Below are 142,927 nucleotides of genomic sequence, written 5' to 3' on the forward strand. Positions count from 1 at the left end.
CAGGGGCAGTGGATTCATAGTGCAGGCACTGAGCCCCAGCAATAGCCCTGAAGGCAAAAAAAAAAAATACTTACACACTGTCATAGTCCAAACTTTGAGACAAGATAGAGCCTCCTCCCACATGCCCTTATTGATAAAATATTTTTTTAACAATGGATTTAACTTTTTTTTTTTTTGCCTCCAGATTTATCAGTGGAGAGCGGTGCCTGCACTACTAATCCATTGCCTCTGGAGGCCATTTTTTCTCATTTTTTGTTGCCCTTTTTGTTATTGTTATTGTTACTGTTATTGTTGTTGTTGGATAGAACAGAGAAAAATTGAGAGAGGAGAGGAAAATGGGGAGAGACGGACACCTGCAGACCTTCTTCACCACTTGTGAAGCGACTCCCCTGCAGGTGGGGAGTTGGGGACTTGAACCGGGATCCTGACACCAGTCCTTGCGCTTAGCTACATGTGCGCTTAACCTGCTGCACTACCGCCCAGCCCCCTGATTTAACATTTTTGACTAAAATGTAAGATTCCAGAGGTATAGTTTTTTCCCCCCTTTTTTAATAAAAGTTTTTTTTATGGGAGTCGGGCGGTAGTGCAGCGGGTTAAGCATAGGTGGTGCTAAACGTAAGGACCGGCGGAAGGATCCTGGTTCGAGCCCCAGGCTCCCCACCTGCAGGAAAGTTGCTTCACAAGTAGTGAAGCAGGTCCCCAGGTGTCTATCTTTCTCTCCCCCTCTGTGCCTTTCCCATCTCTCTCCATTTCTCTCTGTCCTACCCAACAATGATAACGGTAGCAACAACAAGGGCAACAAAAGGGAATAAATAAATATTTTAAAAAAGGTTTTTAAATTATCTTTATTGGATAAAGACAGCCAGAAATTGAGAAGGAGAGGGGTGATATGGAGGGAGAGACCAGAGGGATGCCTGCAGCACTGTTTCACCACTTGTAAAGCTTTCCCCCCTGTGGGTGAGGACCGGGGTCTCGAACTTGGATCCTTGTGCATTATAACATGTATACTCAACCAGGTGCACCACCACCCAGCTTCCCCCAGCCCTCCCCCTTATTTCTTCCTCTCTTTCTTTTTTAAAATTGAAGTCTCATTGCATTGGCTTTAGTCTCTGGCAAATAAAAACAGGGGACGAGGTGGTGATATAGTCAGAGTGTATACATCACAGTTCAAACCCCTGATCCCCACCTGCAGGGGAAGCTACACGAGTGGTGAAGCTGTGCTGCCAGTCAGTCTCTCTCCCCTTCCTTCTTAAATTCTGTCTAAAAAAAAAGGCACCAGGAGGGGTGGATTTGCCATGTGAGCACTGAACCTCAGCAGGAAGCCTGGTAGCAAACAAAAGACACCACATCATAAATGATGGAAAGTTTTGGTTTTTTCTTATCTCTAAAAATCAAAGAAAGTCCTAGTCGTCATTTAGAAAAAAAAGTGAAAGTGCTACATTTTATCCCCCCTTTTTTTCTCTTTGCCTCCAGGGTTATCACTGGGGCTTGGTGCCTGCACTATGAATCCACTGCTCCTGGAGGCTATTTTTCCCATTTTGTTGCCCTTGTTGTGGTTGTTATTATTGTTATAGCTGTTGTTGGATAGGACAGAGAGAAATAGAGAGGAAGGAAGACAGAAGGAGAGTAAGATAGACACCTGCAGACCTGCTTCAGCGCTTGCGAAGCACCCCCACCCCTGCAGGTGGGGAGCTGGGGCTCGAACCAGGATTCTTACGCCACTCCTTGCACTGGCCCATGCTCTTTGCACCATGTGTGCTTAACCCTCTGCGCTACCGCCCAGCCTCCATTTTTATTTTTTTTTAATATTTATTCTCCTTTGTTGCCTTTGTTATTTTATTGTTGTAGTTGTTGATGTCGTTGTTGGATAGGACAGAGAGAAATGGAGAGAGGAGGGGAAGACAGGGGGAGAGAAAGACAGACACCTGCAGACCTGCTTCACTGCCTGTGAAGCGACTCCCCTGCAGGTGGGGAGCCGGGGGCTCGAACCGGGATCCTTACGCTGGTCCTTGCGCTTTGCGCCACATGCGCTTAACCCGCTACACTACCACCCGACTCCCCCAGCCTCCATTTTATCCCTTCATGGCAATATACTGAAGTAAAAGAATTTGGAAGAAAGATTTATTGCAAATTCAGGTATCCTTCATGTTTACTTTGATTCCACTGCCCCCAGTTCTACCCAGGTCAAAGCATTTTTTCTTTTCTGATGTTAGAGTCCTTGTGCTTTGTGCCATGTGCGCTTAACTTGCTGTGCTACTGCCCGATCCCCCTGCCTGTTTTCTTAATCTAAATAGTAGATATTTGGTATCTGCCACGTTTCTCTGACTGGGATATCCTACATTTGATAGTGATAGTATCTTTAACTATTATTATTGAATTACACACAAACATGTAGACTGTCTTAACTCAAATTCAAATTTATATAAATTCATTTTAAATTTGATTATTCTTTGATTTTTCAGGATGGTGAGGAAGAAGAAAATGAGAAAGGTATGTTTGATGCTAAAGTATAAAGATTGCTGGTATTTAGAAAACACTAAATTATGTGACCAAAAAAAGCGTTCTGTTTGGAATCTTACTTTTGAAATGATTTTATTTTTAATTTTTTCTGCTTAAAGAATGAAGTTACTTTCATTTACAAGTAATTTTCTCTTTAACATTTAAGGTGTGTTTTATATTAATGGTATGCATCAGTTACTGTAGTGGACAGTGGCATTTTTATTTAACCCAGTTTTCAATTAGCAATAATCGCGCCTCGGATAAACCTCATTGGCTACGATACTGCCACTGCGCAAAGCTTTAACCCAGTTTTAATCTTACTTTTTTACAGTAAGTTCTAGCCTACGGTAAGTTGACTAAATCCTGATGACTGACAATGCAGCAACTCTTACATGCTTGTTAGAATCTCCGTGTGAAAAAAAAGTGATGCATTTCACAGCTGGTCCTACAAATGGTGGGAGACCAGGAGGTTGACCTCTATTTTCTGTTTCAAGAAACTGTCACAGCCTCCTACAGTCACTGTACTTTGAGTACTCTCATCCAGTGCAGTTACAGGACGCCAGTAGCAACACTAGTGATCAGCACAGGGTTATGGAAGAGTTCTTGGACAGAAGCCAGCGATCCCACCATGGACTAGAAAGGACATGGAAGAGGGCCCGTGAGAAGCCGAGAAGCCGCGATGAAGGGAGACTACTGACTGCAGATCTCACTGCCTGAAGCCTTTCTGTTTTGAAGGATCTGGGACTGACTGAAGAGGATGAAGACGGGAAGTAACTCATTCCCAGGATGAAGACAGGAAGTGACCCATTCCCAGGATGAAGACAGGAAGTGACCCATTCCCAGGATGAAGACAGGAAGTGACCCATTCCCAGGATGAAGACAGGAAGTGACCCATTCCCAGGATGAAGACAGGAAGTGACTCATTCCCAGGATGAAGACGGGAAGTGACTAAATTTCCTAAATGCCGTGGACTCGGCCATCGTTGGAGCCTTGGCAGTGGTTTTCCATGATTCTGGACTACTCTCACACTGAAGAAGAATACGAAGAAGAAGAGGAGGAGGAAGAAGAGGAAGAGGAGTGGGAAAAATGGGGCCCTGGAACCGACCCTGAAGACCGACTGATGTCCTCAGACTGTGGCTTTTCAAGTTGTCGCCGGGGGAATTGTGACGGTTAACAAGGGCTAAATCCCAAGATGACTGGAACATTGGAAAGCAAATGTGCACACTCGCCTCTCTCTCATGGAGGAAAAGCACGTTCTGATGCCATGATATGCAACCAGTACTGAAAAACTGCTATCCCTGATGGAGTCATTTCCTCACTTTTGTTGACTGGTGTTTGTGTGTAGCAATCACTTTCCATGGACAGGAGGAGCTCCTGGGTAAAGGATTGTTGATGTTAGCTAATACTCTGTGTGATTCCCCACCCCCCCCCAAGCTCCCATCAGTGCTGATAACTGGCTTTATATTTTCTAGGTCCTATTCTAGCATATGAGTATGAAATTGTTTAAACTTCTTGTTTTGCCGTATTTATTCCTGTTAAATCCTCTTAGATATAGCAGGTTCTGGTGATGGTACACAAGAAGTATCTAAACCTCTTCCTTCAGAAGGGAACCTAGCTGAGGCTGATTACACAGCTCACGAAGAGATGGAAGCTAATGCGACTCTGAAAGAAGCTGAGGATGACAACATCTCGGTCACAATCCAGGCTGAAGATGCCATCACTCTGGATTTTGATGGTGATGACCTCCTAGAAACAGGTAAAAATGTGAAAATTACAGATTCTGAAGCAAGTAAGCCAAAAGATGTCCAGGACGCCATTGCACAGAGCCCGGAGAAGGAAAGCAAGGACCATGAGATGAACGCCAGCCATAAAGATGGTAAGAAGGAAGACTGCGTGAAGGGTGACCCTGTCGAGAAGGAAGCCAGAGAAGGTTCCAAGAAAGCAGAATCTGGAGACAAAGAAAAGGATACTTTGAAGAAAGGGCCCTCGTCTACTGGGGCCTCTGGTCAAGCAAAGAGGTTTGTTTTTCTATGTCAGTTCTTTACGATACTGAATTCCAGCATTCAATAAGATCACGCTACATTAAGGGGGTGGCCTCAAGACCATGTACCGTATTTAGTGCCTATAATGTTTTTGACCGTCATAAGTTCCTTAAAAAAAAAAAATTCAAGATCTTCGTAATAAGCAGTGTGCCCTACTGATTGCATTGTCGAATTGTCAGCATACATTTGGTTTTTTTTTCGTTGTTTTTTTTTTTTTTTTTTTCAAATTGACAATTTTTTTTGTGTTTTGTTTTTAAAAATCCTTGTGATGGTGGTTAATGGACAACTGTCAGTCCTAAGAACACAAAATGAAGTGAAGTCCCATCCCTGAAATCTGGAGAAGATGACCATATATCCACTGAATAGAATTGTCAGAAAAACCTAGATCTTCAGGCATCTTGGGGAAAATCAGTGCAAGAATCCTAAGGGAATCCTTTGTTGGAATAACCTAATCTGGGCCTTTGGAATTGTTAATTTGGTGAATAGTACTAGTTTGAAATGCAGTCAATATCAAGCTGTTCGATTTTTTTTTTTTTTTTGTCTTTCCTTTGTTGTTTGTTTTTTGTTTTCAATTTTCTTCTGGTGATTTGCTTCTTTAGCTCTTCAAAGGAATCTAAAGACAGTAAGACATCCTCCAAAGATGACAAAGGTAATGAATTTTATTTCCTTTTGACATTTAGTCCTTAAACATTGACAAAGTAAAAGCTTTTGTTAACATCTTTGTGTTGACTGGTAAGAATATAATAAAAGTTTATGTGGTATGTATTTTCATACTGTATTTTAAGCATATGTGTATTAAAATGCATAGTGTTTAAAAGAAAATTAGTCTCTAATGTTTGGGGTCCCTCCCCACCCCATTCTTTAGATTAGGGTATACTTCTGTTAACAAGCATCTACTGTTTTAATTTATAGAATTTGTCATCCTAGTACTTTGACTTATTTGGGGGCTGATGGGAGTGTTCCATAGCAGTTGCATTTTGAATCAGTGACCTGACAATCACAGTACTTGGTTGCTTTCTGATGTTGGGAAGTCTGTGCTTATCTCCTTGCCATGTCCGCGAGTTTCCTCCAGCACTTCAGTTATCCGCTTGAAAAATAATTGCTTTCTAAAGTGTTTTAAGAGAAAGTAATCAATTAGAATATCAAAGTTTAAGTGTCTGAAGAAGCTGTGTTACATATCCTTTTTGGCTTATTTAGTTTTACTGGCTGGCTTTTTTTTTTTTTTATGATTCGTGGTTTTCTTGCACTTATTGGCAACTACAGTGTTACATCCTCTATAATTTTGATTAATGGATAAGATACTATGAATTTATTAACTTAGAAGAGTGAAATTTTAGAAGTCTTGGTTAAAATTGACTTTTTCCTCCTATTACATATCTTTTTATTAGAAAGGTACCTGGACCCAAATGCACTGGCCACATAGTAAAAAAAGATAACAGAAATTTCTAGTGAGCATTTCATAAAATAAATCCTCTGAGGGCCCAGGAGATAGTACAGTGGATAAAGTATTGAACTCTCAAGCGTGAGGTCCCAAGTTCAATCCCCAGCAGCACATGTACCAGAGAGATTTCTGGTGCCCCCCCCCCATGAATAAATCTTAAAAAAAAAAAAAAAAGGAAAAAATGGCATTTAAAAAAAAAGTATTGGATTCTCAAGCATGAGGTCCTTACTTCAACCCCTGGCATCCCGTGTGCCAGTAAATAGATGTTATAGCCCCCCCACACACCCCGTTAACAAATAAGTCTTTCAAAAACAAATAATTTGATTGGATGCATTTCTTAAGAATATGGGGCTAGGTGGTAGCACACCTGGTTAAGCGCACGTTAATGTGCAAGGACCTGGGTTTGAGTCCTCGGTCTCCACCTACTGGGGGCAGGCTTTGTGCATGGTAAAGCAGGCCTGTCTGTCTGTCTTGTCTTTCTCCCTCTCCCCTCTCAATTTCTGGCTGTGTCTATCCAATAATTATAATTAAATTAAGATAATGAATTTTTTAAAAGAATAGAAATGCACCCACTATTAATATGAATCAGATGTTTTTGTCTCCGAGCTCTGCATTGACACCTGCTTTTTAACTTCATAAGACTTACTGTGGCACGTAATTTCTTAAAGCATTAAACATGTGTACTGCTACAGATGATTTGAAGCTATAACATTTATTAATCTTATTTGCATATGCTGTTTCTCTTAAAGTGGGTACAAATTGTCTTCCAAGTAAACTCACATGAGTGAGACTTGCCCTCTTACAATAAGACATTTGAAGAAATGTACTGCAGGATTATTGACTTGGTCTGTATTCTAACAGGTGGCATCTATATGTATAAAACTAATTTGTGGGAGTTGGGCAGTAAGTAGCACAGTGGGTTAGGCGCACATGGCGCAAAGTGCAAGGACTGGCGTAAGGATCCCGGTTCGAGCCCCTGGCTCCCCACTTGGAGGGGAGTTGCTTCACAAACGTTGAAGCAGGTCTTCAGGTGTCTGTCTTATCTTTCCTCCTGTCTTCCCCATCTCTTTCCATTTTTCTCTGTCCTATCCAACAACAACTACAACAATAAAACAAGGGCAACAAAAGGGAATACATAAATAAATATTAAAAAAAGAAACAAATTTGGACGTAGAAGCAGTACAGAAATAAGTCATGTATCATTACCTGTTCCAAAAGATTTTAAGGTTTCTGGTCTTACTGATTTAGCAGATTGTTTTTAGTTAAATCTAGATCTGTCTAACCACAATATAAGTCTTATTTTATCTCTGTCCTTTCTCTAATAGAGAATGAAGTTGAACTGGTTGATTTTTTTTTTTTTTTTTTTTTTTTGGCATTAATCATTAAGTTCTTAAAAAAGAGTTTCTCCCTAACTTTAACTGTTCCCTCTTGTACCCTCAGTTTCTCAGGATCTGTAGCCCACAATGCACCTGGATGGTCAGATAGTCTCTGTATTTCCCATTGTCTGCTTCCTGGTTGGCTATTTTTAGTGCAGTGGTAGAGTATACACATTGAAATTAATAACAGGAGTCGGTGGTGGCGCTGCGGGTTAAACACACGTGGCGCGAAGCACAAGGACCTGCGTGAAGATCCCGGTTCGAGCCCCCGGCTCCCCACCTGCAAGGGAATCGCTTCACAGGCAGTGAAGCAGGTCTGTAGGTGTCTGTCTTTCTCTCCCCCTCTCTGTCTTCCCCTCCTCTCTCCATTTCTCTCTGTTCTATCCAACAACGACAACATCAATAACTACAACAATAAAACAACAAAGGCAGCAAAAGGGAAAATAAATAAATAAATATTAAAAAAAAATTGGGGCTGGGCCATAGTGCAGCGGGTAAAGCTTAAGTACGTAGTGCTAAGCACAAGGACCTGAGTAAGGATCCCGGCTTGAGCTCCCCCGGCTCCCCACCTGCAGGGGGGTCACTTCGCAAGCAGTGAAGCAGGTCTGCAGGTGTCTGTTTTCTTTTTCCCTCTCTGTCTTCCCCTCCTCTCTCCATTTCTCTCTGTCCTATCCGACAGCAGCAGCAGCCGCAACAACAACAGTAATCACAGTAACAACCGCAGCAAAAGCAGCAGTGAATAAAAGATGATCTCCAGGAGCAGTGGATTCCAGCAGTAACCCTGGAGGGGAAAAAATATTAATAGTAAAAATCATGTAATTAGTTTTTACCTATTTTGTTTAGATGAAAGAGTACAGATGTTACTTCAGACTTGCCACCTCACAGTTTATACTGTTTGTTTTTGTGTTTGGTGCTTAGCTTTTTGAGAGGAGACCTACCACATTATTTAAGGGAAGGAATGGTCCAAACGAAAACTGAAATATATGTTTGTTGCTTGTTTTGGTTTTAATAGCTCATGGGATTTTGATACAGTAAGAATTCTATCAAAGTTAAATGAGAGGATCATATAACTGGAAAAAATATTGCTGAAATAATTTTGTGAAAGTCAATGGATGCTTCAAAGGTCTGCTGTTGAAATCTGTTCTAGGAAGTACAAGTAGTGCTAGTGGCAGCAGTGGAAGCTCAACTAGAAACATCTGGGTTAGTGGACTCTCCTCTAATACCAAAGCTGCCGACTTGAAGAACCTCTTTGGCAAGTATGGAAAGGTACAGTCTTTGAAAGTTTCCATCCGCCTCTGGGAAGATAGTCAAACATGGGCATTAGATAACACCCTCTATTTCCCTTAGGAGTGTTCCAGGCAGAATTACTGAGTTCTGTCATCACGGTGAGTTTCACCACAGTCTCGCCCTAAATTTCAGGCAGCCTTGTACGAAGAGCTTATATGTCTCGAACCTGGTTAAGTGAAGGACTAGGGGGCCTGGCAGTGGCCCACCTGGTCAGGTGCACATTGCCCTGCACAAGGACCTCGTGTTGAAGCTGCTGGTCCCCACCTGCAGAGGGGGAAGTTTCATGAGTAGTGGAGCAAGTACTGCTGTAGGTCTTTCTCCTTCTCTGTCTCCCTGTTCCCTCTCAGTTTCTCTTGGTCTCTCAAAAATTAAAATAAGAAAAATAAGAATAAAAATAAAACCAAAGATTGACTTCAATTATCGTGACTCCTCTGGTCCCTAGTATTGTTAAGACTGATTTTACCACCTGGAAAATAGAGCGACAAGTGTAGATAGGGAGACTTAGAATCTTAGAATCAGGAGAGGGGACCACAGCTGGTGAGTTCCCTGTCATACAGATTTCAAAACACTGATGGAGAAAAATGTAAAACTGATCAAAGTAGATGCTTTATGAGAGCTTGTGCTGTGTACTATGGAAGAAGAGTGCATAGCGGAGCAGAGCTAAGAAGAGCTTCGCTGTGCTTGTTCTGTCATGAAGTTGCTCAACTGGTGAAGGGCAGACTCAGAGGAAGAGTGGCATAGCTAATAATTAAGTGAATCAGCCGTGCAGTTTATAGTCGTTGGGTTGAAATTGACCTGTATCCTCTCACATGATGAAACTCTGTCTCCTTTAAAGTAGATCTTCAGAGTTGCCCGAGAAGGCAGGTTCCTGCCATTGTCTGAAGACTGAGAATTCACGTTCCCTGAATATGGCTGGGCTGGAAGAGTAGAACAGCCGTACCCAGGCCCCTCTACACAAAAAATAAAAAACAAAACCATGTGGGAGGGAAGGAAGGATATAACCAACAACAATGACCAAAGGCAATGATCAGAAATAACCAGCTACAATCACAGGGCTGGGACGGGTCTATGGAACGTTTCTGGCCCATGCCATGAGAGGAACTTTTCTGGCCCATGCCGATTTTAGCCAAAGGCAGAGAGCTACTTCTTGCAGAGCATGTCAATCCTGACAGACTAGCCCCCTGCCTTCACCATCATTCCCTGGTTGTGAGAAAAGTGTAGGAAAGAGCTCATCTAGAATTTCAGCACCCCAACCTGGATGCCTGCAGGTCCAGTGGGAACCTGCATCTGTGAGGCCCACCTCATTCTTATCACTAGACTGTTGGGCTGTCAGAAACGTCATGATGTATTTTTTCCCCCTATGTTTTGCTATGCAGAAATCTGTCATGACTTTTTTGACAACCCAGTATTTCATAGAAGTGAAGTCCCTTGTCACTTATCCTTGCAAAAATTCCGAAAACACCTAACTGGAAGGTGTAGTTTAGGGTTTTGTGTTTGTTTTGCCAGAGCACTGCTCAACTCTGGTTTGGGGTGGTGCTTCCTTTGAACCCAGGGCCTCAGAGCTCAGGTATGAAAGTCATTTCCATAAGCATCATGCCTTATAGTAGGAAACTTTAGCTCTAATATAACAGAAAATTGTTTTTTTTCTTACTAATTATAATGTTACATCATGATGTGACTATGTTTTTGGCTATGTATTTGAGAAAAAATATACTTTCCATGGTTCCCTTGAAAATTTCCTTTTAATTTTTTTTTTAAATTGGATGAGTCTTCAATTTTATTACAAAAATGAAGATAATCAGTTTGATCAAAATGAAAGCTTACAAGTTTTACATGAATAGTCTAAATACAAAGTCTCTGGAAAGAGCATTTGATATAGTTTTCATTTTTCCTAAATGGATGCAGACATTCCATTTTCTCACTTATCTCTGCCAAAACAGCATTTTAATATATCTTTTCTCAGATACAAGTTCACAAGGGTAATTGAAACACAACCTTTTCAGCAAAGGTAAAAGTCTTTTCTCTCTTTAGAGGAGGCGAGTCTCGGTAACCAGCCCCCAGTGTTTTCAGTCTTGCACTACACTGACACGGTTTGCAGTCAGTTTCATTTCCTACCTTTAAGGCTGCAAAACTGTTGCAAATGCATCGCAAAAGAATTCTAGAACACTTATGCAAAAATCAAAACATTCTCCAATAAGAAGTAAATTTTATAAATGGTAGGAAATAGTATGAGTGGTGAGCTATTTCCTTTTAATTTTTATTTATTTATTATTGTACAGAGACATTGAGAGGGGGAGAAGGAGATAGAGACAGAGACACCTGCAGCCCTGCTTCACCACTTATAAAGCTTTCCCCCTGCAGGTGGGGAGCAGGGGCTTGAACCTGGGTCCTTGCTCACTGTAGTGTGAGTGCTTAACCAGGTGCACCACCACCTGGCCCCTCCCCTGAATATTTTCTACGTAACTCTGTAAGCGAGGCATTTATTTGATAGTCGTAAGAACATAGGCCACACTTAGGCCACACTTACCTTTATCTTGAAATGAAGTTCTGAGTCCTTTAATCTGGATAGTTTCAGTTCCGAATTCTCACCTCTGTAGAAATGTATGTAGCTGTGAGACTCGCTCAGGTGTGACCTCCTTTTCCAGGTCCTGAGTGCAAAGGTGGTCACAAACGCTCGCAGTCCGGGGGCCAGGTGTTACGGCATTGTGACCGTGTCTTCCAGCACGGAGGCATCCAGGTGTGTCGCTCACCTCCACCGCACTGAGCTGCACGGACAGCTGCTATCTGTTGAGAAAGTAAGCTTGGCTTCTTGCTGTTGTTATTTTTAGCATTTTATTTACGTACTGTTGGATAGAAACAGAGCAACTGAGAGGGGGAAAGTTCATCTACTGTTAGAAAAGGAAGTTTGCCAGCTCCCTCTTTATATCTCCCTGTCCTCTCTCAATTTCTCTCTGTCCTATCTAATAAAAATTGGAAAAGAAAAAAAGAAAAAAATGGCCGCCAGGAGCAGTGGATTTGTAGTGTAGGCACCAATGCCCAGTGATGACCCTGGAGGCAAAAACAAACAAACAAAACCCATTACACTAGTAAGCAGAGTCATAAAAATGTAACTTCACAGTTCCCGGTTTCAACTTCAGGTTAAAGGTGATCCCTCTAAGAAAGAACTTAAGAAGGAAAATGATGAAAAGAGCAGCTCGAGGAGTTCTGGAGACAAGAAGAATTCAAGCGATAGAAGTAGCAAGTAAGGAAGGATTTCTTGGAAAAACTGTGTGTGTGTGTGTGTGTGTGTGTGTGTGTGTGTGTGTGTGTGTGTGTGTGTGTGTGTGTGTCTGATAAAGTATTCTCATTCTGTTATTCTCTTGTGTGGGGTGGTTTGGTCAGGATGCAAACGTGTGTGTGTGTCTGATAAAGTATTCTCATTCTGTTATTCTCTTGTGTGGGATGGTTTGGTCAGGATGCAAACGTGTGTGTGTGTGTGTGTGTGTGTGTGTGTGTGTGTGTGATAAAGTATTCTCATTCTGTTATTCTCTTGTGTGGGGTGGTTTGGTCAGGATGCAAACCTCTGTCAAAAAAGAGGAAAAAAGGTCATCCGAGAAGTCAGAAAAAAAAGAGAGCAAGGATCCTAAGAAAATGGAAGTTAAAGACGCAAAGAGTGATAATGAATCAAGTGGCCAAACCTCAGAATCAAAGAAAAGTGAAGAAAAGAAACGGATAAGTACGCTCTGTATCTTAATTCTCGGTCTCCTCCTTATGTATTCTGCAACTTGACTTTCACAGTAAAAGGAGACAGACACTTGAGCCTACACTCTGCAGTATTTAAGCTTCTTTGTTCCATGTCACTGTAGTAGAAAAGGGGGTTAGCACCCTGAAGGGTGGCTCTACAGGCCGAGTGCTCTCAGGCCTCTCTTGGGAAGCTCCGGGTTGATGCCCAGTGCTGCACAGGCCGGAACAGAGCGGTGCACTCTTGCCCTCTCTTTGTCTTGTAAAACAAACATTTCTTCTTTAAAAAAATTTTTATTATCTTTATTTATTTTTATTGGATAGATACAGCCAGAAATCCAGAGTGTTGGGGAGATAGAGGAGAGAGAAAGAGAGACATCTACAGCACAATTTGACCATTTGCAAAGCTTTCCCTCTGCAGGTGGGACCAGGGACTTAAATCTGAGTCCTTGTGCATTGTAACATGTGTGCTTAACCAGGTATGCCACCACCCAGATCCCTCCTTTTTTTTTTTTTTTTTTTTAAGAAATGTTTATTAAGATAATTGTTGGGAATCGGGCGGTAGTGCAGTGGGTTAAGTGCAAGTGGTGCGAAGTCCAGGGACTGGTGTAAGAATCCCGGTTTGAGCCCCCGGCTCCCCATCTGCAGGGGAGTCACTTCACAAGCGGTGAGGCAGGTAGGTCTACAGGTATCTTATCTTTCTCTCCCCCTCTCTGTCTTTCCCATCTCTCTCCGTTTCTCTCTGTCCTATCCAACAATGACGACATCAGTAACAGTAATAACTACAACAATAAAATAACAAGGGCAACAAAAGGGAATAAATAAATAAATAAATATAAAAAATTAAAAAAAATAATTGTCCTTAGATGGAGCTAAGGAAGCAAATACTTTTTTTCCAGCTAAGCCCTTCCTCATTAAATCTAGACTAACTTAAAACCTGTTGAAATATACTTAATGTATTTGAATTGGAATCTCCTGACATCACTGTACATATAGTAGCAGATTGAGCTTTTTTTTTGTCTTTTTAACTTTGTAAGTTCTCAGGCGCCAGTTAGTGGTGCACCCAGATGAGCAACATGCTGACATGCTCAAGTACCTGGGTTTGAGTCCCCACTCCCCATCTGCAGGGGCCTGTCATGCTTCATGATGCTTCTGCAGGTATCTCTCTTCCTCCCTCCCTATCTCCCTTTCTCTGTTTCTGTGTCCTGTCAAATAAAATAGGAAACAAGCCACCAGGGTCAGTGGATTAATAGTGCTGGCACTAGCCTCAGTGATAACCTTGGTGTCAATAAAATAAAATTTTAAGTTCTCATAAATGAGTAGATTTTTAGTTTTATGAATTAGCGTGGCTGTTTAAGAATTCATAGTTTTTTCCTCAGGCTGGGAAATCAGTGGGTAGAGAATAAATAAGGCTTGCATGTGGGATTCCACACATGATAGAATGGTGCTCTGTCCCCCTCACTGTCTTAGAAATCTTGGCGACTGGGCAGAGTGCACATGGTACCTACCGTACTCAAGGACCTGGGTTTAGTCTCTGTCCGCAGAGGGAGCTTCACAAGTGGTGGAGCAATGCTGCAAGTGTCTCTCCTTTCATCTCTCCTCTTCCTCTCTTCTCCCCCTCTCCCCCTCCCTTTCTGTCTCTCCCTCTCGCCCTCCCACCTCCTCCCCTCCCCTCTCCTTGTCATCTGTTTAAAATAATAATAATAATAATAGCCGAGGAATTCATGGAGTTGTGTAGGCACCAAAACCCACTCATAATTCTGGTGGCAAAAAATGTGTGTGTGATCTTTAAATTAAAAAAAAAATCAGGATTTTTCATTTTATTTTTTTCTCTTTTAATTATTTTTCACATATTTATCAATTTTTCCTCCTTAGGTTCAAAAAGTCCAGGACATATGGTAATACTAGACCAAACTAAAGGAGATCACTGTAGATCATCACGAAGAGGAAGGTATGAGAAAGTAAGTCTCAGAGGGCTCTTATGTACTCACTATTCTAGCTGTTTCCGAAAGAAGATATTTCAATATTTGTGACGATTTTGTATGTGAACAAGGATATGCCATCATTCAAGCGTTTTAAATGGCCAACTGGACTTGAAATAATTTTGGGTTTTGTTTTTCAACTTCTAGTCCTGCTATAATTTTTCCCTATAGATTCATGGAAGAAGCAAAGAAAAAGAGAGAGCTAGCCTAGATAAAAAAAGGGACAAAGACTACAGAAGGAAAGACATCTTGCCTTTTGAAAAGATGAAGGAACAAAGATTGAGAGAACATTTAGTTCGTTTTGAAAGATTGCGACGGGCAATGGAACTCCGAAGGTAGTAAAAATTTCTATTATTTTTGTCTTTTACTCTTTGGCACATCTTTAGTACTAGTTCAAAACCAGGTTTCTGAATTGTATTGCTATTGAAATGTTTGTCATTTTAAAGTACAGTAAAACCTAATTACTTAAGAATTGCATAGCATTTTACAAAATATCTTTATGATTTGTTGTTTCTACCTCAACGGTTCTGTAAGTTCTGTTATTTGTGTGTGTGTGTGTGTGTATGTGTGTGTATATATAAGTGAAGGCCCAGAGAGGCTGAATGAGTCTTTCAGTGCTTCCTGGCTCATGAGTGGCAGAGTCGGGACTCACACCCAAGTCTTCTGACTCCAAGTCCAATGCTCTTTCCTGTACTCCAAAGCTGCCATTAGAAAAAGCATGACCTTCAAGGAAAATCTGATTTTGAGTTGTGACAGCCTTGACGTAAACTCCAATGTTAAAAATAGCATGTGACAATTACGTATTTTTTTTAGTTATGATAACTTTGGATTAGAGCCCAGGTGAAGGCAGCCTTGCTCTGGTAATCTTAACTGTGTTCAAGTTCTGTCTCAAAGCAAGCATTCACTTTAAAACAAACAGACGGATTTAAAGAAAGTCCGATGCCAGTTTGTGTGTCACTTAGGCTATTCCTATGAATGTTTTTAATATTTTTTAGTACTAACCATAAGAGGTTAATTTTGTTGAGATTACTTAAGGAATTTCATGTGTTAGGAACTACTAAAGATACCTTTAGCGAGTGCTAGGATTGACATACACTTTTCTAAAAGGAAATAGTCCTTGTTAATGTCAGCGTCCATTTTTTCCATTTCCCCTTTGGTTGGAGTACCTGTGCACGCACTCACCTTCTATTGAGTTGACAAGTTGGAAGGAGGGTTGGAGAGCAGTGATTCACAGACTGTCAGACCAGCGCCTCTTTTATCCTGAAATGAAAACTGATACCTACCCAAGGAATTTCTGAAAAATCAATAATGTTTTAACAGATGAGAAAAAGGCAATTTTGATGAAGCATATACTCAGACAGACAGAGGAGTGTTTAGCCTGGGCCTCAGACGCTTACTCCCCTCTTAAGACTCAGTCAGAATGTGAAGACTGAATACAGGTCGACTTTGACTTGCATTGACAATCAAATGCCAGCAGTGAGGTTGACGTTACGACAAGCCGCCGCCTTCTTTTTTTTTTTTTAAAGATTTTATTTATTTATTAATAAGTATGATTGGACAAGAGAAAGAATCAGACATTACTGTGATACATGTGCTGCCAAGGACTGAACTCAGGACCTCATACTTGAGAGTCTGCTTTATCTACTTCCAGACCACTGTGACAAGCCTTCTAAACAGTAAATTTCTGGACTGTAAATATCCTTAAAAAAAAAAATTTTTTTTTAACAAAAAAATTTCCATGGAGTTGCATCTCTGGAAATTTTAGTGCACATACAACTATACCAAAACAAGCAGACCAATTTAGCTTTTTTATTTTTATTTATTTTTTTTATTTTTTTTAAGAATGACTAAGTTTTAGGTTCATATTTTTTAGGTTCATTTTTAATATTTATTCCCTTTTGTTGCCCTTGTTTTTTATTGTTGTAGTTATCATTGTTGTTAATGCTGTCGTCGTTGTTAGATAGGACAGAGAGAAATGGAGAGAGGAGGGGAAGACAGAGAGGGGGAGAGAGAGAGAAAGATAGAGCTGCTTCACCACTCGTGAAGCGACCCCCTTGCAGATGGGGAGCTGGGGGCTCGAACCGAGATCCTTATGCTGGTCCTTCCACTTCGCGCCATGTATACTTAACCCACTGTGCTACCACCCGACTACCCCTTAGGCTCATATTTTTAAAGATCACTTCATTTTTTTTGTTTTATTGCCTTGAATGCTCATGATAGTCCCTGCAAGGTGTTAGGAGTGCCAGGGTGCTTTTATTATGCAGGAGGAGCCTGGTGTTTTCTAAATTGTCTGGAATCCTTGGTCTCCACCGACAGATGACTTGACCCATTGAGAACCATTGGTTGCTAAAGGAGAAACATGCTGACAATCAGACTACACTGGCTGCCTTAGAGAGAGGGAATGACAGAAACATGATGCAAAGTCTAATGCAGTAACGTAACCGGTTCAGCACATAATTGAATGACCTCAAAGTAACACCTGACCTGGAGCCAAGTGCGGGCCAATGAACATTACAAAAGAGTCTTTTGAGGGGTTTCCACTTTACACAGAGCATTTGCTATGACTCGTGTTGGTTGTAATCCCAGTTCATCAAAGTAAGCTGTATCTTGTTCAATGTAATATATTATGTACTAGATACTTGAAGTTTTTTCTGCCAAAAATAATAGAAACTGTAGCTTTGTCAATTCACATTTGTAGAATGTTTCCTTTTTAAAAATGTCAATTAATGGGCTGTTGTTATAGTGGGATATTTTTAAGAATCATATAAGGACTCTATATAAAATTCTACTGCTTGTTTGATAATCTTCATAAGTAACTATATTGAAATCTGTTTAAAGTTTTATTTCCAGTTACATTAAAACTACTTACAATAAGTTGAATTTTAAAATTGCTAGCTTCACAGTAAAATTAAATTTAAAAATTATTATCTTTCACACATAATTAAACATAAATTAAGTATTTCTAAATACTGATTTTTGTTAGACGAAGAGAGATTGCAGAAAGAGAGCGTCGAGAGCGAGAACGCATTAGAATAATTCGTGAACGGGAAGAACGGGAGCGCTTACAGAGAGAGAGAGAGCGCCTAGAAATTGAAAGGCAAAAACTAGAAAGAGAGAGAATGGAACGCGAACGCTTGGAAAGGGAACGCATTCGTATTGAACAGGTGCAGTCAGAAAATCTTTTCATCTTAAATAACTGACCTTTTCAAACCCTGTTATTATTCCCCTCAAATTTGCTTTACCTGTTGTAAAGCTTCTCTAGAATGGCTTTAGTAATGATCATTAAGTGTCCCTTAAAGACAATAATGAATTAGATGCTAGTTTAAAATGCTTGTGACTTTGTTCTGTCCAATTGGTAATAACTCAAACTCTGCAGTATTACGGCAGCTTAATAGTTTGAGCAAAGGACTGTGAGTCCAGAGTCATTGTAATCCAGGCTCTGTCACTACTATCCCAGTCTTGGAATGTTATTTCCTGACGTATTATAATGGGGATGATTTCCCAAGGCTGGAAGTAATGCCTCTCTTGTGGAATTATTACTGTATCCCAGGGCCTTATGGCATTTACTCTCCTTTTGTATTAAGAATTCTGTTTCTGATTCCCTTTGGGTGTTTCTGTCAAATGACTCAATATAACTCCCCCAATTACTTGCTAACTTTCATCACCCAACCTGTTCTTTTTAATGTTGTGAAATGAAATCCATAGCTTAATGATTGATTACTGAAATCAAATTTATCGTCCCAGATAGTTTTGCCCACCCATGAATGTTTTTTAATGATTGGATTAAATCGTGCTGCCTGTATACTTACGACTCATTTTGCATCTGGTTGGTTCTTCTGTGTTGTCTGAAGGAGCGACGTAAGGAAGCTGAGCGCATCGCCCGAGAACGAGAGGAGCTGAGAAGGCAACAGCAGCAGCTTCGATATGAACAAGAAAAAAGGAATTCTTTGAAACGCCCACGTGATGTAGACCACAGGTAGATACTTACTTCTACTTTCCACGTGCTAACCTGGGTTAAGCGCATGTAGTATGAAACTCAAGGGCCTGTGCAGAGATCCCAGTTCGAGTCTGCAGGTGTCTGTCTTTCTCTATCTCCTCCTCCTCTCTAAATTTTTCTCTGTCCTAGCCAATATATATTAAAAAAAATGGAAAAAAATAGCCTCCGGGAGCAGTGGATTCATAGTCTAAGCACCGAGCCCCAATGATAACCCTGGAGACAAAAAAGAAAGTCCAGTCAGCCGCCACTGGAATGGAGGGAAGGTGACAGTACTGAGTGATGCAGTGCATTGCCTACTAGGGCAGTCCTTTCTCCTGAGCTCTCTCTCTCTCTCTCTCTCTCTCTCCCCCCCCCCCCCCCTCTCACCCACCCTCTTTCTTTCTCTGCCTTTTCCTCTTAATGCTGAATGGAGAAGGGAGATACTGACGGGAAATTCATGGTCTCAGTAGGCTTCAATGATGATTCTCAAACTCTACGTACATTCAAAAAAAGTGTGTAGCATAGTGCATAGGTAGTATAAAAATGAGATCCGTATACTTGGTGTAGAAGTAAAAAAAAATATGTTTCGGGAGTCGGGCTGTAGCGCAGCGGGTTAAGCGCAGGTGGCGCAAAGCACAAGGACCGGCATAAGGATCCCGGTTCGAACCCCGGCTCCCCACCTGCAGGGGAGTCGCTTCACAGGCGGTGAAGCAGGTCTGCAAGTGTCTGTCTTTCTCTCCTCCTCTCTGTCTTCCCCTCCTCTCTCCATTTCTCTCTGTCCTATCCAACAACGACAACAACAATAATAACTACAACAATAAAACAACAAGGGCAACAAAAGGGAATAAATAAAAAAAATAAATATTTAAAAAAAAATGTTTCAACTGTTCTGTGAGATTCTACCTTACGACTGTATATCACTTAGTAATCAACTCTTTGCTAGCTTGTTCTTCTTTTTTTTTTTTTTTTAATTTATTTGTTCCCTTTTGTTGCCTTAGTTGTTTTGTTGTTGTAGTTATTATTGTTGTCGTCGTTGTTGGATAGGCCAGAGAGAAATGGAGAGAGGAGGGGAAGACAGAGAGGGGGAGAGAAAGACAGACACCTACAGAACTGCTTCACTGCTTGTGAAGCGACTCCCCTATAGGTGGGGAGCCGGGGGCTCGAACCGGGATCTTTACGCCGGTCCTTGTGCTTGGTGCCACCTGCACTTAACCCGCTGCCGCCCGACTCCCTAGCTTGTTCTTATAACAGTGTTGTGTGTCTTGAGTTTATTATTTCTCTGGGTCCATGGTTCCTAGTATGTGGTATGTACCACTCCAAATAAGTGTTTGATGCTTACAAAGCTAATTTATATAAATGACCAAATGTTTCTCTTTAAGGCGAGATGATCACTACTGGAATGAGAATAAAAAGTTGTCTCTAGATGCAGATGTGCGATTTGGCCATGGGTCTGACTACTCTCGCCAGCAGAACAGGTTCAATGACTTTGATCACCGTGAAAGAGGCAGGTTTCCTGAAAGTTCAGCGGTACAGTCGTCGTCTTTTGAAAGGTAAGTAACCTTGAAAGGGTTGAACTTGGTATGTGAGCCATGCTACTGTTTATTTGACATGTTTGTATTAATGGGTGTACGACTCCGGATTTAAGATAAATTTGATTAGAAATGTTGTAGTATATCAGTAACAACAACAATAATAACTACAACAATAAAACAAGGGCAACAAAAGGGAATAAATAAATAAATATTTTTAAAAATTAAAAAATGTTTAGGGAGTTGGGAGGTAGCACAGTGGATTAAGTGCACGTGGCGCCAAGCGCAAGGACCGGTATAAGGATCCCAGTTTGAGCCCCCAGCTCCCCACCTGCAGGGGAGTCGCTTCACAAGTGGTGAAGCAGGTCTGCAGGTGTCTATCTTTCTCTCCCCCTCTCTGTCTTCCCCTCCTCTCTCCATTTCTCTCTGTCCTTTCCAACAACGATGACATCAGTAACAACAACAGCAATAACTACAACAATAAAACAAGGGCAGCAAAAGGGAATAAATAAATAAATATAAAAAAATGAAAAAAAGAAATGTTGTAATATGGGTAAGTATGTTGGCTTTGTCTTTATAACCTTTAAAACTGAGTAGGAGTGGGGGCCGGGTGGTGGCGCAGCGGGTTAAGCACACATGGTGTGAAGCACAAGGACTGATGTAAGGATACCAGTTTGAGCCCCTGGCTCCCCACTTGGGGAGGGGGGGTTGTTGTTTCACTGGCAGTGAAGCAGGTCTGCAGGTGTCTTATCTTTCTCTCCCCCTTTTCCTCTTCCCTTCCTCTCCCCGTTTCTCTCTGTCCTATCCAACAACATCAACAGCAGTCACAACAAGGGCAACAAAAATGGGGGGGAAATGGCCTTCAGGAGCAGTGGGTTTGTAGTGCAGACTTTGAGTCCCAGCAATAACCCTGTAAAAACAACTGAGTAGGAGTACGGTTGACTTTGAGGTGACTCAGTTGCTGAGGGGGAAAAAAAAGAAGGCTGAAACATCAAGCAGGTTGGTGGTGACTTGGGTGTCCAGAAACCAGCCGTGAGGAGATGACTTGCCCAGCAGAGTGAGCGTAAAAAGCGGGGCGGAGGCGCGGCTCCAGCTCCAGGGCGCTTCAGGAGCACTGCGGTGACGCTGTCTCCTCCCTCCTTATCTCCTTTTGTCTCCGCCAACCTCTTCCTTTCTGCCTTTTAAAAATATTTATTTATTTATTCCCTTTTGTTGCCCTTTTTTTTTTAATGTTGTAGTTATTATTGTTGTCGCCATTGTTGTTGGATAGGACAGAGAGAAATGGAGAGAGGAGGGGAAGACAGAGAGGGGGAGAGAAAGAAAGACACCTGCAGACCTGCTTCACCACCTGTGAAGCGACTCCCCTGCAGGTGGGGAGCTGGGGGCTCGAACCGGGATTCTTATTCCGGTCCTTGCGCTTCGCGCCACTTGCGCTTAACCTGACTCCCACTTTCTGCCTTTCTTTATCTCTCTGATAGTGAGGAAGAAACAGCCTACCAGGAAGCATGGGATAGTGAAGGTGCCAATCCCTGCGAGCTAAACAAGTGAAAGCAGAAAAGCAGCCTTTGCTGCATTTAGCTCACAGGAATACAAGTTATTATAACCAGTAACTGGCATTGGGGGGGGGGCAACTTTGCTTCAAGTTAATTCTATTGATTTTTTAGAGAGAGGCAGCGAGAGAGTGAATTCCTGTTTTCAATGCAGGGTGGGGGCAGGCTCAAACCCTGCTCACACACACGGCAAAGCAGCACACTATCCATGTGGGCTGGTTCACCAGTCCTGTGTTTAAGTGTATCTTGCAATTTGTTTTTATTGTAGATTAAGCAATAAAGTTAAGAAAAATAAGGCCAAGGAGGTAGTTTCTTAGCACCTGTGTTGTTTGTTTTGGATGCTCAACAGGCGAGAACGCTTTGTTGGTCATAGTGAAGGGAAAAAAGCACGGCCCACGGTGCGAAGAGAAGACCCGGGCTTTGAAAGGTACCCCAAAAGTTTCAGTGACTCCAGAAGACATGAGCCTCCACCCCCAAGAAATGAACTTAGAGAAACAGACAGGCGAGAAGTCCGAGAGCGAGACGAGAGGAGAACCGCGATCATCCACAACAGGCCTGACCTGAGTCATGCCCGACACCCTCGGGACACAGGGCCCACCCCTTCTCGCCCGACCTCCTGGAAAAGTGAAGGAGGCCTGTCCTCAGACAAACGAGACTCGAGGTGCGTGTGCGGTTCTTAATACTTGCTGCGTGGATACAGCGGGTGGCGTTTTTACAAGCTACAGCAGTTTTGACTGCATGTATTTGGGGGCTGTTCTCTTGAACAGAGTTGAAAGGCCAGAACGTTCTGGGAGAGAAGTCTCTGGACACAGCGTGAGGGGACCCCCGCCTGGGAGTCGCAGCAGCACTTCAGGCTATGGGAGCAGAGAGGGGGACAGAGTCATCTCAGACCGAGGAAGCGGAGCCCAGGTAAGTGCATGCACAGTTGTTGGTCACTCTTCAGGTAGCCAGGAGGCAGGCTGAACGTGAGGAGTCATTTCCAGCTGACCCTAGCTAAGCAAATTCGGATGACCGAGGACCGTATTTCGTGTAAAAGATCTTAATAGTTGGATTTTACTGAACATCAGTAACCCAGACAAGTAGGCCAATAGCCCCGCAGTTCTTGGCTGTTTTTCCCACTAGTGTTATTTCTTGGGCCCATGCCTGCAAGATTCCTCTGCTCCCAGCAGACTTTCCTTTATCTATTTATTTATTTACTTTTTGCCTTCCCATTTTTGTTGTCTTTGTTGTTGTTATTGTTATTGTTGGATAGAACAGAGAGAAATGGAGAGAGGAGGGGAAGACAGAAGGAGAAAAAGACACCTGTAGACCTGTTCTACCACCTGTGAAGCAACCTCCCTGCAGGTAGGGATCTGGTGGCTCGAACTGGTATCTTTACACCGATCCCTGAACTTTGCACCATGTGAGCTTGACCTACTGCACTACTGCCGGCCCCCATTATTTTTACTTTTTTTAAAAAATATTTTATTTACTTTCTCTTTGGTTGTCCTTGTTGTTTTTCGTTGTTATAGTTATTATTGTTATTGATGTTGTCACTGTTGGATAGGACAGAGAGAAATGGAGTGAGGAGGGGAAGACAGAGAGGGGGAGAGAAAGATAGACACCTGCAGACCTGCTTCACCGCCTGTGAAGCAACCTCCCTGCAGGTGGGGAGCCGGGGGCTCGAACCGGCATCCTTGCCGGTCCTTGCGCTTTGTTTCACGTGTGCTTAACCCGCTGCGCCACCGCCCGACTCCGTATTTTTACTTTTTTAGACAGAGGGTAACAGGAAGGATGGACACTAGAACATCACTGTCTGCTGCTCGTGAAGCTTTCCCAGGCAGGTTCAAGTGCTCCTGTGTGGTGGCCCGGAGATGGAAGCCGGGTCTCTCTGCGACAAAATGTGGGCTCCACTGCAAACAGCCCCCTGGTCCTGTAGTTGTTACTCCAGCTTTATTCATCTTTCTGTTGGCATTTGAGAAGTCATTAGACTTGGCAGACTTGCCTTTCTGTTAAATGCTTTGAGACTTTGAAGCTGGATGAAAGCCTGGCCTATTGATAGTAGCAGAGGCAGAATGTCTTCTCATACACAAAAAGGAGTTCTTAAATGTGTGTTTTATGTGTCCACCCTTCATCCCACATTACATCTTGGCGTTTTGTTTTGTACTTGAGCACATATAAAATGTCATAATGACTTCTTATTAGGGGGATAAAAGCATTGCCTTGGCATTCTGACTTTCTACTTCACCCAGAGTAAATTTTAAACAGATTTGAACTTGATGACATTTTAATATTCAAATAGAAATATTCACTAGATGAATATTTATAAAAGTTGACTACTTTTTGCCCTCAACAGAGCTGTTTATTTTCTCAAAACTCTGGAGAGACTAGAAGATCAAGGTGCCAGTGTGATTTTGTTTGTTTCTCTCTCCCCCTCCCGGCAGTCTCTATCCTTGGCTTCGAAATGTCCATCTCCCCGTGTGTGTATATAGAGGTTTTCCTCCACGCTGGGCTCACGCCCTTGGTTCTGTATGTGGGGCCTGCGTCCCCAGCCCCGGCGAGCACAGTCCAGACAGTCGGCAGTATTTAGCGCGACACTTGAGGAGGTTGCATTTCTGCATTCTGATGGCCCTTTAGGAGAGGGCCAGGAGCTGGGCCAGGGCTCAGATCACAAGCTTTGCAAGTTTGAGGTCCCGTTCTTCCGCGATTCTGTTTCGATCATGTCAGGCTACAGCTTGTTCTGCAGGTCATTTCTCTCTGTCGGACACATAGCAAGACTTCATTCTCTTCTTACCTTGGGTCTGTAGCTCTGTGACTCGTGCACGTGTTCTGCTGCTTTTCCCAAGCCGCGGGTGCCAGGACCTTGTGAAAATAAGACGGTGGCACCTCCGCGCTGTTCACACCTTCATCGCTTACCCCTACGTGATTGGCTCTCGATCCGACCTTGCACTGAGCCTGCTTTTCCTCCTGGGATGTGGCTGTCATGTGGACACGCAGGAAGGGCTGCGTCGGTGTGGTCAGAGAAGGAGCTCCGAGCGGGAGCGTCGCCTGCTTTCCACGTACATGTGGGAGGCCCTGGCTTCAGTCTGCTCTCTCCACCACCACTCCCCCAAAGAGGGTGCTAGAGTTGTAGAGAGTGAATGGTCTCCCTTGTGGCCCTCCCTGCAGTTGGAGTGAGTCCCAGGAATAAAGCAGCGGAGGCCCTTCGCATGTCTGTCGTGCGCTTCCTTCTCCTCTCCTTTGTTGCTGCCGTTTAAAGGAGCGTAAACAAGTGGACACGAGGCTGTCGTAACCTTTTTCTTTTCTTTATTTTATTTTATTTATTTTTGAGAGAGATGCAGAGAGAGAGAGAGAGAGAGAGAGAGAGAGAAAAACACCAGAGCACTGCTCAGCTTTGGCTTATGGTGGTGCAGGGGACTGAACCTGGGACTTCGGAGCCTCAGGCATGAGAGTCTCTTTGCATAACCATTATGCTGTCTACCCCGTCCCCGTAACCTTTTTCTTAACATGCTTTGCTTCAGCACTATTCCGAGGACCGACACGTAGTGGAACGCCATGGGCGAGACGCGAGTGGACCCAGGAAAGAGTGGCATGGCCCCCCTTCTCAGGGACCTAGTTACCACGACACAAGGCGAATGGGTGACAGCCGGACCAGCTCGGGCATGATGACTCAGCATGGGAGGTATGTAGCTACTGAACGTCTTCCTTAAAATCCTTTCCTAAAAGTCACGGAGTTGGGTGCACTTGGTTAAGCACACACACCCTTACGCACAAAGATCCAGGTTCGAGTCCCCACTCCCCACCTGCAGGAGCCATGAAGCGGGTCTGCAGCTTTCTCTTTGTCTCTCTCCCTCTCTGTCTCCCCTTCCCTCTCAAATTCTCTCTGTCTTGCCAAATAAAAATAAAGTAGAAAGAGAAAGAAAAAATGGCCACCAGGAGTGGTGGGTTTGTAGTGTCAGCACCGAACCCCAGCAATAATACTTGTGGCAGTGAAGTAAAATAAAAGGGACCAGGCGGTGGTGCACCTGGCTAAGCACACACATTACAATGTGCAAGGACACGGGTTCAAGCCCCTGGTCCCCACCTACAGGGGAAAACGTCACAAGTGGTGAAGGAGGGCTGCCCCTCTATCTCCCCCCTCCTTAATTTCTCTCTGTCTCTACCCAATAATAAGTAATAAAATGAAAGTCCTGCAAGTGCTGAGAAATTTTACTGTAACTTGTAACAACGCCAGCTATGCCCAAACATTTTTCTGTGTTAGCTCAAAATTCCAGGAAAAAGAATAGAAGAACTGAAAAGATTAGGGGGAAAAAAATCTTCAGAGAGTCTGTACAAGACAGCTGATCTTAACTGTTCATTCTTACTTTTCATTGTAAGTTCAGCATTCTGGCAAAGCATCTAAGTATAGATATGTAAGTATGTTAGAATCTGGTAGGTAATTAACATTCATTAACATGTTGGGAAGTCTGTTACCAATTTTTCTAAAATACATATTTATATATTTGGATCCAAGGTAGTGCACCTGGTTGCAAGGACCCAGGTTCAAGCCCCCAGCCCCCATATATAGAGGTGAAGCTTCATGAAACAGTGTAGGCATCTGTTTCCTCCTTCTCAATTTCTCTGCCTCTATGCAAAATAAATTATGTGTGTGTGTGTGTGTGTGTGTGTGTGTGTACATATACACATTCTGTTTCTCTCTCCCTAACACGAGAGGGAACCAGAGGTCTGATACAGGCAGTTTTGTGGAGAACTCTGGACCCCATGCTGACAAGCCCAGTGCTCTAACCACTGTGCCTTCCAGACCTTCCTTTTCTTGAAATTCCTTAAAGGAAAAAACAATATATGTTCTGATTTTTTTTTTTTTTTTCAAACAACTAGTTAGAGTTTGGGACATTTGGTCTAAAGCCTGTTAAGAGGCTAAGAGGTGGACTTTATTTTCTCTTCACATCAGCCTGGGGTGTGGCTTTCAACAGATAAGTGTCTCCCTTTCTTCCGTGTCTTCCTTCCTTTCTTATATCCTGTCTTTAAAAAAAAGGTTGTGTGGGGGGGGTTCGGGTGGTAGCGCAGCGGGTTAAGCACACATGGTGCAAAGTGCAAGGGCTGGCACTAGGATCCCGGTTTGAGCCCCCGGCTCCCCACCTGCAGGGGGAGCGGGTCTGCAGGTGTCTGTCTTTCTCTCCTCTTCTGTCTTCCCCTCCTCTCTACATTTCTCTCTGTCCTATCCAACAATAACAGTGACATCAATAGCAACAACAATAACCATTACAAAGACAAAACAAGGGCAATAAAAAGGAAAAGAAGCCTTCAGGAGCAGTGGATTCGAGCCCCAGCAATAACCCTGGAGGCAAAAAAAACAGAAAAAGTCCCGGTTTGACTCAGCAACCCAGCTTACCATTACTCTGTTGATCACTTTTCCCCTCAGCTTCGGTCTTTGATTTATTTATTTATTTATTTATTTACTGGCTGAGCACTGGTCAGCTCTGGCTTATGGTGATACAGGGGATTGAACCTAGGACTTCAGAGCCTCAGGCATGACAGTTTGTTTGCATAACCATTATGCTGTCTACCCCTGCCCTAAATGTAGGTTCTTAGCATTATTTAGTACGAAGCATGAGGATCCCAGTTTGAGCCCTGGCTCCCACCTGTGTGTGTGTGTGTGGGGGGGGGGTCACTTCACAAGTGGTGAAGCAGATCTGCAGGTATCTCCCCCTCTCTTTCTTCCCCTCCTCTCAATTTCTCTCTATCCTATCCAATAAAAAAGGAAAAAATGGCCTCCAGGAGCAGTGGATCCGTACTGCCAGCCCCGAGCCCCAGCGATAACCCTGGAGACAAAAAGAAAACTATTACTTATTTCATAGGGAGAAGAGCCAAGGGGGCCTGATGAGAACGGCAGGCACTTTGCAGATAGTAACTATGACGGCTCTTGTTCTCCCTTTTGAAACCTTTCCAGTCACGCATCCCCCATCAGCAGGGTTGTTCAGATCGGCGGCAGTTCCCTGCCAAGAGGGAGTGGCTCTGGATTTAAGCCGTTCAAGAGTGGGCCTCCACGGCGCTTCTGAAGACTGCGCGGCTCTGAGCTGATTCATGGAGACCTCCTGTCAGCTCTGCGTGACTACTTACGACGCGGACCTCTGAGTTGCTTGAAAGTTCTATCAGAGTTTTTTTGTTTTTTTTTAATCTAACCTGATTGCTTTTCTTGATTTTGGAGAAGGATGTTTAACTAGTTCTGTTGTGACTTCCAATAGTTTTGTGTATTCAACATTTTTCCCTTGCAGCACCAAGACACATTTGAAAAGATTGGAATCCAAGTTGTTCTGTTGTTAACACCACGTGACTAGAAAGAGTAGTTTGCAGCTGTGTGGTGATAGTCTCCTTTGCAGCACTAGCTCTGGTGTCGGGCGCTAGAACCCCTTCTGTCATCAGGCATGTTCAGCCTCCATTTGAAGGCTTAGAAAGTCTACTGTCAAGTTTTTAAAGACTAAGAATGTTCCTTGCATTTCTGAGTATTATGTAATCTATTTTGCAGAAGGTACTGTTACATTAAGTGCATCTGTGTATCCTGATCTTAAAGAAATGTACTTTTTTTAAAAAATAAACCCTCATATTCTGTATAGTTGCTTAAGCGTTGCGAACCTTCTTGATCATAAAAGGAGACCCGGTTTCAGCTCAGTGTAGGGAGTACACTTGCTCAGATTTGCACGGCATGGCGCCAGATACATGAATGAGACTGTGACCATGAAGTTTGTGTCACTGAGCTTCTTAGATTGAGTCGTGCCGGCAAGTGCACTTAATCTGTGCTGTTGAAAGAAATCCCACCTCTAGGAATTGTGTGGTATTACTGCTTCCATATTCCCAACTATGTTGAGAAGTGGGGGGGGGGGGGGGACAAACCCAGGTTCTGGACTGGTGAATCAGTTGGGTTTTGTAAATACTTGTATGGGGGAAGGCATCGTTGTCTCTTTGTGCAAATAAAAAGCCACGCCTGAAGTGTCTGTGTCTGTATCTCCAGCGCGTGAGGTGTTGTTACTGCTCGGTCCTCCCTGGAGACAGCCCCAAGCACGTGACCAGGCTTAGTGCCTTCAAGGGCACCTTTGTTCATCACAGGGTCTGTCACTGTGGTTCCATGTTGACTCTTTTTATTTTTTATTATTTACTTAGACCTCCAGGGTTATTGCTGGGGCTCGGTGCCTGCACTGAGTCCACCACTCCTGGCTGTTTTTTTTTTTTTTTTCCTTTCTATTTGATTTGACGGAAATTGAGAGAAGAGGGGGAAATAGAAAGGGAGAGAGACACCTATGGACTCGCTTCCTCGCTGCTGTCTCTGCAGCAGGTAGGGAGTTAGCACTCGAACCAGGGTCCTTGTGCTTGGTATTTTGTGCACTTAGCCAGGTGTGCCACTCCCTGACCCCCCCCCCAGCCTTTTTTTTTTTTTAAAAGCCTTCAAGTAGAACCTCTTATCACTTTTTAAAGCCTCTAGCTTTTCTTCAATGAATTCAGTAACGAATAATGTAAGTGTCCTAAACTGTTGATAAAATCTAGCCATCTCAGAACTCACACAGTGGCAATAGGAATGAATATCTTTTGGATGGGGGGGGTTCTTGAGGATGAGGTACCACAGCACAGGTAAGTAAGTCCCTTTGTGTGCAGAGCCCCAGATGGAACGTGGGCTCTGAGGCGCCAACCTGCTGTAGCGCTGAGCCACCTCCCCTGCCCTTTGGAGCAGTCTGTCCTGTAGGTGCCCGAGGGTGGAGATGGCTTTGCATACTCCTGAGTGCCCTGTGAGGATCTGGGCAGCCCCCTTTATTCAAAGCTCATGCCCTACACCGCGAACCACAGACGCCTCCATGTTTAATGGGATGAACTGACCAGCCCTGCCCCTTTGGGAATTGGGCTCGTTATGTCAGTGTAGTCGCCTGGCATTTGCTGAGCACTTCGGTGTTGGCCAACATGCCCCTTGTTCCAGTGTGTTTGCTGGGGGCCAGGGAGCTAGCGTAGTGATTCTGCAGAAGACTCGAGCTAGAGCACCAGGATCATGAGTGTGAGAAATCAAATATGAATTTTTCACTACATGATGGGATTTGTTTGTTTTTAGCCTCCAGGGTTATTGCTGGGGCTCGGTGCCTACACTATGAATCCACTGCTCCTGGAGGCCATTTTCTCCATTTTGCTTTTTAAATATTTAAAAATATTTATTTCTTCCCTTTTGTTGTCCTTTTTTTATAGTTTTATTCTTATTGCCATCGTTGTTGGATAGGACAGAGAAATGGAGAGAGGAGGGAAGACAGAGGGGGAGAGAAAGACTCCTGTAGACCTGCTTCATCACTTGTGAAGCGACTCCCCTGCAGGTGGGGAGCCAGGGGCTTGAACCTGGATCCTTACAGCGGTCCCTGCGCTTTGCGCCATGTGCGCTTAACCCACTGTGCTACCACCTGACTCCCCTGTTTTAGAATTTTCTTTGTATTTGTTTATTTTCTCTTTTGTTGCCCTTGTTTTATTATTGTTGTAGTTATTGTTGTTATTGATGTCATTGTTGGATAGGACAGAGAGATGGAGAGAGGAGGGGAAGACAGATGGGGAGAGAAAGACAGACACCTGCAGACCTGCTTCACCGCCTGTGAAGCGACTCCCCTGCATGTGGGGAGCCGGGGGCTCGAACCAGGATCCTTACCCTGTCCTTGTGCTTCGCATGGTGCCATGTATGCTTAATCCGCTGCACTACCACCGGACTCCCTCCATTTTCTTGTTATTGTCATTACTACTGCTCTTGGATAGGACAGAGAGAAATCCAAAAAGGAAGGGGAAACGGGAGGAGAAAGACTGACATTTGCAGACCTGTTTCACCACTTGTGAAGCGACCCCCCCCCTTGTTGGTGGGAAGCGGGGGTCTCGAACCGGGATCCTTATGCCTGTCCTTGGTTTTGCACCACGTACATACACTTCACCTACTTACCACCTGGCTGGTAAGTAGGTGCAATCTTCTTTGCATCCCTGGCTGGAGTGATTCATCTCAGATTCTCTAGATTTAATCTGGCCCCCAAAGTGACTGAATTCTTAGTGGAAAACAAGACGCTACCCTTGCATTCTTTATTAAGCGCCTCATACGGGGCCTGGGCAGTGGCGCACCTGGCTGAGTGCACGTATCACCTACCGTGAGCAAGGACCCTGGGTCTGAGGCCCCGGTCCCCACCTCCTCTGCTCCTTGTGCACTGGAGAAGCACGTCTGCAGGTGTCACTTTCTCTACCTCTGCCTCCCCTCTCAATTCCTGTCCTAGCAAATAGAATAAAAATAAAGTAAAAGATAAAGCATAAAAAGTAACCTCAGCTAATTCAACACCTTTCCTAAAGATGAATCTTACAGATACTTTGAAGAGAGTCAAGGAAATGGTGTGCGAGGTAGTGCAACAGATTCGCATGCCTGATGGCTCAGAGGCCCCAAGTTCAGTCCCTTGTGCCATTTTAAATCAGAGCTGAGCAGTGCTCTGGTTTAAAAAAAAAAAAAAGTTCAACAAGTGCTTAATGAGCATTCCTCTTAAGCACCTCTAATTTTTTTTTTTTTAACCAGAGCACTGCTCAGCTCTGGTTTATGGTGGTGCAGGGGATTGAACCTAGGACTTTGGAGCCTTAGGCATGGGAGACTGTTTGCATAACCATTATGCTGTCTACTCCTGCCTTAGCACCTCTAATTTAACTAGTTCAATTAGCCCTCACAAGCTAGCTAATCCTTGCAAATATTTAGTCAATAGCTTCAAGTCAGGCTGCCAAGACATAAAATTAACTCCTTCAGACATATGAGTCAATAGTTTCTGTTTTTATTGCCTCCAGGGTCATTGATGGGGCTCGGTGCCTGTCCGATGAAGCCACCGCTCCTGGCCGTCATTTTTTAAGTTAATTTTTAAGTTCCCCCCCCCCCCCCTTTTGTTGCCCTTGTTATTGGTGTTGTCGTTGTTGGATAGGACAAAGAGAAATGGAGGGCAAGACGGGGAGAGAGAAAGGCAGACACCTGCAGACCTGCTTCACCGCCTGTGGAGCGACTCGAACCGGGATCCTGATGCTGGTCTTTGCGCTTAACCCACTGCGCCACCACCTGGCTCCCCCCTCCCCCGCTTTTTTATTTTTATTTGATAGGACAGAGGAAAATTGGGCGGGGAAGGGGAGATAGGGAGACACCTGCAGCCGTGTTTCACTCCTGAGGCATTCCCTGCTGTGAAGCAGGTTGGAACTAGGCTAGAACCTGGGTCCTTGTACATGGTAACATGTGCACTCTACCAGGTGTGCCACGCCACGCCCCCCCCCCCCCCATCTATTCAGGGCACACGCTGTCCTCTCTGCCTCCATTTCTCAGTTACTCTTAGCCACTTTACCAGACAGCTGATTGTCACCTATGGAATTACCCTGCAGTGAACAGCCTTTTTATTTTATGTCTACATCACCACGCCTATTTTTCGTTTTTTCTTTTCTTTTTTTTAAACGGGTCAAGTTTCTGTCTTGATTTATTTTACTTATTTTACTGGAGCCCTGCTCAGTTCTGGCATACGGTGGTGCAGGCGATTGAACCTGAAGACTCTGGAGCCTCAGGCCATGACAGACTCTTTGCGTAAACATTATGCTTAGATAGCCCTGCCCACGCCTCCCATTTTTCTCTTCTTCAAACCCTCCATTCTCTGTCCCATCTCTTTTGGAGTAGACTCAGTCTCTCCAAGGGCTCTGCTGCCTTCACTGGCTTTGGGTCCTTTTTTTTTTGCCTCCAGGGCTCGGTGCCTGCTCTACGAATCCACTGCTCCTGGAGACCATTGTTTCCATTTTGTTGCCCTTGTTGTTTCTTGTTGTTGTTATTGTTATTGCTGCTGCTGCTGCTGCTGTTGGTTAAGACAGAAATGGAAAGAGGAAGGGAAAACAGAGAAGGGGAGAGGAAGACAGATACCTGCAGACCTGCTTCACCGCCTGTGAAGCGACTCCCCTGCAGGTGGGGAGCCGGGGGCTCGAACCAGGATTTTTTACACTTTGTGCCACTTGCGCTTAACCCGCTGTGCTACCGCCCGACTCCCTCGCTCTGATTTCTTGACGACAGCAACCCATCTCTGGTCCCCTGCGTCTTGGCCCCTTCATCTGGATTGCTCTTCCCCCAGACAGTCACACAGCTGGCACCAAGTCTTTGCTGAAGTGCTTCCTCAGTGAGGCCTTCCCTGAGAGCCACCCAGTCTGACTGCTCTGCACACTCCCTCCACGTCTGACATTTTTCCTGTCTTTTTCTGCTGAGTGTAAGCTCCAGTAGGGCAGTGATCCATCCTTCCTCCCTCCCTCCCCCGCTCCATTCCTTCCTCCCCACTTCCTTCCTCTCTCTGTTCCTTCCTCCCCCCTTCTTTCCTTCCCCTTCCTCCCTTCCTTCCCTCCTTCCCTCCCTTCCTTCCCTCTCTTGCTTTTTCTCCACTTTCATATCCCCAGCACTTGGCATTTAGCAGCCACTCAGTAAGTATTTGTGGGAGAAAGGGTTTTTCTTTTTGCCTCCAGGGTTATATCCCTGAGGCTTGGTGCCTGCAGCACCAGTCCAGTTCTCCTGTAGATATTTGTTTTTCCTTTTCTATTTTTTGGGTAGGACAGGGAGAAATTGAGACGGGAGGGGAAGATAGAGGGAGAGAAAGACTCCTGCAGACCTGCTTCAGCACTTGTGAAGGTGGGGAGCCAGGGGCTTGAACCTGGATCTTTGCGCAGTACACTTAACTTGGTGTGCCGCTACCTGGCTCCAAGAAAGTGTTTTTAAAAAGTTATTTAAAAAAAAAAAAAAAAAGAATCTCGGGGAGTCAGACAGTAGTGCAGCGGGTTAAGTGCAGGTGCCGCAAAGCGGTGAAGCAGGTCTGCAGGTGTCTGTCTTTCTCTCCCCCTCTCTATCTTCCCCTCCTCTCTCTATTTCTCTCTGTCCTATCCAATAACAACATCAGCAATAACAACAATAATTACAACAATAAAACAAGGGCAACAAAAGGGAATGAATAAAATTTTTTTAAAAATCTCAGAATCTACAGCTGGGATTTTAGCGTTGTGTTATATGTTATACTGTCATCTTAAGTGTATTAACGTAGAGTCTGCCTTCCTAAAATAAACTGGGAAGTGTTTCACCTAAAAAAAAGTGTTTTTTTTTTTTTTTTAATTTTGATAGGACAGAGAGAAACTGAGAGGGAAGGGGGATAGAGAGGGAGAGACACAGCACAGCACTGCTTCACCTTCAGGTGGGGGGGTGGGGGCTTGAACCTGGGTCCTTACGCACTGTAACGTGTCCGCTTACCCAAGTGCAACACCACCTAGTCCTGAAAAAGTGTTTTTCAAGCGGGAGCGGCGGTAGCGATCTGGTCAGACTGGAGTGTCTGCGTTCTGTCCTGAAATTGCATTGGTAAAATTAATAAGACAGACACACTTAACCTAAAATTGAACAGTTAGAGGTCACTTTGGGAATAACAGGTAAAAATTAAGGGCCAGAAAAGCCTTTCCCAAAGCCTGTCTTGGTGCAGCCCAGCCACTGGCACAAGAAATGGGGCTGTTTAGAGCCTGGCTGCCCAGACCATCAGACCTGAAACAGGAGAAGACCCCACCTCCTGGTGCAGTCACCCCAGCTCCCTCACAAGCCGCTTTGCCTCCCCCCTTAGACTTGCCAAATGACGACAGACCTGCCCATCTAGTCCAGGAGTCTGAACCTGGGCAAGTGTGAAGCAAGGAGAGGCCTCGCATTGGGGGACCAAATCGCAGGCTTTCCCAGGAGGGCCACAGGATTGGGCGGGTCAGCGGCGCACATTACCATGAGCAAGGACCCAAGATTGAGCCTCCACTCCCCACTTGCAGGGGAGAAGCTTCACGGTAGTGAAGCAGGTCTGCAGGTGTGTGTTCGTCTCTTTCCCTTTCCACCTCCGCTTCCTCTCGCAACATCTCTCTGTCCTATCAAGAGAAAGAAAATAAATAAAGGAAGGTAGTGGGGTAATGGGATAATGGTCACCAGGAGTGGTAGGTTTGTTATGCAGGTGCCAAGTCCCGGTGATAATCCTGCTGGCAATTAATAGAGGCACTGGGCGGTGGCGCAGCGGGTTAAGCACACATGCCGCAAAGCTCAAGGACCCACACAGGGATGCGGGTTCGAGCCCCCGGCTCCCCACCTGCAGGGGGGTTGCTTTACAAGTGGTGAAGCAGGTCCGCATGTGTCTGTCTCTCCTCTCTGTCTGTCTGCTCCTCTCGATTTCTTTCTGTCCTACCTAACAACAATAATACTAACAATAATAATAACAGCGGCAAGGATAAACAGGGGCAACAAAAAGGGGAAAATAGCCTCCAGGAGCAGTGGATTTGTAGTACAGGTACCAGTCCACAGCGATAACTCAGGAGGCAAAAAAAAAAAAAAAAGAGTGGAGGGTAGATAGCATAATGGTTATACAAAGAGACTCGCATGTCTCAGGCTCCAAAGTCCCAGGTTCAATACCCTGCACCACCATAATCTAAAGCTGAACAGTGCTCTGGTGAAAAAGAGAGAAAAAGGAAGAAAGAAAATAACTTAAAGTTAATGAGGGATCATGGTTCCTTTGTCTTTTCTCCAGCTTGTGCAATTAAAGTTCAGTATGCTGTGACTTAGGGCTCACTCCGCTTTTATGCTGAATAACCCAACTTCTCACATATTTTAAAAGATATTTATTCCCTTTTGTTGCCCTTGTTGTTTTATTGTTGTAGTTATTACTGTTGTTGTTATTGGTGTCATCATTGTTGGATAGGACAGAGAGAAATGGAGAGAGGAGGGGAAGACAGAGGGGGGGAGAGAAAGACAGACACCTGCAGACCTGCTTCACCGCCTGTGAAGCGACTCCCCTGCAGGTGGGGAGCCGGGGGCTCGAACCGGGATCCTTACGCCGGTCCCTGGGCTTTGCGCTCTTACATGTTTTAAGGACAAGTAGGAAGTAATCACAAATATATTTGAAAATCCTTCTGGGGGAGCAGCCTGAGAGGTGGCGCGGTGGACAGAAGGTTGCTCTCTCAGACATGATGTTCTGGTTCTCTCGTTAATATATAAAACTTTAAACAAAATTCCGGGGGGGGGGGTGTTGGGAGGCCTAGGAAATAGGCCAGGCAAGAGAACTGGCCTCCAGGCCCTGGCGGCAGTGTAGGAACCTCACAAGAGGTGGCGCTATGGTTTCTCCTCTCCTGACTCACACCCTGTATCTGGAAAAGGAAAGAAAAAGAGTTTGCCCAAAGGGGCCAGGCGGTGGCGCACTTGATTAAGCACACACATCAAGGACCGAGGTTGAAAGCCTTGAGCCCCATCTGCAGCAGGGAGCAGGGCAGCAGGTGTCTGTCTCTCTCTCCCTGTCTCCCCCTCCTCTCTCAATCTCTGTCTACCCAGTAATAAATAAAGTAAGTAGGGGGCTGGGTGGTGGCACACTGAGTTAAGCGTACATAGCGCAAAACTCAAAGACCTGTGCAAGGATCCCGGTTCGAGCCCCCCGGCTCCCCAACGGCAGGGGAGTCGCTTCACAAGCAGTGAAGCAGGTCTGCAGGTGTCTGTCTTTCTCTCCCCCTGTCTGTCTCCCCTTCTCTCTCCATTTCTCTCTGTCCTACCCCAAAAATCGAAAAAATGGCATAGTGCTGGCGCAGAGCCCCAGTGATAACCCTGGAGGCAAAAAGAAAAAAAAGATTAAAAAAATTTTTAAAAATATTTATTTTCCCTTTTGTTGCCCTTTTTTTATTGTTGTTGTAGTTATTATTATTGTTGTTGTTATTGATGTCCATTGTTTGATAGGACAGAGAAATGGAGAGAGAAGGGGAAGACAGAGAGGGGGAGAGAAAGACACCTGCAGACCTGCTTCACCGCCTGTGAAGCGACTCCCCTGCAGGTGGGGAGCCGGGGGCTCACACCGGGATCCTTAGGTAGGTCCTTGCCCTTTGCGCCATGTGCGCTTAACCCGCTGTACTACTACTGTCTGACTCCCGGAAAAAAAAAAAGATTTTAAAGATTAAAATAATAATCTCCTCTGCTCAGTGCTAGGGAGGAGCTGTGAGGGTAGAGCACAAAGATGTCAGAGGCCTCAGGTCCCATCCCTGGACCGACCTCATATGCCTGAGCTAACTGGTACTCTCATCCCTCTTATGAAAATAAATGCATATTAAAAAAAAAAAACCCTCTGGGGCCAAGAGATAGTTCAGACAGAGCATACATTGTGCCATGGGTGAGGAGCTGGCGTCAGGACCCTGGCTAGCACATTACCCAGGTGGGACTCAGGAGTGGAGAGCAGTGCTGTGGGGGCCAGGTAAGTGTACATGTCACCATGTGCAAGGACCTGGGTTCAAGCTCCTGCTTCTCATCTGCGGTGAAGCAGGTCTGTAGGTGTCTTATCTTTTTCTTCCCCTCTCTACCTCTCCCTCCCCTCTGAATTTCTCTCTGTCCTGTCAAAGAAAAATAGAAGAGAAAAAAAAATGGTCACTGGGAGTGGTGGATTTTTAGTGCAGGCACTGAGCCCCAGAGATCACCTGGTGGCAATCATCATCATCTCTTCTGATACACGAGCTTGCGAAACAAAACAAAAAAGCAAACAACCCCAAAATTAACAGCAAACTTCCCCCCCCCCCGCCCCCCGAAGCAAACCAAGATGGTGTGAAAATTATGGTGGTTATCTTTGGGAGGTGAATGGGCGGGGTGTGAATTCAGGGTGTGGTGTGGACTCCACGCTGTAAGCTTACAACCTTATAACCCACTAGGAAACACAAACAAAATCCCTTTTCAGCTCTAGTCCTCCAAGAGGATAGAAGCATCAGATATAACAAATCAACCCCTGAAACCAGGCACTTAACTATGAGCAGTTAAGTGGGTTTTTTTTTTCCTATATTTATTTTTCCCTTTTGTTGCCCTTGTTTTTTTCATTGTTGTTGATGTCATTGTTGGATAGGACAGAGAAAAATGGAGAGAGGAGGGGAAGACAGAAAGGGAAAGACAAAGAGACACCTGCAGACCTGCTGATTCACCGCTTGTGAAGCGACTTCCCTGCAGGTGGGGAGCCTGGGACTTGAACCGGGATCCTTACGCCGGTCCCTGCGCTTTGCGCCACATGCGCTTAACCCACTGCGCCACCGTCCGACCCCCCCCCATTACTCTCATTAATATATAAATAAAAATATTGAGAGAGACAGAAAGAGAGAGAGATAGAGAGACCTGCAACACTGCAAGTGGGGACATGTGACATAAACTTGGGTTCTTTTTAAAAAATATTTATTTATTCCCTTTTGTTGCCCTTGTTTTATTATTGTAGTTGTTATTGATGTCATCATTGTTGGATAGGACAGAGAGAAACGGAGAGAGGAGGGGAAGACAGAGAGGGGGAGAGAAAGACAGACACCTGCAGACCTGCTTCACTGCCTGTGAAGCGACTCCCCTGCAGGTGGGGAGCCGGGGGCTCGAACCGGGATCCTTACGCCGGTCCCTGCGCTTTGTGCCACATGCGCTTAACCCGCTGCGCTACCGCTCGGCTCCCTAAGTGTTTTCTTTGTTTGCTGCTTCTGTGGGACAGGGAAGGGAGATCAGTACCAACAGCCCACCCAGTATTTGGAGGGCTAATCTGAATCTCTCAGGACCCCGCACTACCACTACACCATCTTAAATTTATATGAAGTCTCTTTTTATTTTTTAAGTTTTTAAAAATATTTATTCATTTTTGTTGCCCTTGTTGTTTTATTGTTGTAGTTATTCTTGTCGTCGTCATCGTTGCTGGATAGGACAGAGAGAAATGGAGAGAGGAGGGGAAGCCAGAGAGGGGGAGAGAAAGACAGACACCTGCAGACCTGCTTCACGGCCTGTGAAGCGACTCCCCTGCAGGTGGGGAGCCGGGGGCTGGAACCGGGATTTTGACACTGGTCCTTGCACTTTGTGCCATGTGTGCTTAACCCGCTGCGCTACTGACTGACTCCCAATATGAAGTATCTTAATGAGATGAATACACATAGCAGAAAGACTGTTTGATCTAAATATCAAAGTTTATTGAAATAAAATATAATCTATAATATAAAATACTAAGGGTGTTATCACTGGTTACAGTTTTAAGTATATTTACAAAGTCCAACATTTTAATCAAAGAATGACACTATTTCTTTTGTGGTACAATAACAAACATAAAAAATTAAATACTGAATAATTCTGTCAGAAGCATTTTATACTTCCCGCTTGTTGAATGTGATTCTAATGGGACTATCCTTCAAAAGTAACTGTTGAAACTCAAGACAGTGTTTTTTGTTGTTTTGTTTTTAAAACTAAATAGTGTGAGCACAACTCATTTAAAACAGTAGCTTTCTTTCATAGAAATTCCACTCAACCCTAAGAGGGGTAGGTGCTTTAAGGTCTTTATTTTAAAAGAAAAAGAAAAAGCTATTTCAATGTTTGTTTATACTCATCTCTACATTTGCTATCATTCTTAAGCTGTAGTTAAAGCTGTTCATAAAGTGGAACCAATGAATTAGTCCCGAAGGAGGAAGGAAATTACAACAGGAAAGGAAGTTAGGCACTCAGACAAGCACATAGCTAAAGCGTTGGGAGAATTCTATTTCAGCAGGTCAATCTGGGCTTGGCACAGAAAGACCACTGATATGTCACAGAAACTTCTTGACCCAAATAGTTTGAGAAGAATGTGTAGAAAGAACATTTCTTTCTTCTCAAAAAATTTCAAGATCCTGTTCTCAGCGGTCAGCCTTCCACTTCCCTGGCTGGTCCCCTAACCACGTCTCAGTCCAATTATCCTGCACAGCTCAAAGGAAAAGACTGACGTGCACTAATTTGAGGAAATGACAGAGCACTTCTATTCCACACGTGAAGGCTCTTTTGTTGACTTTCTGTGTTAGCAATCAGACACCAATCTTCTGCCCCGCTATCCTCCTTGTGATGTGTTGATCTGTGAAAACGGTAGTTGGCATTTTACTGAGGAAGATAGCTTTTTAACAATCACCGGGTGCTTTTTAAGACCTCATTTTAAATAATCTGTGAACTACGGTACCTTATGTAGTCTGGAGGGAAAAAAAATCATCCTATACAAAACAAATAAAAAAAAAGACAGTGCAGGGGTAGATAGCATAATGGTTATGCAGAGAGACTCTCATGCCTGAGACTCCTAAGACCCAGGTTCAATCCCCCGCACCACAATAAGGCAGAGCTGTGCAGTGCTCTGGTATTTCTCTGTGTCTTTCTCTCTCTGCATCTCTCCCAAAAATAAAATATTTTTTAAAAAATTGACATTGAGAGACAAGGAGCTATAAGGATTAAGTGCCTACCATATTCTGAAGGCACATTCTATTAGAGAACTGCTTTGCTGCCAAAACCTGGAAGCAACCCAGGTGTCCAACAACAGATGACTGGCTGAGCAAGTTGTGGTCTATATACACAATGGAATACTACTCAGCTGTAAAAAATGGTGACTTCACCGTGTTCAGCCGATCTTGGATGGACCTTGAAAAAATCATGTTGAGTGAAATAAGTCAGCAACAGAAGGATGAATATGGGATGATCTCACTCTCAGGCAGAAGTTGAAAAACAAGATCAGAAAAGAAAACACAAGTAGAACCTGAAATTGAATTGGCATATTGCACCCAAGTAAAAGACTCTGGGGTGGGTGGGTGAGGAGAATACAGGTCCATGAAGGATGATAAATGACATAGTGGGGGTTGTATTGTTAAATGGGAAACTGGGGAATGTTATGCATGTACAAACTATTGTATTTACTGTTGAGTGTAAAACATTAATTCCCCAATAAAGAAATAAATTTTAAAAAAAAACTGCTCTGTTGGGTATTTCAATTCTAATGCTAATTTGAAACAGACAGAGGTCACTGATTTAGGAATTTAAAGATGTTAATTTCTTGACCTCCTATAATATTAATTTTGATATAAAGCTCTAACTACCATGGCTTGGGAGGTGGTACGGTGACTAGAAAGCTGAACCTAAGATATCATCAGGTCCCTAGTATGATCCCTGGCATTGCAAGCACCAGAGCGATACTCTGCTTCACTCTCTCTCTCTCTCTCAGGTAATGTCTTTTTTTTTTTTTTCTTTTTCCTAAAAGCTCTATCAAAGTAAAACAACAGAAAAACTATAATCACAAAGAATTGTGTCATGTACACTCTATCCTAGGAGCATTCATTGTAGGGAGGATGACTATAAAGTCTTAAAAAATCAATCATGACAAATTATTTCGTGATGGGGGATTATTAGATGAAGCAGAGTCTTACTGTTGGCTAATACAACTTACTGTGGCTGAAAGCCCAGGCTCTGTATTTCTGAGACGCTATTTCAACCATTTATTTTGGACAGCACCATACTCTGATACATAGCTGTTACAGGCAGACAAGTCTAAATCTCCAGACAAGACAAGTGTTAGGCAATAGTTGAAGGTTTTTACCCTGTTTTTATTTTATTTTATTTGAGATCAGAAAAGTGAATTAAAAAAAAATTTACCAGAGCTCTGCTTCTGGCTTTTGGTGGTGCAGGGGATTGAAACTGGGACTTTGGAGCCTCAGGCATGAGAGTCTGTTTGTATAACCGTCATGCTTGCTATCTACCCCTGTCCAGAAAAGTGAAATTTAAAAGTAGAATCCTTCATTAAAAAGATTCATAGCACAATTTATTAAGGTATAATTTCTACTGACATACGCCAAAATTAAGAAATGTAAGGATTGGGGTTGGGCGGTGGTGTACCTGGCTAACTACATGTATTACAGTGTATAAGGACTCAGGTTCAAGCCCCCGGCCCCCACCTGCAGGGGGAAAGCTTTACGAGTGGTGAAACAATGCTGCAGGTGTCTCTCCCTTTCTATATCCCCTCCCTCTCAATATCGCTGTTCTATCACATAAAAGTTTAAATGAAAAAGAAAAAGAAATGCAAGAATTAAAATCAATAGCATTTCAAAATAAGTTAAACTTATTAGGGATCCTTCAAACTTGTTCCTAGGACCCCATTACCTCTTATTATTTTTGTTCAGGAAGTCTTTAATTTTAAATCTTAGTTTGCTTAAAGTTGTCACTAGGAACAAATAACCTCAATTCTTCATGAAGTTTCTCAACAATTTTAGAAGTGCTGGACACTATACAAAAAGACAAGAAAACCCACTATGTTAAAACCCTGATTCCAATAAGATCCTCTGTATTTTCAGTTACTTTGCAAAAGGAATTTAACTGCACACTACTAAGTAACATTTCCACTGAAAGACAGAACTTAAAAAACACTAGAGAGATTTAAATGAATTATGCCATTGTAAAGCCTATATATATATATATATATATATATATATATATATATATATATATATATGTAGATGTATATGCTTGTATATGTAATAACCTGGTATTACTAAGCTTCGTTACATGAAAAAGAGGCAAACAGAGAGGACCAGGAAAGAGCTCTCACTTTACAAGGTGTGAGGACCTAGGTTCAAGCCCCTGGCCACCATATGGAAGCCCAAAGGGGAAATTTCACCAGCAATGGAGCAGTGCTGTGTGTATCTTGTTCTCAGTCTCTCTCCTTATTAGGAAAAAAAAGTCTGCTAAGAGCAGTGGGATCCCACAGCCATGAGACTCCAGTGGCAAAGAACAGGCCAAAGGGAATATAATCTTTACATCTCTTTTTATCTTACTCTCCCAATATTCTTGATTTTGATGTTAGGATTCTACAGGACACAAAAATGACTGGAAAATAGAAAATGACTCAAAAGACAAGATGTTTCTATCACACTTGACATTAAAAAAACAAACTGGCTTAACAAACACTGTCATTAGGAAAGAAGTCTGATTCATTCAAGAGCAAAGATGAGTGACTTCTGTAACGTGTGCGCTCAGCCAGGTATGCTTCCATCTGGCCGGCGAGTAGCTTTTAGGACTCAGTAGTATCTTGTGCTTATACTAGTCCTTTTATTCAGGAGCACAAAGCTCTAAGAACAAATAAATAAATAAATAAAAGCATCTTTTACAAAGTTAGTGCAAATTGAGGCATATACAGTCTTACCCTTGGCAAGATAGAAGTCAGGCTTTGGACATAAAATGGTTTCGAATCCCACATTCCTTGTTCCTTACATTTTAGAATCTCTTTAATGGCTCCAACTTATTTTATGAAACATTAATAATGTTCACAATTTTATTTAAACTATAGTTGTTGACAGTCATGTGTTCATTTGTATACCCCAGGGTTTTGTGACAGAGATCACAGAAACTTTTCATGCTGTTCTAAAATAACTGGTATTTTGAGTAGGGGGTGTGAAATCGATCAACTTACTTTAAAAATATTTGAGATAAGTTAGATGTTTAAAGACAACTCCAGAAACTGTTTTCTCTCTTCAGTAGATTTTAAAAGTCTGCTTTCAGGTGGCAACATTAACACAGGGACCACGTGTTTTAACTTTTCTTTTATCTCCCAAGATCTTGTGTGTTTTTTAGTGAACTGAGTAGGATTATTCACAAAAAACAGAATGTTAGTTTTGTGCAAGTACAAAGCAGTTAATGTGCTCAGGTAACCAACTCACTGATCTCTGACACCAATCTGTTTAATTAAGCTAAGACAAAAGCAGTATAAGGAAGCATTAGAGACATAATGCGGCATCAGCAGTCAAATATTAGAAACGTTGAGACAATAAAAATATTCTAAAGCCTAATCCTAAACTTCAGTCTACGTTGCATTCAATGGACTAGCCTGACGCCTTGAAACATGGAAGTTACTTAATACATTGGACCTTATAGTCACTGTCGACTGATTGTAGCTGCCTCAAGCTGTTTACTGTGTGTGTGAATTCTTAGCATGGTGATGTTTAAATCTGAGTGAAAGTTCCCATATTCCTTTAGGAATTTAATAGACTTCATATGAACTGCTGCACACACAGAAACACCCCCCCCCCACACACTCTCTCTCTCATATCCCTCCCCGCCCCCCATAACCTAGTCTAAATTCCATTGCTAGCTCAATGGGATTAGATGTGAAAATAGATTTGATATTGTTTGTGAAGACTGGCCATTAAAACTAAGAATAAGCTTGGGAGTTGGACGGTAGTGTAGCGGGTTAAGTGCAGGTGGCGCAAAGCGTAAGGACAGGCGTAAGGATTCTGGTTCGAGCCCCCGGCTCCCCACCTGCAGGGGAGACACTTCACAAGCGGTGAAGCAGGTCTGCAGGTGTCTATCTTTCTCTCCCTCTGTCTTCCCCTCCACTCTCCATTTCTCTCTTTCCTATCCATCCAACAACAACATCAATAACAATAGTAACTACAACAAAACACCAAGGGCAACAAAAGGGAATAAATAAAAAAAAAAAAAGAAAGAAAGAATAGGCTTGGAGTGTACAGGAGTGTACAGTGATCATACCCACTCACTTGTGTACTTTTGTTAGAGCTAGTAGTGATTAGTCGGTATAAGTGTGCCCCTATATGGTTTATAAATATTAAAAACAAGAAATGATTAAATTTAATGTCTACTACAGAACATATGTAAGTTTTTAAGTATTACAAAATACTGAAGACTTTTAAATATGCTACTATCAAATTCTAGTATACCCAAACCAGTAATGAAATTTCTGAATATATAATTATGTTCTAGGCAAAATATAAGAAAATAAAAGCCTAACAGTTCTAAATTCTTTAACTTTCAAGGATGGGAAACCAGTATCTCTGAGAAGCATGTTTGTTTTAATAGAATGAAGCATTTACTTTTTTCCTTACAATAATCAAATCAGACATTTTTTTAAAGCATGATTACTCTCAGTATATCAAACTGAATTCCAGGAATGTACGAAAGACTAACTTGGAGATATCATATAGAAAAAGAATGAGTTAACAAACATGTCACACTTTTTAGTCATTTCTGATAAGTATACATTGATGCCTACTTAACTGATAGCAGCTTTGCTGGTTTATTTTATTTTATTTTTTTTAATTCCTTTCCGAGGGAATGCAGAGTGGCAGTATTATCTTTGGAACAAATGAAGATAGTAACACATAACAAAAGAATAACCTCTACACATAGTTTTCAAGGGCAATAAATACATAAGCATATAATTAGGAAACTTTTCTCACAGATCTTTTCTAGAATTTCTCAGCATTTACTGTTTTGTTTTTTAATTCCTTATTGGAATCATATGTACTGTCATTATCTTTTAAGGGATAAACAAACCCTAAGATCTGAGTTTCACTCTTCAACCCACAGACTGGTATCAAGCCTAAGTTTGGACTAAGGTTGACTTGTGTGAACCCATAAGAGAATTCTACAGTATAATATTTGACTGTCAATGCAAGCACATTCTGGGTTATTATCAAGACTCACCATGTATTTTGTATCAAGGTTTTATCCCCAGATTCTTTGATGATTTACCATGCTAGCCTAGGAAAGCTGAAGGAACAACAAATTCTGTAACATAAACAGACATGCAATACATAAGGACAGAAGAGATACAGCTTGACCCTGGATCATTCCCTTAGAATAGTTCTTCTAGAAATATAAGAGACTGCTTTTTTCCATATGGGCTCATTCTGCAGTTGGGCTTGAGTCCTAGAGAGTGGTAAGGATGAGCTCTCAGAAATCTAGATGCAATTCTGTTGTCTGTTGTCATCCCAGTCTCCCAAAATGTTCTCTAAGTGGATGCTCAGGTTAGATTAAGATACTCTTAAACAAATTCACTGAGATTTAAGACTATAAATTACCTATCTACTTGAAGCAGCAATTGTTTAAAAAAAAATGACTAAAATAAATGTTTAAATATAAAGCATATAAAAAGGACTACTAAGGGTAGTGTTCCAAATCATATCTAGAAATACAGGAAACTACGTGTTGCTTCATAATAAAGTTCAATAATAGTCTCTCTGAATCAGGAGTCAGGCGGTAGCGCAGCGGGTTAAGTGCACGAGGCACAAAGCACAAGGACGGGTGTGAAGATCCTGGTTCGAGCCCCCGGCTCCCCACCTGCAAGGGAGTCGCTTCACAGGTGGTGAAGCAGGTCTGCAGGTGTCTATCTTTCTCTCCCTCTCTCTGTCTTCCCCTCCTCTCTCCATTTCTCTCTGTCCTATCCAACAATGACATCAACAACAACAGCAACAACAATAATTACTACAGTAACAATAAAAAAATATTCTCTCTGAATCCTATAAACACTACAAGACATTAGAGGCTTATTTGGTTCCCATCAGTGAGAAACAATCTGATTGCTCTTACGTGGATTTCCTCCAATTTATACCTATTCTCAGTTTTACTAATGATTACCTCTAACTTCCTTTCAGAAATGTGCTTTTTGGGGCAGGGAAGACAGCATAATGTTTACGTTAACAGACTGTCATGCCTGGGGCTCCCAGGTTCCAGGTTCAGTTCCCCCGTACCACCATAAGCCAGAGTAGAGTAGTGCACTGATAAAAAAAAATAATAAATAAAAAGGAAAAAAAAAATGTCCTTTTTCTTTGTTAATTTTAATAAGTATCTCCTTATCTAGTGAATAAGCATGATTTAAAATTTAAGGTTCAAGGTAATTTTAGGGAAAGGTAGACAAGGAACTATCCGCTTCCCGATGCTCTACCTCCATACTTATAGGACCTGGCATCCACTGTGTTTTCTTTCTAACACTCATCACACTGTCAACAGACAGTAACCGGTCCAGGTCTCCTGTCTTAAAGACCTCAGAATTCCTCAAAATTCCATGACACAGTAAATCCTAAGTATCTGACCTGGACAGCATACCATTATTCGTGTTATGGAATTTTTTGTGTGTGTGTTTGTTTTTTGCTATTTGAAAAGAAATACAAATCTTTATTTTTCTGTTTAAATTACATCAGGTTCCATTATCAATTTTCAAGATTAATATCTAAAACGTACACTCCTAAAGAAAGGCAAAGCTATTCAAGGGCTGAACTAGTTCAATATACAAGTACAAGCTATTGATCCCCCTCCCCCCTTTTCTTCCCCCTTTTTTAAAATTCCTATATGAAACCCCTGGTTTCTCGTGAATTAGATCATAATTGAACATTGTGAAAATTAATTCCAGAACTATTGTGCTAATATTTAGAATCCAGGAAGGAATCAGGAAAAATCATTGACCTCCATGGTTAGGACAGAAGAGAAAACAGCTTACAGATAGGAGTTATGAATGTCACTATGACACAACATCTGCTGCCCTCTGCTTGGCTGGCTACAGGCGCGGTAGTTTTGCGCATGAGTGACAACACACAAGCACTTCCCACTTGTAACACTGCACTCCCAGACTGCGGGACTTGAGAAAGTCTGACTGGAACTAAGTAACAACCTTCCCCCTGAAAAACATGAACAGAATCCACTGGGGAATCAGGCACAAACGGTGTTGATCGGCGTTTCTTCCTTTCCTCCCTATGGTTTTGTCTCCCTACATGTACAGAGGGTCCCAAGCAGAATCCACACTTGTTACAAAACGACACAGCTATTTCTTTCTTTTTCCTTTTCTCTCTCTTTTTCTTTTTCCCGGGGTTCCTTTCGTTTGCGTTCACTGTTTCCAGATTGTCTTCCACTTGATGGAGAGGCTTGTGCTGGCTCGGTCTATTTTAAGAAAAACAGGAAGAAATTACCTCAGGTACACCAAGGTGTTCGATTCAGCTATCCCGAAAGAAAAGCTATAAGGGCAAAGGGAATCATTAATGAAGAAAAGAAACTACTGGCGTGTCCACTTGCTATGTGACATGGCGTCTGAAGCAGTGCCTCTCCTGTCCTGCCATCTCCGTCAGGGACCCAGTGCGCCAAGCATATGCAACCCCGCAGACAGACAGCACAGCACAGAGGAGCACAGCGCTCCAAGGCCCGGCATCCACGCGGTAGTCACGTCAAAGTCCAGAGAACGCTGAAGAAGCTGGGTGGTAAACTACAATATCTCTTCTCCTCCCCCACTTTATGGGGGGAGGTGGCTGAACGGCTTCCGGTACAGTCGCCGAGACACACCGCCCCGTGCGTGACAGGTGTCCGCAAGGCACCCCCTGCCCCAGCACAGGTCCCCTTCCACCATCATGCACTAGGACCCCCCAGTCCCTCCTCCCGCCGAGCCCTCTGCCCTGGCGCAATATACCTACGATGGCTCCTTTGCGACTTAATACTACAGTAAACGGATGGAGGGGGAGGGAGATGAGGCAGCGGTATGATACATGCTTTGCAAGTGTGAGGTCCTGGGTTCACTCCCTGGCGCCAAATAAGATGATGGAGAAGTGGCTTGGGAGGTGACTCAAAGGGTAGAGCACATGCTTTACCATACTTCAGGCGTTGGGCTCGATCCCCAGAACCACACGAAAGCACCAAGGACAGCATCAAGGGGACTCCATGGATGGCAGGGTGGTGCTTTACTGTCTCTCCCTCTCTTTTTCTCTCTAAAAAAAAATATAGCATAAAAATTGGGCCACGAGGTGGCTCGGCAGTATCACTCACGTGCAAGGCCCTGGGTGCTTCGCCTGCATCTTGTTAAGTTACGAATAGACGGAGTCTGTGAATTTTTATGCATGTTTTTTTTTTAAACCAAAGCATTATGCAACTATGCCTGATGGTGGTTACCAGGGATTGAACCTGGGGCCTCAGAGTCACAGGCATGAAGTCTTTCAATAGGCCAGAAAGGTGGTGCAGTGGGTAAAGTGTTGGGCGTTCAAGCATAAGGTCCTGAGTTCAGTCCCTGCCACCGCATATGCCATTCTCTCATGAATGGTTAAAGTAGGGACCACACACAAGCTCCCAGTTTCAAGCCCCTGGTCCCCTTCTGTAAGGGGGAAGCTTCACAAGTGGTAAAACAGTGCTGCAGGTGTCTCTCTTTTTCTCTATCTCCTTTCCCTCCCCTTTCAATTTCTCTCTGTCCTATGAAATACAAGAGAAAAAAAATGAAAGTAGAAAAATGGATGCTAGGAGTGAATTCGTCATGTAAACACTGAGCCACAGTGATAACCCTGGTGGCAATAAAATAAATAAATGGTGGGGGGGGGAGAGATTTGCACAGCCACTCTATCTCTCCAACCAGTCTGTTTATCCACTTCATCGCACACTCTTGCAGGAGAGAGACTAGCGCACTACCCCACCAGCTGCAGTTTATTCTGCCTGCGCTTCTCTGGCAGCTGTGCTGGTGTGGTATGGCAGGCGGCAGGGTGTCCCTATGCAAGGCACGAGCCCTGCTGGTGGACCTCCTCCTGGACTTCTAAACAGATTTTTTTAAATGAGCAAGAATGTCAGAGAAGCAACCCAGGTTGGAGCCCCTGGCCCCCGCCACAGGAGAAGCTTCAGTACTGTGATGTCTTCCCTCTTTCTTGCTGTCACAGCTCAGAGCAGGGAAACTATGGGGATGACAAGAGAGTCACAACGAAGTGTTGAATAAACGTATTCTGTGAAAAGAGGGAACATTTGTGGTGAATGCTAGTTGTAACACTGCAGGTTTTAACTTTTAGGCTTCAGGGACCTAGTATTTATTCTAGAAATAAAAACACCATCATTACTTTAATGGATTTATTGCCACCAGGGCTTTGTCACTACTCCTGGGAGACTCCTTTTATTTCCTCAAGATAGAGTGTGAAAGAGTGAGAGGGAGACAGAGAGATACCACAGCACCGATCAACTGCTCACCAAATTTCCTGTTTGCATAGTCCTCCCATGGGGTGGCCAGGGGCTCGGACCTGGGCCCTCAAGCATGCTGAAGTGTATACCCTCCCACGTGAGCTCTCTCCCAACCCCTGTTCTATTTTGGTGAAGACCTCTCTATTTAAAATTCCATCAAACCTTCAAGGCATCTCGCTATCTTGTTATATACCCAAATCAAAGGAATAGTGCTGGCATGGTTCATCTAGTAGAAAGGGAAAAAAAAAAATTTTTTTTTTCATTTAATGAAGTAAGATTTAACATACAGAAATCTACGTAACAGCCATATTTACAATGCTGAAGATATTTAACTGGGGAAAGTAAAAGGGGAGAATGTGTTAACCTTTGAGGAATGCTTAGTACATTCAAACACCGAGTTATGTAGAAGTGCTAGCACTGCCCGTTCATTCATTCACTTCTTGCCACCAGCGTCACCTCTGGGGCTCTGTTCCTCCAGACTCCACCACTCCCAGCAGTCAAGTTATTTCTTCTTTTAGACAGAGGTGAGAGATAAAGAGGGAGAGAGAGACAGAGGAGAAACACCTGTAGCATCAACCCTACCCCTCCTGGAGTATATCCCCCCCCTTGCCACCATGGCTGCTCCCACGTGGTGGCAAGGGGCTTGAACCTGGGTCCTTGCACATGGTAATGTGCGCACTCTACTGCGTGGGCCGCCTCCTGCCCTCGTCTGCTTTACAGATGGAGAAAGTGAGACTTTAAAAGCCTCAGACCAAGACGTTGCAGGTACTAAGAGGAGACAGAGCAGGAAGTGCACATTCAAGTTTATCAGACTCAGAGGTCTACATTCCTTCCTGGAGCTGGAAATCCCGCCTCTAGTTGGTAGAAGACTCTGTTCAGATTGGTTTGCTTTCTTTGCTGCAGTTATTCACTTTAAAAACAAACCGGAGGCCAGGAATATAGCTCAGGGTTAGAACAGATGGTTTTATGAGGTCCTGGCTAAATTCAATCCCTGTCACTGGAAAAAAAAAAAGAAAGAAAGAAAAGAAAAAAATAAAGAATTTTGTTATCAGAATTTCAGAAAAAATAATTTCATTTGAGACAATAAATAAGAAATATAGTGAGAACAACAGCATTTGGGGGCAGTGTCACAGCCCGAGTGCTAAAAAATTACCGTAACTTGTCAATAGCTAATCAACATTTTTTATCTCAGCACATTTGTTCCCCCTGCTGAAGCAGTCGTTTCTTATTTCTTCTTAATACTTTTATTAATTGACTATTGAATAGAGACAGAAATTGAGAGGGGAAGGGGCAATATGAGAGTGGAAAGAGACAGAGAGACACCTGCAGCAGCCCTGCTTCGCCACTCGTGAAGCTTTCCCCCTGCAGGTGGGGACCAGGGACTTGAACCTGGGTCCTTGTACACTGTGATGTGTACGCTTCACCCGGTGCACCACCGCCTGGACCCCGCTAAAAGACTTTATTTTTTAAGATTTATTTATCTATGGGGGTGGGAGGGAGAGGAGAAAGGACCAGAACCAGAGAATCACTCTGGCACCTGTGATGCTGGGGGGATCAAACTCAAGACCTTATGCTTGAGAGTCCAATGCTTTATCCACTGTGCCACCTCCTGAGCCACAAGACTTACTTATTTTTATGAGCGAATAGGAGAGTTCAGAGCACCACTCAACTCTGGCATGTGCCTCTGTGGTGCCAGGGATCAAAAGTAGGGCAACCTCATTCAAACCCTGCGGCCTGTGCTCTTCCTCCGGGCAAAGGGCAGTAAAGTGGCGGTGAGGATACGGAGGCAGGAGCTCGCTGTTACCTGCATCTGTGGAGATGTTGTGGCAGCGGCAGCGGCCGCCGCTGCTTGCTCCTGCTCCTGATAATACTGAGAAGCCCGCCTGTCCTCCTCTTCCTGGAGTTTCTTCGCCAGCTCCAAGTCACTGATTCCTTCCGGGATTTGGTCCCAGTTGATTTCTGGGCTCTGCTGTTCTTGTTGTAGAGATAATGCCATGAGATAATCCTATGGATTGAAACAATAGCAAGTTTTGTTTTTCTTTTTCTTTTAACTAAGAGATTTTATCCAAGAAGTGTAAATGCAGAAGTTATATCTCTAGTGATGAGAATGGCTTTAAAAATCACACAACAGTGTGGTCTGGGAGGTGGTGCAGTGGATAGGGCTTGGGACTCTCAAGCATGAGGTCCCGAGTTCAATCCCCGGCAGCACATGTGCCAGAGTGATATCTGGTTCTTTCTCTCTCTCCTATCATTTCTCATGAATAAATAAATAAAATCTTAAAAACAAAACAAAACAAACACAACAGAGCTTATTGTGAAGATGAAAGTTATCTTTTTTTTTTTTTTTTTTTTTTGCCTCCAGGGTTATTGCTGGGGCTTGGTGCCTGCACTACAAATCCACTGCTCCTGGAGGCTATTTTTTCCCTTTTGTTGCCCTTGTTTAACGTTGTTGTTAGTGATGTTGTTGTTATTATTGCTGTCATTGTTGTTGGACAGGACAGAGAGAAATTGAGACAGAAAGGGAAGACTGAAAGGGGGAGAGAAAGATAAGACACTTGAAGACCTGCTTCACTGCTTGTGAGGCAACTCCCCTGCAGGTGGGGAGCCGGGGGCTTGAACCGGAATCCGTGTGCCATGTGCACTTAACCTGCTGTGCCCGGCCCCCCAAAACATGGTTTTTAAAGACAACAGAGTTGTCCATCCTACAGTCATACTCAATTACTTGTGTTTCCATCCCTCTGTCCCCAGATTATGGATGACAAGAACAAGTGACTCATTTTTAGTTAAAAGTTAAACTAGTGCAAGTCAGGTGGTAGCGCAGGTGGCGCAAAGCACAAGGACCAGCGTAAGGATCCCGGTTCAAACCCCCGGCTCCCCACCTGCAGGGGAGTCGTTTCACAGGCGGTGAAGTAGGTCTGCAGGTGTCTCTTTCTCTCCCCCTGTCTTCCCCTCCTCTCTGCATTCCTCTCCTATCCAACAACGACGACAGCAATAACAACAATAAAAAACAAGGGCAACAAAGGGAAATAAATATTTTTTAAAAAAGTTAAATTAGTTTAACATCCATCCCTTTATATGGATTTAAAATTGGCTTACAAAATTACAAAATTCAAGGGGCTAATTCCATACTCCTGTGTAGGTGTGAGGCCAGTTCACTGCGCCCACCATGGCGGTTCCTATCTACGCCAGCCTCACTCCACCAGTCCTCCGAGCACCGCCTGCTTTCCCTGTCTGCACCCCACAGCTCCTCTTTGGTGGCTTTGACATTTTATCTGCCAGTGCTTAGTTCTTGTCCCCACTGCCTGTGGACTTTGCGGAGTGGTGACAGGCGCACAGGCGGCCAACATTCAGAGCCTGCTTTGGGAGTCTTCCTCCTTACTACGGGCTTCTGGACAGCGGGCACATGGTGCTGTTTGGGGGCATCCCTGATCCTCTCGGCCCAGAGAGCTTTTCACAGTCTAGGGTGACGCGCACACCTGCTGTGCCCACCTCCTTCTGGGAAGTTTCTGGATCCCTCTGAGTGCCTGAGGTACACACCTCTTGATCCCTACTCTGTGGATGTGTTGATATATATATTTTAATATTTATTTATTTATTCCCTTTTGTTGCCCTTCTTGTTTTATTGTTGTAGTTATTGATGTCATCGTTGTTAGGTAGGACAGAGAGAAATGGAGAGAGGGGGGAAGACAGGGGGGGGAGAAAGATAGACACCTACAGACCTGCTTCACTGCCTGTGAAGTGACCCCCCTGCAGGTGGGGAGCCGGGGGTTCAAACCAGGATCCTTACGCCTGTCCTTGCACTTTGCACCACCTGCGCTTAACTCGCTGCGCTACTGCCTGACTCCCGATATATATACTTTAAAGTGTTTCTTTTTTAATTTATATATATTTTTTAATATTTATTTATTTTCCCTTTTGTTGCCCTTGTTTGTTTCTTATTGTTATTGTAGTTATTGTTGTTGTTATTCGTGTTGTCGTTGGATAGGACAGAGAGAAATGGAGAGAGGAGGGGAAGACAGAGAGGGGGAGAGAAAGACAGACACCTGCAGACCTGTTTCACTGCCTGTGAAGTGACTCCCCTGCAGGTGGGGAGCTGGGGATCGAACCGAGATCCTTCCGACGGTCTTTGTGCTCTGCGCCACATGCGCTTAACCTGCTGCGCTACCGCCCGACTCCCGATGTATTGATATTTTAAGAATGAGCCCAGGGCGTCATATTTGTGTGATATGGCTCAATCTCCTGCCTGACCCAATTTTTATTCTCTGCTTTTTTTTTTTTTTTTTTTTTGCCTCCAGGGCTATTGCTGGGCTCCGTGCCTACACCATGAATCCACTGCTCCTGGAGGCCATTTTTCCCCCTTTTGTTGACCTTGTTGTTGTAGCCTTGTTGTGGTTATTATTGCTATTATTGATGTCGGGCATTGTTGGATAGGACAGAGAGAAATGGAGAGAGGAGGGGAAGACAGAGAGGAGGAGAGAAAGACAGACACCTGCAGACCTGCTTCACCGTCTGTGAAGTGACTTCCCTGCAGGTGGGGAGCTGGGGGCTTGAACCGGGATCCTTATGCCACATGTGCTTAACCCGCTGCGCTACCGCTTGACCTCCTGTTCTCTGCTTAAGAGAGGGAGGGAGGGAGGGAGGGAGAAAGAGAGGGGTGGGAGAGAGAGAGAGGGAGAGAGGAAGGAGAAGGAAAGACACAACACTGAAGAACTGTCATCTAGGGCCTCCGGCACGGTAAGGCCTCGGCTTTGCCTGCTGAGCCATCTCCCAGCCCACCACAGCCCTGGGTAGCACATGGACACGAGGAGAAAATGGAAAAGCTTTTTTTTTTTTGAATAGTGGAGCAATCTATGATATTTATTTCCACTTTCTCTCCATCTCACACCCTTAATCTCTCTCTTTTTAAGATTTATTTTCCTGAGGGAAGAAAGAACTGGAGCATTATCTTGGCATGTGGGATGCCAGGGCCCAAACTCAGGACCTCCCGCCTAACAGTCCACTGCTTTACCTACTGTACCACCTCCAGTGTCTTCCTCCATCCTTTATCTTTGAAAATAAAAATGAGTCCACCAGGAATGGTGGAATTGTACATGTGGAAGCACTAGCAAAACTCTAGTGGCAGGAAAAGAAAGAAAGAAGGAAAAAAGACAATGCTAAGTGACACTTGGCTAATTCTATACACTTCCTTTTACTTACCCTCAAAACAAGAGTTTTATTACTTACTTACTTACTTGTAGGGTTTTGTGCCTTTGCGACTCCACTGTGGCTAGAGGATATGTTCCCCGGTGAGTGGGGGAAAGACAGAGAAAGGCAAGCTACCACAGCACCACAGCACCACAGCTACCACAGCACCACAGCTACCACAGCACCACAGCACCACAGCTACCACAGCACCACAGCACCACAGCACCACAGCTACCACAGCACCACAGCTACCACAGCACCACAGCACCACAGCACCACAGCACCACAGCACCACAGCTACCACAGCACCACAGCACCACAGCACCACAGCACCACAGCACCACTTCACCGTTTGTGAAGATCCTCCCTTGCATCGTGCTCCAATGTGGTGGCTGGTGTTTCGAACCCAGGTCCTTACACTTAGTGAGTGACTATTTTGCTGGATGGGCTATCTTCCAGGCCCCATAAGTCTTACCTTTTTATTTATTCATTTACTTATTTATTTATCACCAGGGTTACTGATGGCCTTGGCACCTGCATGGCTCTACTGTTCTCAGTGGTCATTTCCCTTTTCTCTCTTTTTTCCCCTCCCTTCTTTCCTCTCTCCCTTTCTTTCATTATTTTTATAGTAGTATGACATAGAGAAGGGAAGAGAGAGAGACACTTGTAGCACAGTTCCCAGAGGAGGGATGGGGTGGGGTGTCTGGGGGCTTGAACCAGGGTTGTCCTGTGTGCTCTACCAGGCGGGACACTGCCTGGCCCCTATAACAGCCTTTATGAAGCAGTTATTTATATATTGGATACAGGCACAGAGGAACCGAGAGGGAGGGAAGGGGTAGTCAGAGAGGGGGAGACACCTGCAGCACTGCTTCACCACTCATGAAGCTTCCCCCTGCAGGTGGGGAGTGGCGGCTTGAACCTGGGTCCTTGTGCACGGTACTGTGTGCTCTAGCAGGTGTGCCACCGCCTGGCTCTCATGACAGCCTCTGAAATAGGTGAAATGAATGCTGCCTCAATGTTGAATCCTCAGCATGCTTCCCTCACTGCAACTAGAATAAGATCTGACTCCTTCCTCGGACCAGTTCCATATGCTCTTGACCTCTGAAGCAGATGTCTGGGTAGCTAGCTTCACATCTGGAAGGAATGAACGACTCTGAGCTTACCTGATCTATCTGATCTTGCTGTCCTCTGTACACAGTGTCAGGATCTGAAGGAGGCCGCAGATGGAATTCCGAGTCACAAAAATTGCCGTCACCATCAACATTGTGTAAGCTTTCCCAAACAATCTTTTCTTCGGTAAGAAACCCCTGGTCTGTCACCAACAAATACAGTAGTCCCTTAATAGGAAATAGAAAAATAAGAGGGCTGTTCAATTGATTCAGGCTAGCTACTGATTAAGAGAAACTTTATAATCTGTACGTTTAAACATATAAATTATCCCCACAAGTTAGATCTGTACAGAATAATAAATAGACTAGGTAGATATTTTATTTGCTTGATTAATTAAACCTACCTGGCTTCAAATATAGTTTATAGTCGGTAGACAATTGTGTAATGATGAAAAACAGGTGTTCTTGGCCTGCTGAATTACTTTGTGGCTTAGAAACAACCATAATAAATGATATCACGTTGCCATTTTAAAATTAAGTCCTTAAAACTAATCCAGTCCATGCCAACTTCTCCTTTATACACCAGAGGTACTTCGTGTCCACTGCTACGTAGTACTGAGCACACAGATTCATGGTTATTTTTTATTTATTATTTATTTTTTACCTGACCACTGATCAGCTCTGGCTTATCGTGGTGCAGGGGATTGAATCTGGGACTTTGAAGCCTCAGGCATGACAGTCTCTTTGCAGAACCATTAGGCTATCTATCCATGCCCATGGTTATTATTTTCCTTTCACGCCTCCGACTATGTTTTTCTATCTGTGTAACTCTGGACCTAGAGTAAGATGCAGCATCCAGCTGGGACCTGATATCTGTTCAGCCAGTGTACTAGGAGCACATTCACAGTTTGCACCTCCGAGTTCACCTCACTGTCTAGCTCTTTACATGCATTATAACTCTAAGTAAAAATCCTAGGCCAAAAAAGCACTTCTAGAGTTTTATCTTGTATGTGAGAGGCAGAGACAGACAGATAAGAGACAGACCTGAGTACCGCTCAGTGTAAATGCCAGGGATCCAATGTGCTTTACCCACCGAACCCTCTCCGTGGTCTCGACTTCATACGCTGCGTGAGCTGACTTCTCTTCAGGTCTGCTTGGGGTATGACTTTCGACTACTTGCTCAGTGTTTCTCCTGGTGAGGGTACCATTTACTAGGGCACAAGATCAGTACTCCTCGCAGCCTGAATGTGGCCTCGGAGAGAGGTACCTGCAAGTGTGAGGCCTGCTTCTGTTTCTGGAACCACATCTGCCAGAGTGGAGCAGTGTTCTCTGGTTTCACTCATAAAATACAGAAGTGAGGGACCAGGTGGTGGTGCACCTGGTTAAGCGCACACGTTACAGTGCACAAGGAACCAGATTCAAAGCCCCAGTCCCCACCTGCAGGGGGAAGCTTCACAAGTGGTGAAGCAGGGCTGCAGGTGTCTCTCTGTCTCTTTCCCTCTCTATCCCCCCTCTCAATTTCTCTCTGTCTCTAGCCAATAATAAATAAATAAATAAAAAATACATAGGGAGTCGGGCAGTAGCGCAGCAGGTTAAGCGCAGGTGGCACGAAGTGCAAGGACCGGCTTAAGGAACCCGGTTCGAGCCTCTGGCTCCCCACATGCAGGGGAGTCACTTCACAGGTGGTGAAGCAGGTCAGCAGGTCAATAACTATAATAAATAATAAAAACAAGGGCAACAAAAGGGAAAATAAAAATACATAAATGAATATAAGCAAGAATCATGCTTTCTTGTTTTCCAATATCTTCACAATAAATCTTTTTAAAAAAAACATTGATTCCCTTTTGTTGCCCTTTTTATTGTTGTAGTTATTGATGTCATCGTTAGATAGGACAGAGAGGAATGCAGAGAGGAGGGGAAGACGGGGAGAGAAAGACACCTGCAGACCTGCTTCACCACTTGTGAAGCCACTCCCCTGTGGTGGGGGGGGGTGAGGGCTCGAACTGGGATCCTTACGCAGGTCCTTGCACTTTGTGCCACATGCGCTTAGCCCGCTGTGCTACTGCCCAGCTCCCCACAATTAATCTTTTTTGAAAAATATTTTTATTTACTGATTGTTGGATAGAGACAGACAGAAATTGAGAGGAGATATAGAGGGAGAGAGACAGAGACACCTGTAGCCCTGCCTCACCACTTGTAAAGCTTTCCACCTGCAGGGGGACCAGGGGCTTGAACCTGGGTCCTTGTACATTGTAATGTGAGTGTTTCACCAGGTGTGTCACTGCCTGGCCCCTTCACAATTAATCTTAACAATTATAAGCAAGAAATTCCTGTGAAGACTTTGTTGGTGGTGGTAGAAAAATTACATAATTAATTCTGAAATAAGTTACTGTTACTACTATCCTTTTTAACAGATTATTAATATGCGGGTGATCAGAGCATCAATCTGGCATGTGCAGTGTTGGGAATTGAACTCAGGACCTCAGATATGCGAGCCCAACACTTCACCCACTGCATCATCTCCTGAGCTGCAAAGTAACATTTTGTACATTTACTATCCATGTAGGACACTTATCTACTCAAAGGATAAGGCCCTTATTATCTGCTAGCCAGTTACATTCAAAACTTAGCTGTGAATACTGGATAATTTATAGAGTCACTGAAACCACCACAGCCACATGAAAACTATTCATAAAGAAACATTTCGGTATGAAATTTAAAGACATTGCTTTTTTGTTTTCTCTGCTAGGGTTTATTTTTGTTATGTTTTTTGCTTGTTTTTACCAGAGGACTGCTGAGCTCTGGCTTACGGTGGTGTAGGAGACTGTACCTGGAACTTTGGAGCATCAGGCATGAGAGTCTCTTTGCGTAACTATTATGCTATCTCCTCCCGTCTGGGTTTATTTATTTATTTTATCGGAGGAAGAACTGACAGGGAAGGGGAACATAGGAAGAGAGACACCTGCAGCACTGCTTCACCACTTGTGGGGACTGGCAGCTTGAACCCAGGTCCTTGAGCTTTGTAACACGTGCACTCTACTGGGTGTGCTGCCACTCGGCTCCCTCTGCCAGGGTTTTGGCTGGGGCTTCATGCCTGCCCAATTTTACTGCTTCTGGCAGACCCTTTGAGAAGTAAGTGAGAGGCAGATCCCACAGCACGGCTCTACATCTAGTGAAGCTCCCCCTTTTGCATGGTGTTCTCATGTGGTGATGGGGGTGTGTGTGGGCTTGAACTCAGGCCATCTGCATAGTAAAGAGTGAGCTCGACTGTATGAGTTACCTTCTGGTCCCTGAAGACACTGTTTAAGCGCAATCTGACTCCAGGCTCACACTGAAAAAACAAATCAGCTATGTGCCAGTTTATCAGGCTCATGCTCGGCCCGCACTAGGTGACGACTCGTAGCACAGACGGAAATGACACGCCTGCTCCTATCTGCAGGGGCTGCCTCTGAGCTCCTTCTTCGGCTCCCTCTCCTTGTCTCCCCCCATTCTCCCAACAAATTCACTGTCTATATTCCGGAAAAAAAAAAAGAGAGAAGTCATGATCTCCCATACTCTGGGGTTAAGTGCACCGTTCCCACAACCCCAGAGAGCCTGGACTCGACCACTATCAAAGCACATGCTATCATCTGCTTACATAGCTGTCCCAGGACACTGCAGCCTCCTTGAGGACCAGAAACATGCTTCTGTTTGCTTGTTTGGTTTATTTACTTATTTATTGCCTGCAGGGTTATTGCTGGGGCTCGGTGCCTGCACTACACATCCACTGCTCCTGGAGGCTATTTTTTCCCATTTTGTTGCCCTTATTTTTGTGCTTGTTGGAATTGTTATTGTTGTCACAGCTGTTGTTGTTGTTGTTGGACAGGACAGAGAGAAATGGAGAGAGGAGGGGAAGACAGAGAGGAGGAGAGAAAGACAGACACCTGCAGACCTGCTTCACTGCTTGCAAAGCAACCTCCTACAGGTGGGGAGCCGGAGGCATGAACCGGGATCCTTACTCCGGTCCTTGCGCTTTGCACCATGTGCGCTTAACCTGCTGCGCTACCACCGACTCCCTAGTTTTTATTTTTCTAGTTTGTTAGAGGCAGACGCTTGTACACAAATGATTTCATTGCACTGGGTCATTCTAGGCCATACCAGATTATATATATAACATATAGACATATAAAATATGACATATATGTGTAATCTGGTATATTTTTATGTATGTATTTGGTTTCTTCATGAGAGAAGGGGAGGGACACACAGCCAGAGCACCACTCTGGCTCTTTTGCCTCTTCATTTTAGTGCCAGGGCTTCACACCTGTATGATTGTGCTTTCCGAGCAAATTCACTTTTTTTTTCTTCCTTTTTGTCTGCATACAGGTTGAGAGACAGAGAGGGAGACAGAGGCAGAGAGAGGAGAGATACCTGAGGACACTGTTCCATGGCTCATAAACGCCCCTTGTCTGGCGTTCCAGGTGGTGGCCAGGGGCTCACACCCAAGTCCTCATGAATGGCCAAGTGTGAGCTCTGCCCGGTGAGCTCTCGCTCACACGCCCACATGCCCACTGAAAACTCTTTTAGGGTTTCTAGTTCTACAACATGCCAAAGAAATGTTGTGCATTTTTGTTAGGACACTGAGTCAACAAGGGGAAAAAGTCTCTCTGAAACAGAATGCTCTCATTGGGTTTTCATTCAGAATCCAACAGTGTTTCACCTAGACTCCCACAGAATGGCATATTCATTTCACCAGGAATATAGGAACTAGGGCCGAGAGAACTGTAGTGGCACATAATCAATAGTTAAAAGATCTTAAAAAGTGCATGATAGTTTCCTGTATAATTAAGAAATACTACGGGGGGCCAGGCAGTAGTGCAGCAGATTAAGCGCACATGGCGTGAAGCACAAGGACCGGCGTAAGGATGCTGGTTTGAGCCTCTGGCCCCCACCTGCAGGGGGGTCATTTCACGAGCGGTGAGGCAGGTCTGCAGGTGTCTATATTCCTCTTCCTCCCCGCCCCCCGACTTCCCCTTCGCTCTCAATTTCTCTGCCCTATCCTACAACCACAACAGCAATGACAATAAGAACAACGATAAACAACAAGGGCAACAAAAGGGAAAAAATAGCCTCTAGAAGCAATGGATTCATAGTGCAGGTACCAAGCCCGAATGATAACCCTAGAGGCAGAAGAAATACTATGACTGGGGGCCAGGCGATGGTGCACCTGGTTAAGCATACACATTATTGTGCGCAAGGATCCGGGTTCAAGCCCCCGGTCCCCACCTGCAGGGGGAAAGCTTCACGAGTGGTGGAGCAGGGCTGTAGGTGTCTCTCTGTCTCTCTCCCTCTCTATCTCCCCCTCCCGTCTCAATTTCCCTGTCTCTATCCAATAATAGATATTGAAAAGAACAGGAAACACAATGGCCAATTTTTAAGAACTGTAAGCAGATCTCAAGACATCTCTAAATCAGCTCAGAATAGCAAGCAGACAGCTGAGTGCAGATCCTACCTTGTGCTTGGTCATGGTGCTGAAATGATTGTTCCGAAAGAACACACACAGTTCTCCTTCCTGGACGGTCGAGGTCAGTTCACATAGCCCGTGGTATGTCAGCTGAGTGGCTGTGCTGCTTAGAAACTGCTCAGCTACAAAGCCTATGAAACCAACGCATATTATTAGACGGATAATTTCTCATTTTAAAAGTTTTCTATTTACGCTGTTTTCCAAGATGAAGAAAGGCCAATCAAAATAAGACCTTTCCTACTATGACACAATGGCTCCAAAGCAGAGATTATTTCTTTCTCCAGCTGCCTTGGAAGATGTGTCTCCGGACATATTCCCATCCTAAAGAAACAATAAAGTGAAAGTTTTTTTTTAATCAATAAACACTTATATTTCAACAATTCCCAGAAAGGATTTCAGACAGCTGTTGATAAAAGACATAGATAGACACATTACAACAAAAAACTATTGAAGCAGGTAAGAATTCCAAAGTTAGCAATTTAAAAAGTGGGTATGATGTTATACATGTACAAACTACTGTATTTTGCTTTTTGTTACTGTATTTTATTGACTGTAAACCATTAATCCCCCCCCCCAAAAAAAAGTGGGTATGAGCAGAGGGTATATGTCAACAGTTCATTCACCAGTAGATAGGTAACTGAAGTTTAATTATCTTTATTTATTGGATAGTGACACCTAGAAATTGAGAGAGAACGAGGTGACAGAGAGGGGCCAGGCAGTGGTGCACCTGGTTAAGTGCGCATACCACGGTCCACAAGGACCCGGGTTCAATTCCCTGATTCCCACCTGCAAGGGGGAAGCTTCACAAGTGGTAAAGCAGGGCTGTTTCTCTTCCTCTCTATCTCTCTCAACTTCTGTCTCTATCCAATAATCAAAAGAAATAAATATTTGAAAGGGGGGGAGAGAAAGACAGAGAGACACCTGCCGCACTGCTTCACCACTTGTGAAGCTTTCCCCCTGCAGGTAGGGACCAGGAGTTCGAACCCAGGTCCTTCCTTGCACATTATAACATGTGCGCTCAACCAGGTGTGCCACCACCTGGCCCCATTGACGGGAAATTTAAAGGATCCTAAGCAAGTTGAGCTGTTCACAACTGTACTAAAGACTCCAGGTCATTCTCAATTTGTAAGCTGCTCAATTTTTACTTGAAAATTAAAGTAGGCATAAAACTGAACTGAAACAGTGAGGTGACTGATGCCATTTTTCTCTCTCTCCCAACACATGCCACTCATCACACAAATATGTCAAGTTCAGAAATAGAAACAATCTCTTTTGCTCATGAAATACAGTGAAATATAAAGTTTTCTGGGGGTTTTCGTTTAAAAGCTATGAGGGGGTGGTGGAGAAGGAGCTTCAGGGCCTGGTGCGCAAGGTGAAGGCAGAGCTGGGTGGCGGTTAGAGTGTGCTGCAGAAGACAGAGCCATGTTTACTGCTGACTAAGTCACTGGTCCCCCATAAAAAACCCCCTCGAGTTTTCTACTAGGTGTATAAACAAACAAACAAAAGATATGTGTAGGGAGTTGGGTGGTAGCGCAGAGGGTTAAGCGCACGTGGCGCAAAGCACAAAGATGGGCGTGAGGATCCTGGTTCGAGCCCCCGGCTCCTCATCTGCAGGGGAGTCGCTTCACAGGTGGTGAAGCAGGTCTGCAGGTGTCTGTCTTTCTTCCCCCTCTCTGTCTTCCCCTCCTCTCTCCATTTCTCTCTGTCCTATCCAACAACGATGATATCAGTAACAACAACAATAACAACAACAATGAAAAACAACAAGGGCAACCAAAGGGAAAATAAATAAATAAATGATAATCATAAAAGATATGTGTAGAGTTCATCCTCAATATTCACACAGGTTCATAACTGTAAATTTATCGGCCAACTAACATTTCTACCAGGATCAATACTCACTAGGCTTTGGGGGTCAGTCCTAGATTCACATCACCCGAAATGAAATGTACAGTCCCCACTGAGGGCAAATCAGGCCATGCCCTGACTTCCTTCAGCTCTTAGCCTGTGAATAAGTGTCCTTTCATGGTCTATTTCATGCCACATTTCCTACATTTTTGTAATTCACTATTTTTTTTTTTAAGGAATCTTTTTACTGTGGAGACTGTGCTCCCTCAGCAGCTGAGCGGCTGTGTTTTTTAGAGACGGCTCAGCTGCAAAGCCTGTGGAGCCAGCGCAAGTGCTGCCCGTCGCTCCTGAGTGCACAAAGAGCTGCCACGTGTCGTACAGGAAAAACGGGTATTTCTGAACTCCACTGGGGTGTGCGTTAAAAGGCTGACGGCTGTGGGTTTGGCGACAACAAGTCAACGCTTACAGACCATATAGAGCATTTCGAGACAGACAGACAGACACACACACACACACACACACACACACACACACACACACAGCGAGACCACGGGCTTGGAGATAAACCTCCTAATGGAGGGTAGGAGCCTTTTGGATTTTGGTATTTACAAGTTCAGTTTCTACAGTAACTGTGCAAAACATTAACGAGCACAAATAAAAGGAAGCAATCAACCGCATAAGTATCGTCATTCCTTGTCTCTCTTCTTTCCTTGCTCTTTTTGCTCCCTTCTCAGAAGCAGTGGTGGGTAGAAAGGCTCTGTAAGTGCCTAGCGGTAGCTCACAGGTAGGGCTGTTGGACGCTGCCCTGTGTGCAGACCAGGCTGGAGCCCTCACACCACCTGGAAGGTGCCGGAAGACTGGGAAAGCTCTGGTGCTTTGGTGTCTCTCTCGCTCGCTCTCTCTCTCCCCTGGCCCCTGCCGCCTCCATATCTATATGTGGAGAGGGAGAGACAGAGACAGAGACATACCACGAGACTGTGCTCCACCACCTGTGGATCTGCCTGCAGTGCCATATTGAGCCCATGTGGAGCTGAGGTTTGAACCCAGATTTTGTGCCTAGGAAGGGGCATCCCCCCACCAGGTGAGCTACCTTCTGGTCCCCGATTACTACGGTGAATTTGGTAGGTAATGAGTTCCTTAGGAGTAAGACTGATGTAATAATAATGGTAACTAAAAGTTTTCTTCAGAATGATGTTTCTTAAATTTGTATTTATTGGCTAGAGACAGAGAGAAATCAAGAGAGATGGGAAGGGGAGGGGACTATGGGGGAGGAGAGAAGAGAGAGCTGAAGCACTGCTTTACTGCTTGCAAAGCTTTCCCCCAAAGGTGGAGACCAGGGGCTAGAGCCCAGGTCCTTGAGCACTGTAACAAGTGCATTCAACCAGGCGTGCTACTGCCTAGCCCCTCAGAATGGTGTTTCAAAATTACCTTCCCACGAATCACTCTCACAGAATCCTCTCTACAAATCCCTTTTTGAAAAGGTAAAACATTTCTTTTTTTTTTATATATTTATTTTCCCTTTTGTTGCCATTGTTGTAGTTATTAGTGTTGTTGTTGATGTTGTCATTGTTGGATAGGACAGAGAGAAATGGAGAGAGGAGGGGAAGACAGGAGGAGAGAAAGATAGATACCTGCAGACCTGCTTCACTGCTTGTGAAGTGACTGCCCTGCAGATGGGGAGCTGGGGGCTCGAACCGGGATCCTTACGCTGGTCCTTGCACTTTGTGCCACATGCACTTAACCTGCTGTGCTACCGCCCGACTCCCAGTATGTTATTTTTTTACACATGTGAAATAATAAAGAAAAATAATAATTAAGCACGAGAAGTCTTTCTCATGATGGTAAGTCTTGCATTTACAGTAGTTTCACAGGCTCAATCAAGGGAGATGTTTGGAGGTGTCCTTTGAACTCTACTTAGGGACACCCCCCAAAAAATATATATATATAAAATTTAAAAGAAAAAGGAAAGAAAAGTCTTTCTCAGTTATTTCTTCCTACCAAAGGAGAGACAGGCTCAGAGTAAGTGTCTTATTCTAGAACATGAAACCACTGTGGCAAATACAAAGACAGGAGGTCAGAGGAATGACTGACATGGTAGCTTGAGAGAAGCGCAGTGGACAGAGTCGTACTCTCTCTCACACATGACGTCCTGAGTCTGATCCATGGCGTCTCGTTTGCCAGAGTAATACGCTGGTTCTCTCAAGAGAATGCATGAAATGAAATAGATAGAAAAGTGAGCGTACCTGCTACAATGCACAAGGACTCAGGTTCGAGTCCCTGGTCCCCACCTGCAGGAAGAAGGCTTTGTGAGTGGTGAAGCAGTACCTCCCTTTCTATCTCCCTCTCTATAGCTCCTCCTACCCTCTCAGTTTCTGGCTGTTTCTAGCCAATAAATAAAAATAATTTTAAGAAATTAAAAAATAATAATTACTGAGGCCTGGGACCTGGGAAGTGGCTCAGTGTTTGATAAAGCACTGGATCCTTAAGCATGAGGCCCAATACTTGCACTATCCAAGTGAGCTATTCTGTTGGTCGTCCTGCTAGTTCTTCCCGTGAATCTATTCACGCACGTGTCAGTTTTTCAGTTGCATTCTGTCTATTGACACTTTTTGAATTCCACTCTGCTATTTAACTGCATGTTAAAGGTTAGTGAGAAAAGAAGGATTCCATGGATGGAAATTTTCTCTCTCTCTCTAAGTTGCTGTCAGGGTTATCCCTGGGGCCTGCCTGGTGGAGGCACTGCAAATCTACTGCTGGGGTACCCCATCGCCTGAGTCTGAAACTCACTTTATATAGCATGCTTTTAGGGAAGACATTTATAATGATGACATTTTAAACAAAGAACTCTGAGAAGTATTTCTTCCCTTTCTCTTCCTTTTTTTTTTTTTTTATGCTTCCCCTCTACAGTAGGGAGTGGGGGCTCCAACCCAGTCCTTGGACATAGTACCTCATGCACTACTGCCCTGTCCCCTTATATATGGTTTTTCAAAAAAAAATTTAAAACTTTATTTGATACAACAGTGAGAAATTGAGAAGGAGGTGACAGGGGGTGGGGGGGGACCAAGACAACTGCAGCACCGCTTCACCAACTGTGAAGCTTTTGCCCTGTAGGAAGGGATCGGGAGCTTGAACCTAGGTCCTTGTGCATAACAGGTGTGCCACCACACAGTCCCTATGGATATATATTTTTAATTTCTTTATTGGGGAATTAATGTTTTATATTCAATAGTAAATACAATAGTTTGTACATGCACAGAATTTCTCAGTTTTCCATATCTTTCTTTCTTTCTTTTTGCCTCCAGGTTTATCACTGGGGCTCGGTGCCTGCACTACGAATCCACTGCTCCTGGAGGCCATTTTTCCCCATTTTTGTTGCCCTTGTTATTATTGTTATTGATGTCGTCATTGTTGGATAGGACAGAGAGAAATGGAGAGAGGAGGGGAAGACAGAGAGGGGAGAGAAAGACAGACACCTGCACACCTGCTTCACCGCCTGTGAAGCGACTCCCCTGCAGGTGGGGGTCTGTATATCTTCTTACAGTCACACTATTTGGTAATTATAATAAGCTTTTAATATACCTAAAGTCAAAGATTTGTGTTTCTAAGAGAATGATAAAGCTCATTTTATGCTTTCTATGATTTCTCTTTTGTTTCCACACCAGAGAATAGTACAAAGTTCAGTCTTTGTGAATAGTGAGGGGAAAGAAAGTGGTCGTGAGAGAGGCATAAGCCAATGCTGTGTCCTGATAGCTTTCTGGCTTCAAACCTGGTTTTTTCCTATCACTGAATGTAGCACATTTGGAAACAAAAAAATTAAATTGCTTCTAAGCTGATGAATCCAGCCAGCTGTAATTAGACAGTGATCAGATGTACACCCTCCTTCAGAATGGATCTCTACTCGACTATATTGGAACAGGAGGTGGAGTTGTACTGAAATGAACACTTGAGCGATACCGTACTCCTCTTGGTCAACTGAGGTCTTCGAGATGAGTGATCAAGTTCACTGGCCTCACCAGAACTAGCAAGTGATTCCAAAAGACTTTGATTAGAATCTAGGTTTGATTATACAAGTCAAGCGAAAACAATTCTACAAACAAACAAACAAACAAACAGACAAAACAAAAACCACATTTCACTGGCACTATTATAAATAGTTCTTATTTTCTCTAAGGAGTAGCACTTATTTTGAGGAAGTCCTGCTTAAGACATCTGAAAGCAGTAAATCATAAGACAAGTTGTTTTGCCAAAAACACAGAGTTAGGTAACAGCAGCACTCACCCACCTTCGCTAACCAGCTCGCTATTGTCTGACTGCTTACAAGAGATGATCTTCTCCACTAGTTGGTTGTAGCTGCAGTTACCAACAGCCTTTACAATGTCATCAATCTGGAAAACAAATGACTGTCTCACTAATCACGGTAAGAAGAAGAGAAAGAAACCATATGATTCTCCAGAATTTTGTTCTAAAGCAACACTAGATGTGAAAGCATCATCATGCAGAACACAGCCGCTACAGGTCAGCACTCAAGTGCGTCCAATTTTGTTTACAGGCCACCATAACATAGAAAGAGAATATTGCTAAGTTGTATTTCAGTTATACCCACAACAATGACATGGGATTAATGACATGAAACTGTATTTCCTCAGGTTACAGAGATGCATTTAAGTGATTAGAATTCAGAAAGCTAGTTCAGGGTCTGGGTGGTAGCACCTCTGGTTGAGCGCACATGTTATTAAACAGCGATCAGATGTATGTCCTCCTTCAGAACAGAGGTCTGTCTACTCTACCCTACTCTATCAGGACGCATAATAGCTCAACCCTCGGCTGAGTGCGCAGAAGAGCAGGTTCAACGCTTGATCTCTGCCTGCACTGAAGCAGGGTTGCAGGTGCTTCTCTTACTTCCTCCCTCACTATGTCCCCTTCTCTCCTCTCAATTTCTCTGTTCTATCAAATTAAAAAAGAAAAAGGTTGGGTGTGCAAACAGACCCTCCTGCTTGAGGCTCCAAAGCCCCAGGCTCAATCCCCCCACACCACCAAAAGCCAGAGCTGTGCAGTGCTTTGGTACTAAAAAGAGAAAGGACGGGAGGAAGGATGGGATTCAATCTTTGATACCAGAAAACAAAGGAAAACACCTATTTCAGGAGGAAAAAGCAGAATTGAAAAAAAAAAACACCAACAACTGAAGAACAAATGTTTTGCACTTAAAGCAAAGCACATGTCAAGATGTTTGCCTATGGGGAGGAGTCGGGTGGTAGAGCAGCAGGTTAAGCACAAATGGCAAGATGTTTGCTTATGAGGTTAAAAACAAGTTTTATCATTTTATTTATCATTTAGTACCTAGCAAGACAGAACAGAGATATGATCAGATATACCTAACATTTTCCTGGAGAAAAATGAATATATATGTTAACCAGGAATAAATAGTAACCATCTTAATTCTTATTTAATGTTTGTTTTTGGTGATAAAGCAGAAAAGTAAATTCAAAGTTCTAAACCATAAAAAAAAATCAACATCTTTACTCTCTACTATACTTTATTCTGACTACTGGAAACAGATCTATGCTCTCTACACAATTTATTGTAACTGCTCTCGCATCTAAAATATATTTAATTATAAGTTATGTACTTGCACTACATTGTATTAGTAAGATGAACACACTAAGGACTACAGTGGTTAAGAGATGGATGGAGGGGCACAGGACTTTGGTGCTGGATATGGTGATTACACTCACACTCTGGAGAGGAAACTAAGCCCCTGTAATCTCATGATTCTGCACCCCACTACGAGCAAGTTAACTTACTAACAGTAAAAATTATATTGAAAAAGATATGTACACAATAAAAAAAGTAAGAGGGCTGAGGCTTTCCTCAAATCTCTTTGAAGTATGTGAGAAGATGCTGGACATATCTGAACAGGTAAACACTCTACAGTGGTTTCCAAACAAGGGAGCGTGTTCAAATAGGTGAAAGAAATCTAGGCCCAACTTGCTTCTTACTGTCCAAGCTTTCATTCTACTGGTGCCCCAGTGGTTCTGATGCACAGTAAAATCTGAAGAGTTACTCTGTGCCATGATTTATTTCCTTTGTTCCTCCCAAAATTCTGGGATGATAAAGACCTCTTAACTACCCAAGCTGAACAGATGGTTCACTGAAGGAGTTATAGATAAGCATGTCATGTTAACTAATAATAATATGCAAGTGGGTTCACTTGTCAATCTTTTGATGCTGAGCCAAATAAGGCAATTTCTTTGGAAGCAAATCTCTTGTGTGTGATTCCATGTAAACCACACAGAAGAGTAAGACTTCCAGTTCTGATTTATTTAACATGAAAAGAGGTGCTAAAGAAGCAGCCTGAGGTACAGTTCCTTTAGCAATTTCCACTTTTTCACAACACATTTATTGTTACAGCAACTTTCTTTAGTGACTCAACTTGTATTAGGTCTTTTCAAAGAATCTGAATTCTTAATCTTAGTGAATCCACAAAAATATCATTCAGAAAAATACAAGAGCAATATACAAAAATCAAATGGCCTTCTATAGACAAGCAATGAACAACAAAGATTCCAAGTTTTCATAGGCAGAATCTCTACATTAATATTTCCTTTAATTAATCCATTTGGACGCCAATTATGTACAACTATGTTATCAGTATGATTGGCAAAATTACAGATTTAGCAATGAAAAATGATCTCCATTTTTGTCAGATTTCTATTCTAAAGACAAATAAGGGAGGGGGCAGATAGCACAATGGTTATGCAGAGAGACTCTCGTGCCTCAGTCTCCAAAGTCTTAGGTTCAATCTCCCGTACCACAAGCCAGAGCTGAACAGTGCTCTAGTTAAAAAAAAAGAAAAACACACCCAGGGAAGCGATTACAGAAGCCAGACCTTCCACCTTCTGCATCCCACAATGACCCTGGGTCCATAGTCCCAGAGGGATAGAGAATAGGAAAGCTATCAGGGGAGGGAATGGGATAAGGAGTTCTGGTGGTAGGAATTGTGTGAAGTTGTACTCCTCTTATCCTATGGTTTTGTCAATGTTTCCTTTTTATAAATAAAAAATTAAAAAAAAATACTCACACACACGCATCTTTTGACAGCTATCTGAGTTGTTTCCATGTGGAGACTAGCCTCTGGTACTGCTGTCTGATGATGATCATTTTTGCACATTTATATTCTCCTCCATATCAGGAGTTTCTCTAAGGAAACTGCCTTGCCGAACTGCTGCCTCTGAGGATACGCCTGGCCTCAATTTTGCTCGACAGTCCACTGCTTGCCAGAGTAGATGGTCAGTTTACAGTGGCATCATCAGGAAATGAGGATTCTCTACACTACACAGCTTTCCCAAAATTTAGTACTCTTCTTTGGCTTTCAGAAGTTAGCTGTTCTGATGCATGTATACTGATACATTTTGGCTTTGATTTGAATTTCCCTGATGTCTAGTCCATATGTTTACAAAGTGGTTGGACATTCATTTTGGTGGAATGCCCGTTCAAGTCACTTCATTTCATTTTTATTGGGTTGTTTATCTTTAAAGTTATTTGTGGGCGCTCTCTAAACCATCTGGATACTAACTTTTCATTCCTTATCAAAACTGTAAATATCTTTCATTCTGTGTCTTGTTTTTATATCCTCTTTTGGGGTTCTTGTTTTTAATGTTTATTTACTTTATTAATGAGACAGAGGGAAAGAGAGGACTGAGAATCATTCTGGCACATGTGATGTTGGGGACTCATCTCAGGACCTAATGCTTGAGAGTCCAACACTTTTTTTTTTTTGTCTCCAGGATTATTGCTGGGGCTCGGTACCTGCACCATGAATCCACTGATCCTGGAGGCCATTTTTCCCCCTTTTGTTACCCTTGTTGTTGTAGCCTTGTTGTGGTTGTTATTGTTGTTACTGATGTTGTTCGTTGTTGGAGAGGACAGAGAGAGGGAGAGAAAGACACCTGCAGGCCTGCTTCACCACCTGTGAAGTGACTCCCCTGCAGGTGGGGAGCTGGGGGGCTCAAACCAGGATCATTACACCGGTCCTTGCACTTTGCACCACGTGCGCTTAACCTGCTGCTCTTCCTACCGCCTGACCCCCAAGAGTCCAACACTTTATCCTCTGGACCACCTCTTGGGTTCTGGGTGATATTCTAGTTAATTAGTTGAACCCAAGGTGGATAGTCTGGGAACTTCTGACTAATAGCCAGTTCACCAGAAGCACAGATAGTAATCTGTGTCTGCAATGGGTACCAGAAATCTTAGTAGGTAAAGTTGGTTGGTTAGAAGTCCCGCGGGCAGAGGTGGGCAGTTGAGAGTGGGGGTGTGGCCTGGGACCTGCCTGGGGCTTGTGAAAAGCATCTGAACTGACAGTAGTCACAGGAGACAGAGCATCTGACCTGTGGAATCTGAAGCTATTTCTAGGCAGTATCAGAAGTGAGCTAAATTCTCACACCTAAGTGTTTGTTTGTTGGTGTGAAGAAGACTTAACACACACACACACCACCACCACCAACAACAACAGAAAAGTGATGGAAAAGCCAGTGAAATGACTTCTGGGGGAGTCAGGCAGCAGCACAGCGGGTTAAGCACACGTGGCGCAAAGCGCAAGGACCAGAGTTGAGAACCCTGGTTCAAGCCCCTGGCTCCCCACCTGCAAGGGGAGTCGCTTCACAGGCGGTGAAGCAGGTCTGCAGGTGTCTGTCTTTCTCTCCCCCTCTCTGTCTTCCCCTCCTTTCTCTATCCTATCCAACAATAAACGACATCATCAACAACAATAATAACCACAACAAGGGCAACAAAAGGGGGAAAAAATGGCTTCCAGGAGCAGTGGATTCATGGTGCAGGCAATGAGCCCCAGCAATAACCCTGGAGGCAAAAAAAAAAAAGGAAAGAAAGAAAAAAAGAAAGAAAGAAAGAAAGAAAGAAAGAAAAGAAAAGAAAGAAGGAGAGAGAAATGTGAATGAACACTATGTGATGGTAACGTGTCAATTTTAAATTTCTTAGTTTTGACACACATACTATGGCCTTATCTGAGTAGAGATCAGGAATCTCTGGATCACATACATGGCAAAGCAGTGCACTGTCCTAGTGAGCTATTTTTTTCCAGGCCCTGGAACTAAAATTTTAAATCACATTTTAAAAGAATTTCCTTATCTATGAGAGAGACCAAAGCACTGTTCTGCCAATTATGGTATTTTTAGTTTTACTATTTTGTCTTTTGCAGGGGCTCAAACTCAGGGCATCTCAAGTATGCAAGACATGTGCTCTGCTACTGAACCATACTTCCTGCCCTAAATTTCCCTGGAAATAGCCACACCTAGCTACTCACTGGAGAGAACAACTAGGATATCTACTTCTCTTTCATGGCAAAGGCAAAAGCTACTACTTGCTTCTCTATCTCCCCCCTCCCTCTCAATTTCTGTCTCTATCCAATAAATAATAATAATAATAATGAAAAGACTTATTTCTGGGAGAGAACCAGAGCATCACTCTGCCATATGCAGTAGCAGGAGCTGAATTTGAGACCTCACATATGCAACTAACTGCCGCACAATTTTCTGGTTCACAACAATTATTTATATTGACTCAGATATTTATCATGTTACTTTCTCTGTTTCTGTCTGGAATCACTTAACTTCTGTCTAAAATCTTTGTTTAGAATTTTCACTTATGGTGGCTTACTGGCAGCAAATCATCTAATTTAGGTTACCTCATCTGACTTTATTTTGCTCAACTCTTGAAGGATAATTTTGCTGGAAATAGGATTAAAGGTTAGCATTTAACCTCTTCAAGTATATTATTATTTCTACTGTCACCTGGGGTCTCTAATACCACTATGAAAATTTTATTAATTATAGAGAAATATCTTCTCAGAGATTGAATTCTGGTACTATTTAAAGTATTTCTGGGGGAGTCGGGCGGTAGCGCAGCAAGTTAAGTGCAGGTGGCACAAAGCACAAGGACTGGTGTAAGGATCCCAGTTCAAGACCCAGCTCACCACCTGCAGGGGAGTCTCTTTTCCATGTGGTGAAGCAGGTCTGCAGGTGTCTGTCTTTCTCTCCCCCCTGTCTTCCCCTCCTCTCTCCATTTCTCTCTATCCTATCTGACAATGAAGACCTCAATAACTACAACAATAATAACTACAACAATAAGAAACAAGGGCAACAAAAGGGAAAAATGAATAAATATAAAAAAATAAAAAAAGAACTGATATTCATTTGCAAAATAGTTTTATTTGTAGAGCAGATAATCAGACTACAAAGAACTAGCCAATTTTGAAGAGATTTCATACGGACAGATGGGATTTCAAATTTGTCCTTGCTCTCTGTCTCATCAGTAGAATCCTATCACAAAACAAGAAAAATAGAAATAAAGCACAGCTCTCAAGCCCCTCTGAGTGTTTGGAAATTACTGTACAGAACAGAATAGTCTGGCAAACAATCTCTGTTTTACATTAGAACATTTTTCTTTAAGCGGATAACGTCAGTTTTTTTTATCAGACAACACAAACTACTCATAATCAAAAGTATGGTCTGGGGGCCGGGTGGTGGCACACCTGGTTGGGCGCACATGTTACAATGCACAAGGACCTGGGTTCTAGCCCCTGGTCCCCATCTGCAGGGGGAAAGCTTTGCAAGTGGTGAAGCAGGGCTGCAGGTGTCTCTGTGTCTATCACCCCCTTCCCTCTTGACTTCTGGCTGTCTCTATCCAATAAATAAAGGTCATTAAAAATATATTTCTAAAACAAAGAAAAAGGGATGATCTGAGTGCAGTTTCTGATATTTCAGACTTAAGTTTTTCAGACTGTGAGTTCACCTCAATCTAAATGGGAGGACACACAACAGGCGGTGGCACACCTGGCTGACTGCATGTATTACGTTACACAAAGACCCAGGTTCAAGCCCCCAGTCGCCATCTGCGGGGAAAAGCTTTGAGTGGTGAAGCAGAGCTTTCGGTATCTCTTTCCCTTTCTCTATCTCCTTTCCCTCTCAATTTTTCTGTCTCTTAGAAAAAAATAGACACTTGGCACTGTCACCCCAGGAGCCAAGATGACTCATGTAGGACGTATAAATTGGACGGGCATGTTTGGACTTTTCATTAATAGTCTTTGAGGCAGAGTACCAATAAAAATATCAAAACACTGGGAGTCGGGCAGTAGCGCAGCGGGTTAAGCACACGTGGTGCAAAGCGCAAGGACCGCTGTAAGGATCCCGGTTCGAGCCCCCAGCTCCCCACCTGCAGGGGAGTCGCTTCATAGGCGGTGAAGCAGGTCTGCAGGTGTCTATCTTTCTCTCTCCCTCTCTGTCTCCCCCTCCTCTCTCCATTTCTCTCTGTCCTATCCAACAACGATGACATCAATGATAACAACAAGGGCAACGAGAGGGAATAAATACATATTAAAATTAAAAAAAAAATTTTAAATCAAAACACTGCTTACAATAAGACATATTTTATTGCCTGGGGTATCAGCTGCTTTTACCAATGAATGGGGGTGAAAATACATTGTCAAGTCCTTGCTACTGTGACCTCTCCTCCTCTAAAGTCAATGCCATCAATGGAGACTGAGAACTTATTATGTGCTGGGAAGAGTTCTAAACAATGAGAAGCTTGAGCCCAGCCTCCAGAAAACACGCATTTAATGGGTAATACAGTCAACCAAGTCAAGAAATAAATAAGCTCTCTTCATAATGTGAAAATGGGGATGACTAATGCCAACAGGCTGGCCAGGGAAGGGCTTCTCTGACAAGGTGCTATCTGACCTGTCACTCGAATAATAAGGCAAACAGAAACCTGGAGGTCTACAGCAGCTGATCACAACAGTGATTCCAGGTGGGCAATCTCCAAAAACCCGAGATAGGAAAGAGGCCGCCATATCTGCAGAGCAGAAAGGCAGCCAGTGTTGATGGAAGAAGCCGCAGAGTGGGAGGCCCATGAAGTGAGGCCGGCCAGGCAATGTCTAGATCACAGTGCACATACAAATGCTAACAAGCAGTGTGTTTCTCCTTCTAGTAGCTGCAGTGGAGGCTATTCAGGAAAGGAGTGGAGCCTGGAGAAATGGAGGGCTCAATTAGAAAGAGACTCTAAGTGCCAAAACAATTCAAAAAAAGAAAGACCTTTTCGACAAATGGTACAATGACAACTGGGTATCTGCATTAAAAAAAGAAAAAATTGGTTCTCTTCCTCAAATCATACACAAAGCACAAAGCAACTCAAAATGGAGCATACTCAATGCAAGCACTAAAACTATGAAACTCTCAGAAGAACGCAGGATTAAATCTTTGGGAAAAGATTCAGTTACTAGTGAGAGAGAACAAGAGATAACTCTGGCATATGTGATGCCAGAGATGGAAAGTGGGAACTCATACTTGCGAGTTGGGCTCTCTCTGTGTTAGCCTGTTGAACTCACCTGTTACAGTGCACAAGGACCTGGGTTCAAGCCCCTGGTCTTCAGGGGGGGTGAAGCTATGTTGCAGGTGTCTCTCCCTCTCTCCCTCCTCTTCCCTCTCATTTGCTGTCTCTATTCAGTAAATAAATACAACAAAAAAGAAAATCTTTATTTTAAAGACGAAATAAATCTTTGTGATTTTTGTTACACAAAGTCTTTCCATGACATTTTAGACACCGGAAGCACAAGTGACAAGAGAAAACACAGATGTGTGCGGGGCAGGGGTGCAGCTGGTTAAGTGCGCATGTTACCATGTGCAAGGAACCAGGTTCAGAGGCCCAGCTCCCCACCTGCTGGGGGGATGCCTCATGAGTGAAGCAGCTCTGCAGGTGTCTTTCTCTCCCCTTCTCTTACCTGCCCCTCCTCAACTTCCTCTGTCATACTAAATAAAAGAGGAAAACATTAAATAAGTAAAAGGGGAGAAATGGCAGCCAAGAGCCGTGGATTCATAGTGCTATCACCTGGCCCCAGCAATATCCCTGGTGGCAAAATAATAATAAATAAAAGGAAAACACAGATTAAAATGACAGTGGTAAAGGAAGTGGCTGGTGGTTCAGTCAGCAAAGGGCAAGACACGCACGTGGGCTGGGGGGGGGGGTAGTATAATGGTCATGCAAAAAGGCCCTCATGCCTCAGGCACCAAGAGTCTTAGGTTCAACCCCCAGCACCGTCCTAAGTTAGAGATGAGCAGTGCTCTGGTATAAATAATACAAATTAAATTAAATTAAAAAATAATAAGGACTTACATGCAAGAGGCCTGGGTTTAAGCCCTGGAACCACATATAATAAAGAGCTGCTCTGGTCTGTCTGTTTCTTCCTGTCTCTTTTGCTCATAAAGGTTTTTTTTTTAACATGGGTAAGGAGTCTGCAAACATTTTTTCAAAGATAAACAAATGGACAAAAAAAAGTACACGAGGGGCCAGACGGTGGCACACCTGGCTAAGTGCACACATTATAGTGCATAAGGAACCCAGGTTCAAGCCCCTGGTCCCCACCTGCAGGGGAAAAGCTTCACAAGTGATAAAGCAGGGCTGCAGGTATCTCTGTCTTTCCCTATTTCCCCCTCCCCTCTCAATTTCTGTCTCTGTCCAATAATAAAGTAAATTAAAAAGTTTTAAAAAAAGTACATGAAAAACATCCAGAATTATTCATCAGAGATGGGCAAACAAAGCTACAGTGAAAGCCAACTTTACATCTACCTGTGTTGGTGGCTATGGCCCTGAACTCTGAAACTGGCCCTAACTCCTTCAAGTTACAATGAGAAATCTACAGCCTGGAAGACTGGGTCCTTAGCCTCACAATCTGGCTAATTCTGGGTAAAAACACAAAAACAGAGGTGTCAAGACAATACAAATCTCGAGGCGATTTGCAAGTTAATACACTTTTACTGTTTTTATTTTTATTTATTTATTTATTTTTACCAGAGCACTGCTCAGCTCTGGCTTATGGTGGTGCGGGGGATTGAAACTGGGACTTTGGAGCCTCAGGCATGAGAGTCTCTTTGCATAACCATTATGCTATGTACCCTCCCCCTATTTTTACTGCTTTATGCTTATAATATTTTAAAATTTTCCACTTACCTGAGGGTCCACTAACCACCCGTGGTACAAAGGGATATCGAGGAGGTCAAAGACGATGCACTCTGGCGTGTACTCAAACACTCGGACACCTGTGAATTTTACATTTACATCCAACCCTGTCTGGAGTTTGTGCAAAATTGCCATAGCATCACTCATGTTCTGCAAATAGAAATGGGAGGAGTAAAGTTGAGAAAAGTCAAGGGACGACAAAAAGATTTTAAAATGCGTGTTTATGGGAAAGCCCGAGAGCCCGAGCGTCCATGGCACTACACGATGACATGCGACGGAGATGCCAGGGAACAAATGGGAACCTCAGACATGCAAGTCCTGCGTTCTACCACCCAGCCACCTTCTGGGCCTCACGAAAAGGTATCAAATGCAGCAGTGCTCTCGAGTCTCCTCCTACTAATTCAATCCTTCAGCAAGTTTTATGGATGGGTCTGCTATGCGTAGGTACAAATCTGAGTTCTAAAGTTCTAGTGAATCACAGTCTCTGGTATCATGCAACCAAGTGCATGTATTACTATGCACAAGGACCCAGGTTCAAGACCCCAGTCCCCTCCTGCGGGGAGAAGTTTCACAAGCAGTGAAGTAGTACAAGTGTCTCTCTTTCTCTCTCTCTCACCCTCTATCTCTCTGTCCCCTCTCCCTTTATATCCAATAGATAAATAAATAGTAAAAAAGATTAAAAGTTACATTCAAAGAGGTATTAAAGGCTGAAAACAAACTATTTAAATGCTTTAAGTTTATGAATGATTTATAATACAACAATATGTGGTCTTAGTCCTATGTCAATTCTACTGTTTAAAAATTTATTATTATTATTATCTTTATTTATTGGATAGAAACAGCCAGAAATTACAAGGAAGGGAGAGACAGAGAGGAAGAGAGACAGAGAGACACCTGCAGCCCTGCTCTGCCACTTGTGAGGCTTCCTCCTACAGGTGGGGACCGGGGGGCTTGAACCTGGGTCCCTGTGTGCTCTAACATGTGCACTCAACCAGTGCATCACCACCTGGCCCAGTCAGTTCTACTTTTTATTGAGAACTTTATTTTTCCAAAAACAATATATATTTCTCAATTTCCCCCCAAAAATAAACCCATAAAAACAATCAACTCAAGTTTTTCCCTTCAGTGGTTTAAAACTTTTCCTAAAGTCATGGCAGTAAGAAATCCAAAAAAGGGGCTAGGGGAAGGAGCAAAATGGTTACACACTAGACTTTCATGCCTGAGGCTCTGAGGTCTCAGGTTCAATTGCTGGCTCCATTATAAACCAGGTGGGCAGTATTCTGATCAGAATAAATAACGTAGTAATAAATGGAGGTGGCTGTCTGGGTGAAGATGAGGCTCCAGGTATGATGTCCAGAACTGCGCTCTGCTTCTCTTGCTCTCTTTCTCATATGTAATAAAGTAAACCTTTAAAAGCTAAGCTTTAGGGAGTTGGGCGGTAGCGCAGCGGGTTAAGCGCACGTGGTGCGAAGCTCAAGGACCGGCGGAAGGACCCTGGTTTGAGCCCCCCCCCCCCGCCCCCCGCTCCCCACCTGCAGGGGAGTCGCTTCACAGGCGGTGAAGCAGGTCTGCAGGTGTCTCTCTTTCTCTCCCCCTCTCTGTCTTCCCCTCCTCTCTCCATTTCTCTCTGTCCTATCCAACAATCACATCAGTAATAACAACAACAATTACTACAATGATAAAACATCAAGGGCAACAAAAGGGAATAAATAAATATATTTTTAAAAAAGCTAAACTTTAATTTTATAATTGGGCCAGGTAGGGGCTCACTGACAGAATGCAGGCCCCAGATGGCGAGTTTAAGTCCCAGCACGGAATACAAACTACAGAACGCCTGTGGTCCTCATGAAGTACTCCAGACATCATTTGCTCAGTTTTCTCCCAAATGTAATTATAAAATGTAAAGTGAGGAAAGTGGATGGATGGCGAATTGACTTGAAAGTCATAGATCTGTAGATACAAACTGCTTCATGCTCGAGCCTATATATATATAGGCAGCACGTGTGCATTCACATAAAGCAGAGATTAGTGCAGTCTGCCCTGAGGGCCACATCTGACTGTGAGCTAAGAATGGTTTCTACGCGTTTACAGGGTTGTAAAAAAAAGAAAGAAAGAAAGAAAGAAAGAAAGAAAGAAAGAAAGAAAGAAAGAAAGAAAGAAAGAAAAGGAAGCATACGGGCGGGGGGGGGGGGTAAATAACATGATAGTTATGCGAACAGACTCTCATGCCTGAGGCTCCAAGGTCACAGGTTCAATCCCCTGCACCACCATAAGCCACAGCTGAGCAGTACTCTGGTAAAAAAAAAAAATAATAATAAAATAAATTTAAAAAAAAGAAAAGGAAGCATAGATAATTCACAGACACCAATGAATACATATATAGTGCTCTTTCTCATATAGAGGAAATAAAGAAGGGGACAAGCAAAGTCACATGAAGATAAGCCTTCGGTCTCAGACTGTATGGCAGAGTATTGAGGGGTCGCTGGGGTTGGGGGGGTGGGGAAGCTGGCTGCAAGGGTGGAGGGCATCCAATGGGCCTGCTGGAGGGCTACTGGTGCTTTGCTCAGGGGTGCCAGATGGTGACACATTTTGAAGAGGTTAAAAAAAAAAATTGTACTTCTAAAACACCTATACGCTTATAAGCCATGGTCACCACAAAACAAATTAAAACTGCTTTTTTGGGGCTTGGCGGTAGCGCAGTGGGTTGAGCACAAATGGCGTGAAGTGCAAGGACCAGTATAAGAATCCCGGTTTGAGGCCCGGGTTCCCCACCTGCAAGAGGGTCACTTCACAAGTGGTGAAGCGGGTCTGCAGGTGTCTTTCTCTCTCTCTTTGTCTTCCCCATCTCTTGATTTCTCTCTGTACTATCCAACAACGATAGCAATAACAATAATAATAATAACAACAATGATAAAGAACAAGGGCAACAAAAGGGAAAAATGGCCTCCAGGAGCAGTGTATTCGTAGTGTAGGCACTGAGCCCCAGTGATAATCCTGGAGGCAAAATAAAATAAAATAAAATAAAATAAAATAAAACAAAACAAAACTGCCTTTTCCTCCTCAGAGTTATCACTGGGGCTTGCTGTCTGTATGACTCTATCATTCGCAGTGGCCTTTTTTTTTTATATATAGAGCATGAAAGATATAGTGAGACAGAGAGGAGAGATAGCTGCAGTCTGCTCCATCATTCATGAAGCTCCCCCCCCCCCCAGCCCTCACCCTCAAGTGGCTTGAACCCAGGCAACACATAACATGTGTACTCTACCAGGTGAGCTACCATCTGGTTCCATAAAAGCTGTTATTAAAAATTACATATTTTGGGGTAGAGCAGCAGGTTAAGCGTACATGGTACGAAGTGCAAGGACTGGTGTAGGGAACCTGGTTCAAGCCCCCAGCTCCCCATCTGCAGGGGGCCACTTCATAGTCGGTGCAGCAGGTCTGCAGACGTCTATCCTTCTCTACCCCTCTGTCTTCCCCTCCTCTTTCAATTTCTTTCTGTCCTATCCAACAACAGCAGCAATAACAATAACAAGTGGTCTGGGAGGTGGTGCAGTGGATAAAGCATTGGACTCTCAAGTGTGAGGTCCTGAGTTCATTTATTTACTTATTTATTATTATTTTCTAAATATTTATTTACTTATTTATTCCTTCTTGTTGCTCTTGTTGTTTTATTGTTGTAGTTATTATTGTTGTTCTTGATGTTTTTGTTGGATAGGACAGAGAAAAATGGAGGGGGGGAAGACAGAGAGGGGGAGAGATAGATAGACACCTGCAGACCTGCTTCACCGGCTGTGAAGCGACTCCCCTGCAGGTGGGGAGCTGGGGGCTCAAACCAGGATCCTTACAGCCGGTCCTTGTGCTTTGCACCACGTGCACTTAATCCACTGAGCTACCAACCAGCTCCCTTTTATTTATTTTTTAATATTTATTATTTATTATTTTTTAAATATTTATTTATTCCCTTTTGTTGTCCTTGTTGTTTTATTGTTGTAGTTGTTACTGTTGTTGTTATTAATGTCATTGTTGTTGAATAGGACAGAAATGGAGTAGGACAGAAATGGAGAGAGGAGGGAAGACAGAGAGGGGGAGAGAAAAACAGACATCTGCAGACCTGCTTCACCAGCTGTGAAGCGACTCCCCTGCAGGTGGGGAGCCAGGGGCTCGAACCAGATTCTTTATGCGGTCCTTGCGCTTTGCGCCACCTGCGCTTAACCTGCTGCGCTACCGCCCGACTCCCCTATTTATTACCTTTCGTTGTCCTTGTTGTTTTATATTGTTGTAGTTATTATTATTGTTGTTATTGATATCATTGTTGTTGCATAAGACCGAGAGAAATGGAGAGAGGAGGGGAAGACAGAGAGGGGACGAGAAAGATAGACACCCACAGACCTGCTTCACAGCCTGTAAAGCAACTCCCCTGCAGGTGGAGAGCCAAGGGCTCGAACTGGGATCCTTATTCCAGTCCTTGTATTTTGCGCCACCTGCGCTTAACTCACTGAGCTACTACTGCCCAACTCCTGACGTCCTGAGTTCTAACCCCGGCAGCACATGTACCACAGTAACAAGGGCAACAACAACAAAAAAAAAAAAAAGGAAAAAATAGCCTCCAGGAGCAGTGACTGAGCCTCAGCAATAACCCTGGAAGCAAAAAAAAAAGTACATATATATTTTTAATAGCCATGTTTATTAAGTCCTTAATACAGACACTGTGTTAATTGCTTTCTATGCATTAGCCCATTTATTTATCGTAACAGCCCCAAGAGGTATACAGTATTTGAATTCTCATAAAAAAGGAGCTCAGAGAAATTAATTAATTAACATAAAGTAATAGGACTAATATTGTTGGAGTTTTCTGATTATGAAAGTCACTTTCTTCATTTACCAAATCAACAGAGCATCCGGCCAACAGTTTTCAGTCAAGCTCAGTTCTCTCCCTCAACTCGTTTCTCTATAGTGCCAGGGCTATTACTGAATCTCAAAATAAGTCACATCAAAAATGGCTGCATTGTATGATGTCTAGGTTCAAGCTTGCCAAGCCTTGCCTAGTAATCACACCACTTCTAAGGCTCTGTTGACCTCCTACAAGAAATGAAGATTAGCACTGTGCTACATACAGTCTGACCTCGTGAGTTACTGTAAGAAGCAAATGAAATGATGCATGCAATCCACTGTCCTTGACACAGTAAGGGCCTAACAAATGCTGACTTTAGGATGATTATCATCATTGTTGTTTCCGCCATTTTTGCCATAAAGCTATGCCAGGGACACTTGGCCTCCACATCTGACTAATGATACAAAAGGGAGTTTCTAAAAGGATGGACCCTGAGTATAGACTATGGCCTCTCCTGCCCTCTGCCATTTTATAGACCCAGGGAAAAGTCGTATCAGTAAGAAATAATAATAATAAAAATGTGGGGGTTGGGAGTCGGGCTGTAGCGCAGCGGGTTAAGCGCAGGTGGCGCTAAGCTCAAGGACCGGCGTCAGGATCCCGGTTCGAGCCCCCGGCTCCCCACCTGCAGGCAGGTCCCTTCACAGGCGGTGAAGCAGGTCTGCAGGTGTCTGTCTTTCTCTCCCCCTCTCTGTCTTCCCCTCCTCTCTCCATTTCTCTGTCCTATCCAACAACGACAACATCAATAATAACTACAACAATAAAACAACAAGGGCAACAAAAGGGAATAAATAAATAAAAAATAAAAAAAAAAGTGGGGGTCAGGGGATACATCATAATGGGCTATGCAAAAAGACATCCATGCCCCAGGTTCAATTCCCAGCACCACTATAAGCCAGAGCTGAGCAGTGCTCTGGTCTCTGTCTGTGTACCTTTCTGTATCTCTCACTCTAACTAAACAAAAACAAATAAAATATACTTGGAAAAAAACACGGAGACGGGTCCTCATAAGGCCTTGTAAGTCTTGGGATTAGATTCCACCAGTGATTACTTTAAGAACCCAGTAGTCTTCTTATTTATTTATTTTTTAATATTTATTTATTCTCTTTTGTTACCCTTGTTGTTTTATTGTTGTAGTTATTGACATCATTGTTGGATAGAACAGAGAGAAATGGAGAGAGGAGGGGAAGACGGGGCGGGGGGAGAGAAAGACAGACACCTGCAGACCTGCTTCACCGCCTGTGAAGCGACTCTCCTGCAGGTGGGGATCCAGGGGCTCAAACCGGGATCCTTAGGCCGGTCCTTGAACTTGGTGCCATGTGCACTTAACCCACTGCGCTAATGCCCCCCTCCCCCCTCCCCCAGTAGTCTTCTTAAGGAAGACAGATCAGGGCAGCTGTGTCAGGATATACACTACAAGGGGGCTCAGGGACAATAGCTGCATGTATAGCAAGAACTAAACCAGGCTTAGCCCAGTAAGTCCAGGAAGTGGAAGGAATGAAGAACCTTATTCTAGTCTGTAGTGAACTGCCTTACTAACTGACAGGCTTCCCAATAATCTACCACTAGAAACCTCCATGGGCACAGTCCTATAAACAGATGTGGAACAAGAAGATGCAACAGAAATCCAAGACATCTTCCTTGCTTTTAGATTAAAGTCCCTATAATGTAAATAATATTAAAGGGCATGCTCATGGACAAAGCTATAAACTTTTGTTGCTTTGGGGGGTGTTGTTTATTACTAGTATATAGTTTAGGGTAGTTTTTAAATAATAATAATAATAGTTACTATTATTATTTTACCAGAGCTCAGCTAAACTAGCATCTAGTGGTACTGGGGTCGAAGCCTGGATGGAACCTTTGGTGCCACAGGCCTCAAGGTCTTTCTGCATATCTACTAGTCCATTATGATGTCACCCTAATCTACTAATCTAGTTTTTTTTTATTATAATTTTTTAAATATTTATTTATTATCCCTTTTGTTGCCCTTATTGTTTTTTATTCTTGTAGTTATTACTGTTGTTACTGATGTTGTTGCAGTTGGATAGGACAGAGAGAAATGGAGAGAGGAGGGGAAGACAGAGAGGGGGAGAGAAAGACAGACACCTGCAGACCTGCTTCACCACCTGTGAAGCGACTCCCTGCAGGCGGGGAGCCAGGGGCTCGAACTAGGATCCTTACACTGGTCCTTGTGCTTTGCAGCACGTGCGCTTAACCCGCTGTGCTACCGCCCAACTCCCTAATCTAGTTTTTCTTAACTGAAACAAAAGTACATATTTTAAGATAACAAGTACTGTGTTTATTACCTGCTCATAGTTTAAACGTTGAATTTCTGAAATTTCTTTTGGCTTTGCTTCAAGCATGTAATCTCCTGTAAAAAAGAAAAGTATAAAGTTGCTTTTTTAAAACACATGACAAAGGTAACAGGTTTCAGTTATAAACTGTAGCACTAGGTGACTTATAGAACTTAGTCTGAGGCCAAGAAGGTCGCTCAGTGGTAGCACATCAGACTTGTGTGCCTAAGGCCCTCGAGGTTGCAGGTATGATTCCCAGCACCACCTTACACAGGATCAAGCAGTGCTGTGGTCTCTTCTTATGAAAATAAGTCAATACATCTTGGTCTAAAGCTCAGCCATCCAATTCTAGTCCAAGAAAACTGGTGTCCCCCCTTGCTACAATGTCTCCTGCTCCCTCACTGTACTGTTTTGGAACTTTCTTTTTTTTTTTTCCTTCTGCTCTGCAATGTACTTGAGCATCTCTCCAAGGTACAGACAAAGATGGTACCAAGTTTCTTGCTTTGATTTTCTTCTTAAGACGAAGAGAGGTAGATAGAGAAAGAGCATGGCAGCGAAGCTTCCTTCAGTACGGTGGGGGCTGGACTTGAACCTGTGCTGTGCACTAAGTGAGCTATTTCGCAGGCCCTCCAAGTTTCTCTGTTATTAACTATAAAATATTACCACATCACCTTTCCAACAATGAGTGTTATCAGCCTTCTAAATGTTTATCATTCTAAGAATGCCCATCACCGTTCTTTTTACCTTGTGGCTTCCTAACTAGGTGTTGGAAAAGTAACCAGCAGTTTATCTTACAATCTTTCTACTCATGTTTGCTTATTGATTCAGAAGCATCTCTGGTTCCTCCAGAGAACTGGAGTAATCTCAAGAGAAGACAATCCAAATAGCTTAGAAAATAAAACAATCTGTTCTGGCAGGCTCGGTCCTGAAAAGAGCTCCTGTCTGCTGAGGCTGAAGCTTCAGGATTCCTTGTCTCACATCACTCCTACGCACCCAGTCTCCACCTCTCAGGATCATGCGACTTTCCAGCTGCCCCTAGTAGCTGAGTCTCCTCATTCAAATCTTCTAAACCCTACTGCCTACCCAGACCTAGATATTTCTTTCTTTCTTTTTAATTATCTTTATTTCTTGGATATAGACACCCAGAAATCAAGACGGAACGGGGTGATAGAGAGGGTGAGAGACAGAGAGATACCTGCAGGCCTGCTTCACCACTTTTGAAGGTTTCCCCCTGCAGGTGGGGACCGGGGGCTCGAACTTGGGTCCTTGAGCACTGTAACGTGTGCTCAACCAGGTGCGCCACCACCTGGCCCCGACCTAGATACTTCTTCAGCGATGTTTCTTTCTCCTTATTCAAATTCTTTACCCTCTATCTTGCATCCTCAGGGCTTTGTGAGCTAACAGATAACTTTCATGGACCAAGGTATGTTAACTGTTTTCCTTCCATGAAAAATGTCACGTTAACATTTTCATAACACAGTGTACTTATACAGCTACACCGACTGCTGTGTTGCTAGCTACAAATAACTCACCCACAGTAATGCTCAGTAAATATTTAATGGGTGAGAAAGAGGGAGAGGGAAAGAGAGGAAGGGGGGGAATCGTAAATCAGAGGGCTTTCACTATACTACAGCAAAAACATTTGTGGATGGTGAAGTCAGGGGTGGTGAAATAGCCTTTTGAGCGTCTGAGCCCTGTAGCATTCTTTAAGTCACTTACAGGAGACTCCAGTGGGTGGGGAAGTGTGGCTTAGCAGTGGAGCATATTCTGTGTAGACACTGCAAAGAGCCATTATCTTGTTTTAAAAAATAGAGTCCAGATGGAGACAGTGAATTATTTAACCTCTCTGGGCTTTGGTTTCCTCATTTGTAGAGCAGACAGGCATTACGATTTGTAATGATTTTATTTCTGCTCTAATCTCATCCTTTTGTCCTATTTGTACCTCCACATCCATGGCCTCTGGCTCTACCACCACAACTGTATCTTCAGTTACCAGGACAGCACAGGAGCCGACTGAGTCTCGCAGTGCACACACAAAGGCAAGCGGAGTGGTGGCTACAGCCGCAGGCAGGGCAGGGGATGGCATCAGCCCACGGCATCACACGGGGCAGAAGCACAGTGAGGATGGAACCACTGATTGGCCACGTGGCTTAGGTCAATGCTGTATAGTAGAAACATAATGCAAGCCACAAGTACAAGCCCAGGTACAATGTTTATATTTCCCAGTAACCACATTTAAGAGAGAAAAATGTCAGGAGGCTGAGTGGTGGCACATCTGGCTGAGTGTATGTTTCACTGTGCAAGGACCCTGGTTCAAGTGCAAAGGCTCCTCCTACCTGCAGGGGGGAAGCAATGCTGCAGCTCTCTCTCTCTCTCTCTCTCTCTCTCTCTCTCCCTATTGAGTCCTTCCCTCTCAGTTTCTATCTCTTTTCAAAATAAATTTCTAAGAACAAAAAAATAAGATGAATTTAAATAAAGTTTATGTAACTCAACAGATTCAATGTTATCATTGCAGCATTTAGACAATGCAAACATACTGACATTTTATGCCCTATCCTGCTTTTTTTACACTTAGAGAAATCTCAGGCAGCGGGTAGATAGCATAATGATTATGTAAAGAGACAATCTTGCCTGAGGCTCCAATGTCCCAGGTTCAGTTCTCCTACACTGCCATGAACCAAAGCTGAGCAGTGCTCTGGTTAAAAAAAAAAAAAAAAAAAAACTGGGAGGTGGGTGGTGGTGCACCTGGTTGAGCACACGTTACAGTGCACAAGGACCCAGGTTCGAGCCCCCATTCCCCACCTGCAGGGGACGAGTGGTGAAACAGGGCTGCAGATGCGTCTCTGTCTTCCCCTATCTCCCATTCCATCTCATTTTCTTTGTCTCCATCCAAAATATTTAAACAAAATATTAGGAGAAGGAGGAAGAGGAGCGATCCAAAATCTTCTGTCTGGCTCTCAGAACGCTTCAGTTCTGCTACGGTTAACCCCATCTAACCTCAGACTTTTTTTTTTCTTTTTTTAGTATTTATTTATTTATTCCCTTTTGTTGCCCCTGCTGTTTTATTGTTGTAGTTATTATTGTTGTTGTCATTGTTGGATAGGACAGAGAGAAATGGAGAGAGGAGGGGAAGGCAGAGATGGGGAGAGAAAGACAGACACCTGCAGACCTGCTTCACCGGCTGTGAAGCGACTCCCCTGCTCGAACCGGGATCCTTACGCTGGTCCTTGCACTTTGCACCATCTGCGCTTAACCTGCTGCGCTACCGCCCGACTCCCACCTCAAACTATTCTAACTTTACAACATGTAGACTTAACAAGCAGCACTGAGATGTGTTCATCTGCCGTTCCTCCAACTACACCTTACATATATGCGCCTCTATCTTGAGTTTAGAGTAATTTCCACCTAGTGTTCTAACATTCTATCTACTTCTTTACAACTTTATAATCCGACTATGCTTCAGAATATCTCTCTCTATATATATATATATGTGTGTGTGTGTGTGTGTATAGTTTTTTTCAAAAATATTTATTTGTTCCCTATTGTTGCCCTTGTTTTACTGTTGTAGTTATTACTGTTATTGATGCTGTTGTTGGATAGGACAGAGAGTAATGGAGAGAGGAGGGAAGACAGAGAGGAGGAGAGAAAGATAGACACCTGCAGACCTGCTTCACTGCCTATGAAGCGATGCCCCTGCAGGTGGGGAGCCCAGGGCTCGAACCGGGATCTTTACGCCAGTCCTTGTGCTTTGTACCACCTGCGCTTAACCCACTGTGCTATCTCCTGACTCCCCCCCCCTTTTTTAATGCCTCCAGGGTTATCACTGGGGCTCAGAGCTGGCACTACGAATCCACCAAGCCCACTAACAGTTGTATTACTCAGATACTGTATCTATGCTTAGAATCTCTTATACCCTAAATTATGTTCCCTTTTTCTCAATCACTTTACTGAAGAATTACTGATTCAGAGGTTGTTGTCATGGGGGTATAATTCCACTTGTTCCCCTCAAATTATGCTCCTTTATGCAGTTTCATCAACATGAAATAAAGACATGGTGGTGGCACACCTGATTAAATGCATGCTACCATGAGGAAGGACCCAGGTTCAAGCCCCAGTCCCTCCATATGGGGACTGGAGGGCAGGGAAGCATCATGAGCAGTTAAGCAGCGCTGTGGATGTGGATGTTTCTCTTTATCCCCCCTCCCCCTCTCAATTTCTCTGTCCTCTCAAATAAAAATAAATAAAAAATATTTAAAAAACAATAGTCAGGGGATCAGGCAGTGGCACACCTGGGTAAGTGCACACATTACAGTGCACAAGGATCCAGGTTCAAGCTCCTGGTCCCCACCTGCAGAAGCAAAGCTTCACGAGTGGTGAAGCAGGACTGCAGGTGTCTCTCTCCCTCTCTATCTCTTCCATTTCACTCTCAATTTCTGTCTCTATCCAACAATAAATAATTTAATTAAAAATAATAAAGTCTATGCTATACAGTATAGGCCATAGCATACCCCCTGCAAACTTGTCACCTGTCACCTAATGTTTATTAGTTTCTGATTCTGTGATCAATTCAAAAGTCATTGTGCTCTCATAGTAAAAATATCTAACTGAAGCTTCTTTTTAAATATTTTTTTAATATTTATTTATTCCCTTTTGTTGCTCTTGTTTTATTGTTGTAGTTATTATTGTTGTTGTTGATGTTGGATAGGACAGAGAGAAATGGAGAGAGGTGGGGAAGACAGAAAGGGGGAGAGAAAGACAGACACCTGCAGACCTGCTTCACCACCTGTGAAGCGACTCCCCTGCAGATGGGAAGCCGGGGGTTCGAACCAGGATCCTTACGCTGGTCCTTGCGCTTTGAGCCACTTGTGCTTAACCTGCTGCACTACTGCCGACTCCCCTAACTGAAGAAGCTTCTATGGTGCTTAGCATCTATCTTGAGCTTTACTCCCAGTCTAGTTCTATTCTGCCCAATATAGTACAGTAGCATACATAGCTGTGCACTGTCCAATCTAAATCTGAATTAATGAAAACTAAATTTAATAATCAGTTCCGTAGTTACATTTACTATACACTTTAAGAGCTCAAAAGTCACATGTGGCCAGTGGCTGCCAACACTGGACAGCACAGACAGAATGTTTCTGTCATCTCGCAAAATTCTACTGCGGAATGCCTCTGGATTCTCAGCTCTAGACTTACACTAACTTAGTAGTGTGCAAACATCTCAAAGCCCAAATTCTGATTCCCTTCCCCAAACATACTCCTTCCACTTTTTTCTTGATTCGGTTATGGTAACTCCACCTTCCTATTGAGTTCAATTCAGAAGTCATGTGGTGACCCTCGATTCTCCTCTGACTCTCAGATCACAGTCCACTGAGCAGCAACTTCTGTCAGCTCCAGAGTTTGAGCACATTTTCAACCTCCACTCTGTCACTCTGGTTGAAGCCAGCGCCATTTTCTTTTCCCCAGCTGTGATACATTCCTCACTGATCTCCCTGTCTTGTCCCAATCCCCTCTAAACTCTCTTCACCATAACAGCTAGAGGGCTCTTGTTAAACTTAGATTTCGATGATGTGATCTGAAATCCTCCCAACTTGAAATCCTTCTGAATCCCATCTTCAAAATTCTCACAGTGACCTGCCAGGTGCTACTCGGTCTGCCCCCCTATGCACCGAAGCTCTGACTTGTCATGTCATTCCTCAAAGCACCAAGCATATCTCCGACTTCCCCATGAAACTGTAATTTAGAAATGGTAAGTTGAAGAATCAGTTTCTAAGCTCGACTTTGTGATGCAAATAGAAACTCTATTTCCAGAACTTCAGAGTACTCGACCCATAACCACAAGGATCCCTAGCCAGTGCATGAAGTTAAGCACTAGCAATAGCACACAGAAAAGGGTTTCCCAGAGCCCGCAACCTCAGTGCTTCACTAAGCCTGCATCTGACAACATCTCAGCTAGCTCTCCGGAATACAGTACACCAACTAGTCATCTGAGAGAAACAAATTTAAGTAGAAACTACCAACGAAAGCAAAAAATACTGATTAACATTCTATTTTGGTGTCATTAGAAATAAGATTCTTGTTTACTAACCTGTAAAATATCTCAGCGTGCATGGTATGCAACTATTTGTACTTTACTTCTTGACTTGCACGCTTTATAGATAAGTTCTATTCAATGTAGCTGGTCTACCAACTGTAAAACCAGTCTCTTTTGAAATAAGAAGCTTGTAGGGGGCTGGGTGGTGGCGTACCGGGTTAAGTGCACACAGTATGAAGTGCAAGGACCCTGGTTTAAGCCCTTGGCTGCCCACCAGCAGGAGGATGCTTCACAAGTGGTGAAGCAGGTCTCTCTGTCTCTCTCCCTCTCCATCTCCCCCTCCTCTCTCAATTTTTCTGTTCTATCCAATAAAAAGGAAAAATGGTCATCAGGAACAGTGGATTCCTAGTGCCGGCACCTTGCCCCAGCGATAACCCTGAAGGCAAAAAAAAAAAAAAAAAAAGAAAGAAAGAACTTATATAAGAGTGCGATTCAGTATACTGCTTCCGCTTTAAGGTACTCTTGCTATGAAAAGAATTTCAGATAAACTAACTAGCATACATACAAACACACGTTTCATGTTCTGGCACACACTCCTATCTCACTGCAGATTGGTAACTAACATTGCCCATAGCACATGCTTGAGATAACATCAGAATATCTCTAAATCTTTAATTCAAATCTCAGTGTTAAAAAAAATAATCTGCTTGGGGAGTCGGGCGGTAGTGCAGTGGGTTAAGCTCACATGGCGCAAAGCGCAAGGACTGGCATAAGGATCCCGGTTCGAACCCCGGCTCCCCACCTGCAGGGGAGTCGCTTCACAGTCACAGGCTGTGAAGCAGGTCTGCAGGTGTCTATCTTTCTCTCCTCCTCTCTGTCTTCCCCTCCTCTCTCCATTTCTCTCTGTCCTATCCCACAATGACAACAACAATAATAACTACAACAATAAAACAACAAGGGCAACAAAAGGGAATAAATAAAATAAATATTTTTTAAAAATTTAAAAATATATATATATAGTAAATAAATAAAAAATAATGTGTCTGAAATGTTAGTGTCTCTGTGCTACTTTTCATTCTGAAAGTCACTGGAACTAAAATGTATCTGCTTTGCCAGCTGTTGCCCATACTCCTTGTTTACAGATTTTTAATGCTGGTCAGGAAGAAACTTAAACTTCAAGAAAAGCAACATACTGATACATTTTTAATACAGAGATTCAAAATTATAGCTTTGAAATAGGTTACAGAATGGCACTTCAGAGGGGATATGGTAACATAGTAACTTTGAAAACTGTTTTATCTTGAGAGAGAATAAAATGATCTGCTTTTCAACACCCACCTAAATATTCCATCAGCTGCTCAGCAGTGATGATTTCCATCATTGGTGGGAGTTTCACCTGAAAAACAAAGAATTTTTTCTATAAGATCAAGTATTTTAGGTGGATAGAAAGTGTTTCCTTCAGTCAAACACAAGTATGGATATACACATATGTAACTTCTAGACACAAATATAAACATATTGTTGGAAAAGTCATGGCACTTTTTTGCATGAAGAAGTATCATGGGTGTTAGACGGTAGCTCAGAGGGTTAAGTGCACGTGGCGCAAAGTGCAAGGACCGGTGTAATGATCCCGGTTCGAGCCCCCGGCTCCCCACCTGCAGGGGCGTCGCATCACAGGCAGTGAAGCAGGTCTGCAGGTGTCTGTCTTTCTCTCCTCTTCTCTGTCTTCCCCTCCACTCTACATTTCTCTCTGTCCTATCCAACAACAACGACATCAAGAACAACAATAATAACTATAACAACAATAAAAAACAAGGGCAACAAAAGGGAAAATAAATAATAAAAAAATAAAAATAAAGACATATTATGACTTTCCTGATAACCATATATGCGCATGTGTACATTAATATGCCCATTATTAAAAACTTCATGGGCTGGGGAGACAACATAATGGTTATATGAAAAGATTTTTTTTTCTAAATATTTATTTATTCCCTTTTGTTACCCTTGTTTTATTGTTTTAGTTATTGTTGTTGATGTCATCATTGTCCGATAGGACAGAGAGAAATGGAGACAGGAGGGGGAGAGAAAGACACCTGCTGACCTGCTTCACCACTTGTGAAGCGACGCCCCTGCCCGTGGGGAGCCGGGGGCTCGAACTGAGATCCTTATGCCGGTCCTTGCACTTTGCGCCACCTGCGCTTAACCTGCTGTGCTACAGCCCGACTCCCATGAAAATATTTCTATGCCTGAGGTATCAAATGCCCAGGTTCAGTCTCCAGCACCACTATAAGCCAGAGCTGAGCAGTGCTCTGGTAAAACAAAATATTGAAACAAAACAAAACAACAAGAACAACAAGGCTTCATAACTAATCATTATAACAGAAAGCAAAGTCAATCCTATTTCCATATAATGTGCAGGATGACAGATCTCACACAGACATGAGAAATCTGTGTTCAAAGCCAAGTGCTATATGCCTGTCACACACCCCCTCCCCATGAAGACCACTAGACACCTTCGACAGTAACCTGCACGACAGAAAATGCATTAAAGGGCAGGAACAGGCACTAAGCATGTTGTCTCAGGTCACCCATGGAGCAGTTTTTCTGAAGACAGCTTTGAATGCAGTTCAATATCCCACTACTTTAGTCTGGCTTGGCCATTTTTATTCTTGAACGACTGAAAGGAATATAATATCCAAGTGTTATTTACATGACAAAGAAGTCACTATAGGATTTCATTTGGAAAGGTTTAAGAACAGCTTAAACGATTTAGTGACAAATCCACAAAGACAAGTAGTAAAATGGATACTGTCAAATCAGAAGCAAGGTTAGCCCTGTAGGTACAGAAGCAGGAAGGAGGGGTTCCCGGAAGATGGCGGACTGAGAAGCCGCTAGCGGCGTGAGCTCTGATCACATCTTCTGGAAACAGTTCCAGATACCACCAGGATGCTGGCCAGGCTTCCCTGGATTGAAGACCCCACCAATGTGTCCTGGAGCTCTGCTTCCCCAGAGACACACCTTACTAGGGAAAGAGAGAGGCAGACTGGGAGTATGGACCGACCAGTCAACACCCATGTTCAGCAGGGAAGCAATTACAGAAGACAGACCTTCTACCTTCTGCAACCCACAATGACCCTGGGTCCATGCTCCCAGAGGGCTAGAGAATGGGAAAGCTATCGGGGTAGGGGGTGGGTTATGGAGATTGGGTGGTGGGAATTGTGTGGAGTTGTACCCCTCCTACCTTATGTTTTTGTTCATTAATCCTTTCTTGAATAAAAAATTTAAAAAAGTAGGAAGTAGCTCACAGGAAGATTCTACGGCTGGCATGATAGCTCTCCCATGCTTGCTTTGTGGTTAAACAGGACCTCTGTTTTTCATATTTCTGTCTGTGGTATGTCCTGCAAGAGAAAGGCTAAGAGTAGGCAGCCTCACTCCAGATCTTCACGCGGCTGTGTGTCTCAAATGTTCTGCACAGGTGAACCTCAGCAGAGAGAAGGCTTGATGGGGACTCAAAGGGTTTCCTCTCAAGAGCCACTAATAACTAGGGGAGAAGAGAGAAAAAGTGCCTGGCGGCTAAGACCACCACCCTCTGGCAGTATTCCACGCCTCATCCGCTTCCTCTCACAAACTGAGGGAAAGTGTACCAATCCTACTTCTTGGAAGTACTGAGAATGAAAGCTTCGATGACTACCCATTGTGTAAACAAAACTCCACTATTCTGTCAAGTTTTGTCTCCTCACAGGACAGACACAGACAGAGATGTACTGTAGCAGAGGCTAAGATGGAATTCTTTTTTATATATATTTTTATTTATTTTTCCTTTTGTCGTCCTTGTTTTTTATTGCTGTTGTGGTTGTTATTATTGTTGTTTTTATTGATGTTGTTGTTAGATAGGACAGAGAGAAATGGAGAGAGGAGGGGAAGGCAGAGAGGGGGAGAGAAAGACAGACACCTGCAGACCTGCTTCTCCGCCTGTGAAGCGACTCCCCTGTAGGTGGGGATTGGGGGGCTGGAACCAGGTTCCTTACACCAGTCCTTGCACTTTGCATCACACCTGCGCTGCGCTACTGCCCGACTCCTTAAATAAAAATTTCTTACACAGAGTTCTAGAGGGAGACATGCTTCTAGAATCTGAAATCAGAACACAGCAAAGTGTATTCATTTGTCTATTACAATGATATGTAATAATTGATATGATTGATACATGATGACTACATAGTATAACATTACATGCCCTCTGTCACACTGTACTCTATAAATTATATGTTCTTAGAGTCTAGTTTTAAAATCTACAACATTCTTCTATGACAAAGCAGAAAATCACTGAACCACTAAAGTAAAACCATCACAAACATAAAAATATTAAGACCGGGAGTCAGGCGGTAGCGCAGCAGGTTAAGCGAAGGTGGCACAAAGTGCAAGGACCCGCATGAGAATTGCGGTTCAAGCCCCCGGCTCCCCAACTGCAGGGGAGTCGCTTCATAAGTGATAAGGCAGGTCTGTAGATGTCTGTCTTTCTCTCCCCGTCTTCCCCTCCTCTCTCTATTTCTCTGTCCTATCCAACAACGACAACATCAATAACAACAACAATAAATCAAGGGCAACAAAAGGGAATAAATAAATATTAAAATTATTTTAAAAAATAAGACCATGGGTCCTCCCCCACTCCCTTTCCTTTCTTTCTTGAGGATAGAGGGTAATAAAAAAAAATAGAAAGAGGGAGCGAGACAGACACTTGTAGCACTACTCCACCATCCATGAAGCTTCCCTTCTGCTGATGGGGCTTGGACTTAGCTTCATGCATGGCAATGTGTGCTCTTCTGAGTGGGTCACCACCCAGCCTCAATACATTTAATCTTTAATTAGGTTGTTTTTTTTTTAGAAAAACAATGTCACAACCCTCAAATACATCTAAGAACAGAATTATTTTTGATAAATAGAATATGAAAGCAGAGTGGTCCTGGAGGTGGCACAGTGGTAAAGCTTTGGACTCTCAAGCATGAGGTTCTGAGTTCAATCCCAGGCAGCACATGTGCCAGAGTGATGTCTGGTTCTTTCTCTCTCCTCCTATCTTTCTCATAAGTAAATAAAATCTTTAAAAAAACAAACATGAAAGCAGAGTAAATACACCAAATGCAGTCTAAAGCAAAGAGACAAAAGTGTATTCCCCTGCTAGTGACCTAGCTACATGCTTGAGGTCCCAGGTTTGACTCCTGGCCTGCATGTATCAGAGCAGAGCTGTGATCTCTCTTTCACTCATGGAGGTAAATAAATCCTTAAAACAACAACAGCTGTTTTGGGGGGCTTCAAGAGACTTCACATGGTAGAATACATACTTTGCAAGGACAAGAACCTGGGTTTGTACCTCACCCCCTCACAGGCCTGTGGTGTTTCTCTCTCCCTCTCTTTTTGTCTCTTACCATCTATTTAGAGGAGAAAAAAAAGAAGTCTGCCAAGATTAGCTACATAAAGCCCCAGCTACAAAAATAAACAATGAAAAAACTGTATTCTAAGACATAAATTTAGCTGACGTTAGTTCAACAGCATTAGAAAATTTGATTCTGTGGGGCCGGGTGATGATGTACCTGTGTGAGCGCATGTTACGATAAGCAAGGACCCGGGTTGGAGCACCCCGGTCCCCACCTGCAGGAGGAAAGCTTCACAAGTGGTGAAGCAGGGCTGCAGGTGTCTGTCTCTCTCCCCCTTCCCTTGATTTCTGGCTTCTCTATCCAATAAATAAAAGTAATTATAAAAATTTTAAAAAATTTGGTTCTGAATTAAATGGAATGGGTAGATATGCATCTTGTGTTTTTATTTGCTGGGGGAAGGGTTGAGGTGGAGAGGAGGGTGCTAGGGACCGAACCCAGGGTCTCCTGCATGAAAAGCATGGGCGCTGTCACTGGACAGTTCCCTCAGCCCCTTCTTTTTGACTTGGATGATTATAGCTCCAGTTCAAGTTCTGTTTCAGATTCTGATGGTGCATTTATTCTCCGTCAGTCCAAAACCTATACTTTGAATTTAAATTCTGACATTTCCAACTCAGCGCTCGCTATGTTGTTTGATGTTTATTGTCATCTCTCATCTAGAAACCTAGGCACAGGGCCGGGCAGTGGCACACCAGGTAACGTGTACATGGTACAAAGCACAGGACCTGCACAAGGTTCCTGGTTCGAGCCCCCGGTTCTCCACATGCAGGAAGGAGGGGGGGGGCACTTCACAAGCGGTGAAGCAGGGCTGAGGTGTCCCTCTTCCCTCTCTAGCTCGTCTCCCCCCAACGGTTCTATGTCTTATCCAATAAAAAAAAAAGAAAAGAAAAATGGACACCAGGTGCAGTGGATTCTTTCTTTCTTTCTTTCTTTCTTTCTTTCTTTCTTTCTTTCTTTCTTTCTTTCTTTCTTTCTTTCTTTCTTTCTTTTTGCCTCCAGGGTTACTGCTGGGCTCGGTGCCTGCACCATGAATCCACCGCTCCTGGAGGCCATTTTTCCCCCTTTTTGTTGCCCTCGTTGTTGCAGCCTCGTTGCGGTTATCATTGCCATTGTTGACGTTGCGTTGTTGTTGGATAGGACAGAGAGAAATGGAGAGAGGAGGGGAAGACAGAGAGGAGGAGAGAAAGATAGACACCTGCAGACCTGCTTCACCGCCCGTGAAGCGACTCCCCTGCAGGTGGGGAGCCGGGGGCTCGAACAGGGATCCTTATGCCGGTCCCTGCGCTTTGCGCCACCTGCGCTTAACCCGCTGCGCCACCGCCCGACCCCCAAGGTGCAGTGGATTCTGTGCAAGCAGTGAGCCCCAGCAATTACTCTGGAAGCAAAAAAAAAAAAAAAAAGGAAGAAATAAAGAAAGAAAAGAAACCCAGGCACTTACTTCCTTTGAATTACTCCTACCTTTCCGATATTTAATTTATTGATTTTTTTTTTAAAGATACATTTACTCATGAGACAGAGATGGCAAGAACCAGACACTAGCATTTCCCTCCTCTTACCAACTTTAAAAAAAAATTCAAATATTTATTTATTTATGCCCTTTTGTTGCCCTTGTTGTTTTCTTGTTGTAATTATTATTGTTGTTATTGATGTCATTGTTGTTGGATAGGAAACAGAGAAATGAAGAGAGGAGGGGAAGACAGAGAGGGGGAGAGAAAGACAGACACCTGCAGACCTGCTTCACTGCTTGTGAAGCAACTCCCCTGCAGGTGGGGAGCTGGGGGCTCGAACCGGGATCCTTCCACTGGTCCTTGCACAACCCCTATCCTCCTATACACTCTCTCTCTCTCCCATTCTATTTTCATTCCTTTTGTTTATATCCTCCTCTCACCCAGGAAAATTCTATTTCACTGTTATTTTAAATTTTATTTACTCTTAAAAGCCCAGTTCATGACCTACAAACTCCATGAAGCCCTCCAGGAGTACGCTAGATCAAAAGGAATTTTCCTTCTTCTGGAAATCTAGTGCATTTCAGTCCTTTAGCCCAGTACTGGCATGATCCCATCTGCTACTGTCTTGCATTGTTTTTAATCATCTCAAGTAAATCAATGCTGCAACCCCAAACAGTCCAGCGGTTCTTCAAGAACAGACACCGCCTTTACTCAAAGATCCTGAGCAGGGCCGTTACTGAGCAGAGAATGCTTCATAAGCCCTTGCTATCAAAGCGACGGCAAAAAGCATGCCGGAAATCGTTTTTTCTTTGCTTGCTTTTCTTCCTAGCTGGTAAGAATATCGCAGATAATTCAATTTTTTTCTTTTTTTAAAAAAACCACTTTGTAATTTTTTTTATTGGGGCCAGGTGATTAAGTGCACATACTTCACAACCCAGGTTCAAGGACCCAGGTTCAAGGCTCTGATCCCCACCTACAGGGGGAAAGCTTTGCAAGCGGTGAAGCAGTCCTGCAGGTGTCTCTCTGTCTCTAACCCTCTCTACATCCCCCTTCCTCTTGATTTCTGGATGTCTCTATCAAATAAAGATGATTAAAAATTAAATTTTTTTTCTTTTTTTAAAAAAATATTTTATTGGGGCCAGGTGGTGGCACACCTGATTAAGCAAACATACCACAATGTGCAAGGGCCCAGGTTCAAGCCCCTGGTATCCACTTGCAGGGGGAAAAGCTTTATGAGTGGTGAAGCAGAGCTCCAGGTGTCTCTGTCTCTCTCCTCTATCCCCTCTCCTCAAATTCTCTGTCTCTATCCAATAATAAATAAATAAAGTGGCTTTATTTATTTATTATTGGATAGAGACAGAAATTGAGAGGGGAAGAGACAGAGACACACCTGCAGGCCTGCTTTACCACTCGTGAAGCTTTCCCCCTGCAGGTGGGGAGGACCAGGGGCTTGAACCTGGGTCCTTGCTCACTGTAGCTTGTGCGCTCAACCACCAGGTGTGCCACCGCCTGGCCCCGCGGGTAACTGTTTAATCCTAAGGAAATGTTATCTAGACGGATCAGTCAGGTGCTGGAAGGCACAACCTCCTCTCATCGCCCTGAAAATGAAAACCTATGAAGACTCTTCATATACAGGTAACTCACGGAGTTCCGGGTATTTGTACTTTTGACGGCACCCTTCCCCCACCCCTTTTCGCTCCTTTACCTTGGATTCTCTTATTTCAGCTGTCACGGTCTTAGCTCTCTGAGGTGCCCAGACACCTAACCAGAGCCAGAAAAACGCAGCCAGTAAAGAAAAAAGAAAAAAGAAAAACAATCTTTGCAAAACCAACAAGTGAACGGCAACTGGATCTCAGACCCACACTTGCCCTTAAATGGAATTAGTCTCAGGGGCCACACCTTCCCCATCACCCTTTCCTGAAGCCTTGGCACCCAGATGGAGCAAGCACCACCGGTTTGCAGGAACGCACTCGACATGTCGGGCAAGACATGGCAACACGCATATGGGTCGCGGGCAACTAACGCGGGTCCACATCCTTCCCCTAGCCCGCGTCCCCCTACCCCCATCCCCACTTCTTCCCCTTTGGGGCCTGCGTGCTACGAACCAGAGAAAGAGCGCCATGACGAAGAAAAGTTACAAGTGAGAATATGGCCTGGAGGATGCTTCGGGGGCCTGCGTTGGAAGCAAGCATGTCACCCGGAAGGGAATGTCTAAACTCTTTTTTTTTTTTTTTTTTTTTTTTTTTTGTTAAAGATGTCAACGCTCCAAGCGAGATGCTGAGGGTGTGCCTGCAGTTCTGCAAGGAGAGGCGACAAATCTACAGATCATCTCTGGACCCGGGAGTCCCAGGGTGAACGTCGTGCAAGGAGAAAGGGAGGCGAGGAGGAGAGCAAGGAGGAAAGGGGAAGAGGGAGGTGTCAGGAGGGGGGCTCTGCACCACCTCTTTTCTCTGTCTGTCTGTCTGTCTGTCTGTCACTCAGCGCTGTAGGAAGCAGCAGGCTGCATGTACCTTCCAGGCCAGAAGCAAGACGTTGAGGATGGCCAGCAAAGGGCAGGGGCCGTTCTCGTTCTGCGTGATGATGGGCGTGTTCTCCTCCTTCCACTGGATCCACTTGATGTGATACACCGACTGTCCCGGGAAGCGCTCCTTGGAGGCTGCCAGCCCCAGCGCCGCCTCGTCCTCGTCCCCCGCCGCCTCCTCCGGGCACAGGGGCACCGCCCGGGGCGACCCCGCCGCCCCCCGCTCCTCCTCCGCCTCCTCGGGGGCCCTGCCCTCCGCCCCCTCCTCGCTCGTGAACTCCGAGCTGCTGGGGAAGGAATGCAGGTTAGAGAACGACTCCAGCGAGTCCAGGCTGGGCGAGTCCCCCGCAGGGCTGGGCTCGCCGCCGCCGCCGCTGCTGCCGCTGCTGCCGTCGGATCCCCGGGCGGCGCCGGGCTCGGAGGCCGGGCAGGTGCTCGCGCCCCCCGGCGCCGCCCGCGCCCGGCCCGCGGTGGCCTCGGGCCGCTCCGGGGAGGCGGTCACCTTGCGCTGCCCTCTCACGGCCCCGCTCTCCACCTCGCCCGCTTCCGAGTCCAGGGCCGGGGAGGCGCGGCCGGGAAGCCCAGGCGAGCCCGCGGCCCGAGCCGAGTCCGGGAGGCTCCCCCCCGCGGCGGCCGCCGCCCCCTGCTCATCGCCGCCGCGCTCCGCCGCCCCTGCTCCGGCTCCGTCCTCAGCGGCGAGCCGCCCCTCCTCCGGCGGAGCACCTGTCTCCGGCGCGGGCTCGGCCGCCACCCCGTGTTCCAGCGGCTGCAGGCTCGCGGGGCCGCTCTCCATACCCAGCCGCCCGCCCCCCGCCCCCGGCTCTAAAGAGACCGCGGCGGGTTCTCCTCAGACAGCGCCTCGGACGCCATGACAGCGGCCCTGGCAGCGCCGGCGCCCTAGCGCGGGCTCGGCCCGGCGCGTCCCCGGGGAGGGTATCGGGAGCGCGCGCGCCGGGCGCCGCCGCCGGATAAAAAGGAGCAAAGCCACACGCGAGGCCCCGCCCCTCCGCGCGCCCGCGCCCAAACGCTCCTCTTCGCGGGGGCGGGGTCTGGAGGGCGGGGCTGTGGGCGTGGTCGAGGGCGCGCCCCCGCGGCCTGGGCTCGGAGTAGGAAAACATCCTCTCCCTTTGTGGCCGGAAGTTGAACTCCCGGGCAGCCCAGCTCGCGGCTTGTTTGAAGGCTCTGCGGGCGGCCGGGCGCCTTGGCCGCAAGCTTTTGGGGCTGGATCGCGTGTGGCCATTGCGAGGGCTCAGGACCGCGGAGCTCTGGCCTGGGCTGTATCTATGGGGAAAGAGCTCCTCCTTGAAAGGCTCAGGAGATAGGTTTCTCCAGCTCCTGGCATTGATGGCAAATGGGAGGAATTTCTCTGGATGCAGATTTTAGAGGTTGGGATGGGCTGGATGACAGCACCGTGTTGGCTGAGAAACAGCTACCGGTGATACGTTCGCCCTGCGTGAGGCCTCGGTGCCCCTGTGGATATTATCAGCCTGCGGAGGAGGAAAAAAAGGCTTTTTAAAAAAAATAAAATAGGCCAATACTAATAAATGAGCTTGAGCTTGAATTAGCCAAATCTTTGCGGTTTTGAGACATACTTTGCAAGGAGTGGGAAGAGACTGTTCACTGAAAAAGTGACACCCCCCCTCCCCCCCAGTGCATAGCTCTAGTTTATGGTGGTGTGGGGGATTGAACTTGGGACTTAAGAATCTCAGACACGAAAGCCTTTTGCATAGCCATTATATTACCTCTCGCAAAAAGAATGGCTTTTGCAAATTAGAATCGACTCTTCTTAAGGTCAGGCAATTTTCAAAGAGGACAGTGGACTGGAGGTTTAGTTGGTGACTATTAAAATGGACTTAGGTTTGGGGGTTCTTGGAGGTCCTGGTGAATGATGGTGGGAAAGGGCCTAAGTTTGGGATGAGAGTGTTTTGCAGACCCCCACCTGCAGGGGGAAAGTGTTGCAGCAGGGCTGCAGGAGTCTCTCTCTCTCTCTCTCTCTCTCTCTCATCCTCTCTCTCTTCCCCTACCCTCGATTTTTGGCTGTCTATCCATTAAATAAAGATAATAGGGAAAAAAACTAAAAAAAAAAAAAGAATGATCTCTCAGTATCTTTTTTTGTTTGTTTGGTTAGTGGAGGCAGGCAAAATAAGACAGTGCTTCTTTCTCTAATTTAACATTTGACTGCCAAGTATTGATACTTTGCTGGGTCTGGTGGCTTAAGGGACCCCCGGTGAAGATGAGGACGGGTACTTCTAGTGTTTTTTTCCTTTATTGCTCTGTTGTTTTTTTTCTGGTTCTCTCACAAATTATATGTCTGGGATCAGATGGTAGTGCATCTGGTAGTATTGCTGTTTTTTGGTTTTTTTTTTTTTAAGAATTTATTTTATTTATTTATTTTTTAAATCTTTTTTTCCCCCTTTGTTGCCCTTGTTTTATCGTTGTTGTGGCTATTATTGTTACTGATGTCGTTGTTGTTGGATAGGGCAGAGAGATATGTAGAGAGGAGGGGAAGACAGAGAGGGAGAGAGAAAGATAGACACCTGCAGACCTGCTTCACCGCCTGTGAAGCGACTCCCCTGCAGGTGGGGAGCCGGGGGCTCGAACCTTGATCCTTATGCTGGTCATTGTACTTTGCGCCACGTGCGCTTAACCCACTGCGCTTCCACCGGACTCTCTATTGCTCTGTTTTTAATACTTGTTTGGGAATTACGTTTTCCTGAGGTTACAAAAGATCGAGTTCCTTCCAACCTTACATTTTACATTGACACGGCATTATGATGACATTTACTCAGTTCGAGGAAGAAAGCAAAATTACCAAAGCTACTTTAAAACAGCATCTTCAGCATGTGGAAAATTAAGAGCTGTGTGTTTGCTTTTTTTGGACTCCATGTCGATCCATAAACAATAGATACTACTGTTCAAGCTAGAATTCTTCCTGGAAAAGGATTGCAGGTGTTCATAGATTAAAATAAATGCTGTTGAGACCAGTCAGTGGCGCACCTGGTCAAGCGCACACATTATAGTACTCAAGCTCCTGGTCCCCACCTGCAGGGGAAAGCTTCAGGAGTGGTGAAGCAGAGCTACAGGTGTCTCTGTCTCTTTCTCCCCCTTCCCTCTCAATTTCTCCCTGTCTCTATCCAATAATAAATACATATTAAAAAAGACAAGCAGTTACAGGGGCTTGAACTGGGATCCTCCAGCCGGTTGCACTTTGCGCCATGTGTGCTTAACCCGAAGTGCTACCGCCCAACTCCCGCTCTGATAGATTTTATAGGTATGTGTTTTCACTGCTCACATGCATGATTTAGCAATGTATTTACAACATGAAGAAACTGAAACAACTTTTCTTTTCACATGTTGTCAGCAATTATGTTAGCCATGATGAGCAGACAGGCAAGTGTGTGTGTGTGTGTGTGTGTGTGTGTGTGTGTGTGTGTGTATTTAAGTTTCTGGAAATGAGCATCGTTCTTTTTCTAGGGAAGTGGGGAGTGGCATCCAAGGAGAAATGCCAGATAATCATAAACTGAACAAATGCCTCATTTTTATTGTATCTGCCTTTTGTTAAATATGAGGTAGAATTGCCACTGTAAAATAAAATGCTTACTATTTGCATTTTAAAATATTTATTCATTTATTTTGAGGTGCCAGGAAATGAACCCAGGGCTTCATGCATGCATGATACTATGCTGCAGAGCCTCCTTCCTCGATTTTTTTTTTCATTCTTTATTTTAGAGAGGGAACACCCACAACCCAGTGTGGTTTATGGCTCTTCCCTCATGATGGTGGGCCTCAGATTCCTGGCCTTATGCATGCTCTTCTGGGCATGCTACCTTCCTGCCTCCTCCACCCCACACGTTAAAAATTATCTTCCCCCACTAGGGAAAGAGAGAGACAGGCTGGGAGTATGGATCGAACTGCCAACTCCCATGTTCAGTAGGGAAGCAATTACAGAAGCCAGACCTTCCACCTTCTGCATCCGGCAATCATCCTGGCTCCATTCCCCCAGAGGGATAAAGAATAGGGAAGCGGGAGTCGGGTAGCGCAGTGGGTTAAGCACAGGGGGCGCGAAGCGCAAGGATCCGGGTTTGAGCCCCGGCTCTGCATCTGCAGGGGAGTCGCTTCACAAGCGGTGAAGCAGGTGTCTATCTTTCTCTCCCCATCTCTGTCTTCTCCTCTCCCCATTTCTCTCTATCCTATCTAACAACAACGACATCAATAAAATAACAAGGGCAACAAACAGAAATAAATAAATAAATATTTTTTAAAAAAAGAATAGGGAAGCTATCAAGGGAGGGGATTGGATATGGAGTTCTGGAGGTGGGCACTGTGTGGAAATGTACCCCTCTTATCCTATGGTCTTGTCAATGTTTACATTTTATAAATAATTTTTAAATTATCTTTTAAAGCTACAATAGTTCTAAATGTCCATTGGTTTTCATGGCTGAGGCTCTAAGGTCCCAGGTTCAGTCCCCAGCATCACCATAAACCACGGCTGAGCAATGCTTTGGTGAAAAAAAAATAAAAGAAGTCAATGTTTTATATAAAACACTGCTTTGCCAAATTTTTTTCTTTCTTTCTTTCTTTTTTTTTTTTTTTTTATCAGAGCACTGCTCAGTACTCAGCTCTAGCTTAATGGTGGTGTGGGAAATTGAATCTGGGACTTCAGAGCCTTAGGAATAGTCTTCTGCATAACCATCATGCTATCTCCCCTACCTTCTCCATACTTTTGAACCCTACCTAGTTCTTCTTCTTCTTCTAGCGTTTGCCCTTCTTCCGTAGCCAGTCAACAGTGTCAGGTTGAGCCTGATGTAAAGTTTCGAGACCTCCTTTGAATCTGGAGAGGTGGCAGTCGTTGACTATGTGGGTCATAGTCTGTCTGGAGCCACAGGGGCAGTTCGGGTCGTCTCTGGCTCCCCAGCGATGGAACATAGCGGCGCACCGGCCATGGCCTGTTCGATAGCGATTGAGGAGGGCCCAATCATAAAGTGCTAGGTCAAAGCCGGGTTGACGCTTGCAGGGGGCTGTGATGAGGTGTTTGTTCTTGACCTCAGCTGACTGCCAGCTCTGTTTCCAAGAGACTGGAACAGAGAAGTTCAGTGTAGGCGTAGGGGACCAGATTGGGTAATTAGAAGTATTTCCATTCAACTCCTAGATGTCCTATAGTTCCTTATTTCAGACTAATATAATTACATTCTAATATCGCTGATTAAAAATTGTAGTCGCTGGAAGTCGGGCTGCAGCGGGTTAAACGCACGTGGCGCCAAACACAAGGACGGGTAAGGATCCGGGTTCCAGCCCCCCCCCCCCCCCCCCCCCCCGCAGGGGAGTCACTTCACAGGCGGTGAAGCAGGTCTGCAGGTGTCTTTCTCTCCCCCTCTTTGTCTCCCCCGCCTCTCTCCATTTCTCTCTTTCCTATTCAACAACAACGACACCAATAACACCAACAATAATAACTACAACAATAAAACAGCAAGGGCAACAAAAGGGAATAAATAAATTTAAAAAAATTGTAGACGCATGCTAGCCTGGCGGGGCGATACCGTGATTACAAAGGTGGTTTTCCCAGGGTGAAGCTTCTCCAGTGCACTCTGGATGTGCTAACCCCTGTGACTTCCCCAAATGTGGGAACTTTAACTGCATAATTTGGGGTAGCAGAGGACTGTGTTCAAGCTCTCCCTTAGAGGGAAAACAATATAGGCACCGTTTACTGATTTATTTCACATGGAAAATGAGAATTGACTCCTTTCCTCTCATGTACTTCTTCCTCCTCTGGCTCCAATTTCCTCTAAAATTTTTGGTTAAGGGGTTAGGCAGTGGTTTACTGGGGAGAGTCTGCATGTTACCATACCCAAGGACCTGGGTTCAAGACCCTTGTTCCCCTCTGCCCCCCCCCCCACCGGAGGGAGTAAATTTCACTAGCTGCAGGTGTCTCTTTCTCTCTACCTCTCTATCTTTCCCTCCCCTCTCAATTTCTCTTGATGGGGCTGGTGTGTGTGTAAGAGGGGGGGGGGGGGGCGGGAGACTGCCAGGAGTGGAACCGAGGATTCATCGCACAGTCACTAAGCCCCAACAATAATTTTTTCACACCTATGGAAAGAGTTGAATAAAACTTTCAAAATGTAAAGCATTAAAGTAAGTATGAATCACCATTCAATCAGGGATTTTCCTGTGATTCTGATGGTATTTCTTGTCTACCTGCTTTCCTGGAGTTGACTATTGCCTCATCGTTTTTGTTCATTCATTGAACTCTTCACCTACCCTTAACAATTCAGTCACCAATACAGCCAGTCATATTAGTTTACACTGATGTAATATTAGTCTGTTTACTCAACTCTTGGTAAGGAGGAAATTTGCAAAAGATAATGGAGTACATCTTCTGAATGTGGAATTCAGGAATTTTTATATGTTTTGGTCTCCGTGTCAATCCATAAACAGTGAATACTATTGTTGCATTAGAAAATTTCCCTGAAAAATGTTACTTCAAAGTTGGGGGAAATGGCTCTGCTGGAAGATTATGAGACTCTCAGGCCAGAGCTTCTGGTTTGATCTCTAGCACGCAGTATATACGCTGCGGTGGTATTCTAGCTTATCTGTCTTCTCTCTGCCTTATGTGAAATTCTCTTTCTTATAGGTAATCGATGAAACAAAAATAATTTTAAGGGAAGGGGGGCCCAAGTGGTAGTGCACCAGGTTAACTGCACATAGCATAAAGCTCAAGGATCCCAGTTTGAGCCCCCGGCTCCCCACTTGCAGGGGAGGTCGCTTCACAAGCGGTGAAGCAGGTCTGCAGGTGTCTGTCTTTTTCTTCCTTTCTATTTCTCCCTCCTCTCTCAATTTCACTCTGTCCTATCCAATAAAAATGGGGGGTTGGCCGCCAGGAGCAGTGGATTCATAGCCGAGACCCTGCAATAACCATGGAGGAAAAAAAAATTTAAAGAATATATTCTATTCCAGGTGATACGCTTTCTTTAAAAAAAAAAGTTATTTCTCACACCTGTCTTTGAATCTTGAATACATCCCTCATGAGTAGCTGTCAGTCATCATGGGATTTCTCTTCACGTTTTCCTCAGGCATTCTACCTCTTTCTCATCTTTCTCTTACTCTTTTCAAAAGAAGATACATCTTCTTTTGTTGGATCTCCAGTCTTCCTATTTCTTTGGTTTGGTGGAACACATTCTTTTTTTAACTTTCTGGGAAAGCACACAGGAAGCACATTTTTGTCTAATCTTCTCTCTGCAAACAAATGGAGACTATATTCTGCCTTCCCATTTTATAGCTTGAGTGGGCGTAAGTTGATAGTTATTTGGAAGTCAGTGAGCAATCAATTGTCTTCGAATTGCAGGTGTTAATAGAGAAGTCTGATTTGATTAGACCAGAGTCTTTTTCATATATATGCACATATATATATATATATATCTTGTTTCATATATATGTGAGCTTTTTCATATATGTACATGTATATACACATATCCTATTCTTTCTGAAGTTCATCTTCTCTTTCTTCTTAGTGGACATTTTATTTGATATACTTTTGATATATCTTGCTTTATTTACAAAGACAAGTGCTTAGGGATCACATTCAAGGCAGAATATTATGCCCTCTAGTTCTATGAACTTCTTTTATAATTATTAGCTGTACTTGGATTTAAAAAAAATTTTAAATATTTATTTATTCCCTTCTGTTGCCCTTGTTTTTTTTAATTTTTATTTATTTATTTATTTGTTTGTTTTACCAGATCACTGCTCAGCTCTGGTTTATGGTGGTGCAGGGGATTGAACCTGGAACTTTGGAGCCTCAGGCGTGAGAGTCTCTTTGCATAACCATTATGCTATCTATCCCTGCCTGCCCTTGTTGTTTTATTGTTGTAGTTATTATTGTTGTAGCTATTGATATCATTGTTGTTGGATAGGACAGAGAGAAATGGAGAGAGGAGGGGAAGACAGAGAGGGGGAGAGAAAGTCCTGTAGACCTGCTTCACCGCCTGTGAAGCGACACCCCAGCAGGTGGGGAACTGGGGGCTCCAACCAGCATCCTTACGCCGGTCCTTGCACTTTGCACCACCTGCATTTTACCCTCTGCGCTACTGCCCAACTCCCTGTACTTGGATTTAATTTATCTTTTTGTTCTACTTTCTAAGGTATTCCTGCAGCTTTTTCAATTTTTTAAATTGCATTGCTTATGGATAGTATTGCTTATTTGATTTTCTAGAATTCTTTCTTTCTTTTTTATATTTTATTTAGTTATTGGACAGAGACAGAGAGAAAATGAGCAGGTGTGAAGTAGAGAGGGAGAGAAAAGGAGAGACAGCTGCAGCACTGCTTGATCCCTGCAGGTGGGAACCAGGGGCTTGTACTCAGGTCCTTGAACACTGTAACGTGTGCTCAGCTAGGGGCACCACCACCTGGCCCCTCTAGAATTATTTCCGATTTCTTTATTACCTTTATTTATATATTGGATAGAGTCAGCCAGAAATTGAGAGGGAAGGGGGAGACAGAGAGAGAGAGAGAGAGACACCTGCAGCACTGCTTCACCACTTGTGCAGCTTTCCCCTTGCAGGTGGCAACTGGGAGCTCTATCCAAAATGAGGCTAAGGAGATAATTTCATCATTCTTTTTTTTAATTTTATTTTTTTAATTTATTTTTTATTTAAGAAAGGGGACAGTAACAAAACCATAGGGTAGGAGGCATACAACTCCACACAATTCCCACCACCCAATCTCCATATCCCATCCCCTCCCCTGATAGCTTTCCCACTCTCTATCCCTCTGGGAGTATGGACCCAGGGTCATTGTGGGTTGCAGAAGGTAGAAGGTCTGGCTTCTGTAATTGCTTCCCCGCTGAACATGGGCGTTGACTGGTCGGTCCATACTCCCAGTCTGCCTCTCTCTTTCCCTAGTAGGGTGGGGCTCTGGGGAAGCGGAGCTCCAGGACACATTGGTGGGGTCTTCAGTCCAGGGAAGCCTGGCTGGCATCCTGATGGCATCTGGAACCTGGTGGCTGAAAAGAGAGTTAACATACAAAGCCAAACAAATTGTTGAGCAAGACTTCATCATTCCATTATATATATAGACCACAACTTTCTTAACCACTCACCTGTCACTGGGAATCTGGGTTGCTTCCAACTTTGGGCTATTGCAAATTGTGCTACTATGAACATAGGAATACACTGATCTCGTTGGATGTATGTTTTTGTTTTCTTTGGGTATATTCTCAGAGTAATACAAATAAGCAAATAAACACTTTATTCTTGTGAGACTGTCATGCATTAGAAAGGAGGGTAACAACAAATATTGAAGAAGTTGTGTGGGTAAAGGAACCTTTCTACATTGCTGCTGGGAATGCAAATTGGTCCAACCCCTGTGGTGAACAGTCCCTAACAGTTCTCAGAATGCTAGAAATAGACCTACCAAATAACCTGACTTTTAAAAAATAGTAATTTTATATTGATTCACAAAATTATAAGATAGGGTAAAATTCTATAATGTTCCCATCACCATAGGTTTTTTTTTTTTTTTTTTTTTTTACCAGAGCACTGCTCAGCTCTGGCTTATGGTGGTGCAGGAGACTGAATCTGGCATGAGAGTCTCTTTGCATAACCATTATGCTATCTACCCCCCACCCCCGCCCATCACCAGGTTTGTGGCCTCATCCCCTCCACTGGAAACTATAGTAGTTCTCCAATGGTCACAGATATGGCTTGACTTCATATTTATAATTATATATCTATATCTGTATTTCCCCCCATTCTTTATGTTTCTACCTTCACTTCCTTTCTAAGTCACACCTACACCTATTACTACTTCTGAATGTCCTTCCTTTTTGTTTCTTTCTTTTTTTTTTTTTTCCTCCAGGGTTATTGCTGGGCTTGGTGCCTGCACCATGAATCCACTGCTCCTGAAGGCCATTTTTCCCCCTTTTTGTTGCCCTAGTTGTTGCAGCTTCATTGCGGTTATTATTGCCATTGTTGACGTTGCTTTGTTGTTGGATAGGACAGAGAGAAATGAAGAGAGGAAGGGAAGACAGAGAGAGAGGGGGAGAGAAAGACAGACACCTGCAGACCTGCTTCACCACTTGTGAAGCAACTCCCCTGCAGGTGGGGAGCCGGGGGCTCTAACCGGGATCCTTATGCCGGTCCCTGCGCATTGCACCACGTGCGCTTAACCCACTGCGCCGCCACCCGACCCCCATGTCCTTCGTTTTTCCCTTCTTATTTTTGATAAGGCAAATAGTGCCTGATTTGCTTATCTTTCTGTGATGGTACAAAAACAAGATTCCTGGTGACAAATGCTTCAAGTCCTGGTGGAAATGGGATTCAGAGCCCTTTGATGACCTAACTTTTTAGTAAGAGAGTAAGACAGTCAGAGGCGGGACAGGGCAATGGCGCAGCTGGATAAGCACACATATATGAAGCAAGGACCTGCAGGAGGATCCGGGTTCTAGCCCCTGGCTCCTCACCTGCAGGGAGAGGGGAAGCAGGTCTGCAGGTGTTTATCTTTTTCTCTCCCTCTCTATCTCCTCCTCCCCTCCCAATTTCTCTCTGTCCTATCCAATAAAATGGAAAAAAAAAAATGGCCACAGAAGCAGTGAATTCATAGTGTAGGCACAGAGCCCCCGTGATAGCCCTGGAGGTAGAGAAAGAAAGAGATAGATAGAGAGAGAGAGAGAGAGAGAGAGAGAGAGAGATCCTACAACACCAAAACCTCTCTTTGTGGCATAGTACACCCCCCACAAATAGTCTACCACGGGCAGCACCTATGGCAAAGCAGGCACCCTACCAGCTGAGCTATCTCACTGGCCCAAGTCTGAAGTGTTGACAAGCATCTTAAGTAGTTGCACATTGAAGAAACACTCCTCTATAATAATCTCAGGTGATAAGCATTTTCTTTGTTGAGAGAGAGTTGCTAATTGTCCACATGCCTATAGTAAGAATTATGACTCAGTTAGCTTATAATTACAGTCATGAACCTCTGTAATTACTTATTGACTCTCCACACTTTCCAATTGTAGAGCCAGGGGCATAGAAGAGAAAGAATATTGAGCCTGGTCACAGGGGAGCAGCCGAGCAGAACAGAAAATGTGATGGCTGGAGATCACAGACTCCAGATCAGAACACCTGGTCCTGTTGTTAACTGACTTACAAAGCATCTTTGTTCCTTCTCTTAACCTCGGTTTTCACCCTCTGTTAATGAAAAAAGTATGTGTGTGTGTGTGTGTGTGTGTGTGAGAGCCCGTGCTAGCATAAGTGATTTGATGAATGAAATGAGACCATGTAAGACACTCTTTGGACCTGTCACTGTTCTAAATGAAATCTCATTGATTTGTAATACTGTTAAGATTTTGGGAATACAGAACTGGGGACACAGATTAATGGTTGTGCAAAACTCTCATACATGAGGCTCTGAGGTACTAGTTCTGTCCCCAGCACCGAAATAAATCAGAACTCATCAGCGATCTTTTTTTTTTAAATATATATAGCAGAGCACTATTCAGCTCTGGCATATGGTGGTGTGGGGGATTGAACCTGGGACTTCGGAGCCTCAATCATGAGAATCTGTTTACCTAACCAATTTGCCCTGCCCTAGCTCTGGTCTCTCTCCCTCTCTCAATCTCTCTTTCTCTACATCTTTATCTCTGATTCTTTCATTAAAATAAATAAATAAATAAATAGGGGGCTGGGAGTTAGCGCAATAGGTTAAGTGCACATGGTGCGAAGCGCAAGGACCGGCATAAGGATCCCGGTTGGAGCCCCCGGCTCTCCAACCGCAGGAGGGTTGCTTCACAAGTGGTGAAGCAGGTCTGCAGGTGTCTATCTTTCTCTCCCCCTTTCTGTCTTCCCCTCCTCTCTCCGTTTCTCTCTGTCCTATCCAACAACAACAGCAACAACAACAATGATAAACAACAAGGGCAATAAAATGGAAAAAATGGCCTCCAGGAGCAGTGGATTTGTAGTGCAGGCACCGAACCCCAGCGATAACCCTGGAGGCTCAATAAAGAAAGAAAGAAATATTTGGAGAGGACAGTGCTGTGCCCTCACCATGCTTGTTTAAATCTCACCGTACATCCAGCAAAGTTCTGGTGTTATCACACTATTCGGATGACCACTTCTCCCATCCCTTCTATCCTCCCATCCTTTTCCCTTCCCCTCTGATGTTAATTATGTTTTTCACAGAATCTAAGAGGTCTTTTGTTGTTGTTTTGTCAGTTCATTTCCTTTGTATTTATAGTCCACATATAAATGGAACCATCAGTAATTGACCTTTACTTCCTGACTTTTTTGACTTAAATAAGCAATATGCCAACAGAATCACCCATCCCATCCATGTTGTATCAATGTGTGCTTTTTAAATTTATTTATTGATTTATTCCCTTTTGTTGCCCTTTTTTTTGTTGTTGTAGTTATTGATGTCATCGTTGTTGGATAGGACAGAGAGAAACGGAGAGAGGAGGGGAAGACAGAGAGAGGGAGAGAAAGACACCTGCAAACCTACTTCACTGCTTGTGAAGCAACTCCCCTGCAGGAACCGTGGATCCTTACAGTGGTTCGTGCACTTAACGCCATGTGCGCGTAACCTGCTGCACTACCACTCTACTCCCAATATATATACTTTTATCTTTGTATCAGCTGCATTGTTTTCCACTGGATATATAAAACACAGGATAAAGAGGTTGTTTTATATATATATATATATATATATATATATATATATATATATATATGGAGAGAGAGAGAGAGAGAGAGAGAGAGGGAACTATATGTATAAATACATGTAGATGAGAGAGAGAGAGAATGCTCCAGTGTTCTTTTTCTTTTCTTTTTTTCTGCTTCCAGGTGCTGGGGCCTGTTGCCAGCACTACAAATTTACCACTCCTGGCAGCCATTTTTTCCTTTTTTTTTTTTTATTCTCCATTTTATTTGATAGAACAGAGAGAAACTGAGAGAGGAAGGGGAGTAGGGGCTCAAACCCGGATCCTTGCACAAGTCCTTGTGCACAGTACTATGAGCGCTCAACCAGGTGCAGCACTGCCCGGCCCCTCCAGTGTTCTTTTTAAAAATGTATTTATTGGGGGTCAGATGGTAGTGCAGTGGGTTAAGCTCACATGGCGCAAAGCGTATAGACTGGCGTAAGGATTCTGGTTCGAGCCTCGGCTCCCTACCTGCAGGGGAATCGCTTCACAGGTGGTGAAGCAGGTCGGCAGGTGTGTCTGTCTTTCTCTGCCCCTCTCTGTCTCCCCTCCTCTCTCCATTTCTCTCTGTCCTATCCAACAACAACAGCAATGACAACAATAATAATAATGACCACAAGGGTAACAACAAGGGCAACAAAACTGGGAAAATTAGCCTCCAGGAGCAGTGGATTTGTAGTGCAGGCACCGAGCCCCAGCAATAACCCTGGAGGCAAAAAAAAAAAGTATATATATATATATATATATATATATATATATATTTATATACTTTTTTTGGGTAGAGACAGAGAAATTCAGAGGGGAGAGGGAGAGAGAGAGACACCAGTAGCAGTACTTCAGCACTTGTGTAGCTTTCCCCCTGCAGGTGGGGACTGGGGTACTGTGACACGTGCTTCACTGTGTGCCACTGCCTAGCCCCCTCCAGTGTTCTTTTTAAAGGAGTTATTTATTATTAAGAAATGGAGAAAAAAATAGCTATATCAATAATTACAATTATTACAATAAAAAAAAGGAAATGGAGAAAGAGGGGAGAGGGGAGAGGGGAGGGAGACGGAGAAGGAGAGGGAGAGAGAGATGGATCCAGAGCATCACTCTGGCCCGTGCTATGGCAGGAATGAAATCTGCAACCTCATGCCTGCAGATCCACTGGTCTAGCCACTGGGTTGTCCCCCAGCTCACTTTCCCCACTATGGGAGGTAGGTCCTGCTTTTACCTTTTTGTGTTGTTGACAACATATCTAATCCCATTCTTGCTGTAGGAATCTGTGATTGACCTAATGTTTCTTTTGAATTGCTTGTACACACAAACTATATGTGGATTCTGCCCTTGTACCCATGCAACCGTGTGTGTCATTGTTCTGGTGAGTTCAGACCATTCACGTTCAGGGGAGATTATTGATTTACTGTGCTTAATTACTGCCATTCTGCCGCTTGTGTTCTGGGTATGCTTTTGGCATTTTTTTTTTAACTAGTTTTTATCTGCTTTTTCTAGTGGATGATTTTTCCCCTCATAATTTAGTCTCTTTCATTTTCCCTCTTTGTGTCTCTGTTCTGCCGCTGTATCTTCATTTGGTGGTTGCCATGAGGATTCATTTGTTCTGTCTACATCCAAGACAGTCTTTTGTATGCTGCTATCAACTTGTCATCGTGAGACTAAACAGACTCGTTTCTAGTCTTCTTGCCCCCAGACACTTTGTTGTTGTCTCATGTGATAATTTTTAATGTCTCTGACTTGGTATTACTACTTATCGCCACACTCAAGCTTTCTTCTCCTCCTTTTTTGTAAAAAAAAAAAAAAAAATCTGTCCTTACATTTCTTGGAGTTCAGGTTAGGTGGTGGTACACTTCATTAGTTTGTACTTATCCAGAGTACTGTTATTTCTCCATCTTATTTATTTATTTATTTATTTATTTATTTATTTATATTGCCACCAGGGTTATTGTTGGGGTTTTGGTGTCGGCACTACGAATCGACTGCTCCTGGTGGCTGTTTTTTTTTCCAATGAGAGAGACAGACACTTGCAACCCTGCTTTGCCACTCACAAAGCTGTCCCCCTACAGGTGGGGACTGGGGGCTGGAACCTGGGTCCTTGTGTACTGTAGCATGTGTGCTCAACCAGGTGCGCCACCACCCGGTCCCTGGACTGCATAGTTCTTTAAAAAAAAAAAAAGGTTTATTTATGGAGAGAGAGAGCGAGCGAGCAAGAGAGAAAGAGAGAGAGAGAGAGGGAGGGAGAGAGAGAATATGCAGTGCTGGGGATTGCGCCGGGACTAACGCATGCTAGGCATTCACCAGGGCTATCACCAAGGCTCAGTACTGACACTGTGAATCCACTGCTTCCGGCGGCCTTTTTTCCTCCTGGATTATCGCTGGGGATCGGTTACTACACTACGAATCCACTGCTCCTGGAGGCCACTTTTTCCATTTTTGTTACCCTTGTTGTTGTTATTATTATTATTGCTGTTGAACAGAGAGAAATCAAGAGAGGAGAAGACAGAAGGGGAATAGAAAGACCTGCAGACATGCTTCACCGCTAGTAAAGCGACCCCCCTACAGGGGGGCAGCTGGGGGCTTGAACTAGGATTCTTAGCCAGTCCTTGCGACTCACTGAGCTACCGCCCGACTCCCTTCCACCTTTCTTTCTATTTTACATGTATGCTCTATGAAGTGTGCCACCATCCAGCTCCCCGTTTCTTTCTATTTTATTTCATAGGACAAACAGAATTTGAGAGGGAGCGAGAAAGAGAGACACTTGCAGACCTGCTCCACCACTTGTGAACTGTCCGCCTCCCCCTCCAGCACTCCCCCCCCCCACCTCATACACAGGTGGGAAGTGGGGACTTGAACTCCAGGTCTTTGCGCATGGTAATGTATATGCTCAACCAAGGGTGGCCCCCTGAATTTCTTTTCCTGTTTAATTAATGTTTCTTTCTGTGTTAGTGTACATTCGTTGCATACATTGATTTTTTTTCATAGTCATTATTTGAAATTCATCATCTGTTCAACTTATTTCCATGTCATTAATATTGACTTCTGGGAGTCCGGCGGTAGCGCTGCGGGTAAAGCACAGGTGGCGCAAAGCGCGAGGACAGGCATAAGGATCCTGGTTCGAGCCCCTGGCTCCCCACCTGCACGGGAGTCACTTCACAAGTGGTGAAGCAGGTCTGCAGGTGTCTATCTTTCTCTCCCCCTCTGTCTTCCCCTCCGCTAACCATTTCTTTCTGTCCTATCCAACAACAACGATATCAACAACAGTAAAAAAAAACAAGGGCAACAAAAGGGAATAAATAAATAAATAAATATTGACTTTTTAAAAAATTTTTTATTTAAGAAAGGATTAGTGAACAAAAGCATAAGGTAGGAGGGGTACAACTCCACACAATTCCCACCACCCAATCCCCATAACCCACCCCCTCCCATGATAGCCTTCCCATTCTCTATCCCTCTGGGAGCATGGACCCAGGGTCATTGTGGGTTGCAGAAGGTAGAAGGTCTGGCTTCTGTAATTGCTTCCCTGCTGAACATGGGCGTTGACTGGTCGGTCCATACTCCCAGTCTGCCTCTCTCTTTCCCTAGTAAGGTGTGTCTCTGGGGAAGCTGAGCTCCAGGACACATTGGTGGGGTCTTCAATCCAGGGAAGCCTAGCCAGCATCCTGGTGGCATCTGGAACCTGGTGATTGAAAAGAGAGTTAACATATGAAGCCAAACAATTTGTTGAGCAATAAATATTGACTTCTATGAATTTTTTTTTCATCCATTCTGCCTCCAGTCTTAAGTTGTTGTTGTTGTTGTTGTTATTATTATTATTATACCTGAGCACTGCTCAGCTCTGGCTTATGCCGGTCCTGGGGACTGAACCACTGAGCTCAGAGCTTCATGCTTGAAAATTGTTTGAATAACCAGTATGCTGTCTCCCCAGCTCCAGATTTAACCCTCTAAAAAGCATTTGTTTTGCTTTTCCAATAGGAGGCACTGTGGCTCTTATTTTGAAGTTTTGTTTTTCAAGCCCTTTTGTGTGAGAGGGAGAATCCTTCAATTTAGACTGAGAAGACCAATCTGAATATGAAATCTCTTATTCTTTTTTTTCCTTCCTTCCTTCCTGTTTTCCTTTCTTCCTCCCCTCCCTCCCTCCTTTCTTCCTTCCCTCATTCAGTTCTTCCTTCCCTTTTTATTGCCACCAGAGTTGTTGCTGGGGCTGCGTGATGAATCCATTGCTCCTGGCAGCCATTTCCTCTTTATTTCCCCCTCCCATCTATTTTATTTGCTAGGACAGAGAGAAATTGAGAGGGGAGAAGGAGAGAAGGAGAAGAGAGACCTACAGCTTTGCTTCACTGTGAAGTGTTCACGCTGACTTTTTTTGAAAGAAATATAAATAACAGGCATTGCGACTGAAATGTGGTTGTGATTTGTGATGTTCTGTGTGTGGGGGGGTGGATCCTAGAGAAACCTTTTAGGACTATTAGGAACTTTTAAAATTTATTTTTTCTTTATTAGAGGGTTAACAGTTTACAGCCAGCAGTAAAATACAGTAGTTGGTACCTATGTAACATTTCTGTTTTCCACAGTAGTAGCACTCTAACCCCCTACCAAGGTCCTCCTCTGTCATCATGTTCCAGGGCTTGAACACTCCCCCCAGCCCCACCCCAGAGACTTTATTTTGGTGCAGTATACCAGGTCTAGTTATTATTATTATTATCTTCTAGTTCAAGGGTGAAAAAAGAAGAGAAAGACACCACTGCACCACTCTGCCACTTGCGAAGCTTTCCCTTTGTGAGGTGCTCCCAAGTGGGGGCTAGAAGCTCAAACACGGGCTCTTCCACATGGTAAAGTGTACACTGTACCTCATTCTTAAAACCAGGGTTACAGCTCTAATACTAACAGAGACCATGAAGACTGGAGGTGAGATTCAACAAGTTTTGTCCAAGGAGGCAGCCTCTACTCCGTTTTTTTTTTTTTTCTTTCCTCCAGGGTTATTGCTGGTTCTCAGTGCCTGCACCATGAATCCACCGCTCCTGGAGGCCATTTTTCCCCTTTTGTTGCCCTAGTTGTTGCAGCCTCGTTGCGGTTTTTATTGCCATTGTTGACGTTGCTTTGTTGTTAGATAGGACAGAAAGAAATGGAGAGAGGAGGGGAAGACAGAGAGAGGGGGAGAGAAAGACAGACACCTGCAGACCTGCTTCACCGCCTGTGAAGCGACTCACCTGCAGGTGGGGAGCGGGGGGCTCGAACCGGGATCCTTACGCCGGTCCCTGCGCATTGCGCCACATGCGCTTAACCCACTGCGCCACCGCCCGACCCCCCTACTCCGTTTTTTTAAAGAAATATATAGGGAGTCGCGCGGTAGCACAGTGGGTTGAGCACACGTGGCACGAAGTGCAAGGACCTGAGGGCTCCGGGTTTGGGTCCCCGGTTCCCCACCTGCAGGGGAGTTGCTTCACAGGCGGTGAAACGGGTCCGCAGGTGTCTTTCTCCCCCCTCTCTGTCTCCCCTCCTCTCTCAAGTTCTCTCTGTCCTACCCAACAACAGCAACAGCAACAACAATAATAATAACCACAACAATGATGGAACAACGGGGGCAACATAAAGGGGAAAGGGTGGTCTCCAGGAGCAGTGGATTCGTGGTGCGGGCACGGAGCCCCAGCAATAACCCTGGAGGCAAATATATATATATTTATTCTATTTACTTAGATTTTATTTATTTACATTTTCTAATATTTATTTATTCCCTTTTGTTGCCTTTGTTTTTATTGTTGTAGTTATTATTGTTGTTGTTCTTGATGTTGTCGTTGTTGGATAGGACAGAGAGAGAAATGGAGAGAGGAGGGGAAGACAGAGAGGGGGAGAGAAAGACAGACACCTGCAGATCTGCTTCAGCGCTTGTGGAGAAACTCCCTTGCGGTCGGGAGCCGGGGGCTCCAACCCGGATCCTTACACCGGTCCTTGTGCTTTGCGCCACATGCGCTTAACCTGCTGCGCTACCACCCAACTCCTGATTTTTAAAAAATATTTTTATTTATTTATTTTTCCCTTTTGTTGCCCTTGTTGTTGTAGTTATTATTGATGTCGTCGTTGTTAGATAGGACAGAGAATTGGAGAGAGGAGGGAAGACAGAGAGGGGAGAGAAAGAGGCCTGCAGACCTGCTTCACTGCCTGTGAAGCAACTCCCCTGTAGGTGAGAGGGGCTCAAACAGGGATCCTTGAGCCGGTCCTTAGCTTTGCACCACTTGTGCTTAACCTGCTGCACTACCACCCGACTCCCCTGACTTTTACTTATTTATGAAAAAGATCGGAGAGGAGAGAAAAAGAACCAAACATCACTCTGGTACATGTGCCAGCAGGGATTGGACTCAGGACTTTATGCTGGAGAGTAAAGTTTTATCCACCGAGCCACCTCCTTGGACCACTCTACTCGGTTTTAGTCAATTCATAGCTTGCAAGAATTTAGAGCAGTTCAGCTTTTTAGATTTCACAGACAATCTGAAATCTAGGTTTTAACATGAAAATTACTGTTAAATGGTGACTTAATAAATTAAAAAAATTAAGTTAAGCTAAACACAATTGTGGTCTAGTATGGTTTGTGAACTGCATTTTTTTCTTTCTTTTTAAAGATTTATTTGTAGGGGGCCCTGGGCAGTAGCGCAGCGTTAAGTGCACATGGCGGAAAGCACAGGGACTGGAGTAAGGATCGGGGTTAGAGTACCCTGCTCCACAACCTGAGGTGGGGGTGGGTGGGTGTCGCTTCCTAAGCAGTGAAACAGGTCTGTAGGTGTCTGTCTTTCTTTTCCTCTCTCTGTCTTTCCCTCCTCTATTTCTCTCTGACCTATCCAACAACAACAACAGTAATGGCAATAATAACAGTAATAACAACAACTAGGGCAACAACGAGGGCAACAAAAATGGGAAAAAATAGCCTCCAGGAGCAGCGCATTTGTAGTGCAGGCACTGAGCCCCAGTGATAACCATGGAGGCAATAAATAAATAAGTAAATAAATAAATAAGTATTTATTTATTTATAGGGGTCAGGCAGTGGCACACCTGGTTAAGCACACACACATTACAATGTTCAAGCCCCTGGTTCCCATCTGCCGGGGGAAAGCTTCACGAGTGGTGAAACAGGTCTGGAGGTGTCTCTCTGTCTCTCTCCTTCTCTATCTCTCCTTCCCCTTTCAGTTTCCTCTCTGAATCTATCCAATAATAAATAGATTAAAATAAAATAAAAAATTTTTTTTTCCTCCTCCAGGGTTATTGCTGGGCTCGGTGCCTGCACCATGAATCCACCGCTCCTGGAGGCCATTTTTCCCCCCTTTTGTTGCCCTTGTTGTAGCTTCGTTGTGGTTATTATTATTGCCCTTGTTGACGCAATTCATTGTTGGATAGGACAGAGAGAAATGGAGCGAGGAGGGGAAGACAGAGAAGGGGAGAGAAAGATAGACACCTGCAGACCTGCTTCACTGCCAGTGAAGTGACTCCCCTGCAGGTGGGGAGCCGGGCGCTCGAACCGGGATCCTTACGCCGGTCCCTGCGCTTTGCACCACGTGCGCTTAACCCACTGCGCCACGGCCCGACCCCCAACAAAAATATTTTTTAAAAAGATTCATTTATTAATGAGGTGGATTGGAGGAAAGAATCAGAGCATCACTTTGGATCACTGAGGATCAAACTCCAGGTCCCATCCTTTTAAAAATTTTATTTATTTTTCCTTTGTTGGGGGATTAATGTTTTACATTTGACAGTGAATACAATAGTTTGTACATACAAAACTTTTTTCAGTTTTCCACATAACACTACAACCCCCACTAGCTTCTGTGGGCCCCATACTTTTGAAGCCAAATCGTTATCCACTGTACCACTGCCCTAATTGCTAATTTTACCTTTTGTCATCACTAGTGTTCCAAACTGACTATTTCAGATAGAAGAAAGTGATACAACTGCCCTGAAGCTTCCTCCAGTGCAATGGGGGACAGGTTTGAGGATTTTTTTTTTTTTAATGGAATTCCCAGGGCATGGGAGATTGTATAACTGTCATGCAAACAGAGTCCTGCTTGAGGCTCTGGGTCCCAGGTTCAATCTTCTGTAAGTCAGAGCTGAACAGTTGTGGGTCTGATGTGTGTTTGGGCATGGATGGTTGACCCCATGGAAGCTTGTCTATCAGACTCCCCTTGGCATGCCAGCCTTGTGGTCGAGCGAGATGTGGCCAGAGTATGTGGGGGAATTCCAACTTTCCTATCAGCCTCGGTGCATCACCCCACCCCACCCCTCCTCCCTCTGGTGGGCTTCACCTTCCTTAAATTTCTATTTCCCCTTTCCTGCATCGCCATCCACACCTTCTCATGGCCTTGCTCTCTTTCCCCTTATAAGGAGATGTTGACCTCATTGGCCAGCTGGCTACTTCCCCTGCACAGCTACCCCTTTATAAACTTGTATCTGCGTCGGTGAAGATGTTCCGTTCCCCACAATGGGACCCTAAAGAGGTTTGTGTATTGTCCACCGCCACAGTACGCCTTTAGCGAGCTCTGCTAGCCCGTGGTTCCCTGCTCTCTGCAGGTCTCCTGGTGGCCAACAGGCCAGGTGGAAGTGGGACCTGTGCTGGCTCATTCCCCCTGAGGAACCCAGACCAACAGTGCTCTAGTGAAACCCCACCTCCCCTTTTTTTTTAATGAAGAAGAGAAAAATTAGAGCAGTGCTCCATAATTTTTATGGTGTCTTATTGGTTTTCCGTACTTCTTGGTTTTTGTGCTATGCTGGGAATCAAAGACAGGGTCTCCAACATGTAAAGTCGGCATAAAGGGTGGGTTTTTTGTTTTTAATTTTTTCTTTTTTGCCTCCACAATTATTGCTGGGGCTCAGTGCCTGCACTATGAATTCACTGCTCCTAGAGGCTATTTTTTTCCCCTTTTTGTTGCCCTTGTTGTTCATCCTTGTTGTTGTTATTGCTGTCGTTGTTGTTGGATAGGACAGAGAGAAATTGAGAGAGGATGGGAAGACAAAGAGGGGGAAAGACAACTGCAGACCTGTTTCACTGGGAAGCTGGAGTCTTGAACCAGGATCTTTATGCTAGTCCTTGCGCTTTGCGCCATGTGCGCTTAACCATGCTGCGCTACTGCCTGGATCCTGTTTTTAATTTTTTAAAAAATTTATTTAAGAAAGGAGACATTAAGAAAACCGTAGGATCGGAGGGGGTACAACTCCACACAATTCCCGCCACCCAGTCTCCATATCCCATCCCCTCCCCAATAGCTTTCTCATTCTCTATCCCTCTGGGAGCATGGACCCAGGGTCGTTGTGGGCTGTTTTTAATTTTTAACATTTTATTTGATAAATACTGACAGAACTTGCAAAGAAAAGAGAAGGTAGAGAAAGAGAGAGAGACACCTGCAGCACTGCTTCACTGCTTGCAAGCTTTCCCGTTGTAGGTAGGGGCAGGGGGTATGAACATGGGCCCCTGTGTCTAATAATATGTGTCCTTGGGAGTAAAAGGGTAGCGCAGCAGGTTAAGCGCACGTGGTGCGAAGCGCAAGGACTAACATAAGGATCTCAGTTCGAGCCCGGCTCCCCACCTGCAGGGGAGTCGCTTCACAGGTGGTGAAGCAGGTCTGCAGGTGTCTATCTTTCTCTCCCCCTCTCTGTCTTCCCCTCTTCTCTCCATTTCTCTCTGTCCTCTCCAACAACAACGACATCAATAACTCAACAATACAACAAGGGCAACAACAGGGAATAAATAAATAAATAAATATTTTTAAAAAATGTGTCCTCAACCAACTGTGCCACCACCCGGCTCCTGTGAATGGTGTTCTATTTATTTATTTATTTTTATTTAAAAAATATTTATTCCCTTTTGTTGACCTTGTTTTTTTTTATTGTAGTTATTATTATTGTTGTTCTTGATGTCATCGTTGTTAGATAGGACAAAGAGAAATCAAGAGAGAAGGGGAAGACAGAGAGGAGTACAGAAAGGGAGACACACACAGACCTGCTTCACTGCTTGTGATACCCCTTTAGGTGGGGAGCCGGGGACTCAAACCAGGGTTCTTACACCGGTCCTTGTGCTTTGCGCCACCTGTACTTAACCAGCTGCGCTACAGCCTGACTCCTGTGAATGGTGTTTTAAAAGGCTATGTGACCCGGTTTGAGCTCTTGCTCAGACTCCCTGCAGGGGGTCTGCTTTCCTAGCTGTTAAGCAGGTCTACAGGGGTTTTTCTCTCCCTTCATCTCCCATTTTCAATTTCTCTCTGTCCTATAAAAAAAAAAAAAGAAAAGAAAAGAAAAGAAAAAAATGGCCACAGGAGCAGTGGGTTCATAGTGCAGGCACCGAGTCCCAGCAATAACCCCGGGGAACTGGAGAAAATGGAAGAACAGGCCTCCCGGCGGCGGCGGCGGCACGCTGTGTGAAGTGCACATAGCACGAAGCGCAAGAACCCTCACAATGATCCGGCTTCCAGCCCAGGGCTCCTCACCTGCAAGAGGAGAGCTTCACGAGTGGTGAAGCAGGGCTGCAGGTCTCTCTCCTCTCTTCTTCCTCAGTTCCCCCTCCCCTCTCAATTTCTCTCGATCTCTATCCAGTAATAAAATAAATGAATATTGAAAAGAAAGAATTAGGGAGGTATTAAATAAGCACGGATAATACTGCTCGATACAGCTGTTTACATACTGGTAGACATACATAAATGATATATATTAAATCTCGTCTAGCTAAGTTAGTGGAGATTTTACAGAGGAGACACAATTTGAGCCAAATCTTTGACAATAGCTACCCCTTTCTACTTGAAATACCTTTATCACATCCCTTCTAAATGCCATTTTCACTGTTCTTGGATACCCCAAAGAGGATTTTCTAAGTGCTTTTCTTTTCTCTTTTACAGAGAAAGCAAAAGCCTAACAAAAAAAAGTTACTTAGAGTGATTTACTGCAGGCTCTTTTGAGCTCACTTTTGTAGGACACACAGGGTAAATGAGAGGCAACCCTCAAGCAGGGCCTGAAGTGGGCAAAGGTGTGGAAGAGGGATGTGATCTTTGTGTTTGGAAAGACAGCTGCAGTGGGAGAGCCGCGTGGTATGGTAATGCAGGCACGTGCTTCCCAGGCAGCTGGAACTCCGGGCATCGCTCTGCATGTCCCAGCTCTATGACTTTGGGCCAGCTATTTAAGTTCCTGAGCTTCCATGTCCTCACTAACTGCCACCTACTGTTTTTCTGCGTTCTGTCCCCATTCTCTTTAGTAAGAAAAGAGAGAAATGAATCTGGAGAGGAAAGCAATAGTCATATCAAGAGAACTTTGTATTTTACCCTGGGGAAACAAACACACACACACACACACACACACACACACACACACACACACACACACACTCTTTCATTAGAGCACTGTACACCTCAGGCTCATGAGATGTGGGGGATTAAATCCGGGACTTTAGATCCTCAGGCATGCAAGTCTTTTTGCATAACCATTTTTCTATCTCCCTTGCATATTCTATATCTATCATCTATCTGTCTATCTTTAAATGTTTTATTTATTTATTATTATTATTTTAAATTTTATTTATTTAATTTATTTATTCCCTTTTGTTGCCCTTGTTGTTTTTTTATTGTTGTAGTTATTATTGTTGTTGTTGTTGTTGGATGGGACAGAGAGAAATGGAGAGAGGAGGAGAGAAAGATAGACACCTGCAGACCTGCTTCACCGCCTGTGAAGCGACTCCCCTGCAGGTGGGGATCCTTATGCCGGTCCTTGTGCTTTGCGCCACCTGCGCTTAACCCGCTGCGCTACAGCCCGACTCCCTTATTATTATTTTTTTAAAAGAATTTATTTATTCATGAGAAAGGTAGGAGGAGAGAAAGAACCAGCCTTCACTCTGGTACATGTGCTGCCACGGATTAAACTCAGGACCTCATGCTTGAGAGTCTATGTCTTAGCCACTTCGCCACCTCCTGGACCACATGTTTTATTATTTATTTAGGATAGAGACTGAGAGGAATTGAGAGGGGACATGGAGATAGAAGCTTTCCCAGGGGTCGGTCGGTAGCGCAGCTGGTTAAGCACAGGCGGCGCCAAGCGCAGGCAGGGACCGGTGCGGGGATCCCCGTTGGAGCCCCCGGTTCCCCACCTGCAGCAGGCTTGCTTCACTGGGGGCTGTAGCAGGTCTGCAGGTGTCTATCTTTTTCTCCCCCTCTCTGTCTTTCCCTCCTCTATCAATTTCTCTCTGTCCTGCCCAACAACGATGACACTAATACAACAGTAATAATAACCACAACAAGGATAAAATAGCAAGGGCAACAAAAGGATATATATATAAAAAAAAAGGCCTCCAGAAGCAGTGGATTCTTGGTGCAGGCACCTAGCCCCAGCAATAACCCTGGAGGCAAAAAAAAAAAAAAAAAAGAAAGAAAAAGAAAGAAAGAAGCTCTCCCCCTGCATGTGGGGACCAAGGGCTTGAACTTGTGCACTGTGAGGTGTGCGCGAAACCAGGTGCACCACCGCGTGCACCGCACCGCGTGGTGCTCCCATCTCTATATATATTTTAAAGAGATCTCTCTGGCAGCAGTGGGGCACAAGGTGAAAATAGTGAGCACCTGAGCCAGGGTCACCTGCTGGAGCTGTGGCAGTGAAGGCAAGTGGGAGGGTCTCAGGTGCCAGAGACGAAAAAGCACTTGCTCATCTGGTGACACTGGAGAGGAGGTCAGTCCCAACCGAGGTCTCTAGGAGGCTAAACCAGTTTGGGTAGGCTGGTGGAGCCTTTGTTGGATTTGGTGTGACTGTGTAACTTCTGGGAGTAGTTGGCTAGTTAGTGTTGATATGTAATCACAGACATCTAAGCGGTTGTAATACTTATCGTGTGCCATGCACCACTCTCAGCACTTTCTGTCCATTCAGTCATTGACCTTCCTCAGACCCCGTCCGAGGCAGTCATGCAGTCATTCTCCGCACATAAACACTTGGGAAACCTTGGCCAGGGCAGTGGCTCACCTGGTAGAGCACTGGATTTGCATGTCCCAGGCTCCCAGTTTGATCCCTGTGCTGTGCATACCAGGAGCTCTCTCTGTCTCATAACAACTAAATAAAAGGGAGTCGGGCGGCAGCGCAGCGGGTTAAGCGCACGTGGCGCGAAGCGCAAGGACCGGGGTAAGGATCCGGGATCGAGCCCCGGCTCCCCACCTGCAGGGGAGTCACTTCACAGGTGGTGAAGCAGGTCTGCAGGTGTTTGTCTTTCTCTCCCCCTCTCTGTCTTCCCCTCCTCTCTCCAGTTCTCTCTGTCCTATCCAACAACATCAATCATAAGTACAATAATAAAACAAGGGCAACAAACGGGAATAAATAATAAAAAAAATTAAAAAAAGAAATAGGATTAAAAATTAAAAAAAAGAACTAAATAAAAATCAACCTTCAAAGTAAATAGAGGTCAAGAAACTGACACAAGGGTTTGAATGAATTTAAAGTCACACAGCTAATAAATAGTGCAGTCAGGATCTGGGTCTGGGGCTTTGGGCAGATCTTTATTTGAGGAGGCAGTGGAGAAGAATTCAGAACAAGATAAACTATATATATATACCAGAACACTACTCAGCTCTGGCTTATGGTGGTGCTGGGGACTGAACTCGGGAACCTCAGGCATGAAAGTCTTTTTTTCAGAACCATTATGCTATCTTCCTAGCCCTAGACCTTTGTCTTTGATTTCATGGAATGCTTAACCTAGGGACAGTTAGTTTTTTTTTTTTTTTATTTAAAAATTTTTAAAAAATATTTATTTTCTCTTTTGTCGCCCTTGTTATTTTTTTTTCCTTTTTTAAATATTTATTTTATTTATTCCCTTTTGTTGCCCTTATTGTTTTATTGTTGTAGTTATTATTGTTGTTGTCGTTGTTGGATAGGACAGAGAGAAATGGAGAGAGGAAGGGAAGACAGAGAGGAGAGAAAGCTAGACACCTGCAGACCTGCTTCACCACTTGTGAAGCGACTCCCCTGCAGGTGGGGAGCCGGGGTTCGAACTGGGATCCTTATGCCGGTCCTTGTGCTTTGCACCACCTGCGCTTAACCCACTGCGCTACAGTCCGACTCCCTCCCTTGTTATTTTTTATTATTGTTGTAGTTATTATTGTTGTTATTGATGTCGTCGTTGTTGGATAGGACAGAAAGAAATGGAGAGAGGAGGGGAAGACAGAGAGAGAGAGAGAGAAACAGACACCTGCAGACCTGCTTCACTGCCTATGAAGCGACTCCCCTGCAGGTGGGGAGCCGAGGGCTGGAACCGGGATCCTTCCGTAGGCCCCTGTGCTTTGCGCCACCTGCGCTTAACCTGCTGTGCTACCACCCGACTCCCACACTTAGCTGTTAGAAGGTAGTAGAAAGTAATCAAGCAAGTGACTAATGAGAGGGCATGCCAGGTAGAGTGCATATTTAACCATGAGCCAGGACCCAGGCCTAAGCCCCCAGCTACCACCTGTATGGGAAGTCTCATGAATGGTGCTGTGATCTTTCTCTTTACCTCTCTTTCACTCTGTCTCTTAGCTTTTATCTTTATTTAAAAAAATACATTATTACTTATTGGATAGAATCAGAAAGAAATTGAAAGGGAAGGGGGAAAGAGGGCGGGAGAGAGACAGAGAGATACTTGTAGCACTGCTTCATCACTTGTGAAGCTTTCCTCCTGCAGGTGGGGACCTGGGGTTTGAAGCTGGGCACTGTGAATTGTAACATGCTCATTCAACGAGGTGCCTCACTACCTGTCCCCTCAACTTTTATCTTTAAAAGAAAAAAAAAGTCCACCTGAAGTGAGGGGTCTTGGAGGTACGTAGCTCCAGGTGTAACCCTGATGGCAATTTAAAAAATCAAGCCCTGGGGAAGATGTATAGAAGAAGGTGCTGTTAAAAATGGTGATGGAAGGGATCCAGCAGTAGCGCAGCGGGTTACGTGCACATGGTGTGAAGCGCGAGGACCCTTGTAAGGATTCGGGTTAGAGCCTCTGGCTCCCCACCTGCAGGGGGGTCGCTTCAAAGGCGGTGAAGCAGGTCTGCAGGTGTCTATCTTTCTCTCCCCCTTTCTGTCTTCCCCTCCTCTCTCCATTTCTCTCTGTCTAGTCCAACAATAACAAGGGCAACAAAATGGGAAAAATGGCCTCTAGGGGCAGTGGATTTGTAGTGTAGGCACCGAGCCCCACCGATAACCCTGGAGGAAAAATAATCATCATCATCATAATAAATAAAATAAATAAATAAGAAAACGCAGGGGGGTGTCAGGCAGTAGTGCAGCGGGTTAAGCACAGGCGGCGCAAAGCACAAGAACCAGTGTAAAGATCCCGGTTTGAGCCCCTGGCTCCCCACCTGCAGGGAGTCGCTTCACAGGTGGTGAAGCAGGTCTGCAGGTGTCTGTCTTTCTCTCCCCCTCTCTGTCTTCCCCTCCTCTCTTCATTTCTCTCTGTCCTATCCAACAACAATGACATCAATAACAACAATAACTACAGCAATAAAACAATAAGGGTAACAAAAAGGAATAAATAAATAAAATAAATATTAAAAAAAAAAGAAAATGCAGAGGGAAATAGGAGAGAGCAAGGTTTTGGAACACAAGGGTTGGGATTTTGAAGGGAGTGTCAGTTGTCCCAGAGGCCTAGTTAGATAAAGAGTGAAAAGATAAGGATAGCTAACTGGTTTTGATAGCTAACCGACCTTTTTGGCTCCAGGGAGAGTAGTTTCCAAGGAATGTTGGGGAAGAGGTGGTGGGCTGCAGTCCAGTGAAAGCAGGACCAGAAGTGAGAGAGACTGGAGGTGGGTTAGGAGTTACGCAGCATTCTAAGTTGAGAAGATTAATTGTGGCAACGGAAGTGATAACTGTGGGAAGGGAGGGATAAGAGGCACAAGAAAGGTATTTGAAAAAAGATTTATTTTTAAAAAAGGTTTATTCTAGGCTGGTGTTGGTGGTGGTACAGGTGATAGCGCCAGATTAAGTGCACATAGTATGAAGCGCAAGGGCCCATGCAAGGATTCCTATTTGCAATGGTTTGGTCATTTCTTTTCTTTTTTTTTAGTTTATTATTTTCCCTCTTGCTGGCCTTGTTTTTTATTGTTGTTGTAGTTATTATTGTCGTTATTATTGATGTCATTGTTGGACAGGACAGAGAGAAATGGAGAGAGGAGGGGAAGACAGAGAGGGAGAAAGATAGACACCTGCAGACCTGCTTCACCGCCTGTGAAGCGACTTCCCTGCATGTGGGGGTCTTTTTCTTTTTTTTTTTTGCCTTTTGTTGCCTTTGTTGTTTATTGTTGTTGTGGTTATTATTATTGTTGTTATTGCTGGTGTCGTTGTTGTTGTTGGACAGGAGAGAAATTGAGAGAGGAGGGGAAGGCAGAGAGAGGGAGATAAAGACAGACACCAGCAGACCTGCTTCAACACTTGCGGAGCCACCCGCCTGCAGGTGGGGAGCCGGGGACTGGAACCCAGATCCTTGTGCTGGTCCTTGCACTTTGCGCCTTGTGTGCTTAACCCACTGCACTACAGCCCAGCCCCTGTTTTTAATTTTTAATACCCTCAGTTATGTTTTTTTCTATATCCTTGCTAACTACATATCCTAGTTTAAAAAATATTTATTTATTTGTAGAACATAGAGACTGAGAGAGACCAGACCACCACTCTAGCACGTGTAGTGAAGAGAACCCGGGGACATATAAAGGCTTGTGCCCTCTTCACCACGCCATTTTCCTTGTCACAATTTTGCCTTTTTTGTGATAGTTGTTCTAACAGGTGTGAGAGGTGACACATCATTATAGTTTTGATTATATTTCTCTTGTGTTTAACGATGCTAAACATCTCCTTGTGTACCTACTTCTATGTTTTCTTTGAAAAAAATGTCTGAAAAAGAAAGAAGAAAAAAAAAGTCTATTTAGTTCCTCTGCCTTTTAAAAAAATATCAGACTGCTGTTTTGCTAGTGAGTTGAGTAAGTTCTTTGTGTATTTTTGATATTAAACCTTTATCATATATATCACATACACATGTTGCCTTTTCATTTTTTGGACTTTATTTATCATTGTCTTTATTTACTTATGGGATAGAGACAGCCAGAAATCGAGAGGGAAGGGGGTGATAGAGAGGGAGAGAGACACCTGCAGCCCTACTTCATACTTCCTCTTGCAGGTGGGGACTGGGGGCTTGAACCCGGGTCCTTGAGCATTGTAACATGTGGGCCCAAGCAGGTGCGCCACCACCCGGTCCCACTTGCATCACCACCGGGTCCCGTGGACTTTCTTTTTTGTAGAAAGAAACCTTTTAGTTTAATGTGCCCTCACTTATTAATTTTCCTTATGTTGCTGATTACTCATTCATTATTATTTTTTAAACCAGAGCACTGCTCTGGCTTATGTCGGTGTTGGGGACTGAATCTGGGACAGTGACGTCTCAGGCATGAAAGTCTTTTTGCATAATGACTATGCCATTTGCCCAGCCCTCTTTCCTTTTTCTTTAAATAAACTTTAAAAAGAATTAATGAATTCACGAGACAGAACCAGAGTATTACTCTGGCACATGCAACACTGGGGGATCAAACGCTGAACCTTGTACTCTGCAAGTTCAGTGCTCTAGCCATTGTGCCACCTACTGGACTGCAGCTCTATTTTCTTCTCGGTGCTTTACAGTCTCAGGACTTGCGCTTAAGCCTTTATTCAATATGTAAGGGACCCAGAGTTGGCTCATTTGTGTAGAGCACAGTTTCCATATGTGAGGAGGCCTTGGGACCCATCCCCAGCCCCGTAAGGGAGTACCATGGACAGCACCAAGGGGCTGGTAGGAACTCCTCCGCTGGTGGAGCGGCCAGGGGTCTACTTCTCTATAAGTTGAGGCTAAAAAATGGGGTTCAGCAATGTGGCGTCTACGGAGGGCCCTTGGTTCAGACCCTGACGCTGCATTAAAAACAAAAGTTCACGAAAGACGAGTTTCTACAACTGCCGTGAATTGCTGAACTTCTGAGAAAGATGGGAGCGTCCAGAGCTGGTACAGACCAGAAAAAAGATAAATAAATAAAATGAAATGGAGTTTTTTTTTTTTTTGGGGGGGGGGCTTTTCTTCTCCTGGGTTGGAGAAAGCAAACCCTCTGGCTCAGGCAGGCTTTCAGAAAGGTCGAGGCCTGCTCCGGAAAGAAAGTTGCAGAGAGGCGCGCCGCTCGACTCTTTCGTTGTGTCTCTAGTGTCGCTGCAAGGTCTCCGCGTGCGGGTCCCGATCGATCGATCGATCGATCGATCGATCGCTGGAGGCAGCCGGCGGAATCATCACAGCTTGCCCGGAGTCCTACGTCTGTTTATTGGGTGGCTGTCACGCGCCCCGACGGGGACAAACAAGGCAGACGAGACCATCGTCTCCGGTCCCCGCTTAAGTTAAAGAAGCGCCCAGAGGTCCTTTCGCATCCCTGCGACGCCGGGAGGACGGCGCTCAGCAGCCTCCTGCAGCCGGGCTGCTCCGCCCGCCGCGAGGCGCTCTCGTCCCGGGAGGGGGCGGGGCTTCTCGCGGTCCCGCCTCCCCGGCCCAATCCCAGCTCTCCCCCGGCAGACAGGAAGCGGCGGCGGGCCTCGCCGAACCGGAGCCGGCCCCGACGCGCATGCGCGCGCCCCCGGACCGCCCGAGGGAGGGGGAGGGACGAAAGGAAGGGGTGCGGCTCTGCGCGCTCCGATTGGGCGGGGGCGCACCACGTGGTGAAAGGGGCGGGGCCGGGGCTGGGTGGTGGTGGTGGTAGTGGTGGTGCGGGGCTGGGGGGGAGGGACGGAGGGAGGCGGCGGGGAGGGGAGAGCGAGCCAGGGCTGGCGAGCGGGGAAGGGAGGAAGGAAGCGGGCGAGGGGGAGGGAGGGCCCTGTTTTGGAGGAGCCGAGCGCGTCGTCGGCCCCTGAAGTGGAGCGAGAGGGAGGCGCTTCGGCGTCGCTCGTGCCGGGGGAGGTCCCGGCTTCCCGCGGAGGCTGCCCGGGACCCAGCCCCTTCCCCTGCTCGCTCCGGGTCGATGTGCTGCGGCTAACGCGTGCGGCGGCGGCGGCGGCGGCGGCGTCAGCGGAAGATGGTGTTGCTCCGAGAGTTCATCCTGCTCCTGTCCTGGGCGGCGGGGCTGGGAGGTGAGGCTCGACCCCGCGGACCCCCGGGCTCGGGCGACCGGACGGCGGCGCCCCATTGTCCCCGGCGCCCCGAGACGCCTTTCCCGTCCGTCTGCGGCGGGCCGGCCGCGCTGCGAGGCCTGGGCGCCTCCCGGAGCGCCCCGCAGCCCCAGGCCGGCCGCTCCATCCCCGCGGCCGCCCGCGCGCCCTCCCGCCCGGGCCCCGGCCCCGGCCCCGGCCCCGGGGTGCGCTCTCTGGCTCGCTCGCTCGGCGGCGCACACTCGGGGTGTGTGCGTGCGGTGGGGGGACTTGCGAGGTCTGCGGCCCGGCCGGTGCATTGTTCCTCGCTCGGGCGCGGCGGTCCACGCCGACCCGGTTCCGCCCGCAGCCCGCTGGGGGTCGCTCCCCGGGACGCAGCCCAGCCCGGAGCCCCGGAGGGACGGGGGGTGATGGGCCGGGGGAGAGCCGGGCGCGCGGTTTCCGGGGTGCGCTCTGCTCGCTCCGCAGGCTGCGTGCGGGTCTCGGGGAGAGAGAGAGAGAGAGAAGGTGACCCAAACTCCAGCTGCTGCTCGGAAAGTCTCCGGTGGAGTTGACAGCCGTGCTCCAAGTGCATGGTCAGCCCCGCGATCTCTCCCCCCCCCCTCGCCCCACACTCCTCCCCCATTGAAGTCAAAAATTGACAAATAAAAAAAAGAAGGAAAGAAAGAAAAGAAAAAGCCTGTCATTTCTGGATTCGACTTTGCAGACGCCGTTCAGTCCGGGGCCGCCTCAAAAAAAAATTTTTTTTTTCCTGTTGTGCAAAGTTCCTCATTTCTGGTGAACTTTTATTTTCTTGACTTGCCCCAAAGTATACTCGGAAAACCTTAAGGATGTTGAGGGGGGGGGGGAAATACAAACAAACAAAAAAAAAACCAACAAAATAACTGGAATGCTTTGGGTGAATGTAGCTTGATTTGATAATTTTGCAGAGCCCAATAGTTCATGAAGTTACATTGTTTCAGTTTTCTTTCTTTTTTTCTTTTTGTTGTTGTTCCATTGTCACTGGGACTTGTGACTTCCAGAGCCAAGCTTGGCTTTTGTCCTGTGCTCTAACTTAGTCCATGGAGGGTATACTTAGTAGGTAGGTTTTTGTTGTCGTTTTGTGGTATTTACTTGCCAGATGTGCATTTTAGATCAAGAGCTTTTAGTGGGTATTTAGTTTTGAGAAGTATGTACTAGAGACCTGTAGCATTTAACATTTCACCTACATTTGGAGCGTTTACGATTTTTTTTTTTTCTATTTGCTTTCTAAATGGCTTCTCGGAAATAATTTTGTTCTTTTCATTTTAGGCGATTATAGGAAGGCTTTGGATAGTGATTCTGATAGGTAGTAAAAAGCAAAGTGCATATATGAGGCACTTTAAAGGATTGAGGCATAGTACTATGTAAAATGTCCTTTGTTTTTGGAGAATGAAAGTAAGAGTAGAAACTGATGAGAGAGTAATACTGGTGTGTAGTCTGAAGGCAGAAGAACAAGTAAACGGATAGCACAATGCTTCTTGGGTTAAGACCAAGATCCAGAATTTTTAAAAATTCAGAACCCTGGAGTATTTTTGTTGGTGTTACAAAATAGCATGAACAAAATGAAAAGGCCCGCTAGATCTTTTGTAGAGTATGATTTTGCATTAAACATTGGTTAGATGGCCTTTTGATGCTAAAACAAAACTTTTAAGTCACTACAAATCCTACTTTTAAAAACGTATCCAGGCTGACCTTTGAGTATGAGGAGATATTTGTAATCTTACTGTAATGTGTATTTTAGTCTACCTGTTGGATTTACTAATCACCAAGCTTGTGAACGCTTGTGATTTGCAGGGTAGAATACATTCATATTGAATACATTTGTTTTGGCATATGGAATGACAGTGTCTGTGTAGATTAGAAGTTGTACTGAAGATCAGGGTTTTTAAGCAGAAGTCATTCTTAGGTACTTAACTCTCAGTTGCTTTCTCCCTTTGCAGTTTGTCAGTCAATTGTGGTTCACATTCATTTTGTTGTTGTTGCTCTTCATATGAAATGTGTGAAGCAAGAAGAATGAAAGTTTTGAGAGTGAAAACACCTAAACTTGTCTTATTCCCGTCCACTTCTAGCCCATATCCCAGCCTGTGCTCTCTTTACTTTTGACAGATGTCTAGGTAGGCACGTATTCAAATGCATTAAAGTAACTTTTTTTTCATTATTTGTAAACATAATACAGGTGACTGAAATGATTCTGATTAAATGTAGCTCAAAGAATTTTAATTATGTGCAAATAATACTTTTTAATATACTTTCGTTGGAGAGTTAGTGCCCCCCTTCCCCCCCTCATTAACAGAGGTCAAAAGGTATTTTAGCTGTAGCAGCAAATTCAATTTCATGATATTTAGTTTAATGAAATACAGTGAGCTTCAGAGTATGACATATTTTTTTCATGCTTTGAATTCTGTACAAGTTTTTCTGGAGTTCTGGTTCTGTCTGTTAAAAGGTGTAGACTTAAACTATTTCTCTCACTTAATTTTTTTTAGTATTTATTTTCCCTTTTGTTGCTCTTTTTCTCCCTTTTATTGTTATTGTTATTGGTGTCATTGTTAGATAGGACAGAGAGGAATGTAGAGAGGAGGGGAAGACAGAGGGGGGAGAGAAAGACAGACACCTGCAGACCTGCTTCACCGCCTGTGAAGAGACTCCCCTATGAAGCTGCGTGCTTGAACTTGGATCCTTACTCCGGTCCATGCCACATGTGCTTAACCCACTGCGCTACCTCCCCTGACCTGAGGGAAGGCAAGACTTGTACTTTGTTTTTTTTTTTAATTTTTTAATTATTTTTTATATTTATTTATTTATTTTCCCTTTTGTTGCCCTAAGACTTGTACTTTGATGAGCCACCCTCCAGGCCCCAATTTTTGCCTTTGTCTTTCAGGAGGTTGTGACTCTTTAATTTAATTTGAGATTGAGAATTCAGTTAGCTATGTCACCCCCTCCCCCCCAGAGTCTCACTGGGGCTTCTTGCCTGCTTGACTCCATTACACCTGTTTTTTTTTTTTTTTTTTTTGTTAGAGACAACGAATGAAAGAGACCACAGCATCTGAGCTTCCTTCACATGACACTATCCAGATGAACTGTCTTGCCAGCCCAGGGCTTCCCCCACCGCCCATGAGGAGGGAGAGCAAGGGAGGAGGAGATACACTGTGCTCTTCACCATTTGTGAAGATTCCCTTTTGCATGGTACTTTCATGTGGTGGCTGAGGGCTCAGATTCAGGACCTTGTGCAGAGGATGTGCTCCACTGGGTGAAATATCACCGGGCCCCTAGCTCCATCACCCCCCGACCCCCTTCAGGAGCAGGAGAAAAGGAGAACGAGAAAGAGCATCACTGTGGTGTGTATGGTTTCCATGATCAAATTCAGGACCTTGTGCTTACAAGTCCAGAGCTTAATCCACTGGGCTACCAGCTCCATCTCCTCCTCCTCCTTCCTCCTCCTCTTCTTTATTTTTTGTATTATAAATATATTTTTTATATTTAAAAAAAGGAATTTGTGGGGGTCGGGCGGTAGTGCAGCAGGTTAAGCGCACATGGCGAAGTTCAAGGACCCGCGTAAGGATCCCGGTTCGAACCCCGGCTCCCCTCCTGCAGGGGAGTTGCTTCACAGGCGGTGAAGCAGGTCTGCAGGTGTCTGTCTTTCTCTCCCCCTCTCTGTCTTCCCCATCTCTCTCCATTTCTCTCTGTCCTATCCCAAAACAATGACATCAATAGCAACGATAATAATAACCACAACAATAAAAACAACCAGGGTAACTACAAAAGGAAAAAAAAAACGGCTTCTAGGAGCAGTGGATTCATGGTGTTGGCACTGAGCCCCAGCAATAACCCTGGAGGCAAAAAAAAAAAAAAAGAATTTGTTATTAGAAATGCTTTCACAATTTAAGCCTGGTGTCCAGATTCTTTCAGTCAACAAATCTGAAACCTAAAATGTTTAGACTAGAGGAACATATACTCAGAACTGAAATCTATGCATTTACGTAACTTGAGACATTGTTTTCCCCTGACATTGAATAGCGATTTACGTTGCTCCCACCACTATAGATCTGTGTTGTGTAGTGTGTGTCACTCCCCCCCCCCCACTTTTACTTTGGTGCAATACTCCAAACCAGCTCTGTCTTCTTAAGAAAGCTTCTTTCAGGGAGTCAGGCTGTAGCGCAGCGGGTTAAGCGCAGGTGGCGCAATGCACAAGGACCAGTGTAAGGATCCCGGTTTGAGCCCCCAACTCCCCACCTGCAGGGGAGTTGCTTCACAAGTGGTGAAGCTGGTCTGCAGGTGTCTGTCTTTCTCTCCCCGTGTCTGTCTTCTCTTCCTCTCTTCATTTCTCTCTGTCCTATCCAACAACGACAACAACAATAACTAAAAAAAAAATAAATAAATAAAAAAAAAATGAAGCTACTACTTAAAAAAAAAAGGAAAGCTTCTTTCAGGCTGTTCCTGGGTTCACAGAATCATTTGTGTTCAGAACCTCACCTAGTAACAGGGTTTGAGAGGCAGATACCTATGAGTTTTTTAATTAACGCCTAAGCTTAAGACCTCCAGTGGCGTCTGTTAACTGATCATTTAGAATTTTCTTCTGAACTGGCGGCGTTAAGAGGGCAGAGTCAGGGACATTCCTGTGGTGTCTATTGAGATCTGATAACTGGTAGGAGTTTTACTTTGCAGCGTATATGAGATACCAGTGATACTTCATAGTTGAAGAAATCATTTTGTTCGTATCCCTCTCCTGAATGTTGCATTCGCTAGTCAAAGCCTAGCCAGTCTGACCTCAAATCTTGGGCTTTTGCCCAGGCCCCTCTCACAGCTTTTTGAGAGCAGTTTTCATATGGTAGTTCAAGGTGGCCTCTGGTCTGAACCACCTTAGCAATGTGCTTTGCTGGACTTCACCGTGTTATTTAAGTTTCAACTAGTGATCAAGCTTGGAATATTGAGAAACTTCTTGGTGAAACTCAGAGGGTCTGGATTTTGGGGGAACACTTGGGAATCTAGGGACTGCTGGACTGGCTGACCTCTCTCTACAGGTCTCCTTGCTGGCAGCCTGGAGTGAGGCAGTGGAGGCTGGGCATGTCCTTCCCAGGAAATGCAGTCCCCAGTTGCTAGAAATTTTGTAATTGCCACCAGGGTTATTGCTGGGGTTCAGTGTCTGCATGAAGAATTCACTACTCCCACTGGCCTTTTCTTTTTAAAATTTTTAAAAAATATTTATTTATTCCCTTTTGTTGCCTTTGTTGTTTTATTGTTGTTGTTATTGATGTTGTCGTTGCTGGATAGGACAGAGAGAAATGGAGAGAGGAGGGGAAGACAGAGGGGGGAGAGAAAGACCTGCTTCACCACTTGTGAAGTGACTCCCCTGCAGGTGGGGAGCTGGGGGCTCGAACTGGGATCCTTATGCCGGTCCTTGCGCTTTGCACCATCTGCGCTTAACCCGCTGCGCTACCGCCTGACTCCCCCACTGGCCTTTTCTTTTCCTTGGTAGGACAGAGAGAAATTGAGAGAGAAAAGGGAGATGGGGTGGGGGAAGAGAGAGGGAGACAATGACCTGCAGCACTGCTTCACCATTTATGAAGCTTCCCTCCAGCACGTGGGCACTGAGACCTTGAACCCAAGTCCTCGTGCATGGTGACATGTGTTCTCAACTGGGTGCGCCACTGCCTGGCGGCCTAGTTCTCATTTTTTTTTTCTTTCCCTGCTAAAAATATATTTGACCTGCTGCACTCATTATTGTTAACCTGTTTGTGTCATGGTGTGTTAATCATATCTCTGCCTCTAAGTCTCATATTAATGGCTCCAGCTTTAAAAAATAAAATATTGGGTTTTTAATTAATTAATTAATTAATTAATTAATTTGTTGGTGTTTTGTGCCAAAAGACTCTGGGGTGGGTGGGGGGGAAGGGTACATGTCCTTGAACAGGATGACAGGGGACCTAGTGGGGGTTGTATTGTTATGTGGAAAATTGAGAAGTGTTACGCTTGTACAAACTGTTGTATTCACTGCTGACTGTAAAACATTAATCCCCCAAGAAAGAAATTAAAACAAATATTTTTATTTTTTACTATGATCTCTTATCTAACCTTTGTCATCATTGGGGCTTCACAGCTCTGGACTGTTTTTTTTCAGACAGAGAGAGACAGAAATAAGAGACAGAGACAGAAGGCGGCCCAGCTGGGCCCTTGCTACTGAAATATCTTGTTGCCCTCTTCAACTTTCAGACATTTTTTAAATAATTCTTTTTTCAGTAGTCCTACAATTTTGTTAAAATCATGTCACAGATAACATTTTTAATCCTGCATTATTAACTGGGCTGTTTTTAAAAACCCCTGTTTCTGTGGCTGGTGGGAGTGGTTTAGTGAATAGAGTCCAGAGGGCCCTGGGGTTTGTTCCCTAGCACTGATTATGCCAGATTGTTGCTCTGAGAGCGTTCATGTGCATGTATATGTGTGTGTGCTTGTTTGCTCTCTCATAAAGCAACTTTTAAAATTAATAATAAGGATCCCTGTTTTCATTAGTAGTGACAGTTTTGAAGTTCCCAAAGTACTGTGTTTGGGCACGCGAAATAACTCACTTGGAAAGAGCACTGCTTTGGCCTGTGCATGACACAGGCCTACTCCATTGAGGGAAGCCTTGGTGCTATGGTCTTCGTCTCCAGTCTCTCTCTAACCCCTCTCACCCCCCTCCTTCACTCTCTCTGCGTCTCTGTCTCTATCTTTAAAAAAAAAAAAGATGTTTATAATTTTTCCAAATCTCTAGCCCATTGAGCAAGTAGATAGACCATTGAGTTCTCTGCTGAGAGGAGACCTACAGAAAAAAAAGTTATTGAGGTGTATATCAATGCAAATGAACTTGGCCATTTATTTTTCGTTTTGAAGAATGAATTATAAACATAAACTATTTCAAACAAGAAATTGAAATAGATCAAGAAATCACCAGTAAGATTCATGTTTTCTTTTAAATTTATTTTATTATTATTATTTTTTAAAAAAAGATTTTATTTATTTATGAGAAAGATAGGAGGAGAGAGAAAGAACCAGACATCACTCTGGCACAGGTGCTGCCGGGGATCAAACTCGGGACTTTATGCTTGAGAGTCCAAAGCTTTACCACTGCGCCACCTCCTGGACCACTTAATTTTTTTTAATTTTTATTATCTTTATTTCAGAGACAGCTAGAAATTGAGAGGGAAGGGGGTGATAGAGAGGAAGAGAGACAGAGAGACACCTGCAGACCTGATCCACCACTTGTGAAGCTTCCCCCTTGCAGGTGGGGACTGGAGGCTCGAACGTGGGTCCTTGCACACTATAGTAAGTGCGCTTAAGCAGGTGGACCACTACCCAGTAGCGTTGTCGGGAGAAGGCAGCTTCAGATAGGAGAAGAGCCCTGTGTAACATATCTCTGGGAACAGACTTAAAATTTTGTTCTCTTTTGGTCAAAGTCTACTAGGATTAAAATTTTAATTAATTCTTGCCACCAGGGTTATCGCTGGGACTCGGTGCCTGCATGGCGAAGCTGCTGAGTCCCAGAGGCCATTCCCCCCACCCCTTTTTCTTTCTTATTTATGATAGAGAAATAGGGGTGAAGTGGGGAAGAGCGAGAGAGAGGAAGAGACAACTAACTGTAGCACTACTCCGCTGCTCGAGAAGATTTCCCTCTGCAGGTGGAGACCAGGGGCTTGAACTGAGGTCCTCACCAGGACCTGTCTTGTGCTGTCTTGTCTTGTATGCACCATTGCTTGTGCCAGTGCTCTACCTGTGTTCATTTAGGATGTGCTGCGCTTGACCTTCCTTGAAATCAGTTGAATCTTATCTGCAATGATTGAGGCTTTGTTGAAGAACAACCATTGTTGTTCTGGACTCTGTTGGTGTTCTTGCTTTTTTAAAAAATATCTTTACAGAAATAATTGAAAGCCCGTGGCAGTTTATTCTTTTTAAATCTTTCTTTTAAAATATTTTATTTATTAATGAGAAAGGAGGAGAGAGAGAAACAACCAGACATCACTCTGGTACATGTGCTGCTGGGAATTGAACTCAGGACCTCATGCTCAAGAGTCCAATACCCTGTCAAGTACGCCACTTCCCAGACCACATGGCAGTTTATTCTTCTCCTATGTTATATTAAGTAGTTGTGCTTTTTATGCTTTAAGTGTATCGCTGAATTTTTGCTTAGATTTTCTGACCCTCTTGGGTCTATCACTTTCTCAGGAGTTGTTTCTGTTTGCGTGGGAGAAAGTAAATGACCATCCCATCCCGCCATGCTTGCGTGGCAAGTGAAGAAGGTGATGTGCGAGGGCTTCGGAGATTGCTTTTCTCTTGTACGCATTTTGGCTTTGTAGAGCTTAGTGTCAAGGTTTTTACTCTGGATAATTGGGGTGGTGAGCTGCTGTGTCTTTCTAGTTAAAGTGGGGTGTAGGATGTGAATACCCAGAAAGACCTAGCAAATAGAATGCATACACATAACTTAGGGGACCCGACTCCTGATTACTGTGGTGCTGATTTTATAGACCAGATAGTTGATGTTCAACATACTCTAAAGTGTGAATTCTAAGTTAAGAAAAAGTACTCTGTATTTCAAGCGAAGATTAAGAGGTGGATGCCAGAAGCTCCAGATATTGTTAGCTTGCAGTAACTGATGACTGTATTTTGTAGCTTTGGCAGTAACAGTTTTGGTGATTGTTCAAAGTTAAGTTTCTTCAGATTTTTTTTTTTTTTTAAAGCTCCATTCCCACCACCAAAAGACTGTGTCCCATCTCCCCTGTGAAGCGAACATCCACCCTCACCCTCACCCTCACCCTCACCCTGGGGTTTTTTCTTTGGTGCTCTACTCTAGTTTCTTCAGATTTTTATCACATCTCGATGATGAGAAAATTTTGTCCAAGTTTGAGGTGTGTGTTTGGTATGGCTTGACTTAGAGTAGAATCTGAGTGGAGCCCCGGCAACTGACGCTTGTGTGTATGGAGAGGTCTGGGGCAGTGGACAGAGCTGCTAACGTGCAGTTTCCGAGAGAGAGGTGTAGGTGGCCACTGCTGGGGGGATAGGTCACAGATAGGAAAGGCTGCTGGCAGAGAAGTGCACAGCGATTTCAGACTTGAGCCCCAGGCTCTAAGTCCCGTGGACCGATAGACTTGAGCAAAGAGCCCTGGGGTGTTTCATTTGAAGGAGGAATTGATTTATTTCATGACTGCTAGTGACTTTCAAGCAGCTGCTAAAAGTCTGCTTGTTCTGAATAAATATCCAGCAGTGGTAATTCTAACTTTTAGCTGTCATTTCCCCTCCCCCCCCCCTTAGGAAAAGAGAACAATGTTAGGGGTAAGTGGAGGGACTGTAATAATCCTGCCAGTTGGATTAGATTCCTGTGAGGGTAGTAACATTGCTAGCCAGCAGTATGAAGGTCTTTTCTTTGTTCTAGTGGGCACAGTCCAGATCTGGCTAAGTTGCAGGAAATAGCAGTTCTCAGGGAGTATAATTTCCCTCTGACTCTGGATGAATTCTTTCTGCAGTTATTACAGTTTCAGCCACACAATGTGAGAACACGACAGTGAGAACATTGCTATTCAGTCACTACAGTTTATTGAGTTTTTGTGGCTAATTAGAATCCCGAAGCCATGGTCCTTCTTCTCCTTCTCCTTCTCCTTCTCCTTCTCCTTCTCCTTCTTCTCCTCCTCCTCCTCCTCCTCCTCCTCCTGCTCCTCCTTCTGCTCCTCCTCCTCCTACTCCTCCCCCCCCTCCAGTTTTATGAAGAGAAAGAGAAGGTGAAAAGAGCTAGAGCATCACTGTGGCATTCTGGGGATCAATCTGGAGACCACATGCTGGAGAGCCCAGTGCTTTATCCATTGTGTCACCTCCCAGGCTATAGCCTTGAGTGAGAAGAGAAGAAACATACACAACAGAACTCGCCACAACAGAGAGAAATACCAAGACGTAACAGTTTAGTTCCAGTTGGGTATTTGAGTTGAAGCCCAACTGAGACTTCATTAAGCTAGGAGGCATCAGCCAGTTGGGGAAAGCTTTTTGAGGAAGACGGTAATGGCATTTAGGCTAGGAAAATGCTGGTGCTTGTTTGGGATGGAGAATTCATGGTGGGAAATAAATTTGAAGACGCCCATAAGCGTGACTGATTCTTCGTGGCCTAGGTCCATGTGACCAAGGTGCAGTGTTGTAGGATGTTGGTCAGTGTCTGTAGAAGAGTTAGCAGCGTGAGGAGTGGACAGGTAGTAGTGACACAGCTGTGCAGCTCCTGTGAAATACTGGATTACAGCTGCAGCACTCAGCTACCTGCTTGGATGAGGCTCATTGCTTTGTCTGTTCTGTGTGGGGTCTACTAAAAAACACAAGAGATTTACAAGATCTCTTAGGCTCAACACCAATAAGCAAGCCTGCTGAATTCAGGTCTTGAACCTGGGTCCTCGTGAACTGGAATGTGTGCACTCAACCAGGTGCACCACCACCTGGCCTCTAAACTCAGACTTTTTTTTTAAAGATTTTATTTATTTATTCATGAAGAAGATAGGAGAGGAAGAACCAGACATCACTGATACCTGTGCTGCTGGGGATTGAGCTCTGGGGCTCATGCATGAGAGTCCAGTGCTTTAGCCACTGTGCCACCTCCTGGAATAAAAAGTTTTATTTGTGGGGGTTGGGCGGTAGTGCACTGGGTTAAGCACACATGGTGCAAAGCACAATGACTGGGGTAGGGATCCTGGTTCGAGTCCCTGGCTCCTCACCGGTGTGTGTGTGGGGGGTCACTTCACAGGTGGTGGTGAAGCAGGTCTGCAGGTGTCCATCTTTCCTCCTCTCTCGATTTCTGTTTGTCCTATCCAACAACAATAACAGTGATGACAACAAAAAAATGGAAAAAAGTTTTGTGATGTTAAAAGAAGAAATGACATGGGGAGTCAGGTTAAGCGCGGGTGGCACAAAGGCAAGAACCAGGGTAAGGATCCCGGTTCGAGCCCCCAGCTCCCCACTTTCAGGGGAGTCACTTCACAGGTGGTGAAGCAGGTCTGCAGGTGTCCATCTTTCTTTCCCTCTCTCTTGTCTTCCCCATCTCTTTCCATTTCTCTCTGTCCTATCCAGCAACAACGACATCAATAACTACAATAATAAAACAACAAGGGCAACAAAAGGGAATAAATAAATATTAAAAAAAAAGTTCCACACAAAGAAGAAATGACATGTTAGAGTGACCAAGACGTGGCGAGGTTGGTAGGTAGAGTGTTGGGCTCTGTTAAGTACGAGGCCCCGAGTTCTGTTCCTGGCATCACATGTGCCAGGAATGGAACATGTGTTTGTTTTTCTCTCTCTCAGTGACTCCACTTTTTTTTTCCCCCCTGAACGCTGCTTTGTATTTTTCTGTAATCCCTGTCATCACCTCTCTGAATTCGTGCCACTGCCCCTCCACGGATCTCAACTTGGTGAGGACCCCATAGCTTTGAAGTCTTCATCAAGGGGTCTGTGTAGCTTTATTGATAGGGGTTTTCTTGGAGCTGCTGTTTGGGTCTGTCACTGTAGGTACTTTCTGTCTTCCCAATATGCTTGAGTCTCCATGAAGACCAGGACTGATCTGGGCAGTGACCAAGGATTTGCAGTCGCGAGTGCCTGGATAATGCGCTGGGTTTTGCGGGAGCAGAAATTTGAGGTTGCAGGTGTACCAGAAATTGATGGGAGGACTCCGGTGGTCTGTGGCTGCACTCCCAGGGCCCCTTGGTGCGAGGGCCGAGTTCTGCAATGGCCGCTTTCAGCCATCTGCAGTTGTCATGTAATTGATAGCTTTTGTTTCTCTCCTCTCCCCCTTCTCTTCCTCCTCCTTTCTTTTCTTTCTCTTTGCTGTTGTGAAGTCGTAGATTGAGACCAACTGGGCGGCAGCGGTAGAGGGCCTTGGACACAAAGGTGGCGCAGACTTGGCTGCAGGAGGCAGTAACAGG

General features: G+C 44.4%; 3 protein-coding genes, 1 non-coding gene and 1 pseudogene across 18 annotated transcripts in view; 3 read left to right on the plus strand and 2 right to left on the minus strand.

Annotated features, from left to right (window-relative positions):
* The window catches only part of SLTM (SAFB like transcription modulator), a 51,491-nt gene extending 23,125 nt beyond the window's left edge, over window positions 1-28,366 (plus strand). For 4 of the 12 annotated variants that reach the window (XM_060174436.1, XM_060174438.1, XM_060174440.1 and 1 more), the window contains 16 exons: window positions 2,463-2,490; window positions 4,049-4,517; window positions 5,141-5,190; window positions 8,506-8,624; window positions 11,291-11,440; window positions 11,783-11,886; window positions 12,197-12,360; window positions 14,241-14,326; window positions 14,519-14,682; window positions 17,331-17,511; window positions 18,199-18,323; window positions 19,703-19,873; window positions 21,752-22,063; window positions 22,170-22,311; window positions 24,903-25,063; window positions 27,332-28,366. In XM_060174436.1, coding sequence (XP_060030419.1) covers window positions 2,463-2,490; window positions 4,049-4,517; window positions 5,141-5,190; window positions 8,506-8,624; window positions 11,291-11,440; window positions 11,783-11,886; window positions 12,197-12,360; window positions 14,241-14,326; window positions 14,519-14,682; window positions 17,331-17,511; window positions 18,199-18,323; window positions 19,703-19,873; window positions 21,752-22,063; window positions 22,170-22,311; window positions 24,903-25,063; window positions 27,332-27,440 — 2,535 coding nt within the window. In that variant the 3' untranslated portion in view covers window positions 27,441-28,366. The remainder of the gene's footprint in view (window positions 1-2,462; window positions 2,491-4,048; window positions 4,518-5,140; window positions 5,191-8,505; window positions 8,625-11,290; window positions 11,441-11,782; window positions 11,887-12,196; window positions 12,361-14,240; window positions 14,327-14,518; window positions 14,683-17,330; window positions 17,512-18,198; window positions 18,324-19,702; window positions 19,874-21,751; window positions 22,064-22,169; window positions 22,312-24,902; window positions 25,064-27,331) is intronic. The other 8 variants (XM_060174437.1, XM_060174441.1, XM_060174442.1 and 5 more) reach the window with 3 other exon arrangements.
* Window positions 2,673-2,799, minus strand: LOC132533557 (U4 spliceosomal RNA; annotated as a pseudogene).
* Window positions 28,367-46,548: 18,182 nt separating the features above from the next.
* MINDY2 (MINDY lysine 48 deubiquitinase 2) lies at window positions 46,549-100,152 on the minus strand. 4 transcript variants are annotated; one of them, XR_009545265.1, is made up of 10 exons: window positions 99,213-100,152; window positions 91,164-91,221; window positions 83,804-83,868; window positions 76,601-76,759; window positions 66,870-66,972; window positions 60,728-60,870; window positions 55,291-55,464; window positions 50,748-50,948; window positions 47,605-47,721; window positions 46,679-46,906 (listed from the first exon to the last, which is right to left on the minus strand). XR_009545265.1 is itself a non-coding variant. In XM_060174449.1 (9 exons), the coding sequence occupies exons 1-9, from the start codon at window positions 100,014-100,016 to the stop codon at window positions 46,775-46,777; spliced, it is 1,839 nt and encodes a 612-aa protein (XP_060030432.1). In that variant the 5' UTR covers window positions 100,017-100,100; the 3' UTR covers window positions 46,549-46,774. The 4 variants fall into 4 exon arrangements, 3 of the variants coding, with proteins under 3 accessions (XP_060030432.1, XP_060030434.1, XP_060030433.1); XM_060174449.1 differs by lacking the exon at window positions 47,605-47,721 and having other exon boundaries at window positions 46,549-46,906; window positions 99,213-100,100; XM_060174450.1 differs by lacking the exons at window positions 46,679-46,906; window positions 47,605-47,721 and adding an exon at window positions 49,190-49,940 and having other exon boundaries at window positions 99,213-100,151.
* Window positions 100,153-104,737: 4,585 nt separating this feature from the next.
* Window positions 104,738-104,900, plus strand: LOC132533541 (U1 spliceosomal RNA). The gene has a single exon (XR_009545416.1). It is a non-coding gene; the product is annotated as a U1 spliceosomal RNA (small nuclear RNA).
* A 25,741-nt stretch (window positions 104,901-130,641) lies between these two features.
* Window positions 130,642-142,927, plus strand: part of ADAM10 (ADAM metallopeptidase domain 10) — a 114,729-nt gene continuing 102,443 nt past the window's right edge. Inside the window, exon 1 of the mRNA XM_007533733.3 lies at window positions 130,642-130,976. Within this exon, the coding sequence (XP_007533795.2) occupies window positions 130,922-130,976 (55 nt within the window). The 5' untranslated portion in view covers window positions 130,642-130,921. The remainder of the gene's footprint in view (window positions 130,977-142,927) is intronic.

This window comes from Erinaceus europaeus, chromosome 16 (genome assembly GCF_950295315.1).
Source record: "Erinaceus europaeus chromosome 16, mEriEur2.1, whole genome shotgun sequence".
In the NCBI taxonomy this organism is placed as follows: Eukaryota; Metazoa; Chordata; class Mammalia; order Eulipotyphla; family Erinaceidae; genus Erinaceus; species Erinaceus europaeus.

What these genes read in the sequence shown, in the direction of transcription:
- MINDY2 (XM_060174449.1), bottom strand. Translation starts at nt 100,016, where the DNA reads ATGGAGAGCGGCCCCGCGAGCCTGCAGCCGCTGGAACACGGGGTGGCG. An exon ending in TAGCGAGCTGGTTAGCGAAG is followed by an intron (nt 60,871 to 66,869) that starts GTGGGTGAGTGC and finishes TTGGTTTCATAG; the next exon opens with GCTTTGTAGCTGAGCAGTTT. An exon ending in AGCAAGATCAGATAGATCAG is followed by an intron (nt 50,949 to 55,290) that starts GTAAGCTCAGAG and finishes TTCAATCCATAG; the next exon opens with GATTATCTCATGGCATTATC.